This window comes from Leptidea sinapis, chromosome 5 (genome assembly GCF_905404315.1).
Source record: "Leptidea sinapis chromosome 5, ilLepSina1.1, whole genome shotgun sequence".
NCBI classification, from domain to species: Eukaryota; Metazoa; Arthropoda; class Insecta; order Lepidoptera; family Pieridae; genus Leptidea; species Leptidea sinapis.
In genome coordinates this window covers 1,088,912-1,214,007 of record NC_066269.1, presented here as the reverse complement: position 1 = coordinate 1,214,007, position 125,096 = coordinate 1,088,912, and the positions used below count along the sequence as shown (strand labels likewise).

The following is a 125,096-nucleotide window of genomic DNA, read 5'->3' as shown; positions in this document are numbered from 1 at the left end:
TGACATCTGAGATTTTACCGGTTGCAAATTGAGTACCACAAGGTTCTATTCTGGGTCCCATATTATTTATTTTATACACAGCAGACATCAAAAACCACATTAGGCATTGCAAGTACCACTTTTATGCTGATGACACCCAAATTTATATATCTTGTAAGCCAAATGAAATAGATAACGCGGTCCAGTTGCTTAACGATGACCTTAATAGTATTATGTTGTGGGCCCAGAAAACCGGTAAAATCAAAATACATAATTTGTGGCACCAAAAAACAACTTACTTGCTTAAAGTCTTCACCTAACATAATCTTGATGGGTGAACCCATTGAACGTACATACGTGGAGCGTAATCTTGGTCTTCTTCTCGACTGTAAACTGCGATTCCATGATCACATCACTAACCTAGTCAGTAACTCCTTTTACAGGCTGGAAGTATTATACAGGATGAGACCTTATCTGTCGAAGGAAATGCGTATCCGCCTCGTTGAAAGTCTAGTTCTCTCAAAGCTGGATTATACAGATGTCGTCTTTGGCCCGCGTTTAGTTTCCGTAACAAAAAACTGATACAGAGAGTCCAGAATGCATGCGCTCGTTATTGTTTCAATATATCACATAGAGACCACGTAACCCTTTTCTTGAATGAGCATTCAATGTTAAAAATGACACACCGGCGAAAACTACATTTGGCTTGCCTTCTATTTGGTGTGTTAAAATTCGAGAAGCCAAAATACCTTTATGACAAACGATATCAAGAACGGCTAGTCTAGGTCCTGTGGGTCACGGCAATGTTCTGTTCAGAGAGAAACATCGATCGGTGTCATTTAGGAGTAGCTTTCGTTACTCGGCATCCAAATGTTAGAATAACATCCCGCCGCCCATTAGAAATTTAAAAAGTCTGCCTTTATTTAAAATGAAATTACGACAATTTCTTCTACAAGAGCAAAGAGCGCAAGAAAGCTTGGCTCAAGATATGAGTGTATTATAGGTTAGGTTCAGGTTTGGTCTTAATATATTTATTAATTTGTGAATTGATTAGCATCCGTACTAGGTAGTTATTTGTAATCATAGTATTTTTTAGTAGGTATTATCTGTCTAGTGCTGGGTAGTCCTATTTCATTTTACCTTGTTTTAAATTGTAATAATATTCTAATAATTGTAATATGTTGTAGTAATGTTTTAAATTCAAAGTTTTTCCCATTACTTGTGTTTAGTTTAATGTTCGTATTAAATTTGTATATTTATAGCGTATAAGTGTTGGGACAGTTACGAAGTCACAATGGCTCAAGCGGAAGATCGGCGCTGAGCATGCATAATATGTGTGCCAGCATATGCCGAGCTTGAGTTTATTTGCGGCTAACGTTCCTAGTCTTTTAATAAGTATGGAGTGTTTTATTGTTTAATTTCAAATTTAATTTAATTTAAGAATTGTTTTATTTTTTGTGTGTTTTTTAGCTGCAAATAAAATATTTTATTATTATTTATTATTATTAAATTCCTGAAGTTCCATACATATTAGTAGAGGGTGTTCGATACCTCCCGATAGAACAACCGTGCCAGGAGATCACAGCTAAAGTATACCTCTGCTCTGAAAATAAACTCGTTCAATATGCGTAGGAAACCTGTATCGAGCAACTCATGAAGTACCACCATAACCTATCACGCTGTTATCACGCCAGGTAGAGTCTGAAAATCGAAATAATCGCCAAAATAGTTGGATAGTATACTCCAAATATTACAAACTCATATCTCAAACTAGTGACAATGAAGATTCAAAGGAGCGTACACGGAGAACATACATTATAACCATAGGAGAACAATGCGATGTCTCCATAGACTATCCAAATTCAAAACCGGCGTTCTTACTCTCTACAAACGAGTTATATGCCTATACCAATTATTAACTTACCTGATTTACGGGAACAAATCTCAAATGCCGCAGATATGGAACCTGTAGACTTAAAAGGCATCAGATTGGATGATATTCAACATTTGATCTATATACTGAAGAAAAGTGTAACCAGTGTAAAAAGTGAAATAAGTGAATCAAATAGTGTCGCTATTTACTCGTTGTACGCGATCGTCATCTTATTGTCACAAATTTTCATTATGTGTATTCCTCTGTAATAAAAACGAAGCTTTGTAGGAAGCAGGATTGTCATTCGAAAGAAACTGAAAACAATCCAGTACATCAGGAGGAAAATAGAGTTAATAAGAGGCCCTTATTATAAATGGGTTAGCTCCATTATTCTCAATAATTATAGTATATTTGGTATGTAACATTTCGTTAAAAGAACTTTCCGAAGAAAAGCTGCATTTCCGATAACTTCGGTCCAGGTCAGTTATATATCCTATCCCATAGTGCAACAGAGCCTTAAGCTCTCACGCTGCGGTAGAGCCTAACGCAGCACTTCTCTTATCAGTCGGCCCTGCCGTGCGACTTGTTATTATAACAGTAGCTGGTAAGATAGTTTTAAGTTACATTCTGCATTTATATTTTAGTTATTAAGATCAGTCTTGCAACAAACTCTGAAAGCTCGGGTCGTAAATAATAAACTCTTATTTCGATTCTAAAATATTAATTTTAATTTCTATTTTTAAAAACCCAATCGCTCGCTCCCGAAATCTACCTAGATACATATTATTTACCTAACTAACTAAGCTAGATTACTGTTACGTAGGTCAAATATAACTTGCTAGATGTTAATAGATATTAACGATTTAACGATTTAAGAACTTTATTTCTCAGAAGAATATTACAATATTCACTTCTATAAGTGAATATTGTAATAGAGAAAATATATTCTTATTACTATATAATATGTGAGCCGTGAGAATATAACAATATCTATAATATATCGATTATTTTTTCTTGTTTAACTATAAATATTAACAAAGTAAAGTGGAAAAAAAAAACAAAGTAAGTAAAATAAATACACACTAGATGAAACACCTCAAAAGAAATAACTATACAAATTTTATGTAAAGAATATTCATAAATAAGTTACCTAGTTACTACACTAATGAATATCAACTAAAGACACAATACAATATAACAATAACAATAATACAAGAAATTTTGTGAATTACGCGATCGAGCGGCGCAATGCGAATGTGCAGACCGTCACTCGCAATTTGTAAATATAATAAAGCTGTGACTACACTGCAGCTACAATTATTCACTAAATTATTTTTTAAACCGTAACTTTTTTTTATTTATATTTTTAAATATTATATTTTTAAATGTGTTCTTTTAATAATTTTTTAAAAGTGTTTAATCTTTTGATTTCTTTAATATCTTTGGGGAGGGGAGGGGAGGTTTCTATTAATTCATTTCGTTAGGCAGTGTTGTTATTGTTTTTGTTGCTTGTACAAATCTATATTTGGTCATCATGTCTAAAGAGGAGAATTTATTTATAATGTATACGTCACAGCGTGAATATGTTTTTCGTGCAATACAAATTATCTTAGATTTGTCGGTTCAGATTCGAGAAAAACCTAACGCGTCGTTAATTAGCCAATTTAATGCTAGATTTTCTAAAACTGAAAGTATTCGTGAAGAATATTTAACTTTAACAGAAAAAATAAACAGTTTAAAGTTATTATTAAATCCTAAAGACACCACTGATATTCAAGCGATGTCTGCATTCGATGACTTGTACAATGAAGTGCTAGGTTTTGCGTCCGTTCTGCGCCCGGAGCCGTCAAGGACCGGGGCGCACGAGTGTGCGGGGGCGAGCGCCACGGGGGCCTGCCACCACGCATCCACGTCCGACACGGAAAAGGTCACACATGCTAAGTTACCTCGAATTGAACTTCCTAAGTTCGATAGTAAAATTGGCAAACTTTTTATGATACATTTTCTACATTAATTCATAATAATACATCGATTGCTCCGATCACTAAATTTCATTATCTCTTGTCTTGTTTATCAGCGTCTGCACTCGGGACCGCTAAACAGGTCAAGGTCACGTCTGACAATTACGAACTGGTTTTTAATGAACTTGTGAAGCGTTATCAAAATAAATGAATTTTAGCCGTGACGTATTTAGACCAAATAAATAGATATCCATGTTTAAAAATCCTAATTTTAATGAATTGCAGACGTATACTAATATTCTTTGTGAGTCGCTCAATGCCCTCAAGGTCTTTAAGCTAGATGATTTAGCTGACTTTATTTTATTTAACTCAGCGTTTCGCGCGCTTGATAACAATACGCGACACCGCTTCGAGTGCCAAAATAAGTCAGATATACCTACTTTTCAAGATCTAATGCAGTTTCTTCAAGACTATGTCAAAGTCTTAGAAACTACTTATCACACGTCGAATGCGAATGAGCCTTCTAGTGTTAGTTCGCGGCCTTCTCAATCTTATGGCGGAAAACAGATCAAAAATGTTTCACCGCGGGCGCAGAATTATAAGCGTTCTGCGCTCACTTCTCAATCTAATCATTCTAAAAGCTTGATATCATTAGAATGTTATCAGTGTGGTGCAGCGCTCAGTATTTACAAGTGCCCCACATTTTAATCGTTAGGTTCACAAGCTAGGTTGGACTTAGTAAAACAAAACAAGTTATGTGTTAATTGTTTACGGAAACATTCAATAGATAAATGCGTTTCTTAAATGAAATGTTTTATATGCGGAGGTAATCATCACACGTTAGTTCACGTCGACAACCCTTCTTTTTTAGTGACTGCGGCAGCCACCGGTCCAAGCAGCAACCACGCCAATACTAGTGCGTTTTTGGGACAGCCTCGCGACTCGTGCGTGGTAATGCTCGGTACTTGCGTAGTGCACGTGCAAGATGCTTATGGCACGTTGCAGCCGGTTCGGGCGCTCATCGATAGCGGCGCTCAGTATTGTTTCATAACTATGAAGTGCGCAAGGAAGCTTGGTTTTCAGTTGAGTCGATGTAACACTACGGTGGCCTTGGTCTTGGACATCATACTGTGTGTCAATTGAGAGGAGTGACTCAATGCTCCATACGGCCGTGTGATTCGAATGACCCACAGCTCCATATTAAGCCTGCTATCGATAGAATCACTTCTAAAATGCCTACTTGCTCAATTTCCGAAGCGGTTCGTAATTATTACAAACACTTAATGTTAGCGGACCCTGATTTTGACAAACCGTCCGACGTTGAGTTACTCCTCGGCGCTGAAGTGTTTCATCATATCTATGATGGGCAGAGGTTGAACTCCAAACCTGGCTATCCAGCGGCTCTGCACAGTAATTTTGGGTGGATTATTTCTGGTCCAACAAATGTTGCCAGTACACAGATGTCGGGTGCCACTTCTTTACTCGCTTCCACTTGCTCTATTGATGAAATGGTCAAGCGATTCTGGGAAGTGGAGGAACCACATCATACAAAAATTACTGTTCCAGAGGATGATGAAGTCGAACGATTGTATTCAACTCTTACTTATAGGGAATCAGACGGTCGGTATGTTGTACCTATTCTATTAAAACAGCCCGCTACTCATTTAGGGGATTCATATTTTAGTTCCTTGTCACAATTTATTCATTTGGAAAAACGTCTATGTCGACAAGAACTACTAAAAACTGAGTATTGTGAATTCATGCGTGAATACGAACAGTTAAATCATATGCAAGCAGTGGACAATATTCCAAATGGTAAGTATTTAATTCCGCACCACTGTGTTCTCCGTCCCGAGAGTACAACAACAAAACTTCGTGTTGTATTCAATGCTAGTCATCAAACCACGAATGGTTTGTCCTTAAACGACATTGTTCACACTGGACCTAAGTTGCAGGCAGATATAGTTGATGTACTTACTAGATTTAGAGTACATAACGTAGCTTTCACTTGCGAAATTTTAAAAATGTATGGGGGCATATTATACAGGCCTGAAGATCGAGCGTGGCAACACGTCCTTTGGCGTGAGTCACCGTCTTCGCCTGTTCAAGAATTTTAACTTTTAACTGTGACCTACGGTGTTAAGAGCTCGCCTTACTTAGCCATCCGTACCTTGCAACAATTAGGAACAGATCACGGTGAGCTATATCCGCAGGCTGCTGATGCGCTCCGTCATCATACATATACTTATGACGTAGTCACAGGCGCGCCTTCTATTGAAGCCGCCCTTCAAGTTAAGCAAGAACTCATCAATCTTCTCAAATGTGCTCAGCTTGAATTGCGAAAGTGGAGCAGCAACAGTTCTAAGTTTTTAGACGGACTTCCTGTGGAGCATTGTCAAACGCCAAAAGCATTTTGCGACGATGGTTCTGAAACCCTGAAGGTTTTAGGTATCCAGTGGAACCCAATTAGTGACTATTTTACATACTCCGTCACCCCTGTCGACGTCGAGTTTACGAAATGTTCTATCTTGTCGAACGTCGCTCGTATTTATGACCCTATGGGTTGGTTAGCGCCATTTATTCTATTAGCTAAACTGCTTTTCCAAAACTTGTGGCGTAAACAGTTGACTTGGGATGAGCCAATTCCTCAAGAGCTGTCTAAGCAGTGGTCTAACTTTGTTTCTAATTTGTCGCATCTAAAAGATGGTATAATACTGCGAAAAATGGTGGCTCATGTAGAAGCTGAAAATCAGCTTATCGGGTTTTGCAATGGATCTACTCAAGCATATGGATGTTGTATATATCTTCGGTCAAGTAGTTATCGGAGACCAGGTTCAAGTTTCTCTTTTAATTGCAAAATATAAAGTCGCGCCGATTAAACCTATCACGGTTAATCGATTGGAGTTGTGTGGAGCAACCTTGTTGTGCCGCACCTTAAAACACATGCAAACATTACTTAATTCAAATCTGAATCTATCTCAAGTTTTGGCGTTAACTGATAGTTCTACTGTATTAGCTTTGATAAATACTGAGCCTCATAAATTAAAAATGTTTGTCGCGCATCGCATAGTAAAAACTACCGACTCTATTGACCCGGCCATATGGCGTCATATCTCAACTGATGATAATCCGGCCGACTACGCTAGCCGAGGTCTGTCTTGTGCTAAGCTAGTCGGTTGTAAGAAATGGTGGTCAGGACCGGAGTGGCTGATTCGGAGTCCAAGTTTTTGGCCGGCACCTTTTAAAGCTGTATATTAACAAGACGTTTTTCTTACGTAACACCAAGGCTTTTACATCAATTCCTACGCTTAAAATACTATACTATTCCCTTGTAAGATCTCAGGTGGAATACAATTCGGTAGTTTGGTGCCCCTATTTCAAAAAGTACATCACTACGATTGAGTCAGTTCAAAAAAAATTTATATCCAAATTGAGTTATGTCACTAATAATTACACTATTATAAGTTACAAAGACAAATTAAAATTATTCAATATGAAAACCTTAGAATTGCGAAGAAATGCGTCACAAATTCTTTTCTTATATAAATTATTAAATAATCAATTAGACTGTCCATTACTTCTATCTAGGATTGGATTATGTGTACCACCTTATCCTTGTCGTATTAGTACATATCTGCCAGTACATGTACGATTCTTCAGAAACAATTATGGCTCAAATTCACCTATCCAACTTATCTAAAAATTATATAACAGTAAATTCCATAGTAATAGTAGTATAGATATAAATTTTAATACATTTGGCAATTTTAAAAAATACGCTTTTGAACCCTTATAATTTGGATGTATAAAATTATAGTTTTTAGTAATAGTAAACACATATTGTAGTAGTATTACTTAACTTACAATAATAAATGAAGGCAACGCTGTGCATACCTATAAGTTAGGTATACAAATATTAAATATAAGAAATGTTACATTATAAGTAGTCATAATATTAATTGTATGTCTAGTTGGTAAGCCTTTTCTAAATAAATAAATAAATGTGCCAGAAATGTAAACGTTTTCTCATTTAGTTCAGTCAAAGGAACCGACGGACAATATATTGTGTCAATTATTGCTAGAACGGTGTTCCTCGTTAACTCTTCTTAAGCGAACGTTGGCTTGGGTTTTTAGGTTTGTAACCAATACCAAAACTGAGGCTGGAAAACGAATTAGCAGTGCTCTTACTACTAAAGAGTTAGATCACTCTTTGCTGGTTCTTATTAAGTATGTTCAGCAGTCTAGTTTTGGTAATGAAATCGCTAAAAGAAATCTAATCAGTGTCTTCCTAAGCATTTGCAAAAGTTGTCCCCTTTGCTAGATGACTCGGGTCTAATTTAATGTACCTGACCATGCTGAGCATCCTTATTTATTGCCAAAAGAATCAAATTTGTCTCAATTAATTATTACTTTCGATGATTTACATCCTAGAACTTGTTGGCAGTTATTACAAAAGCTTTCACAGCAGTTTTCGTGAGTTTGGCAAACGGAATATTTGCACACACTGCAACCGAAACGGAAGTGGTTTAAAGATGACCAACAACGACCTGAAGTTGGACAGCTTGTCACTGTTTAAGAACCTAACTTACCTCCTAATGAATGGTGTTTAGGGCGTATCGTCGAAGTTCATCCTGGTAACGATAATATTATTCGCGTTGTGAAGGTTAAACTCCAAAGCGTGTACTTAAAAGACCCGTCGTGAAACTTTGCCCTTTACCTCTCAATTAAAACTATTTTTTTATTCATTTATTTTATATTTTAAATTAATATTTAGATATAAGCAACCTTGTCTTATGTCTTAAGGTTATCAATGCACGTATTTTAGTCTAGCTAGAGTGTATACCTACTTATAAATTTATATTCTAGTTACTAGTTTGTTTTTTTTCTATGTCTATTCTAGTCACTGTCTGAGCTATTGGATGCCTAGATGTTGCCGGGCAGTGAATGTCTTGTGAAACCCCTGGATGGTTTCAAATGGGGGGAAATGTTGCGGCTTCAGAACAATCCCTTATACTCGTCCTGAAAGCCATAAATTCAATCCATTTCAAACGTTCCCACCTTACATGCACATCCGTGATGTGCGCCATCTGGCGAACTGTCAAAATATAACTTTTTGTGGCCGCGTGCCCAGCCGCATCGACGCTCACTAAAAGTATAGAAATCTAAGGTCTAAGATCGATCAATCGCCTGGACAACTGTGTACGTTCAAGTTATAGTGCTAAGTCTACGAGGTTCCTATTCCTGAGCGTTGCCTTAAGTAATGGGGTTAATAAAGGTGAGAGATGCTTATAGAGAGGTAACCCATCTTTACAAAATATGAGCTATTTTTGAGGTTATTTCCACACCATTGAAATAGATCACCGTTTGTTGATTGCAGATGTCGGTGCAAATATAAGTGATGTTATTGTAAATAAACAAACAAGTATTATTAAATCACAAAAGAACTGTACACATAAAAGGACATTGACGTATGCAGAAATAAAATAAACTAGGTATTGAATACGCTTGATGTATATTAAGCTAAAAGTTTATTGCTGTTTTTCAACAACTTCTGGAATATCTGCGATTATTTCGTCATCAGCCAGAATTTCATATATTAGATATTATGGTAATAATAATAATAATATATGGTACTCTCTTGAAAGTGGGCATGAAATTGAGAATACTGTGTACATCAGGGAAATTGATGTAGATATAAATAAAATTAAGAACATTTTAAATATGCTTGAAGTATATTTAGCTTAAAAAATTACTCTTGTTTTTCAACAACTTCTGGAATATCTGCGATTATTTCATCATCAGCCTTGGGTGCCATCAGTGGGATAGACTTCTCGACTTCAGCTTCCAGGAGTTTCGCCTCTTCAGCGCTCCATCCTCCAGGGCAGTTGTAATGGCGTCTCAACCTTAACCAATCATAGTGAGTGACGTAAGTCTGTTGTCCCATCACACCATAGTGAGCCTGAATAAAAAAAAGCAATGTCAACCAAACTTCTTGCTACTTATACATAAAGTATAAATGAATGAAAACAACCAACCAACTCTTTTTTCCTCTAGGGAACATTATAATGATTGTTATAATGTTGCCTCACTTGCATTACAATATCGCCTTAACTTAGGTTAATAAGTAATTCTACTTTAACTTAAACTTTTTTTAAATAAAAGATATAGATTCTTGAACGCATTGAGCATCTAAGCTTTTCTTATATAAATTGGTAGAGTATTCTACAGTCTGAAAGCCTCAACAACAAATGAAATAGAATAAACGTAGTATAGTGTGATGAGGAACACATAAAAGTCTGCCAGCTTCAGCCCGCAGCTTGATCTCATGAGCATACTCAAAGAAACAAACCTTTTCTTGAACAGAATACAGTACAGACGAGAAACCGTATGAATGATTTGATGAAATCGAAACAGAAACCACTTGAACTTGATACATCAATAATTACTTAGGTTAACACAAACATGAACTCCAAAATTTGTAAGGCGCTCAAGCTTGTTAAGTTGCTCGTGAGTAAACATAGCTAGTAACCGCATAGTCATAGTCTGTAAGATTAGAAAAAAGTAGAGCTTAGACTAGCAAATGTTTGGTAAGAATGTATTAAATATTTACATTCTCAATTTGTAGCTTCCATAAAAAATTTCGATCAATGTGATGAGTGGGTAATGATAATGAAAATATTATAAATAAATTTAAGCACCATACTTGTTCAGATGCTTCCATCTTTTGTGCTACTTTCTTCAATGGGGTAATTTTTTTTGGGTACCGTGTTGCTAATAGGCACGATGACTCTATTTGCATAGAATGGAAGAAGGTTCGACGATAGATAATATATAATATAGAAGATAGATAATATGATATAAATAATTCCTGTTGTTTTAGTGTATGTGTTAGATTTAAGCGAAGTCCATAAACCTTAAATCATTTAGATTTTGTTTAAATCTGCATTAAGTAAACTAAATGTTGATGATAGATTTTCAAAAGATGAGTTGGTGATAATCTGGAGATTATCAGCAAACAAATGGTAGAGGGATGAAGTCTTAAACATATCGAGTTATAGAAAACAGAAAAAAGGAAGGAGACAACACGCCGCGTTGAGGCACGCCAACTGTAATGTTGCACAAGGTAGAGTATTATTTTGTCGTCAACTTTAAGATACTGTCAACGTGCAGTCAAATAAATACCTTGAGTTGGTTGAGTTAATATGTTTACTGCTACATAAACAAGTGTGATTTAAAAATGAGAAAGGGATGAAGCTTCGAAGAGATATATTGAGATACATGGAATACGACAGGAATGCAAATGCCTGCGATGAAGACAACAAATAACGAATACAAGTCTCGGTACAAATTGAATGTAGCCATAATTCTTGTAAATCACTAAGTACCCCATGGGGCATATAATACTTTACAAATGAATTTAAGCTCAATTCTTCCTAAAATGCTTCCGTCTTTATTGCTTCCTTATTAAAACTTACCCTCAATGGAATAATAGTCGGTCTTCCGTTTATACTGAATGCGGTGGCGAAGTAGTGCATGCAGCTTGTGTATTCGTAAGGCAAGCCAAGATTGCTGACTATATTTGTTGCATACCGCTCAAAGTTGTGCTCCATACCTTTAAAATGAAAAGTCAGTCTATATTTCTCACCATATGTTTCTAAGGACGCCAGCTGTCACTGTCCAAGCCATTTAATGGAATTGAGGCAAAATAAAAAGCGGTGCTCAGGACTACGTTATGGACGCGCTCAAGCAAAGTCAATTCATTGCTTATTCACTGGCACTTCATTGCACAGCTATAAAAAGAATATTTAAATCATAAACAAAGAAATTTCTGTCGATATATACAAGTTCTCGCACTATCACAATGTTTACAGCTCATGCCAACGAAATTAGGGGTTCTCTTAGAACAGGAACTCTCCTTAAACTCGACCGAGTTGAAATGTCTTGAATTATTACTGAAATAATAACTAAATTCAAGTTAAACTTTGGCGCTGAAATTGGTAAGTGTCTTGGTATTATATTATAGAAAAATATTTTATAGAATCTTGTAAGAATCATACCTGCCGTGCACCATATCTTTCACTATCACCATTAGTTTAACAATGTCTATACCAATACTAAATTACAGTGATTAATCATTAAATAAATCATTTTGGCTCAGGCTAACTAATTAAAACCTAACAGGCTATATTATAAACATCTTTTATTGAAAATATGACACTTGCTTTACTGTTTGAATTTTTGTAATAGATATAATAATTATTATACAAATGATTTAAGTTTTCTTTAGTGTTGAGTGTTGTTATTGGCGGAATTAACACTAAAGAAAACTTAAATCATTTGTATAATTATAGATTTCTGCAAAGTAACGCCTACTTCAATAAATTTTCTTATAATAATTATGTCAAAATTTTGATAAACGTAGCCTTCTATTGTAGATAAAAAGATACTAACCTCGTTGGATATTTTCCCAAGCGATTCTGACATAGTCATATCTGTTGTATGTAGACTGCATGTGGAAGAATCCGAGAACATGCAACCACTCATGAATTATTGTAGTCATTACGAAGCAGCCGCGGTCGGGTACGTTTGGTGTAAGGTTCAAGGTGTGGATGCCACGATCATGCCAAAAGCCCACACTAGCGTAACAGCCGTTGTTGTATCCCTAGATAGGTATACATTTCGTTAAATTAAAAGAAGTTAGTATATCATATTATAATGTCTTTGTAAAATGTAATGATCTTTACGATTTTAATTAGCAAAAGTCGTTTAATAAGCAATGTTATTGCTTCCTAATCTGATGTTTAAACAGTCGTTTCGTATCGGCATCAAAACATGTCTATATGTATACGTTTTCTATGAAACTATTTATTTCACTGATGAAAATCCTTCGCCGATTGCGTTAGGGCTGCGGCCTCCGGTGTAGCCCAGGGTTCTTAACTTGATCCCACAGTAATCAAACGCTCATGATTGACACGTTTTATGTTGCCTCGATGTAATATATTGTCTAACTACTTCTATAAGTTATCTGTAATATTGCTCAGGTAGAACTTTCTTGTTTTATACTTACAGTAAGACGAACATAGTTTCTGTCATTGGCATTTCTTAGTCGGAACCTGATGCAACTGAAATGTTCAATCCACTGAATTGATCGAATTATGTGGTCAATCTGAGCTTGATCTGTTGAACAATAATATTTAAGATATTAATTTTAGATAAATCTGAAATACTTTACACAACAAAAACAATAAAAAGTTAAACTACTGACTAAAAAGTAAAATTGAGCACTTTACATTGGTGGGTAAGCTACAATTCTTAAACGTTTCCAACAATTCCTTAAAGTTACGACTTTCTTATTTTTGATGGACATTCAATAAAGATGAAGTAATCAATAGTAATTAGTACGAATTAATTCCAAACAGGTAAAACGAAATAAAATTTTTAATTTTCGACTTACTGAAATGCCCTGCAGCGATTTCGTAGACAACTACGTTTCCGGGCCACTTAGTATTAGGCCAGATGTACGCTGACCTGCCAGCCGCATAGTCGGTTACCAGAGCATCTATCTGCCAGTCATCCAAAATGATGTCACCTTCGAACTTTCCACTGTTCTCCCAGTAACCACCCGGAGCAATTGCACTTGATGATACCAGAAACGTATTGTTACCTGTTAATTAACATAATTCATTAAAGTATATTATTATTATTTTTATATTTGAGACAACACGTCCTGAGAATGCCTCGTGTAGAGGTGAAACACTTGTCGAATTGTTTGAAGACAAATATTGGCGGAATTAACACTAAAGAAAGCTCAAATCATTTGGATAATTATGAATTTCTGCAAAGTAACGCCTACTTCAATAAATTTTATATAATAATAATACGATATCAAAAATGATATCATCTAAAGTAAACAACTCAATTTGTTTCCATAACCCCTCGACGAGACAGCTCCCAGTGTGCGCAAGTCTGACCGCGGAACCCAGAACTCGGGACTCGGACCCTACCCTGAGAGGTCTACCCTTCTGGGCGAACATCACAATCTAGTAGCTATAAGCTCACTAGACATAGTGTTGTCATATCTTACACTTTACATCTTTTCACTTGATTATCTTAAATTATAATTTACAATTTCAAATGCTAGGTGTAGACCGAAGTGTTTCGGTCAGTGGAGTAATTCACGGTCGTTTACAAACTTAAAATTACAGCATTAATTGAGAGGTTGGTACGAAAACCAAATTGCGTGTCGTGATAACTCAAGTCAGAGTCTGTATTCTTAAATACCTATCCTATCACAATACGTAGTGAAATAGATCTACATGTTTTGGCACTCGACATAAATGAAAAAAGATATACAACGGTTTTCATTAGATTTTTGAAAAGAGCCCATCCAGAATTTTTCACAATCTACTTTATATTTGATTCGATTCAAAGGATCACAAGATAGATATTTTATTGGTCTCTAGTCCCCAAGAAAATGTGGCGTAGTAATCGGTTTCAGTATTAATAACAAATTAAAGTATACCTTGTCTGGTCTGCTGCAAAAATTTCCTGTACTCCTCGACCTGCTCTGTAGACTTCAGTGGAGATGGGACGCACCAGATGGCTCCCACCAGGGCCAGTAACAAGATACACAGGCGGTACATTATTTCATACAACAAATCATTGGACATTCATTTTTATAGTTATCATGATCTGTTAAGGCTATCTTTCCAGATAATTAGTTGATACAATGTTCATGATAATTCCAATCAAGTGATTATCCTTTCGTTATGTTCTTAACGTTCTGCGAAAGAACGGAGCAGGTGTGGTCTAGGAATCCCGAACAATAACTAGCTCAGGTAGCCTGAGCAGATAATGCGATAACGCAGGTAGTAAAATATTCGAAGAAGGACAGATTTCGCGGCACGTGTACTCGCGTTGCCTGCCTGGATCGAACTTGAGACAGACATGTAACACCCCAGCAGCTTAGTTCCAAGGGTTATGTATATCCAGATATTCTGATATTTTATAGTACCCTTTTGTATACAACTTTTTCTTCAGAACTGATTTATGTTCGTTTAAAGGTATGTTTTGTATATCAAGAGGGACCATATCAAGATACCATTCCTGAGAAGGCAGTGAAGTCCCTTAACAACACCATGTTCAATAACCAAGAATGGTCCTCCCAGCAAGACTTTTTTTTTATGGAATAGGAGGACAAATGAGCGTACGGGTCACGGTCACCTAGTGTTAAGTGATCACCGCCGCGACATTCTCTTGCAACACCAGAGGAATCACAAGAGCGTTGCCGGCCTTTAAGGAAGGTGTACGCGCTTTTTTTGAAGGTACCCATGTCGTATCGTCCCGGAAACACCACACAAGGAAGCTCATTCCACAGCGTTGTAGTACGCGTAAGAAAGCTCCTTGAAAACCGCACTGTGGAGAACCGCCACACATCTAGATGGTGGGGATGATATCTTAACTTGTGGCGAGTCGTGCGAAGGTGGAATTCGGCGGCAGGAATCAGGTTAAACAGCTCTTCGGAACACTCCCCGTGATAAATGCGGTAGAAGACACACAATGAAGCGACGTCTCTACGCAACGCCAAGTGATCCAGCTGTTCGCAGAGTACTGGGTCCCCGAGCGAATTCGAGCTGCTCTGCGTTGCACGTGGTCAAATGGATCGAGCTGATACTGGGGTGCGCCAGACCAGAGATGACAGCAATACTCCATGTGTGGCCGGACCTGCTCTTTGTAGAGCACTAGAATGTGGGCTGGCTTGAAGTATTGCCGTGCTCTATTGATGACGCCCAGCTTCTTCGAAGCCAATTTGGCTTTGCCCTCCAGATGGCCACGAAATTGGCAATCGCTCGAGATTTCGAGACCCAGTATTCCGATACTAGGCGAGGCTTTAAGGGAAGTGTTATCGAAGAGCGGTGATACGACAAATGGGGTTTTTTTAGTGGTAAACGCGCAAACTTGAGTCTTCTGGGGGTTAAATTGGACAAGGTTCAATTTACCCATTCCGCGACCTTCTCGAGAGAGGACTCGATAGAAGACACAAGTTTCTCCCGGCACTGGTCGACGATTTCCCGAGAGAGACCTGCATGGTCCGTGTATACGGCAACACCAGTCGTCTGCATAGCAATGTACGTTGGAGGTGTCCAACATATCATTGATATGCAGAAGAAACAGCGTGGGGATAGCACACAGCCTTGGGGCATTCCAGCATTCACGGGCTTCGGGTTCGAGCACTATCCGTCGACAACGACCTGTATGCTGCGCTCAGTGAGGAAGCTGGAGGTCCACTTGCACAAGCTCTTGAGAAGCCCAAATGATGGAAGTTTTGAGAGGAGCGCCTTGTGCCATACACGATCAAAGACCTTCGCTATATCCGGGCTAACTGCCAGACCTTCCCCCTTGCTTTCAATAGCCACCGCCCATCTTTGTGTTAGGTATACCAGAAGATCTCCTGCCGACCGACCATGGCGAAAGCCGTACTGTCGGTCGTTGATCAACTGGTGACCTTCTAGATATACCAAGAGCTGGCGGCTGATTATGCTCTCCATGATTTTGGAGAGCAGGGAGGTAATAGCAATAGGCCTGTAGTTTGCCGGATCCGAACTGTCTCCTTTTTTTGGATCGGATGCACAAGGCCGCGTTAGCACCGGCGTCAACTCAGGGGCACACGTTCTGAGCACGATTGGAGAAATGCCAGGCATAGAGCTCTGACACCGCGGGATGGTCGGCGGTGTTTTTCCGTTGTCGTCAAGAGTCGAGTTGGAGGCAAAAAGAGCGCAAAGGAGATCAGCTTTCTCTTTTGCCGTATGCGCCAGGGTGTCATTTCTCATGTGGAACGGCGGCAGGGACGGCTGGTTGAAGTTACCAAGAGCAGCTTTCGACGACGACCAGAACTTGCGTGTTCCGGTCGGGTAACTGGAAAGCTGCTCGCCGATTTTGACGACGTGCTTTGATTTCGCACGGGCGATTTGCCGCTTAAAAAAATCTGGAGGCACGGCGTCGGGTCATAAAGCTCGGTCTACGCAGTCTTGGATGGAAACGAACGTTTCGGACTTTATCAGTCCTGAAAACTGGCCGTCGTCTAGCCCCGATCCTAATTCGCTGGATTATGATTTATGGTCAGATTTAGAGAGTATGGCTTGATCTAAACGCCATGATAATTTAGAGTCCGTTGGAAAGAGTGCGTGCTTCTATTGATAACTGGCCTCAAAGTTTAAAGAACTGTATTGCAGCCAATGGAGACCACTTCAAATAAGCTTTTTATATTTTAAATTGTTTTATTTTTATGTATTAAACTAACACACTGTAAAATTAATAAATGTTATTTGCAAGACTAGGTGCAACGCTCCACATAGTCTTCCTAACTCGACTTAGCTGAAAGGTAGTGTTAGAAATTATTTCAAATGAGGTTCTAAAAGAATCAATTTTGAGAAAATAAATGCCTTTTTATGTCTATTCCTGGTGTTGTTATGGTTATGTCAGTCTTATATAAGAGAAGCAACAGTTAAAATGTTACTTCTTTAAATTTTGCTCTCAATAATTCTTTAGGACACAAAGATAGCAATATATCATAGGACATAATCGTATGAAAATAACTAAAGTAAACTATTCGCGCCGTATCTATGACAGTTAATTGCCTAATATTTTTAACCGCGTATGCTGCAGAACTAAATCTATTAGCCAATCGTTCAATATGGAGGCCCCATTGTAATTTGAAATGAGTTATGCCAAGAAATATAGCTGATTCCACTGGTCCCACATGCCAATTACAGTCTAACCTAAGTATATAATCATGTATACGACAGCCAGCAGTTAGCACAATACGACTGTAATGAGATCAGTTTTAGATTGTAATTATTATGACGGTTACTCACGATACATATTTTCATGCAGGAGTTCTGGGTGTCAAGAGTTTCCCGCCGCCTCCGCAGTTCCGCCGCGACAACTATTCATGGAATTGGATCGAAATATCGGCATCAAATTATTTAATTCATATTCAAATGTTTTTATTCAAAATAGGATGTGAAACTTATTGAAAGTCGAAAACTAATACTCATTCCAAGAAGAATGCCTCAGACCTGAGAAGAATGGGCGCAACAAAGTGGGCTTTTTTTTCATCAATATGTATATATGTTAACAAAGTAATATTGTACAATTAAGCTTATTATTTGATAGCCTGACGGCGGTCACTCCATTCCCAACATGTGGCATCATTAAGAAAGTCATTTATGTTATAGTAATATTTACCACACAAACGTCTCTTAACAATTCTTTTGAATAACGTAATACTTGTGTTTTGAATATTTTCTGGGATCTTGTTGTAAGAGCATATACATCGCCGCACAAGACTTACTAACTCGACTTAGCCGAGTAGTAGGCATTATAAGTTCATGTCTGTTCCTGGTTATGACAGTTTCTAGCAAATTCATTTATGTGGTTGTGTATGTAATGTATGTAACATTACATTATCAAGAATATATTGAGAGGCAAAAATCAAGATGTTAATTTCTTTAAATTTTGCTCTCAATGATTCTTATTCTAATTCTTCTTGATAAAATATATATCGTGAGTACTCGTGATAATAATTACAATGTTAAAGTTCCGCGATGGCGATAAAGGCTTTACATTGTAACCTTGTCAGCTAAAGCTAGGATGAAGTGACACGGGAATGATACAAGAGAAACAAATCAATAAATAAATCATTTTTTTTTTATTTCCATCAATATATAAAAATATTTCAATAGCTCTACAAAATAAAGAATATCAATATAATACTTATTTTAATTAAAACAAACGTAAAGTTACAATATTGGACGCTATATCATTCTCTCTCTCCCTCTAATTTTTAATATAAAAATTATTCGGTCTCGCTCACACTTCCTACGTCATCACACAACACCATTCGATGATCTTAGAATTATAATTACAATTACTAACTTAAAATATCAGTTCAATATTACAATGTTTACTTAACAATAACAAAAGGCTTCATATTTTTATTTATACATAAATTGTGTTATTCTGTCATATTGCTTATTATAAACAGCGCCATCTTTTGAGAGTAAGTTTACTGTAGGTATAGAAAGACCTGGCGGTTTCAACGTTTGCCAATTTCAAATTGTGGAAAAAACAAAAATGTTCTAGCAGTCAGACGACATAATTAAGATTTTTCAAAGAATTTCTTTATAAATCTCCAGTTATATATACTATCTTTAATCCGACAGTTAGACTTACGCGGTTATTTCTTAGTACGAGCTATTGCGTACGTTCGACGTAGTGCTGTACTTAAGACAGTTTATGCTTATATCTTTTGTAATACCTATATTATATTCATTCATATAATTGCTACATATATATTATGTAGATAGTATGAAATAATGTGTTACTGAATATTACATCCAGATACTGAGCGAAGCGAAAATATACTGCGGGATTATCATGTCTTGTAGTTCATGATAATGTACTGTGAAACTACATACACAGGGTTGTTTTTTAAGAAGGGCGTATACTGACATTTGCGGCATTTTTTCAGTAGAAATAATTACAACACTTACGTATTGCATGTGTGTCGAAACAAAAACGGCCGCCACTCCATGAGAACAACAGACATCACAAACAAGTCTCAATAAAAAAAAACATGTCACGTAACTATATTAGTTATAGCTTTACACGAGCAGTTATTACAATTCCTTGTAAGAAATACGAAGTACTTATGCCGTTATATACGTACAAAGTTAAAATAAAAAATACTATATTTTATTTGTGATATATAAAATAGAGTTTCAACGAATATGATCACTAAATTCATCAAGTGTTCGTACTAGCTCAACCAATATAATAACAACGTTTTTATTACAACTAATATAGACATACACTAAATATAAATGAAAAATAAAAAAGTATTCAAGAAATAAGAAGACTAGTCTGAAAAACGGTTTATTTTAACTTCATGTATATTAAGTGTTCAAATGAAAGGATAATACCAAAACAGTAATACCCCGCGATCATATTACAATTAAATAATTATATTTAAAGTTGGAATCTGTAAGTTCTTATGCAGTTAGTACGTCAATCCAACTTCTCATTCCAACGATCACGGGAGTTCATATAACAATTGAGTAATTATAGATTATAATCCAATTTGGAACCTGTAGATTCTTACGCAGTTAGTACGTCAATCCAACTATCGCATAAGTTCAAGTTATTATGTGCTATATTATAAAGAAAATAGTTTGAAGCTTTACCGTTCAAACTCATTTTTTTAATATTATTATTTTAATAGGAAAATCTGAATACAAGCAATTAATAGCACTAATTCAGATTGGCAGACAGGTTTTAAATGGAGTCTTTGTATCACACACATTCTTTCTTGTTCTAAGTTCTGTAGAAAAAGAAACTTATGTTAATTCTATGGTATTCCAATCGCGATGTATTTTATTTCGGCTTGCAGGTATGCTCATGAATCCCACCTTGTAGATAATATGTAAGCTGTCTTTAAGTTAAGATTGCATGTTACGAAAGTTTATGATGATTTACGTAAGTAAATAACATTTATTCCGATATCATATATAATTATGATTAGTATACAGTTTATTGATAAGATAAACATATATAGGTAATCATCATAGCAATGACGTTCTATACACATATTATAAGGTCATATCATTCGCAGTCTGATAGCGGAACGGAAAAAGAGTGCTTAAAGACAATGTAAGCACACTTTACTCCTTAGTCGTGTGACAACTCGTGTCACTGTCTCAATCGGGTTCTAAATTCAACCTACGTAACTTGAACTGAATAAATGTTTTACATTGCTGCTTATTGACCAAGAATATTTTAAACAACTGGAGTTAATGTGGCAACGTATAGATAAAGCAGTATTTTGGCAATATTTTATATGTATAGAACATTAAAAAACCTCAAAAGGTAAAATGACAGTTCGCAGGATATTTTCGGCTACGTCTAGTGACTCTTTATTTTGCGTGAGAACGGCCTTGCTTCAAATGACCGGTACGAGTCGGTCAACTTCACATACCTTTGAATACCTTCGCAGATGTCTGTAGGTATTCTTTCGATGTTTTCCTTTACCATAAGAGCATGGAAAAAACGTACATAATATTATGAATTCAGAAGTTTAATGCAATTTAAATGGAAAAGATATTTACCCAAAATCATACAGTGCAAATGAGCTCTCATCATTTATACGTCTTACTAGATCTCGTTCAGTCCAATTTTGGAAGTTTGCATGTAGGTACATAATGCAATATGTAATGTACATACATCTTTTTCTTATTTTAGAAGTAACAGGGGGGGACACATTTTACCACTTTGGAAGTGTCTCTCGCGCAAACTAAACAGTTTAGAAAAAAATGATATTAGAAACCTCAATAACATTTTTGATGATCTATCCATAGATAGGTCCACAGATCCATGATCCAAAAAAAATTTTTGAGACCCAGTTCTAAGTAGGTATGGGATTGTTTTTTTTCTATTTTTGTGTGAAAATGTTAATGCGGTTCACAGTATACATCTACTCACCAAGTTTCATCAGTATACTTCTTATAGTTTTGGAAAAAAGAGGCTGTGACATACACGGACAGACAGACACCCATGACGAATCTATCACACAGTTTTTAGGGTTCCGTTTTTTGCCATTTGGCTACGGAACCCGGATGTGCTTAAGACCATTCGAAAGAATAACTTTATCAAAGCGAGCTTAATAACAAGTGGTTTGAGAAGGAGAGAGATGGGGAAATAATGACAATTACTAGGTGTTAATTGAATATAGTTAACACAGTGACTTATGTCGAAGCGAAGAGCAACTGACTGTATCTTTCTCGCTCGGGTACACTCGGCGGTCTGAGCAGCGTGGCTTATCGTTCACTCCCCGTTCTCACTCCCCGTGTAGGTATCGAAAACGTAAGTACGTGCGGCGGCCTCTACAGAGTAGGCTAGCTAATAGGGACTCACGGCGAGCAGTGACGTGCGGGTTTTGTTGGCCTACTTCACCGGTCCGACCGATCTTGGAAAATGGAGAAACATAAAAAAGCATGTTAAGGGTCATCGCGATCCATATTTAAATTTTTTAGGCTTCCTAAAGACCATGAAACAATCTAATTTATAGTTAATATTATTATAATGAAATTACCGTTCATGATAGCTAGGTAGCTATTTATTTCCTATGCTAAGTAGGTATTACTATGTCGTGCTCTTCTGCAACTACATTAGTTGATGATTATAGTTATAGTTGAATATTATTTCGTTGTCAAACCTACATAGGTTTGACAACGAAATAATATTGCTTTAAAATTACGATTACATACCTATTTATATTTTAGACAAAAACTAAGCAATTTTTTAAAGATGACCTTATACAAGTTAGGTACAGTTTAGGGGTAAAGAAGACAACCCTAATGTCACCAAAAGAGGTTAGAGTCAGGCGATAGAAAGAGAGGCAATTTCTAGGTAAATAAAAATGTAGGCTGTGCGATCTGAATTACACCTTATTGTATGGCCGGAACGGTCCCTTTTTCTTGTGACTTCTGTACTTGTACTATAATATTTTCTTTGTCAGAGAGTCGGATCAGCCTAACTTATTACCTACGAAAAAATGTGCGTGCGGTACGCCAAAAGAAGTTATCACTTCAAAAACAAATTGCATCGCGATTGAAATACCTTATAATACTGCACTGGAATACTCAGTATTGACAATATACTTCCTCTAACAAGTGTAGCGACGCTGTATTATAAAATAAAAACTATTTCTACATAAAACTATTTATAACGAAAAATTTCCAGTTACCGTTCCACCGATATAACGTGTTATTACATAATATGATTATATATTGATATGAATTATTTCAATCATATGACTAAAATGTGTGTTTTAAAAAATATTTACTTAGATTAAGGATTGGTCTCCGCTGCGCTCCAACTAGATACCGCAGGCGTAGTCGCAAAGTGCGGCATCTAATACTACGCCCATATGGGCATATGGCCAGTCTCGAACAATGTGTGACGTTGCCGTGTCACATGTTCTGTTATACTTTGCTAATGATTGAAACTAAAATGCCGGGTTGTGTAATAAAACTTTGTAAAAAGAATACTATAAAAAATAAGAAAGACACTGGGATCACATATCACCAGTAATTATTTTGTATTTTATTAATTTCAATGTAAAATAACACGAAGCGTATGTTACAAAATTTTAAAGATGCCATTGAGTGTCAAGATGCCTCTTTACAAATAGCCAATACACACTACTATATAAAATTGCCGTAGTAAAAAAGCTATTGTTCTTAGGTAGAACGGTATCAAGTTGGAACGCAGCCGAGACCAATCCTTAATCTAAGACTTATTGATAAAAGAGAGCGGTTAACGGTAAGTGATAATCTATCGTTTCAGTATTGTTTCAATACTCGATTCTTCTTACAGCAATTATAGTAAAATTAGGCAGTGATTACTGGTTGACTTGATAAAGTTCCACTGAGTATAATAACAGTGTAGAAAAAATATAATAAAAGATAAAATTGTCTTTACTTATGATAGAAATAATAATAACTCTTTAGACAACACGCGCTGTTCAAGTATTGCACAGATAAAAATATCCGTTATCAATGCTTCATAAGTAAATAAAACGAATTCCTAATATGATTATACTCACAGTTTGGAATCATTATGGAATATATCTTATAACAACATTTAATTTTACAAACTGAAAGTTTTACCTTCAGATAGATACCTTAACTAATATACACATAATAACAATATTAAGTAACTAAAATGGCAAAAATATAGAGCGCGCACAAAATGGCGCTCAACGCAAACAAAATGGCGCTTAACGCAACTACAGTTAGTTAAATCTAGTTAATTGCTAATTTTATTATAATTTTATACGATAAAATAAATGATTTTTTTAATTAACACGTATGCCTTTATACCCTTTATAAAGGGTAATTTATATTATAAGCTAAGAACGGCAAAATTGTAAGGAAAATAACAGAGAGCCTTGGCAAGACGAGATGATATTTTGAAAATTGAAAAACTAGTTTAGTGAGAACATAGAAGTATAGCATAGTGTGGGTATATTAAAAATAATTCTATAAAAGAAAACAGAGGACGCTTTATAACAAAATGTAAAAAAATTGTAAATTTGGGATTCACTATTTTGATTTAACTATTTTTTTTAAAGCCGTAGTTAAAAGTTATTAAAAAGCACTCTTTCAAAATATACAGTGAAGTAAAATATTTGTTATTTTTCGCTGCAAAAAGCAAGTCAGTAACATGTTAAGGGAATCCCTCTTAAAATTTCTAGCTTACAAGAATACCTATGAATTGGTGAAGCTGTTATAATGTATATATGTATAGATATAATACACTACATATTGTAATTTGTTATTGAAACTATACGTACCTATTTCAAGGATGAAATGTTACGTAAAGTTAAATTATGTTCAGTAAATCTGTCTTCTTCTGTATAATATATTGGTCATGGTAGTTCATAATACATATCATTAATATTTTATTGATATTATATACCGTAAGCGGTGAATAAGAAAACCCTAGTATTTACTTCTACATAGTCAATGACACCGCTCAAGTTCCATATTATCTCAATGGTTAAAGAGTCTTTTAAGAGGTCTTTTAAGATCTCAATATGAAATCAAACTTGAACGATTTTATGCTCTATGTATGAAAAATAGTTCCAAAATTATAATTACATAATGTTTAGTAGCAAAGTTCTGTGAGTAGAAGATAGACACCAAGACTATATTTTATTATAGCTTATCAATAATTTATTATCAGATATATTAAGTTGATTTATTAACATCAAATTGATGATATATAATTTTACAAAAATATTGTATTCAATCATAATAGAATTAGACGTAATGGTAATAATTGCTTTTTAAACTATTATTAACGTGCATCAGGGTAAGTCCGGATAATTTAAGTATCTTTTTTTTTATGGAAGAGGAGGACAAATGTTAAGTGATCACCGCCGACCACATTCTCTTGCAATACCAGAGGAATCACAGCGGCTTTGCCAGCCTTTAAGGAAGGTGTACGCGCATTTTTTGAAGGTACCCATGTCGTATCGTCCCGGGAACACCGCACAAGGAAGCTCATTCCACAGCTTTGTAGTACGTGGAAGAAAGATCCTTTAAAAAAATTATTGAAGTAGGCGTTACTTTGCGGAAATCCATAATTATTCAAATAATTCGAGTTTTCTTTAGTGTTAATTCCGCCAATATTTGTCTTTAAACAATTCGACAGCAATACTCCATATGTGGCCGGACCTACGCTTTGTAGAGCGCTAGAATGTGGGCCGGCTTAAAGTATTGCCGTGCTCTATTTATGACGGCCAGCTTCTTCTAAGCCAATTTGACTTTGCCCTCTAAATGACCATACTTCTAGGGTGTGGTGTGACATAATTTTAAACCTAACTTTAAATTATTCGGGCTTACCTTAGGCAAAGGAATTTTAATGTCGTGTAACGTGATTGAGTTGAGTTCGGAAATGAAACCGGTAGGCTATTATCAAGACACTGTGAAAGACTAAGAAAGGAAGAAGGAGGGTAAAACGAAATATGTGGCAATAACTAGCGCTAATGATCTCTAATAATCGTCCGTTGATCACGGCGTTCTAACGTCGAAAGTATCGGAAAAATCATTAAACTTAACGTTAGCTCATATTTCAGTTGAGTTTATTTATGAGGCGACCAAGTTTCATATAAATACGACCATTACAAAAATACTCGTATTCAATAGATTCGTAGACATAACTCTCGTACTATACAATAATTAATATTATAGTCAGTCATTGAGTTAATATGTACCACGTACTAGAGAAGCTGCGGGAAGTAAGCAAAAGTCTTATGCAATTTTCATAAGAAATAAACTAAAGATCGTTACAGCGCTAAAATTTTAGTTAGTATAATTTGCTAGCGACCAAAACGTAACGTAAAGTTTTAAGCGCCATGAAAGTCCTGGCACTTACGACTTTGAAAATCTCATTCAATCAATGTTTATTTAACTTTTGCTGCTGTCGCAGCGATTAATTAAATAAACCTAGTTTTAAACGTAATTTGTTGAACTTATAGAAATGTCCTTGACTATTAGGTGTGTTTTAAGAGTTATTTAAGTAGTGAACAATTTGTTATTTAGTTTTTTTCCTCACTTCCGGGACTAATTATACAAATTATATTAAAAAAAACAAATTGTTTAAATTTGAAAGAGCGACATCTCAAGTCAATTACCTAATATGCAATTATTGGGGTTGAGCAGGTTTAAAATTACTGTAAAGTAGATCCTGTAGATGAAGCCACAACCTGAGAGTAGAACAAGACATACCAAGATTTGAAATTCATGCGTAACTCAAAACGGTTGGCTCAGTTGGTAAAAGCGCTCGAACGGTACCCGAGAAAAGCAGGTTCAAGTCCCGCATTGTTCAACAATTTTGGTTACAAATTTAATTTGTATTATTGAAATAGTGTCTCAATTCACGCGACGGCATATTTTAAACAAAACCCAGCACTCAAGCGCGTGTTATTGCTACAAAGGCTTATCATAGACTAAGTGAGTTCACTACAGGTGGCTATAACTCGTGTTGCAAATAATTAAAGACAGACGTCTTCTCTCGTAGTACATATTACCTCAATTTAGATATAATTATAAGATGTTAGCAAACTTTCAAGGTTTGGTATAAGTCACTGACCTGTATAAATACCACTGGACAGGTTGTTCCATGTGTTTGACAGCAAATTTTTTGTGCCTATTGGAAGCGCCGCTCGCGAGCGTCCAGAGAACTACGAGTAATTTTGACGCATAATACAAATGGCTGCGAAGGCACGTACAATACTCTGATATATTTTTGCATTTTGAATTAATTTCGTTCGTTTTACGTGTTATTTATACTTCAGTAATCAACGTAATAAAGCACACATTTTTTTTGTAAATAGTTTCCCACCATCTATCGATGTATGCTGAGGTTGTCATCACTAGTTTTAGTACCGCAGACTCTCGCTACATGGCCAACAGAGCCAAAATGGCGAATATCAAACAGGCACAAAAGCACTTTGACAGCCGCCAGTCCAGTGGTATATAGAAGAGGTCAGTGATATAAGTATTAATACAAGACTAAAGAGATTGGCACCACACGTTAATATTACGTTACAATCAATTGATCACATAACAGTCTCATAGTCAAAGCCAAAAGCAAACGGCAGTATTATTGAAACATAAAACTTATTCTCATAGACATAAAGACTTACATTACATTTACTATTTGAGCAAAGTCCTTTGATAATTCGCCTGCACAAACTTCTTGGTGTAAAAATATAAAAATATTATTGCAGTTACATTCTTTAAGTTCATTCTGATGTTCTGTGCGTTCACTACAAAGTCACAAGAATGTTCTGGAATATTCTAGAACATTCCAGAATCCATCTACGTAGGTAGTTAGTGGTCACCTCTTAACAACTCCATAAGTAAGTTGAAACTGGGCGCTTCCCCATCTTTATTTTTGTTGGCAGGATTCAGCATTTCTTTCCCCACTTGCATGAAGAACTGTTAACAAAAAAAACAACAGTAATTTATTATTTATTTCTTAGATAATTTATACGTCTAAATAAACTTGACAGCTGCGAAAACGTAGAACGAAATTGGTGCTCACAGTTAACCTATTTTTTTTGAGCAATGCACGCACACTAACATAAAGTGACATACAAATCGCGAGTGTAAGATGTAGCTTGTCACACACACTAAAGTAACAAACCTGGCCGGTTTTCATCGGATGTCTAGCAGCAAGAGACGCTTTATCTCTAGACGAATAAAATATATAAGATTTAATTATTGGGCAACGCATCTCTTGACTCCTGGTTTTTGCGGATGTCCATGGGCGGTCTTAATATATAAAAATAATAACAAAGACTAGAATATAGCCTATTTACTCTATTCTACCAGTAGTATTCGTCCATAATGTTTTAAAATAAGAATTTTTGAAAATTACAGGCATTATTTTCTAGTATAAAACATTAATTTTTAGTAATACAGAAGATGTTAGGTCTATTTTTGAAAATTTTGATGTTACGCTCGCATAATGCCTTTATTTACTTAAGAGTGTGCGGAATAATTATTATTATTATTATTATTTGGAGACAGCGGCTATTTATCTAGTCCTAATGAGACAAGAGAAGTAGTGTTGGAGGAAAATGCTGGGAGTTTCAAGGACCGAGTTTCGCACCAACGTCCACGCCATTCTCCAAGAACTTGGCATAAAACAACACCTTTCGGTGTTAGTACAGAACCGCATTCTTAAGTTCTTCGGACACGTCTCCCGGCGCGAGAGTGAGTCTATTGAGCGCCTTGTCGTGCAGGGCAAAGTGGAGGGCACCAGAGGGCGAGGAAGGTCACCCATGAGATGGAACGACTAAATTAAGTTTGATATGGGCGGTCCATTGTACGAGTGTACCAGACTGTCGACCAGCAGGGAAAAGTGGCGAATGCTTGTGGGGCGACTCATATCTGCCCCAAAATATGTCCCTTCGTGATGACCACGACCGCTCTGCCTAGAGTGTAACGAAGAAGAAGAAGAAGAATGAGACCTAGAAACAACGCGCACAAAATTGAACTATAATGTTCGCCACTCATACTTATAGCTTGTGGTCAAGCCCTGCCGCCTTTACGAACAGCAGTATCTTTTTAACGCGAGTATTTCAAGCATCATCTGAGAGCAAGGTGTAGTCGCCAAGGATAGCGTTACGCTTATGAATTAGTGGGCCGCATTCACTGAGGATATGAAGAGGCGTTTTATCAGCCTCAAGGTAAAATCTGCAAGATTTTTAGCTTTAGATTCAGACCATACTGATGTTCCTGTTTAGGCAACGGTGCCCAGTGGGGCCAGATAAATAGTATGTGGATTGATACTCTGTATTTGTACTCATAAACTGTTATTATTGTTGTAATTTATAATTAATTTACATTTTTATATTTTCTCTACTCCAAGTATGGCAGGGAGTTTCTTGCCAGTGTTTCTCATTGAAGCTTCAATTTTAACGGCAAAATGTATAGCTTTATCATTCAGAAGGGTATATTTTGATATGAATAAAAGAATTTTTGTTTTGAGTAAGTCTACAGCTCCGGACGAACATAATAATTTATATTGCTACTTAAGCCATCTGATGGTAGATAGGCCAAGAGGCCATGTAATATTTATATCCCCGGTTGCACATTTAAAGGCTTAGGATTAATTATATATAAACATACACGTAAAATAGCAACAGAATTATGATTAATTACACGATAAAGAGATTAAATATTTATTTCAATCAATCATAGATCAAACAATCGTATTATGATGATAATGATACGAATATCTTATCGACAACAGCAATGCGAAAATTATCACTCTTTATTTCAGTATTTATTTTTACCCATGCTCGGAAAAAGTTTTAAGAGTTTTTCTTTTATGAAAAGAAGAGACGAGACGAGCAGCACGTTCAGCTGATAGTAATTGATACGCCCTGCCCATCACAATCCAGTGCCGCTCAGGATTTTTAAAAAACGCAAAAGTTCTAAGCGGCACTACTATTGCGCTCGTCATCTGGAGACGTAAGATGTCAAGTCTCATTTGCCCAGTAATTTTACTAGCTACGGCGCCCTTCAGATCGAAACACAATAATGTTTACACATTCCTGCTTGGACAAGGAGCCTCCCACTGGTGCAAAGGAGCCTCCTACTGGTCGTTTCCATTTCCTGGAATATAAATAATGCAAATGTCATCCAGAAAGTTCTCAGTTATTTAGATTAGTTAGTTCTCATTTACCTGGCAAGTTCGCTGCAGCTCAGGGATACGCAGCAGGAGTTCACCGAACTTGGCCGGAGTGTCAGGGGAATGTGACGCAGTATACGCTTGCAAGGCAGCCAGCGCCTTCTCTTGTGATGCTCGCACTTTCTCTGCTTCGCGCAACTCCGGTGCATCTGTCGTTATGAGAAACGTTTTGCTAACTCAATTACTTACGCATCAAAATGAAGATACTCACGGAAAATTGAAACTTGATAGTAATCAAGAGCAAAAATGGACCCTAGATCCTCGACTATTACACGCTAGGCATTCATCTTTAGACATAAGGATAGCTAAGGCCTTTTTCTCATTTATTTAGTTATTTATTGAGACTCACCAGTGGCAATTTCAATATTTAAATAGTAATTATACTATGTTACAAAGTTCTTATTACTAAATGTATTCATTACCTTTTAAAGTGAATTCCTATTCACGTACAATAAACATCTAGACTAACAATCACGCTCAAAAATTGTCTGAAACAAAACTCTGCCTGCGCGTCTACTAGGCAGGGCTTTCGTTCAGTTGTGTTTCGACCGCGCTTTGAATATAGCGCCACGCAAAAACAGTTTTCAGTGAAAACCTGTCCAAATAACAGCATATTCAAACTTAAAAAGGATGGAGTGTCGTAGTTCAGGTAAGTGCCCTTTTAAATTAACAGACATTTTTGAAGCCTTTTTAATAGGCGATTGTGAGTATTGTTGTTTATAGTACGTCAATGTTCTTGATTAAAATTCGACATAAATCTAGTCTTGATGTTTAAACTACGTCAATGTTCTTTATTGAAATCTATTTATCATCATCTCAGCCACTATTCATTTACTACCAAATTCGAACGCACGTCTCGCCTAGTGCGCCTACAGTGTAGTAGTCTGTTACTCTCACGTTAATTCTGAAATTACGATCCTGTGTTATTTTTTTTAATTAATAATGACTAATCCAAGTCCATCAGGTTCTGTTCCAAAAGAAACGAGTTTATATTCATCGCCAAGCACGATAAATGGCGAAAAATGTTTTAGACATGTGTGTTGAAGAAAGGCAGAACAAAAATTTGTAATTTAATTATTAGGTTAAATTGATTAAAAATTTATAAAATAATTTTATCATCATATTCATCTAGTGTAAGATCGTAAACTTAAAGCATTGTTTAAATTTATTGACACACATGATTATGGTCATCACTATCACTATATGTGAAATTACCTGAAGTGAGCAGTACGATAACCTTGAGAGCGACGTATTCGTATCTATCAACTCGTAACCTCCTCAGGTGGTCGGTGAAACTCAGCATACGTTCTATACAAGGCGTCAAACCGTATCTGTGAAAAATAATTCATAATTTTGAATCTAATCAGATATGTGGCACGTGGGTCCTTATTACCCCCAAATGGGGCTTGTAGGTGACCGATTAGCGCTCTAGGGTAATAATATAGCTTGAAAAGCCCTAGGGCGGTGAGTAATTAAAAAAAATCTTCACTCTTTCAAAAAGTTCACGTACATCTAACCATCATACTGGCAATAGACAACATGCATTCAGACCAATTACAAAAGAAGCGCATCGCTATTCAGTCTTGCCTTCGTATGAGTATAATAGTCATCAATTTTAAATATCGAACGGCAAAGCTCAATTTCGTTCTTGAAAAAATAATTAAAAAAACAGATGAAAAAAGGCGGGAATAGAAAACTTTTATTTTAAATATTGTTTGTTTTTGGGATTTTTTTATGATTACGTGCTAATTACGAAAAAAACATGAGTTCTGCAAGTGATGAAGATATATGCTGCACTCCCGATTCAATGAAAATGGAAGCTGAAGCAGCAATTAACAATATTTTATTATTGTAATGCCAGTTTTTTTCTACTTACCTCACAATCGAGATGTAAATATGTATGTAGTTAGCTCGGGTGTAAGCATCAATTGCACCCTCGAACTATTGGCACTCTCGCTGCGCTCGTGCGCTTAAATATTTCGGGCTGCAATTGATGTCTTTCAGCCCTTTGCTACTAATCTACTATTAAAACGCGGAGGACATAAAAACTAAACATAGACTTATATTTTATCTAAGTTTTTACTATCAGGCCATAAACTAATAACACTTACTTTGCACTTTGATGCAGCGTGATGCCCCTCCCCCCTCCGACGCGCACCTCCCCCGGGGTGCTCACTCCGCGGTAACAGCACGACAGCACAAGCAGCTCACACCAGCTGTTTATCAGCAAACAAATCTGGTCGTCGATCTGTTTCAATCAACAGTTTTTCGTTTGAAGCATAATTTAAAGCATAATCCATGGTATATTCATATACTCCTTTCCTGGTATTCTCGTCCCAAAATGGCCAAATACTACGATACGATAAGAGTTACCATTGATTGTCCTTTTCACTAAATTTAGGTACCTCCTCATTGAGTTAATGAAAATAAAATAAATTACTAACTAGATTAACTAATTACTAACTCATGTGATTCATCTATTTATATTTAAATTAATTAATTTATTGAATTGTTAGTTCATAATTGCTTTATTAATAACATGTTTTGCTCGGGTAATTCAATCGCACACAGTGGCAAGACATCACATTCACAATTAGTGTCATACTGACAGCTCGCCATTTGATCGCTATGGTCTTGTCGCTCACACCTATAGCGTTGTTTCACTGGACAGTACCAGGCGGAGTAGGTATATTATTGTATACCGTGGCATAAACTAATTTTCTTATATAAGCATTAATTATTTTGGACAATCTACTTAAAATATTTTGAGTTGATGATTCGTCTGTTTTTTCTTTTATAAGAGGTGACGTGGATAATAGTTTGTAAAATCATGAAACTGTAATTATTGATTTAAAAGAATGTCAATAATTTTCTCGCCACTGCTTCTCATTTAAAAAGCTGCTTAAGAAAAACGTGCTCAACCTTTTCCGAAGATGGTAAATAACTTTTGATATTAATAACTTTTCTACTAATTCAACATATTCTTATTATAATTTTGATACGATTACATTTAAATAAATAGGTGAAAAGATCAAGAAAGTTCTCATAAACGATTTTAAAGCTAATAAAAAATGACGCCGCCATTCAGCCCCCCTTTAACACAGGAGTTGAAATTAATGAATTGACCCCTACGCAGCGTCCGTCTGTAAATGTATGTACATGCGATAGATGGAAGAAAAAATTTGAGGCTATGTAATAAAAGTTTAATTTAGTAAAATCACTCACCGATATATTCTTGAAGAGCGGCAAACTCTTGCACCATTTGACAATCTTGTATAGTCTATGGTCTGCGATATTGCACAGGTCTGCCAGGAAGTCAGCGCTAGAGTTCTGCGCGGTAATTCCACTTGCAGCCAAGAGTGGGTTGGCGGACGGAGTGCCCGTCGACTTGCCAAGTCGGTTCAGCTCTGACTCGTTGTATTGCCATAAATGTTCCACATCCATTATTTCCTATGGAGAAGAATTGCATAATATAAGTATACAGACATCGCGTTTCAGTAGTCGGTTTCATAATGGGCCATCTCTTAAACACGTGGCGTGTTTTAGGCGAATTCGCTCTATTCATCGTATTCCCATATAACAATGTTATTTTGATTTAAGTAGTGACATATCATAAAACAAATACATTTAATGTCAATCAGTTTTCGCGGGTATATGGGCGTGGCGTCCATGACGTGATCTAAATAAACCAATCACATCGCCTCATGATTTGGTAGCATAATACAGAATAGTACTGGAAGACGCAGTGTTGGTAGGCCCCCCACAAGATGGACCGACGATCTGGTCAAGATCGCCGGAATACGTTGGATGTGGGCAGCGCAGGACCGATTGTCGTGGAGATCTTTGTCCAGCTATGCACGTGTTCCGGCTGATGATGATAATGCTTAAAACAAAATGGCTCACCTGCAATAATGGCGGTATGTCAGGCGTGAGTCGGCTGTTACTTGACTCCCCTCTACTGCTGTACGATGCTGGGCCATTTACCTGCAATATTTAAAAAAATTTAATATTATGAATTTTAAGTAGTGCGTATCTATGATATAAACTAGCTTCTCATACATAAATTAGTTAATTTGTTAATTTAAAGTGGCACTTTTCGACACTCCTTCCTTTTAAGGTGTGGATAATTGATGTTATTTGGACAAATTTTCGCTGAACACTGTTATTGCGTGGCGTTGTATTTAAAGTGCGGTCGACGCACAATTGAACCAAAACTATGCCTAATACATGCGTAGGCAGAGTATTGCTTCAGACAATTTTTGAGAATTATTTTCAGTCTAGTTGTTAATTCTACTTTTCAGTCTAGTTGTTAACTCTGCTTTTTTGGTACTAAAAAGTAATATATTTCTTAAAAAATATTTCACACGATAATGCAATGTTCAGAAATATTTCTGTCACATACCACTCGCTAGTAAGCTTGTTTGTTATTCAGATTAACAGGTGTATATATATATATATATATATATACATACAAAGAATCTAGTGTGTGGTGTGACTCAGGCTGACATCTACAAACCGTACTTAGACTTCACTCAGACTTATCTAGAGAGTAAAGTCAAAGTGTGTCTTAAACATCACTATAAGAGCGAGCGAAGCTTAAGTCCACCATAACGAGGACTTAGGAAAAAATCAGATTATAAGCCGAACAAAAAGGAGATCAACAGTTCCTTGCGTCATCACAACAGCTTTTGTTCGACGTTTGTCTGCTGTCACGCATCTAAAAATGCGTTGTGTCAAATAAGTTAACAAGCCCGCATTTCGTATAAATCATTCCACGATATCCACTTTTTTTAATAAAACTAATAATAAGATAAGTTTTGGGTACTGTTATAATGTAGTATACTTTCTGCTGAAAATGTTTGTTTAATAATAATCCACAATGTACTGTGTATAATGAAACGCGCGCTTGACCTTTCTATTGAGCAGTCTTAGCTTAAGCTCAGCATAATCTCAGCTGTCAAATAACTATAAATACCAAATCAATGATTGATTAGATTGCTAATATAAATGTATGTTGTAAAGATCTCAGTGTCATCGTGTTGAACATCACTTACGCATGTGAGGCTGGAGGCGTGGCGCAAGGTGGCGGGCGCATGCGCCGACAGCAGCGAGCCCGTGGACGCGGCGCCCGACAGAGAGTACGAGCACTGGTACGTGGAGCGGCCGCCGCGCGTGCGGTCCTCGCGTATTGCTGCAACGCATTACACACCTTATACTTTAACAGCTAAGGTACAAAATAATGAAGACAATTATGATATTTGTGTTAATACTTACTTAGTCTGGCCATACATACTCTTACAATTAAAAAATATTACATTTGAATTTGGAATCTGTCCTTTTTATATGATTGTTCATTGAGTTTTCTCATTTAGCCGCCAATACATTGTACAATATTTTGCGATATTAAAATGGAGTGGGATGATAAAGAGAACCGAATCGCTGTGATTGCATTACACATAGTAGGTATGCAGCCAAATGCAAATTTTTAAAACTCTCCATGGGCTTGGTATTAGTAAAATGTCCAATGAGACCTCTGTTTGTGACAGGGAAAGATCTGGCCGTCCACGTAGTATTCGTACGAAAAAGGTGCTCAAAGCAGTAAGGGAATGACTTCGAAGAAATCCATTCCGAAAGCAAAAGATTTTATCTCGGAAGATGAAAATAACACCGAAGAATTTTCCGATGGAAAGATTTCGTGCTCGTATTGATAAGTGGCCTCAATGTTTAAAGGACTGTATTGCAGGCAATGGAGACCACTTCGAATGAGTATTTTAAATTGTTTTATATTTATATGTTAAACTAATACACTGTAAAAGTAATCAATGTTATTTGTAATAGTTTTGTTTTTGTTTGTTTCAGTATTTATGGGATTTACTAGGTAATATTTATGTACTAGGTATTTCAGCATGTTAATACAGCTGACAGTTAACCATTGGTTAAATGTTATTGAATTTCAATGTGCAGAGAAACGTTCACTTTTAGATAATTTTAATTCTTCATACAATTTCTTGCACAACGTTAGCACGAATTGTCTATGTCATATTAAAATCGATTCCATGAATTACGTGACACGTGGGGGGAGGGCCAAGAATAGTAACATTGTGTAAAATTTTAATTTGATTGAAAATAAAGTTTTAAATTATTTATAGAACTTTTTTAATATTGTTAATAATTAATTAATGTCACACCACGTTCAACCAACCAACAAAATCGTTCATGTAAACAGCCGCACTGAAACTTTAATTGGTAGATGTAGAATGCAGATCAAAACTTGAACGAACGAAGTCGAACCATAATTGGTTCACACAAACACACGCACTCGCGCCTTGTTCCCGTCGTGGTAGACCGAGACAACAGAACAACACTTGCTTCTATCCTTACAAACATCACGTGCTTCCTGTACATTCACTATTCTTTTCATACATGTCGGTTCCGGTTTTTCTTCACTCATTCGCTCCACGTGTCCAAACCATTTCTGCATAACTTTTTCAATCCTTGTCACGACATCTACCAGTAAGAGGCTCCTTTGCACAAGATGCCGGCTAGATTATGGGTATCACAACGGCGCCTATTTCTGCTTTGAAGCAGTAATGTGTAAGCATTACTGTGTTTTGGTCTAAAAGGCGCCGTACCTAGTGAATTTATTGGGCAAATAAGACTTGACATCTTATATCTCTCTTTTGACATATAAACGGCCTGCACATCTCGTTGATTACTCACCTTCCAGCTTCATGCCGCACCCCAGACACTTGTCGAACCGACAAGCCGGGCATTTCTTCCTGGTCGCAACAGTGACAGGACAGTTACCGCCTCGTAAGCACATGTAGTTCTTTCTGTTCTGCACGGTTCTCTTGAAGAACCCCTTGCACGACTCGCACGAGAATATGCCGTAATGGAAGCCGCTTATTTTGTCACCGCAAATTGGGCAGGGACTGATAAAAAAACAAGGTGTTCATTAATTATAGTAATATATTAATAAGGTGTTATTTTGCGTAAATCCATAATTATCTAAGGCGGGGTTGCATCATATTAGCTGTTATTGTTAAGGGTTACGTCAAATTTATCGTTAACAGTAACATAGACTGCGGAATGTATTCCATCATATTCCTTGGCATTGTTAAAGTTTAACTTTGAACCTTGAAATATTAAGTCAATATCGAATATTTATTTAAAAGTTTTGAATAGCTGTAACCGGCGAAGATTGGACGGTTACTGCTTACGGTTAAAATGTTTGTTATTGCTAAAGTTGGGTGCAACCCAGCCTGAATGTATAAGTAATTATAAGTAATGTATCTTGAGTGATGATTTCCGCCAAGATTTGTCTTTAGCCACTTTGACAAGTGTTTGGAATATACACGAGGCATCCTCCGAAGATGTTGACAGAAATTGCATTCACTTTAAGATCATCTCAATATGCAATACCTGTTGATTAATTGCTGTCTGCTGATACCCTGATGATGGTGGAGTCTGTCATCAATCGGCTCCGTGTCATCATCAGGAGCAGGTGATGCTGGGAATACGGCAGCTTCTCGATATACCACGTGGGGGTGACGACTCTAGAGACATAACACAAAATATTTGTAAGGCTACGCAATTCACTCTTATTATGCATCTATATAAAAAAACGTTAAATAACTCTATCTTAAACAACCTAAGGCGTTGCTAAAGGAACCCTAAAATTTTTGTGGTGTACGTTATTTGGTAATTTTAAAAAATCGCGTTCCTTTTCGACCTTAAAACAAATTTCAACCCACTGCCAAAATGAAAGATTTAGATTGAAGTGAAAACTTCTTATGGTGAATTAAATATTTCACTTGTTGTCAGTAGCACCGTTTTTATTTTTTAAAGTAAACTCAATTTAGGTTCTCATCTGGGTCGAAACGATCATATTTTTATTCGAAATACGATTTAAAATCACTTATCAAACGACAACCACCCATTCGAAAAAGTATGTCGCAGATCTGAGAAGAACGGGCACAAGATTCTCAGCTGGTTTTTTTTATTTTGTTACAATATTTGTAATTTCGTACAATAAACATTAATAATTAAAGAACCTGAGGGTTATCGCTATATTCCCAGTCTGTGGTATCATTAAATCATTGACGTTATAATAAATTTTCCCACACAACGCGTTTGTTAACAATTTGTACATTTTCGTGATTTAACCGAGTAGTAGCTCTAAGTTTCTGTGTGATTGCATGACAACACTCTTGAGAATGATAGTTGCAGTGATTTATTGTTGCCTGCATTACATTGTTCTGGGGTTAAAATAGTGAGTCACTTGGAAAAGACGACCAAATTGGCCGCTAAAAAGATTGTGTGAGACAGTACTTTATTGCAAGCTACCGCCTGCAACTATACGAAGCGCTTGCAGGCAGTACTGTTCTCACCTCTGGGCGGGTTCCTTCAGTACCAGCTTCTTTCATTTAGCCGCATACAACGAATAGCGGCTCGAATCATTGACGATCAAGTCATCTGCGATCGACTTGATTCTTTGGCGTTGCGAAGAGATGTGGGTTGTGTGTGCATCTTCTACCGTACATATATCGTTGCTTGGGTTGATACTAGCAGGCGAACTCCACCACCGGACATTAATGTCAAAATGCGATATTTCACACGTTTAAGGAGAAACCTCTTGGCTCGCACAGCCTGTGTGATTCAATCAATTACCGGCTGCAGTTATCCCGAACTCATGCGACTCTGGGATTTTGAAGCATAGAGCATATACCTTAAAGGCTGGCAATGCATCTCTTGACCCCTGGTTGTAAGGACGTCCATGGGGGGTCGCCTCACGTCGTGAGTCTATTAAACATTTGCCCCCTCTTCATCATCATCAGCCGGAAGACGTCCACTACTGAACAAACGTATTCCGGCGATCGTCGGTCCATTTTGTGGGGCCTACAAACACTGCATCTTCCGGTACGGGGATCGCCTTTCGAGGACTTTTCAGCGCCACCGGCTACCTGTCTGTCCAACTATGTCCCTGCCCACTACCACTTCAGTTTCGCAATCATTGGCTATGTCGATGAATTTGGTTCTCCTACGGATCTCCTCATTTCTGATTCGATCTGGCAGGGAAACTCCGAGAATAGCCCTATCCATTGCCCTCTAAGCGACCGTCAGCTATCAAATCGGGCGCCCTCTTTAAAAAAATTATTACCAAAACCAATAGTTACCTGCACCGGGGAGTGAGTTGGGGAGAACTCGGAGCTGTAGGAATAGCACGAGGAATGTGACGCGTCACTGTTGTTTCTGGACAACGAAGGTGTGTAGTGACGACTGGCTCGGGGACTTGCGGAGGGGCTGCTGTATACACTGCAAGCAAAGCAGTAGTTTGAGAATACCTGATCACACATCTGCCGTGAAACAGTAATGTGTAAGCATCTGAAGGGTGCCGTAGCTAGTGAAATTACTTAGCAAATGAGACTTAACATCTTATGTCTCAATGTGAAGAGCGCAAATGTAGTGCCGCTTGGAATTTTTGGATTTTTCAAGAATCCTGATTGGCAATGCATTGTAATGAACAGGTTTTCAAATACCATTAGCTAATCCTCTTCGTCTCGTCCCTTATTGTCATAAAAAAGAATACCCAAGCATGAAAGTTGAACGGGGGGTGGCTTCACGTTTCAGCGAGGTCCAGAGATAATACGGCCGTGTAGTAGTATGTTAAAAGAATTATTGTAGACATCATCCAAACGAGTGTCATCATCCGTTTTCATAATAAATCTCTTTTGGATGATATTATGGTTACTGGGACTGGCTTTTTTAGTGTTGGCAGTAAGCTTACTGTTTCAGAATCTTTTATAGAGGATTCATATTATGGGTGGAGATAAAGTCTTGTATGCAACTGTTGATAATTATGTATTAAAAACACTCATGTGATACTATTATGACTCACACCCACATTCGTGTTTTAATACCACTTATTACACTGCTATTACCTGCTTAAAAATTACTTACTTTACTTAATAATTTAAAAGTATGGTATTGTGTATAATGCTACCAACTCATGAGAGCTTCTGGGCTTTAAAACAAGACAATTATCATAGAACTTAGTCATATAACATACAGTTCTATTATACCGCTTTTGGCGGGAAGTGATGTGATTGGTTTGTTTTGATCGCGTCATGCCGGCCACGCCTATATGCCCTGCAATAATTGGTTGACGCAGACTTCATAGTAATAGATTGTATGTCGGTCTATTCTCTTTGAACGTCTTTGTTTTACTTCATTCCGAATATACATATAAGTAAGATGTTTTCTAGTACTGAGTTATAAGGTTGATGAGTAGACTGATAATGTTAACAATAAAATCCCCTTACCTGTGTGCATACATGGAATGTACTGCAGAATCTGTACTCGCGCTGGATTGCACACGAGGAAGCCGACCTAGAAGCGGGGATCCGTGCACTCCCAACAGTTTCTCCATCCCCAACGGCTCGCATTTCAGTTCTAAAAACGACATGACAGCAGCTGTTACAAATCAAAAAAAAAATACAAAATCATTTACGTCGCACTATACATTTTTTATGACAATAAGGCACGCAACGAGCAGGACGTTCAGCGACGGTAGCTGATACGCCCTGCCCATTACAATGCAGTGCCGCTCAGGATTCTTGATTAGCCCAAAAATTCTGAGCGGCACTTCAATTGCGCTCGTCACATTGAGACATAAGTAAGTGCCCAGTAATTTCACTAGCTACGGCGCCCCTCAGAAATAAAGTAAAAGTAATAACTACCTTAAGTGTATTTATTTGTAAGGTGATAAATATCTTTTTCAATACAAATGTCAAACATGGCTTATTTTAAGATGCTACAAAAATAGAATAGGCTATATACGCGTACTATCGCGTTACCTAGTCATTTTGCAAAAAAAAGGTCAATTGCAAAACCGCGCCATCGTGTGAAGGTGTATAGTAACGACTGGCTAGGGAACTCGCGGAGCAAGCAAAGCAGTAGTTTGAGAATGCCTGATTACATATTTTGCTGTGAAGCAGTTATGTGTAAACATTACTGTGTTTCTGTCTGAAGGGCACCGTAGCTAGTGAAATTACTGTGCAAATGTGACTTAACATCTTATGTCTCAAGGTGACGAGCGCAACTGAAGTGCCGCTCAGAATTTTTGGCTATTTCAAGAATCCTGAGCGGCACTGCATTGTAATGGGCAAGACGTATCAATTACAATCAGCTCATCGTCCTGCTCGTCTTGTCCCTTATTTTAGTAAAAAAAAACAAAGTGTTTGTGTCTGTGGTCATTCTGTCACTTTGCTAATAAAATGAAACCCTCACCTGACAAGTGCGTTTCCTTCTTAATGGTTAAGTTCTGCACTTCGGTCATTGAGTTGGATGTAACGGTCGGCATTGCAGTGGTGGTCATGTAGTCCGCGTACTGGTCAGAGAGCGCCAGAGACTTGGCGCTACTGGTGGGGGAGGAGGGCCGTCTGGCCAGCGGCACGGGGGACGTGTCCGTCAGCACTGATATCTGGAGACGAGATACAAATACAATTATATTTATTTACCACCATCATCATCATTTCATCCGGAAGACTTCCACTGCTGGACAAAGGCCTCCCCCAAAGATCGCCATGACGATCGGTCCTGCGCTGCCCTCATCCACCGTATTCCGGCGATCTTGACCAGATCGTCGGTCCATCTTGTTGTGGACCTACCAACACTGCGTCCTCCGGTACGTGGTGGCCATTCGAGGAGTTTACTGCCCCAACGGCCATCTGTCCGAAGAGCTATGTGCCCATAGAGAATTATATACCATAAGGAGTGACAATAACATATATTGCAACAACACTTGGTAAACATCATAAAGCTACATCAGTTCGTAAAGGGGCTTTGACATGGGGAGAAGAACTGATAAGAAACTACCAGCCCATCTTAATCATATAACAACTTATACCTATTTAATACTGTATTAAACAATACAGACAAGATCCATGCATCATTATCTTTATATATATAATTCTTGTGTGCGTGTGTATGTCACTGAACTCCTCCTAGACGGCTGGACCGATTTTGATGAGATTTTTGTGTGTTCCAGTGAATTTGAGATTGATGTGTGTCTTCGGGTGGATTCAAGAATGGTTTACATTCACAATTGAACTACCTCCAAAACGGCTAGACCGATTTTGATGATATTTTTGTGTGTTCCAGTGTATTTGAGATTGGTTTAGATTCTCAATTCCGTCCATATAGTGTATTTTAGTGGACTCCTCCTAACGGCTGGACCGATTTTTCATATTTAAGACGTGTGTCCGAAATTTCCGACAGGACAACGTCTGTTGGGTCCACTAGTCTTAATATATATATTTCTTGTGTGCGTGTGTATGTCACTGAACTCCTCCTAGACGGCTGGACCGATTTTGATGAAACTTTCTGTGTGTCTTCAGGTGGATTCGAGGATGGTTTAGATTCATAATTGTACTACCTCCTAAACGGCTGGACCTATTTTGATGATATTTTTGTGTGTTCCAGTGAATTTGAGATTAGTGTGTGTCTTCAGGTGGATTCGAGAATGGTTTAGATTCACAATTAAACTACCTCCTAACGGCTGGACCGATTTTGATGATTTTTTTGTTTGTTTCAGTGAATTTGAGATTGGTTTAGATTCTCAATTCCGTCCATATTATATAATTCTCCTGCTCATGTGTATGTTAGTGAACTCCTCCTAACGGCTGGACCGATTTTTCAAATTTAAGGCGTGTGTACAGGATAACGTCTGTTGGGTCCACTAGTCTTCTATATAATCTACGATACTATTTTATCTTGTTTGTTAAAGAAGCTTTATTGTATACTTCTTGAATTTGTGTTTAGTGAGTCCTAGTATACTGTACTAGAATACCTATGAAGGAGTCCTTATCTCTATCTATCTTTTTAAACGGCACGTACATTTTATTCTTTCTTCTTAAATTGAATGAATTCAAATCACAATTTTTCTTGAATTCCTTTAGAATTCTTTTTGATGTCATTTCTAATAATATACTAGACACAGTAGTAGCGGTAGTAACCGCTTCGGAAACAAATGGTGCTCTGAGAGAGAAGAAGCGGCGCAAGAAACTCTGCAAGCATTTTTTTGTTGCGCTCTTTTTAATCAAATTTGTTTTTTAATCAAAAAAAAATATTGTATTGTATTTTGTCATTATTATTGCTATAAAAGAATCATAATATAGTCCCATACTGTCGGATCTCTTAGATATTCAGCTGTGGAGTAGGAGGATTTACGACAGAGCCATTTTTTAATAAAACAATTAAATGTAATAATAGAAAATGCCAGACCAGTGGCTGGGACTTTATTATAATAGTGTACATACATTTACCCATAAAGCTATTATGTTTATCAACTTGAATGTTTCCCGAAGCGAGAATCGTTATCATAACTTAATGGTTTTAAGAACCTTCATGGTTCAAGGTAGGCGTGGCAATTCAAATTATTTCTTTTAAATTCTCGCTAAGAAAATTATCGAAAATTCGGTAAGTTATTGGTTTTACCCCGTTTTCGAAAATCGATTTTCATCAGATCTCGACGTTTTATTATCCTATGAAGCTTCCCTGACTATTCCCGCGATGGTGTCCGTACGTCTGACTGTATTTATGAATGTGTGTGTCTGTGTGTGTGTGTGTGTGTGTGTGTGTGTGTGTGTGTGGGTGTGTGTATGGATGTATGTAAACCTTTTATAACTTTTGATCGGTTGCGGTTGGCGCCATTCGAATGGGCTTGACCTAGCTTAATTTTAATACAATTCGGACGTGATAAAAACTACGATATTTTTTTATCATATGTGATTTTTTGAGGAATAGCTTTTAAACGGCTTTACCGATCGATTCCAATAACTAATCAGCTCTTAACATCATAAAAACGACGCAAATTAAATTAAAACATCATTTGATTTACATTCTAATAAGCTATTTAGATACACACAAATTCGATAACAGACGTAAACATATCTCTGTAACGGTACGCCCGTTCAAATTAGAACTTTATCACACGAAATCTAAACTTAGCCATTCACAAACACAATTATACAAACGATATTGTCTAGACGTAAACAGGTTTGTGATATTAGCAATGTCTAGGATATTAATGCTGATCTCGCCATTAATTATAAGTCAACTTTCTATGGCCTGAATTTGTAATTAAAATATTATTATGTGCTTTGTCGCTTAGTATTTTTCAAAACAAGACTAATTTGTTATAAATGTCATATGGTTTATAGTTGGTTTTATTTCATACTAGCTGATGCCCGCGACTTCGTCCACGCAGATAAAGGGTTTTTAAAAATAATATACAAGTTTGGAATTGAAGATTATCTCACGTCCTATTCCCTTTCCGATTCCCGTATTCGGTCCCATTCTCAACATATTATATGAATTTTATTTCGAGGAAGATTGCTATGGGAAACTAAACCATAACTATTGGTATAGTTATAGCTCATCGACGTGAATTTCAGTTATTTTCACAAATCCCGCGGGAACCATGGACTTTTCCGGGAAAAAATATATCCTATGACCTTTCCTAAGCTCTAGTCTATCGCTGTAGCAAATTTCATCAAAAGCGGTTCAGTAGGTCCGACGTAAAAGCGTAACAAACAAACTTACAATTAACATTTATAATATTAGTAGGGATGTTCATGAAATGCTCGCATTCACTTATCTACTGTGAATTCGGAGTGACGTATTAACTACACTCGTTAACGTTTGCATTTATTTATTTTTGAAGTGAAACTTCTAATCAACGTATGAGAGACATTTTATAGCAATGTCGTCACGATTTTCGGTTACACGCCATGTTGTTTTTGCCAACTTATTGAATCCATTTTTGAGAGAACACAAGTCGCAATATTTCAGTACTTTTGTTTCATTAATTTGTACATAAAAGTGAAAAAAAACAAACCTTTAAACAAAAGTGTGAGATTTGGCATGAAAGAATACGTTTACATAATATAGAAGCACAGAAAACTAACACGAATACCACATATCAACATATATTACAAGATAATAGTTATTCTTCTTTAGCTTACTAAAACAAACATCCATAAAAAAAATTATTCCTAAATAGTAAAAAGCATTTATTTTCTCAAAATTGATTCCGTTAGAATTCTTTGTGATGTCATTTCTAATATACTAGATACTACTACCGCTTCGGAAACAATAAAAATATACAATATTGTATTGTCATTGCTATTGCTATAAAATAATCATAGTCTAGTCCCAGGCTGTCCGATCACTTAAATATTCAGCTGTGATGTAATAGGATTTACGACAAAGCCATTTTTTTTTATACATCATGTAAATTTATTTAAAGATAATGCCTGAAGAATGGCTGGGTCTTTATTATAAAAGTGTATACATTTACCCTTAAAGCTTATATGTATCTTATGAAGCCTACTAGAATTAGTTACAAGCAATCCCTTTTTTCTAGTGTTATAATAATGAAAATCACTATTAAGAGCAAAAAGGTGACGATTTTTGTGAACGTATATTAATTTTACATAAATGTACTGACAATGAACAGTCATAATATACATATAGATAAAACAATATTATGAATGTAATAAAGAAGGTATTAAATACAACTAATGAAAATATTATTATTTATATATAAATTTAGTTAAAATACTGTGTAATTGAATATAATTAAATTACTTTAACAGAACAAGAAAGATTTTTTTTAATCACGTATGTAAATTTAATATTGAATTTTATTTTAGATATCGTCCAATGGTTGTGGTTCAGTAGACATATGAGTTACAAGAGGCTTGGTAGCTGAAGTTTGATACAAATGGTCTAGTTGACCAGCTAACATCAGGGTGTCGTATTCACGTGACGGTGTGCGCGCGCATCGTACAAATTCACTCTGATAATTTTTCTTTAACACGCCAAAAGAAGTATAACTTGCAAAATTAAAATAATTCAACCATTATTTACTTTTTTTTTAAACAATGATTAAAGAGTTTATTTATCTCTGATCTTGGTGAGTAAAAATCATTATTGTTATATGTTAATTTCTTTATGTTCAGTTTCAAGTCGACCTGTTATAGTTAAAAAATCATTGTATTTTTTGGATGCGATTACCAATAATGACAGGAATAACGATCATCATGTGAACGAACCATCCTTACACAAACAATGAATTCAAGCTCAAAAGCTTTATGCATCCAATATACCATAATTAATATCTATACACTTTATAACTTTTTATGTAATATATTATTTGATATTAAAACGGTTTTAGCAAACACGATTTATAATAATTTGTTTTGTATATTACAGCTATTTTAAAATACTCTATTTAATTGAAAAGAGTGGCCGTTGAGTTTCTTGTATGTTCTTCTCACGAGTTCTATTTTTCCGAACATAATATGGTAGATTCAGTAAATTAAAAGAAATATTTATAATGACGATTCAAAAGCGCTTAGTTTAAGACTAATTGAATAATGTTAATTTGACTTTGAATTTATAAATAATGGTCTGTACCCTATTCATGCTGAGACTACGCTGGTGAGACTGGAGTGGCGCGGGGTACTTGAGGTCCAGGACTCTGCCATCGTCGAGGCTCTGGAAGGGTTCACTCTTCACCGCCTCTGTCTTTATCGTCACGTTGCGGAGCGTATCAATGGAGTCTCGAGACGACTGCAGATCCACTGAGTTACTCGTCTCGTCTGAAAGAGTTACCACAAATTGACTTCAATTGATTGCAATTCTACGAGTATCTCTTCAAATGTAAGTATCTTGTTCTCCAGAGGCATAGGGGGAGCGTCTGGAACACTACGTCTTCCGGTACGTGGTCGCCATTCGAACTATGTGCACTGCCCAATGCCACTTCAGTTCCGCAATCATTTGGGTTGTATCGGTAACTTTAGTTCTCCTACGGATCTCTTCATTTCTGATTCGATCTCGCGCGAAAACTTTAGAGTTTTCGTTATGGTTATGGTTAGCCATAGACCTCTCCTTAGCCCTCTAAGCGACCATGAGCTTTCTCATCAGGCCTATAGTTAGCAACCACGTCTGCGTACCGTAAGTCTGGCTGGCAACACACAATGATTGAAAAACCCAAAAATTCTGAGCGGCACTACATTTGCGCTAGTCACGTTGAGACATATAATGTTAAGTCTCATTTCCCCAGTACTTTCACTAGCTACGGCGCCCTTCAGACCGAAACACAATAATATTTACACATAACTGCTTCACGGCAGAAATATGCGCCGTTTATGGGTACCATACCCATAATCTAGCCGGTATCCTGTGCAAAGGAGCCTCTAACTGGTAAATGTTCTTAGTAGCCACTTGCAACACTCGGACTTCCCTATTATTTTTATGCTCCGGAGAAACACAGTCTGCCATATAGTCGTGATAACAACCTACCATTGTTAACGCTAGTGTCTATAACCATATCCGAGTCAGATAGCTCTCCCTCCCAGGACATGGGTCGTTCCTGCTCCAGCCCACCATCACACTGTCCTAATGGTCTCTTCTTTTTATTTCGCATGTTCACCTGTAACAATAACAGAGTTACAATACGTTAGACTTCATATCTTTGATAGAATTTATTTCATAAAATGTTAGTACCCGCGGTAAATTGCGATTCAATTAGGGTGTATTTAAACCCTCAGCTGAGCCTTGTGCATTCAAAGAGCACCTTTTTTTTATGGAATAGGAGGACAAACGAGCGTACGGGTCACCTGTTGTTAAGTGATCACCGCCGCCCACAATCCCTTGCAACACCAGAGGAATCACAGGAGCGTTGCCGGCCTTTATGGAAGGTGTACGCGCTTTTTTGAAGGTACCCATGTCGTATCGTCCCGGAAACACCGCACAAGGAAGCTCATTCCACAGCTTTGTAGTACGTGGAAGAAAGTTCCTTGAAAACCGCACTGTGGAGGAGCGCCACACATTCAGATGGTGAGGATGATATCCTAACTTGTGGCGTGTCGTGCGAAGGTGGAATGCGGCGGCAGGAATCAGGTGGAGACCCAGTATTCCGATACTAGGCGAGGCTTAGAAGTGTTGTCGAAGAGCGGTGATACGACAAATGGGGTTTTTTGGGGGACCTTCTTAGTAATAATTATTATTTCCTAGATGAACAATGTTATATTCTCATTAGGTTGTATCGAGACCCTCGGCTTCGTATTCTGCATGCAAACAACACCCTCGTAGGAATAACTAACATTTCCTTGATGAACAATGTATTATTCCTATAAGGTGTATCGGTCGCGATGTAAAGGGCATAAGGGAATTTTTACAAACAAATTACAAACCCTTTTTTCCTCTATCCTATTTTTTCCAAAAAAAAAAAAAACAATATTTTCAGTGTCTTTCTTCATGATATTTTTTATTGTGCGTTAAATAGTCGAGTATTTCAAATAATTTATAGAACAGAATAATTGTATTTGTTGGATGCAATTACTAATTATGACAATAATCACGACCATCGTGTTCACGAAGCATCCTGACACAAAAGGTTGATGCATCCAATATACGATAATTTATATTTAAACAATTTATTCTTTATTACTTTGTACAAAATATTTGATACTTAAAACGCTTTCAACTTTGAACACAACTCATATATTGGATGCAGATTCAGATGATGCTTACAAACTAATTTCTTTGTATATTACACCTAATGTAAAATACTACATTCATTGTAAAGAATGGCCGTTGAGTTTCTTGTATGTATGAATCGCAATTCTCAGTGCGCGCAGTTTTTGTTTTTTTTTTTAAATACGAAAACTGCCACCAAAAATAAGACACCAGCCGAATCACTAGTTTGCTCAAACAACACAATACCCAGATTACTTTACCAGTAAATTGGTTAATACATTGTTTAGTAGTATAAGTAACAGTAAGAATTATATAAAAAAACTGTAATCATATTGTCACACTTGTACACAAATTATCTTTCCTAAACCGGGCAAGACTATGGATGCAAGACAACGATATATTCAATACGATATACATAATTACATATACAATCATAATATCATCATATAAATGTTTACATCTACCGGGTTTCGAACCCGGAACCTCTAGCTTAGTAGGGTCACTAACAACTGGGCTTTAGTCTTCTGGCGTTAGTGGTGTGCTGAGAGTGTGCTTTTATAAATACTTAATTCATTTACAAGAGCAATATTTATGTACGTATTAAGTTTTATTAAAAAATATTTGTATATTTATTGTCTAAAGGTAACGCAAGAGACCAATGTCTATTAGTTTTGTACCTACTTTAAGTTAAGACTAATCAAAGACTGATTATGTCAAAATATTTGATCTTGCATGCAAGAGTAATAAACAAAAACGAATAATGGTTTGGTGTTTCATTTACCATTTGTGTAACATTGAATGCATGTAGCTCAGATAACACTTTTTGACGGTTTCAGTCGTAGTTTTCTCAAAATACTATCAAAAATATAAATTTATCTTGCCTTCGCTGCCCTTCTAGGTTATTTAACTAGATGATATTTCTGATATCTTTAGAAAATGAGAAAAAGAAATATTATAGTATTTTTTTTTTAAACAATATTTCTGACCTGACCTTAGGTCGGGTAAAATAGTTATTTCACCCTTATATGGTCTTCAGCATAAAACACTAACCTCATATTCGTACTGATTGCCAAACTCGATCTTGGATATTTCGGCGTCGGTGGAGTCATCGTCGTGAGGATCAGACGATACGCTGATACGAACCCCACTCGAGCTGTAAGAGAACTGACCTGGAAGAAGACAGGATAATAGAAAATTTACAGATTGTTTTTTATGGTGAGGATGACAAATGAGGGTACGAGTCATCCGATGTTAAGTATTCTCTGCCGCCCACATTCTTTCGTAACATCAGAGGAATCACAGGAGCTTTGTCGGCTATTTAGAAAGTACGCGCTTTTTGAAGGTAGCCATTTTTTTTATGAAAATACGGGACGAGACGAGCAGGACGTTCAGGTGGTAATTGATACGTCCTGCCCATTACAATGCAGTGCCGCTCAGAATTCTTGAAAAGCACAAAATATCTGAGCGTACAATTGCGCTCGTCACCTTTAGGCATAAGTTGTTAAGTCTCATTTGCCCAGTAATGTCACTAGCTACGGCGCCCTTCAGACTGAAACACAACAATGCTTACACATTACTGCTTCACGACAGAAATAGGCGCCGTTGTGGTACCCATAATCTAGCCGGCATCTTGTGCAAGGAGCCTCCCACTGTTGCATTGTCCTATCGTCCTGGAAACACATAAGGAAGCTCATTCCACAGCATGGTTGTATGTGGAGGAAAGTTCCTTGAAAACCACACTGTGGAGGAGATCAAACAGCTCTTCGGAACCCCGTGATAAATGTGGTAGAAGACAACGCCAAGTGATCTAGCCGTTCACAGAGCACTGGATCCTCGACTGCGTTGAAAGAGGTCAAATGTCAGAGACGATGGCAATACTGGGATGCGCCAGACCAGAGATGACAGCAATAATCCATGTGTGGCCGGACCTGCGCTTTGTAAAGCGCTTGAATGTGTGGGCCGGCTTGATGCATTGCCATGCTCTATTTATGACGCACAGCTTCTTCTAAATCCAATTTCTCTATGCCTTGCAGAAGACCGCGGAATTTGCAATCACTGGAGATTTCGAGACTGCAGTATTCCGATACTAGGCGAGGCATTAAGAGAAGTGTTCTCGAAGAGCGGTGGTGTTTCAAATGGGTTTTTTGTGGTAAACGCCCTAACGCGTCTTCTAGGAGTTAAATTGGACACCGTTCATTTAGTACAATCCGAGATCTTCTCGAGAGAGGACTCGATAATACGATCGACATAACTTTCTTCCGACGCTGGTCGACGATTTCCCGACAAAGACCTACACGGCCCGAGTTTAAGGCATGTCCCGTACTGTCATCCGCATAGCAATGCCTGTTGGAGGAGTCAACATGTCATTGATATGCAGAAGAAACAGTTTAGGACATAGCACACAACCTTGGGGAACTCCAGCGTGACTTATTATCAAGTTTTAACGAATGAACAATATTTATGAGCTACATAATATAAATAACAAAATAAGAATAGTTTGTATAATAGGATATATTATCACTATCACAACGTATTTATTTATTTCTTATTTAATTAATTTCTAAACAGTTTCAAAAATGAATGTAAACTAGGTTTTAAATCTCCCCGTCGAAATGCATATTGAAAAAAAAACTTACCAGTACCGGGATTCGGCCCCGACATGCTGATAGTAGTGACAGAAATATGTCCGCCCTCCACTTTCACAGCTTCCCCCTCACTAGTTATCGCATTCATTATCGATAGTTCACTTCACTACACTAACGAGCACCAAACGCAGTCTCAAAAACATCAAAAAATTCTGGCTGGACTTTCAAATTAAAAAAGATAATCCAGTCATCATCTTGGGTCAGCTGATTTTAAGGCATCCAGGTTCAGTCTTGTGGCTGGTCGGAGTAGTTCACATGTCACATCGTGTTCACATCGCTTTCTTGGTCTGGGCAGGTTCGATATGTGACGCGACCGGAAAAATGTCGAAACAAACATCTTGTCCAATCTGAAACAATAAAATATTTTTATTGAGTAAATATACTAAATTAAAATGCTTATGTAATAAAAACATTTATATGAAATGAAACTGTTAAATATTTTAAATTACCAGAACACAACCACCATTTTAAAAATTTAATTAAAATATATTTGTAATCATGACCGCGTGGAAAAGTTTACGCAAGCGAACGATTCAAAATTGGAATAAGATGTCGTTCAACAACGGTGTTTGTGTACACACACGACGATACGCGTAGGGCCGTCGCGCCGCGGCCTTGTCGACGTACCCAGTGCTGTGCGATAGCGCAAACATATCGATAAACTGACGCGACCTCTGTGTCATTGGCATTGTGTTTACAACATAGGGGCGATGTTCTGTAGCGATAGTACTTCAATTACTTTTATGCGTGAATGTCTTTTAAACTAAGCAGCTCTTTTATTTTATTAAAAACTTATTATAAATACTTTTTGGACAACTCGATCAGCTGATTTAAACAATTTAAACACTAATTCCCAAATTAATAGTTTATCTTAATCATTTGTGTGATAAGTGCTGTATTTCTATCAGCGGACGACCGTTTATTTCTTTATTAACTTTTAGGCCTTATTAAATAAGTTATTATTCAAAAGTTTTCGGTGGTGTGTTTTTCTAAAGTAAATGATAAGGTTGCTTAACCCTTTGAATTTTCTGATAAGATAGTAAGTAGCTAATATCGATAACAGTCTGCAATCTCTAGATAGTGGGTGGGGGAAGTTCGGCGGCCTTCACGGAGCCGGTTGTAGCGGCCCCGGTCACTCAGGCTCGGTCGCGATCATTTCGCCTTTCGCGTCTACTACTACGACGCCCGCCTCTCTCAATAAAAAACTATCAATGTTTCTTTGTATGGAAGATATCTACCATAACTACGTGCGTATTACTTATAAGTTATATTACTAAAACTGGAAGAAGGACAGCTTATGATCCAAATCTATTGTTCATAATTGACTAAATATCCATTAATTTCAGACGTTTTTTAAAATACATCGTATTGAAAGAAACGAGAGCGTCTGGTAAACCAATTAAACTTCAATGACTAGACTCAGCTCTGTGACATTTTGTCAGCAATCGCTATCGGTCAGACAACCGTTGCCACGGTAACTCCAGTAATTGCCAATTACACAATGCATCGCTCGGCTTTATGTGGCTGAACGATGTTAGGAAATCTTAATAGCGCTTGTAATTGTATATGTTAGGTTTGATTAAGATTATATCTTAATCACAAATAAGATTACACACAGTTTTTTTATTTTTGAACAAAATCAACGTAAGCAACTTAATGTTCGATCTCTGTTAAAGTACTAAATACAGTTTTAGTGATTAAAACAACTGTGGTAGTGAGTTTGATAATTGTAACACTTGTACTATTACATATTCTTTGTAGTAACACAGATTATTCAGGCTAATTAACATAAAAGTTTGTTAGGAAAAAGTTACCGAGATACAAGGTACCTACATATTTCAAAGTAGGTGAAATGTTTGTAATTTTCATATACTAATAGATATAGGTACGTAACTCTAAAATAATTGAAAGCCACTTTGGTTAATTATTGAATGCCCTCAGTTATTGTTTTAGCAAAACTCCAATATAAAAAAACACTTTTTAAAATATAGTTTCGTACTACTCCTACTGTATTCTGGCCTTGAATATATTGTACAAAATATCATTTGAGAAATAATCTTATAAACTAACTTTAAAACAATGAAAAAGTGTAGCTTTAATAAAAACACCAACGCTGTGTTTTAGTACATTCATAAAAATAGTGAGGGCAAATATGGCGTCAGTGATCGCGGCCTAGGCAAGGCCGTGCCATTCGAGATACGCTCGAGTCTTTGTCCGGCGTACGATAAAACATTTCGAATTTATAGCCACAATATTCTAACGATAAAAACTTAAAAGAGATTTCTAGTAAACGATGCCAACAAGATATTTTATATGATTACAGATATTGCAAAATTTTGAATTTTTATCTATTCAACGAAAAGTATGAGATTATCAGGAAACATTAACAATACGTGCAGAGCGATATGACAACCCATACGCATTCTACAACAAGAAAAATTTTTTATAATTACTTTAAATTACAGCATGGATTGAAAATAAAATGGTAAAGAAAATAAAATGGTAAAGAAAATTTTACGTACAAGAAATCATATCCAGTACATGCAAGCAATTTTTAGCAATGAATTAAATAATGTAGGCAGTTTATGCCGAATTGTTAATGGTCGAGGCAAGGCGTCGACCGATTATTATCGTAAGGTCATTCTGCTATCTCCGTGACGTAAATACATCATAGAATAAATTGTTACAGTAATATTCCGAACCGCAGCGGCAGGTTTTTTTTAAATACTGTTTTTTCATGACAATAAGGGACGAGACGAGTAGGACGTTCAGCTGATGATAATTGATGCGCCCTGTCCATTACAATACAGTGCGCGCAGGATTCTTGAAATACCCAAAAATTCTGAGCGGCACTACAACCGCGCTCATAACCTTGAGACATAAGATGTTAAGACTCATTTGCCCAGTAATTTCACTAGCTACGGCTACTGAAACACAGTAATGTTTACACATTACTGATTCACGTCAGATAGACGCCGTTGTGGTTCCCATAATCTAGCCGGCATTATGTGCAAAGGAGCCTCTCACTGCAAGCTGCCAGCTAGCTGCCTTTGCAGAAAAACATTTTATTTTTCATTGATCATTATGACATATAAATTAGTTATACATACAACCGACGCACAGCCCAAGTCTAAGGCTGATACCTATAGAGCTCACTTAGACTTTTTGCTCTGACTTTACTATGTTAAACTTAGCTTAGTGTGATAAAATGCGAACCTAACTTTTGCATTGGGCTGTCTCAGATTAAGCTCAATCTAAGATTATACTGAGCTTACCCTCAGCGTAGTTTTACGTAAGTTAAGTCTGAGCAAAGTCCGTTCTCCGTGTTCTCTTATTATGTATAAAGATACCTTTTGGAATAATAAGGTAAGTCCAAAATTTTTATGCATTAAAATAATTACTAATAGTTAAAATTTAATAATGAAATGTAAGAACTGAGCATAAACAACTAATTAAATTTTTCAGGTTTCGATACAGTTAGGTACAGTAAACTACAAAGGCATCTGGTTTTTAGGCTGCTGTCAGATTAATAATGTGTATTTTTATAAGAAATAATAATATGTAATTGGGAACTGTAGCAGTTACTCAATGACAGATTTGTAATACAAGATTTAGTAAATTTTCGACTGCAATCCAGAAAAAAAATTATAGACGAAATAAAACAATTTTATTTAGCTACATCTACTAGAGAAATATTTCATTCCATATGACACAAGCACAGAAACGATTATTCTAGGATTTCATTTTATTATAATATGGGCTAATTAGTCGTGACTTGTACGAAACTACAATGACTTAAAATGTCAGTTAACTTAAAGGAATTCCAAAGTCCTTGACACCGATGATTAGAGAGAGGTCATCCATCGTAGAGTACGTCGCACTCTATCACCCACGCTCCGAACGCAACTAAAATAGATGAGAGGTTAACACTCCTACATTTACTATTTCTCCGCTAATTATCAGACAAAGAACGTTACTTCATTCAACCTGTCTCTTTATCGCTTTTTTTTATTGCGCCATGATAAGAAACAGCGGAAACCTAATACTTCAATTGCAAGGTGAATAATAATAACAAAGAATCATGAACACGTGTTAAATATGTATGTAGTTAAACGAACGAACAGAAAATATTCAATTTTAGACTTTATTTAGTTCAATATTTTACTGCTGAAACATTATAACGTCAATTTAATAATATCAACTTCTGAAAAACATATAAATATTATTAATTTACATCTAAAGTTTACAAATAGGTTCCAGACAGCAGCTGTTTAAATTTATAGAGAATGAATAAAACACAGTGACCGAAAATGTAGAAAATGTTACAAAAGATACTTTTATTGTTTCACTCCGCTTAAGGTTAACCGAGGCATTCGTATAGGTATCGATACTGACAACGTCACAACACTAGATTGAAGCTAGGAACATCTAGACTAAATAATAGATTATTTTGGTTTATTCATATATCGAGTAGAACGGTCCATATTAGGGCTAACAGTAGTAGATTATCCACCTGTCACCGTACCTTTTTATATTATATACTACTATATTGGAAAAAATCATATAAAACACAGTATAAATATAATTATTTAAACAAAGTGTAAACTATAAGATACATAAAACAAAGTATTTAACCATTCGTTCTTTTTCTCTACAATATTTTTATAATCAATGCGTGATGAGATTACATTAGGTGTACAAGATTTGAATGTGGTACTTTTTATGTTTGACTTAGCATTAGCTTCAAGATATAGAAAATTTACTTTTTAGTTAAGTACGTGGTTTAATAGTAGGCACCTACTATATACGTGTTTGAATTCAGTATATTTTTAATGTATTGCAATATTTTATTATTCAATTTATTCCCCACTTATATGATCAATACTACGCCTTAACCAAATGACAATACGGTTGTATAAATTGGCTAAAGTTGTCAAACAGCTAGATTTCACTGCTCCCAATCTGGCCAAAGCTTTCCAAAAGGAATAACATAGATCAATTTCTAAACTAGCGGCTATATCCATAACTCATAGCATTAAGTACTTATAAATTGATTGGTACTACTTCCTTATTTATATTCGTAGAATGAGTTATATAATTCTATAGATTACTAGGTTAGCATAGCCATACTTACGACGAATATACGAAAATAAAATGAATTGTTTGAAGACGTTTGTGTACTATAAATATATACAAATTCAAAACCTCTCGGGTTCCGTCCGAGTGCTCTTACCAACTAAGCCAATGGTCCTGAACGCGCGGCTTCGAAGCCCACATCATTCATGAATATTGGTAACAGTTGGAGAAAATCACGAAAACAACCGAGAAAGTTTGTAACTTTTATATTTTGAACGGCGAATTGATAAGAAATTTTGTATTGCTTTTTAGGTATATATTTTAATACTAGCTGACCCGACAGACGTTGTTGTATACAACTATAACTGTAATACTATATATATAAAAATGAATTGCTGTTCGTTAGTCTGGCTGGACCGATTTGGCTAATTTTGGTCTTGAATTATTTGTGGAAGTCCAGGGAAGGTTTAAAAGGTGAATAAATATGAAAGTGTTCGGAATTAAATAAAAACAACAATTTTGTGTTTCCTTTGATGTATCCCCCGTCGTCCGATATTTGTTTTGTATGGACACATTTTCTATGAGAGAATTTATTGACGCACGGTTTGACACTTCTGCTGTAAAACAATTTCATTACAACAACAGGGGGCATATTTTATGAAATAATTCTTGATGTTATGAAATATTATTGACAAATTCATAAAAAACAGTATTTTATATATTATATACAGAACAACGTCTGTCGGGTCAACTAGTAATAAATAAAATATTTTTTTTTATGAATTTGTCAATAATATTTCATAACATCAAGAATTATTTCATAAAATATGCCCCCTGTTGTTGTAATGAAATTGTTTTACAGCAGAAGTGTCAAACCGTGCGTCAATAAATTCTCTCATAGAAAATATGTCCATACAAAACAATTATTGGAAGTAAAAATAATTATGGGTCCCAAATCGAAATAAAAACTATCCTATCTCTCAAGTTGGACTAAACTGCACCCCATTAAAATCGGTTTATTAGTTTAGGAGGTCACTGGTAACAAACATAAGGACACTGGATTTATATAATATGTTAAGCTGTTCTGGTAGCATTGGAATACATTGCGCCCGAATCAACACACGCCCACATACACGATTACAAGGCCGCTAAGCAATCTTGGGAAGACAAAACTATATTATATTTTGTATGTACCAACCCTAGCGTTCCGCCGCGACGTTATAAATTTTAAAGAGACCGCTGAGTTACGTTTCTGTTCTATTACTTATACTGTGTTAACATCTCCCTTATTCGACACTAGTGTTTCGTTGTAAATCAACAGATACTGCCAACACACGCGAGCATCTTTTCACAGTTATTCAACAATATTTTTCTGCCACCGAGCGTGACATTCGTCTGATAAAAACCTTGCCGAAGTTGTAAATCGGCTGATTAACATACATAATAGCTTGTTTACAATATTTTATCCAATAATTATTAACCACGACGCGGACGTGATATCATTATAATATGTTTTTGTTATTTAAATTTTCCTAAAAAGTTTGATCTTTGATCGTAATTCTTGCCGCCGATCACCTCTCACTGTGCCACCGCATGTCAGTTACTAAAATACCATCTTCACCGTCTGGATAAGGCACTCCACCACAGTATTTGTGCGGATGTATGCTCGGTACCATAAAGCGCGTACACCCTCCAAAAAGGCCGGCAACGGTCCTGTGATGATATTGGTGTTGCAAGAGTTAAAGAAGAGTTTAGCGAATAATACTAGAAACATGCATGGAAGGTTTAAGATGTTAATATGAAGATGAAAAAACGCCAGAACGCGTATTTAGCGGGCCATTTAAAGCGGAAACTAACGCTTAGCGCAAAGCAGGCAACGCTCCCGTGATTGTAATGTTGCAAGAGTTAAGCAAGAGTTTAGCTTATCGTAGTACACACAACATCCATGGCAGTTTAAATCTATATCTATATAAGAGATTTCCAGCGCTAATTGACTCATCACGAAATCTCAGAAACTACAAAGCCTATAACTTCAAACTTGGAATTTGGAAAGTAGGTTCTTTCTAGGACGTAGACGTGTCAGCTAAGAAACGGATTTGAGAAACTCTAAGAACTAAGGGGGTTAAGGGGGGGGGGGGGGGGGGGGTCGAAGGTTGTATGTAAGTCCTGTGTTTTTGAAGTTATAGACGTGAAAATCGACATTTAGGCTATAAGCTTTAAATAATAAAAATCTGTGTAAGTCATTTTGGGGAATCCCCTTTTAAGGGTGGTAAAATAGGAGGGTAAGGTTTGTATAGAAAAGTTGTAACTATAGTTATTTCAACATTAAATTTGAAATGTAGGTTCATTATCGAGGGCAAGTGCAGGAAAAAAGGATGCTATGAAAATCCCCCACCCCAAACGGGGTAAAATTGGCGTTGGAAGCTTGTATAAATATTAATACCTACACGTCCGAACGCCAGTATAGCGGGCAACGCAACCTAAGCCAGGCTGATTAAAAATAGGTCAAGCCCATTTTTGCTCGAGTAGTTAGTTACCTGGCAACATTGCACATGCCCCGCCAGCTAATGCGACTATAATGTGGCGAAGTAAATGTAGTACACCTTGGCAAACGCAACGAAATGCAACGCCGGTGAGTGCGTCTGTACGTTGTTACACAACCACCAATTATAAAACAGCAGCCTGTACGTAATTGCTTGTTTACTGTGTCTTTTTATAAGCCAAACATCATTGAACCCGCAAGGAAACTGAACTGAATGAGGCACGTATTCAAATCAATATAACTTTATTATAATTACACTTAAAAGTTATACATTCTCCATTCACCAACACTGCGGAAAAGGTTAAAAGCATTAATGAGAAAGAACCCGGTCGTCATTTTTTTATTTGAAGGGCGTTCATTTTGAATTCACCATTTCAGTTTTTATGTTTTAAATACCATTGGAGTACGGGGCCTTAAAGATACGATCTGAGTCGTAACAAATCACAAAACAACCTAAGGTGTAGCGTTATGAGATACAGTCCACATCACTCTGTGCCGATGACAAGAGAGGGAAGTTTCTCTGCACAAGATGAAGATATTATCTGTCGTGAAGCAATCATGTGCAAACATTATTGCTTGTCCATTTGAAGCTAGTGAAATTACTAGGCCAATGATACTCAATGTCTTATCTCTCAAAATTTGAGATTAAATCAAGAATCCTGGTCACTTTTACCATCAAATGAATGAATTGATCACCTCGTCAATTTTTCATTAAAAAAACACAAAAACTTAAGGTGGAATATTTCATGTGCTTGTAATTACACTGGCATCATTTAAAATTGGAACAATTTAAGTTCTGCATTGCGGCAGAAACAGTTATGGTGGCAGTGAATAATACCCTGAGCGAAAAGTGTAAAAATATAAATTTTGATGTACCCGTACGAAATAAACTTCGAGGCCTTCCAGGCTAACTTCTCTCTGGTTGGTTCCTCATGTCTGAGGATCGTGGTCAGCAACCTCCTTATCTGCCTCCAGTTTCTGTCTAGTCCAGTTTAAGAATTTGAATGACGAGTCTTTAATTTGGTTGGTCCATCTTGTTCGGGAACGATCACGCATTCTTTCGCCTTCGGTATTCACAACCAATTAGTTTTTCCAAACTTTCGTTGCCTCTGCACATTGTGGCATGGTATGGCAGGGCAAAAATTAAAACCCAAGTTGCAGCTATCAGATACATAGAATTCCGTAAGTACTCATTACGTCCCAAGAAGAGAAGATAAGCCCAAGATGATATACATGGCGCGATATAAAAAGATGAAGTGGAAGAAATTGGCTAAGAAATGATATGGCATAAAGCGAAAGAAGGTGCTCCAACTTGGATGGAATAATGCAAATACAAAAACAGCGAAATATAGAACCGATTTTTCGATTGGTGATAATGAAAATCATTTTCAATAAGATGATTTTTAAAGTGATCACCGCTGCCCAGTTAAGCTTGCCGGTGCTGTTGCAAGAAGAATGAAGACTATGAGAAAGGAAACTATAATTATTGAAATACGTTTGTTGGTTGAGATGTAAACTGATAACTGTCCGAAGATAGCCAGTATAAAAAAATTAAGAACCAAAATATGAGTAATGAGTAAGTACCAGAATATTTTAATATGACAAAAAAAAACAGAATAAATTGGTATCAAATGCAGCTAAATATAAGGCCAAAGTTCAAGGTATTAACAAAAGTAAAAGTTAAACAAACAAAATAAAATCACATTAATTTTTACAACTCTCCGAAGCATAATTGAGATTTTATCGGATTTGGGTCACCTTTTATTTTTTATAGTTATACTGTAAATCCAGTTCGGCTTTATATGAATATTCAAAACATCATTATATAATTAAAATGGTAAAAGGCCGGGACATTTACCAGCATTCAATTCATTTATTTTTTCCTCATTTTCAATGTTTCAATACGTTCAATGAGGTGGAATGCCATTCTACTGTATCCGTATGGCACAGTTCAGAAAGAAGCAGTTCGTTATTGTGCAAATAATAACGTACAACACCAGAAATTTAATATTTATATAGCATGACATTATCATTATGCTATATATATTAGGTGTCAACGTCACGTCTCACGTCCATTGAATAAATTTTTCCAACACACGAGATTATTAAAATTCATGGTGATATCTAAGTATTAGGTAGGACATCGGCACCTGCATGGATTTAACTTTTACTTATTTAATAATCAATTTTGTTTGTCAGAAAAATAGTTACCTACAGCAATGGCAAATGATATGGTTACAAAGTTAAATGATTTATAGGTAATCAAATCATTCTATGATGGATACTTTGTCTTTAGGTGTGTAACCACAACGGCGCTTCACAAAAAGCGCCGCGGCCGTGGCTAGTAAAATTACTAGTCTTCTAAGTCTTAACGTGCAACTGTGTTGCTGACTAGAATTTTGGGTTCAATTAATAATTAGCACTGTATTGTAGTATACGGGGCGTATCACTCACCATAAGGGTTACTTCTTCGTCTCGTTACTTTTTTCATAAAAAAAACTTGTGGAAAGACAATGTAAAAATATTTAATGATAAATTTACCAGAATAAAATACGCGTGAATTCTCAATTAAAGAAATGGAACAATTCCGATTCTTTTGAAAATATCACTAAGATTAAGGATTGGTACTACTAGTAGTAACTAGATACCGCAGGCGTGGCGGCAACTGTTACTACGCCCAAATTTGCGTACTCGAGCCAGTCTCGAACAATGTGTTGACGTTGACGTGCTACATGTTGTTTATCTTAGCTAATAATTCGATCTAAAGTGCCAGGTTGGGTAGTAAAACTTTGTTAATATAATAAATAGTACAAGAAATAAGAAAGACACTTATAATATAAAATAAATAAGTAATAACACAAAGCGTATGTCACAAAATTTGAAAAATGCCATTGAGTGTCAAGATGCCACACACAAGCATCTAATAGTAGCCGCAATAAAGAAGCTATTGTTCTCAGGTAGTGCAGTATCTAGTTGGAGCGCAGCGGAGACCAATCCTTAATCTAAGGCTAGAGCACTAAATTATAATATTTATGGTATAAATTAGAGTTTGTTTCATTGTCATATTTGTGACTTATTGCTTTATTAGTAAATTAATTTTCAACAAAATCAATTAATACAGTACTTTCGCCAAACTAAGTATTTATTATCTGTGGCGCTGCGATTTTATTCAGATACGGTATTAATTAAATACATTCTATTTGCCCGCGAAGTTGTATTGCAGTTATATTTGTTGTTTTGTTTTGTTGTAACTGGGGAAAGGAAATTCCTTGAAATAAGTGAGAACCTAATCACGACGCGCTTTTTGTGATCTTTTCGGCATTCCAAATTGTAAACTAGTTGCATTGTATTGAATGTAGTAAGTAATTAATTCCTTAACAAATGTACACTCTCACGACTTTAGAGAGTAATGAATGAAGTTCTGAATGAACTCGTCGCATGAATAGTTCGACTGAAAATTCGAATTGCATCTTGTAGCACACCACATTTAGTATTAATAATTGGTTTAGTATCCTATATGGGTTTGAAAACTTATCAGTTATCACTAATAAAACTATATTTATGATGATTCGAAGATTCTTGGATATACCGATATTTCGTAGTTGTATAAAGTGGCAACATTAAGGTTATATTTTCTTTTTAAATTATTTATTATTATATTGGTTTTAACTATTATCTAACTCGCCTAGGGATCACCTGATTATATTTTGATGACGGCGCAATGGTAAGCATTAGAAAAGGGGCTGGTGGCACACACAATTCATATAAAAAGCACTACTTTGAATGGGACAAAATAGATATTGAAGAGAAAGTTTTTTCATGAAAAAGATCAGCTTACTTTTAAATAAACAAAGAAATTATTTTACTCCTTAAAGAACTCCAAGGTCATCTGTGTTGCAGAAGAATCTTATGGGACGTCAGTGATCTCAATTCATATCTTAAGCCAAGTTAACCATTATCAAAGTTACAAAATATGTTTCGTAATACGGAAATCAACAACGTATTTAAATATGTCCGTGTTCAACTCGCGCGTAGTGTGGCGCGGGCCAAGTGATCGTGAAACCTCTGAGGGGGGGGAAGAACAATAAATAGGTCAAAGCAACTGCATTCCGATGCTTATACTTACACTTCATGGCTTTCAACTTAGTTAAGGCGCTCGAACTTAAAGCCATCTTTGAAGCATACTAATATTATGAAGAGGAACTATTGTTTGTGATGATTTTTTTTATTAAACTATCGGATCCCCCTGATGGGCAAAGGCCTCCCCTGCTTTAGGTACTCCATTATTCGCGGTCCTATACCAGCTCCGACCAGAACTTATTATAGTATCGTCACGCCATCGTGTTCGGCGTCCTGAGGCACCCAAGGCGTGACGACCTGTGCCCATCGATCTGTGTGCATCCGACACACATGCCCAGCCCAGTACCACTTTATCCAGGCGGTGCCAGTTCTGAAGCGCAGTTCCGTATTTTTATGTTATGAATAAGTCAAAATTTGTCTGAGCTAATGATGAATGCTACAGAAATCACGGGCAGGATTTTCGTAAGGCCTATCAAAACATTATTTGGGGATGCCTTTGTCGCGCAGTGGACATATTTCGGCTGATGGTGATAATGTTGATGATATCAAAGCTTGTCATTATGGGAGAGGTGGAGGGAAACGGAAGCGCTGGGCGAAGAAGAAAATCCGGGCTACGAAACAAACGGGAGTAAACCGGGATAACCTTTAACCATTTAGCAGGTGATAGGACCCAATCCAAAAAGCTGACGGCCAACCTTCATGACTGGAGGCTTAAAGAAGAAACATTAGTGACTATATTTCCATACAATCATCCTCAACTATCTTGTCTTTCGGAAATACCGAATAAGATCAATATCACCATTATATTATGTGTCTCTCTCTTTTGCTTTTTTGATATATTTGTTTTTGTAAGTGCTAGAGTACTTCAAACAATGCAATGGCTTAATGAACCTGATTTTTTATTTTGATTTTTTATCTCACGAGTTTAGTCGGAGCTGCTGTTGTCGTTATCATACTTATGACTGACTTGCCCGCGTGAACGAGACGGTATGTTGTTTTAGAATGATTAAATTTGTAAAAAGCCACCGCTAATTCCTCTTAAAAGATAAAGAAAAAGTGGCTGATTCCATTTGTACAACAAAATTTATATAGACGCTTTAATTATGTTTACAATTACAAAACATCTTGCACGGTCAGTTACATTACATTAAATGTGTTTGCAAATGAGCCTGTGTTTGAAAAAGGCGCTATAGACGCGCTGTTTCCAAGGCTTAAGTTTTTCTGTTCTGTCCAATGACGTTCTATACATATAGACACATCACGTCGGTATAAAAACAAAGCCGAAATATAGAACAGGACAGAAATTACACCATAATAAGACTCGACTGCTACATCTATATACATTGCCGCGTATGCTCCAGTTGCTTAAAATATTATTGGTTACAGTGACAGTTAATAACATATGACTAAGGAGAAAAGTGTGCTTACATTGTCTTTAAGCACACTTTTACCGTTTCGCTATCAGACTGCGAATGATACGTGCTTATATGTGTACATAACGTCATTAATTCTATGCAGTAATTGTATTTCCTTATTTTTATTCTAAATCAGATATTTTTATTCAAAATAGGATTCACTTATTGAAAGTCGAAAGCCACCACCCATTCGGGAAACTAAACGGGCTTCTTTTTGATACTGATTGATCTTTTACAATGATTTACAAACAATGAATTCAAGCTCTAAAGGTTGATGCATCCAATATACAATAATTTATATTTATAGTAAAATTTATACAGTTAATTCTTTATAACTTTTCATCATTTAAAGAGGACTCATATATTGGATGCAGCACCTTACAAACTTATTTGTTATGTATATTACAGCCAGTGTAAATAACTCTATTTGATTGAAAAATTGGTAGTTGAGTTTCTTTTAATATATAATATATTTATAGCTCAACTTTTTACGAACATATGGTAAACTCAGTTATTTAAAAGAATATTGGTAGTGACGATTCAAAAGAGCTTAGTATAAACCTAATTGTATAAAGTTTTTTTTTTGATGATTTATTTGACTTTGACTTTACGACCTAGGTTACACATAACAGTTCGAATTAAGACATCGTACTTTTCTAAGTTATAGTTTAATACGCAAGCATCCATCCCTACACTGTGGTAATATAGTGACGGTTTTAAGATTTTAATCATTGATACCGTTAGTTGGAAAAGTTTGAAAAAATAAAACTATTACGGAACCACGCAGCATTTCTAGCACACATAGTCGTGACACATTTATTGCCTTTATCTCCTAATATTTCATCATGTACCGGAAATTCTTTCACGTCTGAGCACCAATCTTGTTCTGGCAAAAGATTTAACTCAAAATAGAGCGATGATTGGACGGAATAGGAATGTGGTTGATCAACTTAATTGGAGCATTAAATAGAGACAAAAAATATGCAACCATGTTATTGGAAGTAGAATTTATGTAACAATGATGATAATTAATGTTAATGCATGACATTTTTGTTATATAGTCACCACAAAATAAGATATTTATGAGTTTCCCTATTCCACATAATCTTATGGTTTGACCCTGCAGAAAATACAATTACTGATATTTCGATAGAAATCTATATATTTTTTACGTAAAGCGAAAAATTTGTAAAATTTAAAAAAAAATGCGCGAACGGATGAACATGAAATTCAACACAGTTAATGTTTATATGGAAAAGAAGTTCATAAAGATATTTTTATATAAAATGCCTTAATAGGCAATTTAATTAATTTAAATATATATAACACACACACACAAACACTACTGCTTGAATGACACAACATACACACATACATTATAGAGTTATTGTCTTTGACAAATAAAGATAAAGTTCAAACTTAAAAATAAAATTAATTTCGTCCTCAGGTCGACCATTAGTCCAATAGACATGAGAATCATGTAACTAAATTTGGGCGGTTTGAAACAGCACATTAAAGCGTACATACAGAAAAAAAAATTATTAAAAAAATGATAGTAATGAAGAAATTAAACAGTGAAAACTAATATTTTGATCAAATTCATTAAACAAAATTGTTTACTCATACAACTGAACATTTGTTTGTACTTACAATAGGACAAATGAATCCTTAGAGTGAGTAATGCAAACAAAATTCTCATATTTAATTGGTGACTCAGAACATCTCTATACACAAGATATAATATACCATTAGGATCCCTGCATGCGAACGTTAAATTACTATATGTAAATATATATTATTTCTTCATTGAAGTCTCATCCTAAAAAAAACTATGCACATATTTATAGCGTAAATGGAATTTACAGAAATAATTTCTTATACGCAGTGCGTATATTAAATTTCCGTAAATAAGAAATACTGCAATACCAATGGGAGGCTCCATTGCACCTTTCTTTTATATGAGAGGGGGCAAACGGGCAAGAGGCTCACGGGATGGGGAGAGGTGAAGCAACCGCCCATGGACATCCGCAACAACAGGTGTGTCAAGAAATGCGTTGCCGGCCTTTAAGGGAGTATGCTTTTTTCTTGAAGGTCCCTAAGTCGTATCTGTTCGGGAAGACTGCTGCCGGTAGTTGATTTCACAAAGTGGCTCTGCGAGGCAAGAAATTTCGGACAAAACGCGCGGTTGTGGAATGCCAGACGTCTACGTGATGTGGATGGTACTTTGCACGTAATGTCCGGTGGTGGAATTCGGCCGCTGGAATCAACCCGAACAACTCCTCTGAGCACTCCCCGTGATAAATGCGGTAGAAGATGCAGAGAGAACCCACATCTCTACGCAATGCTAGAGAATCAAGCCGATTGGAGATGACTTGATCGTCGATGATTCGAGCCGCTCTTCGTTGTATGCGGTCAAATGGAAGAAGCTGGTACTGGGGAGCAACCGCCCAGAGGTGAGAACAGTACTCCGTGTGAGGCCGAATTTGCGCCTTATAAAGTTGCAAGCGGTGGCTTTTAGTGAAGTACTGTCTCGCCTTACTGAGTACACCAAGCTTTTTAGAGGCCAGTTTGGCCTTCTCTTCCAAGTGACCACGGAACTGAACGTCGCTCGATATATCGACGCCAAGTATGCATTGGCATACAGGCTGTGGCAGTTAGAGGAGTGTTCTCGAATCGAGGGGATACGACAAAGGGAGACTTTTTAGTGGTGAACGCACAAACTTGTGTCTTCTTGGGGTTGAATTGGACTAAATTTTGTCGGCCCCATTCCGAGACTTTGCAAAGCAGTCTCGATTTCAGATATAAGTTTGTTCCGGTTCTCGTCGACGCTTTCCCGGGACATGTTGGCACGGCCGGTGTAGGAAGCACACCCTGTGCTGTCGTCCGCATAGCAATGAATATTGCTGATTTGCAGCATATCATTGATATGCAGAAGAAACAGCGCAGGGGATAGCACGCAGCCTTGCAGACACCAGCGTTTATGGGTTTTAAGTCGGAGCATGCACCGTTGATAACAACCTTGATGCTCCGATCAGCCAAAAAGCTTGTGACTCATTTGCACAACTTCTCGGGAAGCCCATAGGATGGCAGTTTCGCTATAAGCGCTTTATGCCACACCCCATCGAAGGCCTTCGCTATGTCCAAACTCACCGCCAACGCCTCTCTCTTCGACTCAACCGCTTGCGCCCATTTATGGGTGAGGTATGCAAGAAGATCACCAGCTGAGCGACCCTGACGGAAACCGTACTGGCAGTCGCTGATCAGCTGGTGCCCCTCTAGGTATCCCAAGAGCTGGCGGTTGATGATCGACTCCATTACTTTGGAGAAAATGGAGGTAATGGCAATGGGGGCACCGCATCTCGTTCCACTCTGCTGACCTATAGTGCCACACGCGGCGGCAGCCTAAAGATCGGGGCTGAGTTAGGCGCGTGATCGGCACGGTGCTCCGGATAAGGCAGTGGTCCGACGATCCCATAGGAGGGTCAACGGAAACTAGTTAGCCGTCCGGATGTGAGGTCAACAGAAGGTCCAACAGTGAAGGTGTATGATCTTGCACATCTGGGATTCGCGTTGGCGCAATAACCAGTTGCGTCAGACCATATGCTAAGGCGAAGTCGTGAACAGATCTCCCTGCATGATCGGTGGTACGTGAGCAAGAAACACGATCTCTGCAGTGGGGATCTGCTCCAACACGGAATCTGTAGCCATTTGGATGTGTTCGAGGAGCCGGTCAGTCTCTGCGTTACCGCTATGGGACCTATACAGGCATGCGTAGATTCGCGGATGGTCATCGCAGTCTACACGCAGCCAGATGATGGATAGGTCCTGTCCTTCAAGAAAACTCAGGCGTCGAGAACAGACATCCTCCCTGACGTAAACGCACACGCCAGCCCGTGGTATAAAGGAGTCTTCCAAATTATACCCCGGGTATGAGAGGTAAGATGAATCAGCTAAGGAGGATATCTGTGTCTCGGTTAAAATCGCCCACTGGATGCCGGCTAGAGTATGGATACCACAACGGCGCTTATTTCTGCCGTGAAGCAGTAATGTGTAAGCATGACTGTCTTTCGGTCTGAAGGGCGCCATAGCTAGTGGAATTAATGGGCAAATGAGACTTAACATCTTATGTCTCAAGATAACGAGTGTCGCTCAAAATTTTTGGTTTTTCAAGAATCCTGAGCGGCACTACAGTGTAATTGGCAGGGCGTATCAATTACCATCAGCTGAACGTCCTGCTCGTCTCGTTTGTTACTTTCATTAAAAAAAGTGCGAGATTATTTAATAAAATATATTTCATAAAAATATTTACAGTTACATGCAGAGTTTTCTTTTTTATTTAAATACAAATACTTGATGTATAAATTTTTTTCATTGTTAAGTGTAACACTAAATTAATTTGTATTTACACAATAACCACAAATCAAAACTATAGTACCCATATAATAACTTCTGCAGCATTTATTATTCAAAATTTTTAATAGGAAAATAATGTAGTTAGAACAGTTTCGACACACGTCTTAAATATCTCAACAGTCTTGCAAAGTAATAAATCTGTAGTGTTATTGTAGTGCATGTTTTAAAGCTGGCATCGAATGTTGAACAATGTACAATAACGTACAAGGTCAGCGGTACCGGGGTGGCATTACAAACACAGCCTTACAAACCGAGGCGCCAGTATCAAGACCTGTTTCCTCTGAGTTCTGACTCACACAGTAATGGATTCGTGGAATCGAATTTCGAACGAGCGAAACCGTTGTGAAACTTTAGTCGATGTTGAGACTGAGCTTTCGTTTGTCTCAGGGTGATGTTTTATATTCCGAAATACGCAGCACAAAGACACAAAGGAAAGATGAGCGTCGATTCTTTTCTCATCTAGGCAAAGACTGGTTTCGTTGGATTAAAAAAAGTTTTCTATACGTGTTCTATACTATTCGTATACTAAAACTTATATAAACGAGTCAAAAATCAGGGATTCGTTTCCAAAATATTACGCCTCCAATGATACAGGATTTGGTTTGGAGATGTGAAAAAATATACCACAACAAAGAAGACAAAAGCAAAACTTAATAGTTTTTAGGAGGATTTTCAAGTTTTACAAGATTTAGGAAATACTTGGAGAAGTAAAAGGGAAAAGTTCTAACACATTGGGAAAACAAAGTGTAAAGGAATCATAGGCTTTGTTTGGCCTTACTCAAAACTAGGGCAGTTATAATGAGGCACCGTAACTTTATTTGATTCGCCTTTTAGGAACGTTGTTTTAAGAAATGGTGACGCAAATTATCTATATTATTACTGTGATATAGTTTGTATTGAACTTATAATAAAATGTGCACCTTTTAATTATTTTTTATTTATTTGTTCAGATAGTCACAAAAACAACACATTATTATAAAATTATAATTTTAGTAAGTACGTAGAGATAGTAAGATATGAATTTACAGGTGTAACCAGTATTTACAAGTATAATAAACATAGCATTGTTGAACAATTAAAACGTAATAATTGAAAGAAAAAAACATGTGTGTGTACGCATAACATAGTACACAGGTAAGAAATGAAACATCAACAAAATTTATCAAACCAAAATCCAAATATAAAACCACTTCCACTTGTACTATAAATTCACTTGAATTTGAATAAGTCTTTTAATTATATCACTTTCAATACTATACTAAGCTTTGATAAAAAAAACCACATGGAACGTAACCGAAAATCGTGACGACTTTGCTATTAAATTTCTCTCATACGTCGATATAGAAGTTTCACTTCAATAAAGCATCCAAAAATGATGATAAATATAACTAACTATATAATAATTAAGTTAAATAATTAAGATCTTAATATTTCAATGCAGTTTAGAAGGGAAAGTAGAGATAACTCAAAGTAGATAGTTGTAGATATGAAAAGTCTGATGCAGATAAGATAATAGCGAAACAACATCACAGATAACAACTAAGTGCTGATTTTTTCTGGAATTGTAACGTCATTACTCATCTCGTCACATCTCTAGCTAACAAAAAAAGTCGTATTAATTCATATTTAATAAGTCAACCTTATTGCTATCCGTTAAGGTTTAGTCTCGACTAGTGTTTAGTAATGAATATAGATAGGACTTAGGACTTATTGCACCGCGTAACTGTCACAGCTAACAAAATTTTATTAGTGAGATCGCTTGTCGATGTGTGGCCACTTTGTAGGGATTTTATTCGTTCTTTGATTATTAAACAATTTTTTTATGAAATATTGTACAAATACTGACGTCTACCACTAAAGACATATGTCTATTGTACATCTACGTTCCGAATGACAGAGACAATATAATTTCGTGCTCTAAATTCTAATAGACCTATTATAAATGACCACTATGTTTATGTTTAAATTTTTATACTAATTATAGCTATATAGTGTACACAAGTCGATCTAAGAATAAATTACAAAAGAGCTGCATTCAAGGTAATATGATAATTATGTTTCAACATATTCAAATACTAGCCGTTCCCGCTTCGCTGGGCGAATTTTAAAAGGAAATAAATTAATGAAGGAACGTTGGAATTCGAACAATAATACACTGGCCTGCAAAAGTAAGTATCACACTTTTCAAATTATTTTTTTTTCTTAACTAAAGAAGGTAGAGATTTAAGATTAAAAATGTTTTGTTGCAAATTTTATAGGCTTTAATTCTTAGAAACTAAAATTATACATTAGTAACATTTTTAACTTAAAAAAGATATAACAATGAAAATAGACATTTTTAGTTTAGTGTAAAAAAATTCAAGTAAAATGTATTACATGTTATTTAATTTTTAATAACTGGTATTGCCTCCTCGAGCTCTGATTACAGCTTCGAGCCGGTTTGGCATATTGAACACTAGGTTTCGGAGCCGATGTTGGGGAATATTCTCCCATTCTTCTACCAGGGCCTGCTTTAGTGCCCTGTGGGTATTAGGTGGTGGTCTGCGATTTCTGACTAGCCTCCCAAGCTCATCCCAGGCGTGTTCAATCGGGTTGATATCAGGACTTCTTGATGGCCAAGCCATCACGCTGATACCGACCTCCTGAATATACTCTTGTACGATATGAGCCGTGTGTGGCCGGGCATTATCATGCATCAGCATCGATCCATCATATATTTGCTAAATACGGCCCTACATACTCATTGAGAATCTCTTGAGCATATCTTTGCCCAGTGTGGGCGCCATTTTCTATGGCTACTAGCTCTGTGCGACCTTCTGAAGATATGCCAGCCCATACATGTACACTGCCTCCACCATATTGGACTCTTTCTGAGCCTGCATCTTGAAGGTATCGCTCACCAGGTCACCTGTAAACACTTCGCCTTCCGTCAGAAGTGTAAAGGGAGAATCGAGACTCATCTGCAAACAAAATTCTTGACCATTCTTCTTCATCCCACTGCATGTGTTCACGGGCGTATCGAAGTCTCGCTACTCGATGCTGTCTCTCGAGTTTTGGGCCACTCGCTGGTCTTCGGGGTTTCAAATTTGCTTCAGCAAGTCTTCTTCTCACTGTACTCTCACTAATGTAGGTCCCTCCGGGTCTGAAGTAGCTGTTGCTGGACATCAACTGCACTTTGGTGGCGATTTCTTAACACAGTGGAGATAATATAACGATCTTATCGGGCACTGGTACACCTGGGTCTGCCATTACAAGGTCTCCTCAGATGGTGTCCAGTCTCTTCGTACCTTCGCTTTACCTTCTGGACCGTTCGTACCGTCACACCCACCATTCTTGCAGTGCGACGCATACTGATGCCTAGTTCCAGAAAAGCCATAATCCTAGCACATTCTTCAACTGAAAGAGGCATGAAAAATAAATGTAATGTGCTTTTTAGCATAAATTTTTAAAACAAGACCCATCGATCTTGAAAAAAGTTTAAAACAGAAGGAAAAATGTGAATGGTAAAATTGTAATTCAGAAACGTCCACTTTGAAAAAGGAATGGTTTTGTTTTTGAAAATTTTTTTCAGCCAATTATTAAAAGAAGGTTACCGACTATAAAGTTTTTATGTACAAAATTAAATTCTCTTCGGAGTCCTTTTTATTTCGAAAGTATATCTTGTGAACTTAAAACGTTCTCCCAATTTTAAAAGTGTGATACTTACTTTTGAAGGCCAGTGTATTACTGGAACTTGGTAACTAGATGTATTCTGCGAACCATGTTAAGATTTCCGCCCAAAAATAGAAAAATAAAACAATAAGTTAAAGCCCCCCCCCCCCCCTAACTTCTAAAATAAGAGAATGATAAAAACAATATGTGATGAAAATTACCATGCAAACTTCCACCGAAATTTGGTTTGATTTTGTCGCAATTTACCTTTCATTCAATCAACTCAAACCTTTTTCGTGAACCATTATCTAATACTAACCTTTGATGGGAGAGTCCGACTCGCACTTGGCCGCTTGTTTAAATCTGATACTGATGTGGCCAGCTCCGCCTGACCGCTAATCTGACATTAATAATGGGGTACGTCGTGACACTCGCGCGACATACAATTCGCGTTATCTGAGATATAATATTATATAATGCTCATAGCCGTTACACGAATGGGCAACGAGCCGTCATTCAGTTTACTACGGCGTTTTATATACGGCCAATTACTATGTCAATCGCAATTCTAAGCGGTCCGAGATTGATATTGAAGTGAACTTCTTATGGGAGGTTAAACTGCTTTGTTACGTAACGCTATACTTCCGTCAGAAAAAAATCAAACAAAATAATTTTTAACCGTAAAAAGTTCTTTAACTGAGTAATATTTTTTGAAAATCTCCAAGAAATAAATTTTTTCAAAAAAATTCTGATGTTTGCGACATTCGTTAATTTTTTTTTGTTTCTTCGTCCATTATTAGGACAGGCAATGGGTTCAAGCCCATACAGCCGTTAATATTTTTATTTCTTTAATATTTACTTATTAATTGTCAAAGCCGTCTGAAAGACTTTAGATGACATACCTACGATGTAAAAATTTCGTTGGTTATTATGGCTACCATAAGCCAATTGTTACTTTTATAGGATTCAATAATGAAACAAATAATACACAAAATAGTAATGTAAATATTCAAGAATTGCAACTAAGAATAAATCAATACTTTTATACTATGTTACTTGCTGCTACGGAACCCTTCATGGGCGAGTCCGACCCGCACTTGGCCGCTCTTTTTAGATTTAATAATTCTAAAACAACATATCGTCTCGGTTACTCTGGCGAGACAATCATCGCTGTGGTAAGGACAACTGCTTCGACTTAAAACTCAAAATCAGGGATTCTTTCGACAATTTCCTCCTTAATTAATTAACGAATGGCAACGAAAGTATGTAAACTCAATGGAAATGACATATTGTTTGTCGAACTGTTTCAATCTTTTCCCTTATTATTGTCTGATTGGTATGTTGGGCGATACGATTAAGCCGTTGTAAGCATTTTTTAAAGTACTCTAGCACTTAAAAAAAGAATATGAGACAAACCAAAGCAGGGAGACACAGATAACAATGATATTGATTTTATTGGAAAATAATTTTGATCTGGGATTAAAAACCAAGGAGTATAGAGTGGAGAACGTTTGTATGGAACAATAGTCACTAATGTTTCCTCATGAAGGTTGGCCGTCAGCTTTTTGGATTGGTTCCTATCACCGGCTAGACGGTTGGTGATCAGTTGTTCGACGAACGTTATCCCGTCCCACTCCCGTATGTTTCGTAGCCCGTATTTCCTTCTTCGGCCAGCGTGTCTCTTCCCCCTACCTCATGCTGTTTTGATATGGATTAAGAAAATTCTGTCCGTGACTTCTGTAGCCCATCCTCGTGTTATTATTGATGAGTTTATTCATCACATAGACATACGGAACTGCGCTCCAGGACTGGCATTGCTGATGTGGGAGAAAAAACCGCCAGGCTAAAGTGGAACTGGGCTGGGCATGTATGTCGAATACACACAGACCGATGGGCACAGGTCGTCACGCATTGGTTCCCTCAGGACGGGCAAAGACGTCGAGGCAGTCCCCGAACGCTCTACCACTTACAAAACAAGAATATTAGAAAAAGAAAAACAGAGAGACACAGATAACGATGATATTAATTTTCTTGGAAGTAATTTTGATCTAGGGTTAAAAACCAAGGAGTAAAGAAAACATTTGTATTAAAAATGGCCTCTTATTTTTACTCTAAGGCTGCGTCCTACGTGGGAGACTCAACGCGAACACGATTGCGAATCGATCCAATGCGAATTAATGCGGAGCGGTGCGACGCGGCGATTCTGTTCAACATGCGCGCAAATCGTCCTGCGCCGGTTTAAGCAAAAGCGGAGCCTGTATTAAATTCATTCAAAGAGCCCTTGAGCTATATGAAACCAGTCAGTTATCGGGTGTTTCACGTGGATTGTCTCAGTAGGAAAAGTTGTAACGTGACACGTTTTTGTGACATCAAGTAAGCTCAATATCTTAAATCTTAATAAGTTTCACTAAAATTAACCTCAGGCAAAGATGAGTGGGTTTTAAAATGCAAGGCCCCGGTCGCGTACCCACTGAAAGGATGGCGGTGGTAAACCGTGGAAGTAGCAGCGGCGTTTCGTCCGTTTCGCGCGAAATAAAACCAAATTATCGCGTTCGCTTCGATACGCGCCGCACCCTGCATGCGTCTAGTCACGTAGGCCAATTCAATATGTATCGACAATCGCGTATATTCGCAGTCGCGTCCTGATCCTTCACCTAGGACACTGCTCCTCCTTGGACGGTCTCCTTCAATGGAATCGAACCGACTTTACTGAAACGAGCGTTAAGTAGCCAAGCCTGATAGCTCAGGCTCATTCAACACCAACTAAATAAAGTGCTCAGGGCGCCTTCTAAAATAGTTAAATTAGTTAAAATTCATGTGAACTCCAGAAATAACACATTCTTATTCAAAATAGGATATTATAATATTGTTAAAAGTCAAAAATGACCCATTCGAAAAAGTATGCCTCAGATCTTAGAAGAACGGTCGCAAATAACTCAGAGGGCTTCTTTTTTTCATAAAAATATGGTTACAGTGTAATATCGTACATTAAAATTTATTATTTAAAAGCCTGAGGGCGGTCGCTCCATTCCCAATCTGTGGAATCATTTATGAATATATAAATACGAGAAAGTTATTTATGTTATAGTAACCTTTACCACACAAACGTTTTTTAACAATACTTTTGAATTTCGTAAAGTATTACTAAGTATTAATTAAAGGAAACTGAAAGGAAACATTAGTTTTGTAACTGTGTGTCGATCCTTCTTCCATTTGTAACGGGCGCATACGGTCAGCCATTTTTTACACGGCTGCTACTTAGAAGCTGGCAGTCTGACATCGACTTTCTTTCTAGGAATGCATTCACCGAGAAAAATCCCATAAACTTTTCGCAGACATAGTCGCGGTGCAAATGTGTAGCATTTTATATTATGTACTCATCATAATATATCAATTATCGATTCAACTTGGAGAGTATGCAAAACTAAATAATTTTCTGGCTCTAGCAATAGCAAAAGAATAATCACTTAAGGCGGTATCTGGCCTTATAGGTGTTCATACATCTAGGCTATGAATTGCATATTCTTTTGTTTAAATAGGAGTTTAATATCTGCACTGTCTGTGTCATATATAAATCTGGCAAAATAAGTAGAAATCGAATCTCAAACGCTGGTATGTAACTAAATTGAATTTGATTTGATTTCTGTTAAGTTAAATTTTAAAAATCTGTAGAAAAACTAAACTTCGTCTACTCAATTGTTCTTTTCATAAGAACTTGGACTGCGCAGACTCGAGTAAGTCCATCTTTCCTACTATCGTTGAACCACGCAGGTTTAGCGCGAGACGCATATAGAACAAATCTTCGATCGTTATTTTCAAACTTCGCTTACATAACATCCACAAGACACGCAACACAATACAAGTAATGGAACAACAGCGTTAGAGCACTTTCGCACTACGTCCGATCCGAATCCGATCCGTATCCGTGAAAACACGGTCCGAAGTAGTCGTAGAACTATTTCTATTGTAGTTTACGCACTAGATCCGGCTTCCGTCATCCAATTTCTTTCTATCAACCGTTAGAAATAGTTCTACGACTATACCGGACCGTATTTTCACGGGTACAGGTCGGGTCGATCCGAAAAATCGGACGTAGTGCGAAACGCTCTAACTCAGCGGTCTCCTTGAAATTTATACTTAAGTCTGGGCGGAGCGGTAGGGATGGTACAAACAAAAATATTGACAACGTGGACCTCGCGGTGGAGCTAATTTAACTCGGACAGCGACCAGTCTCGGCGGCGTGCGGCGTGACACTCAATAGCTTTGTCTCCCTAACATTGCTTAGCGGCCGTGTAAATCGTATGTATGTGTGCGTGCGTCAATTCGGGCGCTCTAGTATGAAGTAAAAATACTGATCTATTCCTATATTGTGCACGACTACTGTAACTTTTAATACCTTTTTATTAAAAGTCACTGGTTAAATTTTATCATGAACACCTACACAGCTAAACACAACAGAAAGCAATGAAATTTAAATAAATTCGATTAACCTATTTGAAAACCATATACATTTCATTAATAGGCAGATTGAAACAAAGTCAATAACTCAGAAGTGCTAACCCATTTTGCAGCCCCCCACCGCACCGCTTCTTACCTCTTACTAATAGATTTTTACTTACTTTTCCCCATTCACTTTATTCAGTTAAGTACCGTGTAAAAACATAATAAGGACTGAGTAGAAAGTACTTTTTTTATTTTACCAACAAACACTCCGACTTTATATTATGTGCAGACAAAATGTATTTCATGGTAATTTGGCACAAAGCTTAATTTCCATAACACGTCATGCTTCCTGCCGATGAAGGTCAAATTAAAAAGTTAAGCAACTCACGAACGATCGAAATGGTTTCTGCATTTATATTTAAATAATGAAATACACACTATCAGTAATCCTGCGTCGTGAATGAATCTTTGAAATTCAATTTTTTTTATGAAAATCAGGGACGAGACGAGCAGGACGTTCAGCTGATGGTAATTGATACGCCCTGTCCATTACAATACAGTGCCGCTCAGGATTCTTGAAAAACTCAAAACTGCGCTCGTCACGTTGAGAATTGAACTATCGCCGTACATGAAAATTATATTGGACAACTTCGCTTCACAGTTATAGAACTCAAGATAAATAATAAAAAAATGATAGTTATGTATGTCAAAAGTTATACTTTTTATCATTTACCCTTATAGAAACCTCAAATACGTTCAAACTCGATTTAGTTATTGAACCAAAAAAATGAATGTTAGTTAATTAAAAAAACCACAAGAAATAATGAGTACAGTAGACCCACACACAATGTAAATAAATATTTAATGTATTGCGCGAGCACCGTATTCACGCATGTTTTTGTAATTTTAACAATATCAAGCAGAGTTATCGGTGACTGGACCACAAGAAACGCCCGTTCACGAGCATATCTCGCTGCACCATATTTTAGGGAAGGGAACCACCCGACCCACGACACCACTACAAGCAATGACAATCAAGCCATACATGCCAAGAATGTGAAGATGTGTTAGCTGTAGTGTGTAGGTTTTATTTAAAAAACATGCGAGATTTATTTTAAATGTTTATCCATTTTTTTTCAGATTCGGTTTATATTATTATTATAAAGAAGGATTACAATATTATAGCATTATATAATCTATACTAATATTATAAAGCTGCAGTGTTTGTTTGTTTGTTTGTTTGTTTGAACGCGCTAATCTCTGGTACTACTGGTCCGATTTGAATGATTCTTTCAGTGTTGGGTAGTCCATTTATCGAGGAAGGCTATAGGCTATGTTTTTTTTTTCAAAATTAGGGATCCGTAATAAAATTGCTATTTTGTAACACAAGGTGTAAAATCGAAAACCTATTTTTGCGTGCGCTGCAAAAACTATTGACAATAGAACAAAATGATGTACAGGCTATAATATAGGCAATAATTTATTACTTATAAAACTATCGCGTGAATTATACTTTATATGGCAAAACAACGTTTGCCGGGTCAGCTAGTTTTATATAAGACTAGCTGACTCGGCAAACGTTGTCTTGCCATATATAAATTATTTTTAGAGTTAGACCGTTTCTTGGACAAGCAACATTACTTTATTTTTCTAAAATAAACGTAGCTTAAGTTACTCCTTATTACATCAGCTACCTGCCAATAAATGTCCCGTCAATATCGGTCCAGCCATTTCAGAGATTAGCCGGAACAACTAGACAGACAGACAAAAATTGTAAAAAAAAAATTTTTTTGGTGTATGTACCGTATATATATTCATATACATGTAGTAAATAACGGTTATTTCAATATTACAAACAGACACTCCAATTTTGTTTCAGTCTTTGTATAGAAGATAACAAATAATGCATGGTTTTTAACTTTTTCTTCGAAAGCCACTTATAATAGTATAGCAAGTAATATGATATATGAGTTTCTGTGCCCGTTCTTCTCAGTTTTAAGGCATAGTTTCTCGAATGGGTGAAATTTTTTGACTTTCAATAAGCGATTTCATATACCCTGTTTTGAATAAAAATATTTGAATTTGAGAAGTACCTAGACTAAGCAATTTTGTTATTGTAAGATTGGCTGGGAATATCTTATCAGTTCTTCTCCCCGTGTCAAAGCCCTTTACGAACTGATGTAGATTCGTGATGTTTACCAAGTGTTGATATGTTATATAATTGTCAGCCCCTACTGTAAATAATACTTATAATAGAAGTTATCATTCATGTTATTAAATTATCAAATTATGTATAATTCATAATAATTTGTTATATAAAATATATGTATTTTTTCAGTTAAATTATAACGCTAAATTATAATATTTGAAGTAGGCTAGTAGGCTAGTAGGTAAAAAAAAAACTTGCGCGCCATTTCCCATAAGTTTCTCTTTGTTTTGTTTATACATATTTGTTTTTTCCTCGCAAATGTGTTGAAGGAGTGTTCAAAAATGAGAAAAACACAACACCACAAACTAGAAAAATGTAAATACATACCCCCTTATTCATAATGGTCCACTAACTTTAAACAGCCGCTAAGGAGTGTTATTTCTCATTCTGACTTAGGTCAATAGAAGAAGACAGAGTGTTAATTAGCAATGCTTTAAGTTAGCAGATTATTATGAATAAGGGGGATCAGGGACAAAAATAGTTCAATATACATATTTGTTATAATTGAATCAACTGGTCCCAATTCAATATTGTTTGTCGCAAGCTTTATTGTTCATAAAGTTACATGGCCTTATGAAATTAATATATAATTACTAGCTGACCCAGCAAACGTTGTATTGCCGATATTAATATCGCGATACAAAAGTAACTGTTGATCGTAGATGGGTGAAAATTTGAAGTTGTATGTATTTTTTAAGGCTGACTCATAATCAAAGAAATTTGAAAAAAAATGTCAAAAAAATTAAAAAAAAAATTTCGTGTGGACCACCCTTAACATTTAGGGGGATGAAAAATAGATGTTGGCCGATTCTCAGACCTACTCAATATGCTCACAAAATTTCATGAGAATCGGTCAAGCCGTTTCGGAGGAGTACGGGAACGAACATTGTGACACGAGAATTTTATATATAAGATTATTATTTGTACTCCATGGTATAAAATATTGGGTGTGTCAAAAATCTAGCTTATTTTCGCATTATGTTATTTAAAAATTTTGATAAATTAGATAGGCGAAGAAAATACAAATAATTTATATACAATTGGCTTTGGAGTTGACAGAAATTATAATAATATAAAGCTTCTCGTTATTCGTAATAAATTTATTATTATTTAACCAATTGGATTCTACAAAACATTTTTTATTATAAGTGTATACTAAATACATTCATTTTGATATAAGTAAAATATATAAATGAAACATAATTCGGCACTTTCCGCTCTGTAAACTAAACTAGCCTTACTTAGCTATAATTTATACGTCTAGAATATAGATAGTCTCTAGCAACGCATGGAAACAGGCCAGTTTTATTACTTTAGTGTGCATGACAAGTTGCGTCTTACATTCGCGATATGTATGTCACTTTGTTTTAATGTGCATGAGTTGCTGAAAATAGAGGGTAACAGTTCACCGCTATTTTCGACGTGTTCATAGCTGTCACATGTATTTAGAAGTATAATAATCTTAGATACTAACTATTTCAGTGTTACGCTCCCTATTATACAAAACTATAATGAATTTATAGGAAATTCAGAATTAAAACTAAGTTTTATGAATGTTTTGCATCGCGTAGGTTTGGGACGTACTCGTATATTTCTGATAGCTACTTTCTGTACTAATTAGAACATAAATTAATTTTCCCGCCATAATACGTACATTCACCTCATTACTAATCGTCAATACCGCTCATTGCTCCGTGATACGGCGATAGTACCACTACTCTGTGTAGAGAGCATATTAATATAATAACCATAGACAATACAGATAATAGAGCACCGCTTGAACTATGAAGGTCCCTGCTCTCTGCGGCAGACGCTCGCTGACTCACACGACCGAGCGCTTCCGCCTCATAGCAAGGTCACCGGCCGCAACGCACACGTCCGTAGCGACCGAACGCACACTAGCGTACAAGAAAGTAGCGACTAGCGAGAGTCAAAGTACAATCGCGTACACAACTCCACATTACTATAACAATAGGTCTTACAAGCTCCTTGATTTTACAAATGCTGTATCATCAATTAATATAATTTCGCTTTCTTTACAACGTACCAAGCGTGCTACGTTACACCCATGTGTGCTTGATATTTTATAGTACGCTTGTGTATACATATATTAAGTACCTTGACGACCGAGCCTTGCTCGGATTATTAAGAAGGAACAAAACTTGAACAAAAAAAAGTAACAAACATCTGGATTCGAACCGGGGTCTACTGCTTTCCGGTTCACCCAATGACCCATCTTAGTTATTATAGTCTTGCATATATACAGTGGCGAAATTTACCTTTGTATTCTAATGTTATTGTAGCAGTTTGTCACCAAAACACGGCTAAAACTACATTTTTTAAAATTGAAGCTAGCTAGATCGATTTCTCTGCCCCGAAACTACCTGTTTAGTAAGTTTCATTAAAATCGTTGGAGCTGTTTCCGAGATTGAGATTACATGATATATATATATACAAGCTCACACGACAGACGTTGTTCTATAGATAAAAAAAAATACTGTTTTATAGAAATTTGCCAATAATATTTCAAAACATCAAGAATTATTTCGTAAAAAATGCTCCCAGTTGTTATCTTGAAATTGTTTCATAGTGGAACTGTCAAACCGTGCGTCACTAAATTCTCTCATAGAAAATATGTCCATACAAAACAAATATTGGAAATTAAAATAATTATGGGTGCCAAATCGAAATAAAAACTATCCTATCTCTCAAGTTGGACTAAACTGCACTCCATGAAGAAATCCCCATCCGTTCTTTAGTTTAGGAGTCCATCGCGGACAAACAACATGACACGTAATTTATATATATTAAGATTTATATACAAGAATTGCTCGTTTAATGATATAAGGTATACATCCGCATCAAAATAATTGTTGAACAAAATATCAAGAGACTGTCAAAACAAGTCTATTTCTGTTGAAATAAAACTGGAGTTCGTGAACGTAATCTACGACATAAACTGTCAAGCATAAATTTAAACAATCGTGCATTATACATTTATTTGGTAGACTACTGCCACTACTAGTTAACATTATTTCATGATGGACGTTTAAATTCAAAAAAATGTTTTGTATTGTTTTTATAACCAACCTTTCACCTCTGAATAGTAATCTGATCATTAAAATTACTTCCTCAATAAAAATTAAGCTTTACCGTTAGCATTAAATCTAATTATTACAGTTGTTTAGCGATTAATCAATCTCATCCGGTACAGAACAAACAATGAGCCTGGAACCTATTTCGACATTCATTTTGCAATTTAACCGTTGCTGCCGGAGAATGGTTGCCGATCCATGGCTAGATTATAACAGAATTCATTGCTGTTCGAATCTAGTGAATATTAACGTTGTTATATTACGTGTCTTGTAATACAAATAGATGTCTTCTTTTATGGAAGAGAGGGCAAACGAGCGTACGGGTGTTGATGTTAAGTGATCACCGCCGCCCACATTCTCTTGCAACACCAGAGGAATTATAGGAGCGTTACCCACTTTAAGAAAGGATTACGCGCTATTTTAAAGGTACTTATGTCATTTCGTCCTGGAAACACCACACAAATAAGCTTATTCCATAGCTTGGTTGTACATGGAAGAAAGTTCCTTACAAACCGCACTGTGGAGGAACGCCACATCCAGATGATGGGGATGACTAATTTAGCTTATGAATGAATTGAAAAATACACTTAAATTAATTGGGTGATTAAAGCCCGAATATGGGCATGTGAAATCTTCACGGATGCAAGGTTATTTTGTCATAATTTCTAAAATCAAAGTTTTACTTACTCAAAGGGAATCGTTCAATCTGTATATTGTATATTTTACGTTCTAAATCAAACTAACCTTAGATTTTTTCGAAATATTTAATTTACTAAACAGCATAATAAAAGTTTTGTGAAACAGATTCGAGTTATAGTATCCTAACATAAACTCTATTTAATATTCCACATGCAACACCTACTTTCCTGTTTATCAAAAATAGTACAGAACCGTTAGATTACAGTTATACTTCGTATAATAATAATATAAAATGCAAATTCAAATGAATTTTGCAATATTCAACAACCTACACATAAATCACATCTGTCTATCAAAGCTATTTACATAATACTGTATGAGGGTGTGTCTGCAATCAAAGTAGTTGTACTTGAGTCTATATGAAAGGCAACTTATTATGTACCTACCTATCATGAAACGTCATTTGCGATAGGGATTTTCGTCTCTCCCATTTAATACTTTTACATTTTAGCACATGATTGATCTTAACGAATAATATAAGTAAAGGATAAATATTTTAAGGATTAAAACTCATGTGCATGTAACTGTGACTGAAAAAGTTGAATCATGTACATCGGATCAGAAATCTCAGCGTAGTCGGTATACATACATAAAAAATACAGATTGAATTGAGAACCTCCTCCTTCTTGAAGTCGGTTAAAAACGTGCCCGGAAATGGTCACGAAGCTTCGGGTTAGATAAAATATTATTAAAAATATAACTTTTATGCAAAAAACTTAATGTAAAAACACAATTACGATATACGCGATTTAATCCTTTAAAAAGTATATTATTTAGTTTTCTTCATAGTTTGTGTTTGAGGATATAGAGGAAACTGATATGATAATATTCGAGTTCTTGCACGTATACGTAAGTGATAATAATCATCGGCTGAGATTATTGCACTTTTTTCACAACACAGTGTATGTGTTACTTTTTACATACATAATAAATAAATTCCGACTGGACAACCACTATTCAAACTAGAGTCATGAAGTGCGGAACATTTTGGAATTATTTAATTAATTAAGTAATAGATAAATTATTTTGAATAATCCGAAGATTGCTTGATAATATACATATCGGTCCAGCTGTTTTGGAGTCATCGCATCGAATAATAATTGTACATGACACGGCAAACTTTAAGTATATTTAATTAAACATTTAATAACTTAACCTAAGCTAGGTGTATATATATATAACTAGCTTCTACCCCAGATTTTGTATCGATTCCATGCTTTTGCGTATTATTTTGGGATAAAATGAACCTTATTACTAAAATGTCATAAGGTTTGAATAGAGACTTAGAGAGGAACAAACACTGATATTCTCATTTATAATATTAAATATTCATAGCCTCTGCCCGCCACTTCGTCTGCGTTATGCACGGCACTTCCTCAGGAACTCAGTTTAATTGTACAGAGAGATTAGGACAGTGCTTTCAATAATATTACTCACCACTATTACATATTTCTAGAGATATATAATATACCATAATAGTAGCACTTGGTAATTGTACTGAAAACTTCCGCCACACTCCGAAAACTACTGAACCGAGCGGAATAATACTTATATACCATAGGGTACCAATACGACGAGAGTAGCAAAAGGAGGAGCGACATAAAAATCTTTTACATTATATTTTATTTTTTTATACATTTTTAACAACTAAGACAGTATTCAGGCATAATGCATTGATGGTACTTCCAATTATTAATTCGATTGGATTTAGTATTTCTGTTATGTGCGACGTTTGATTTAAATAGTAATTCCAAGCTCCAAGGACATTTACCTACATTGAACTGACGACAATGTTGGTTCGTATAAATTTATTACTTGCATTGATACTGTGTTATTTATAAGCGAACAAATATCGTGAGCGTCTCTTGTTTCGTTGAATTAATATTCAAAACCAATCAATTCGCTTTGTATAATTAATAGATCAAAATCGGACCTCGTTGTTGATATGCAAGTTTTTGCTGCTATATTGTGACTCGAGAGCGTGTCTGGTTTCATTTGTGGGGCCACAGATACATTTTGTTAGTTTTAAAATCAACTGTCATTCGGTCTATATCTTTATATATATATAATTCTTCTGTACGTGTGTTGATAGTGAACTCCACCTAAACGGCCGGACCGATTTGAATGAATTTTTTTGTGTGTGTTCCACTGAATTTGAGATTGGTTTAGATTCTCAATTCAGTCTATATATTATTCTCCTCCTCGTGTTTATGGTAGTGAACTCCAATTAACAGAACTACGTCTGTCGGGTCCGCTAATATTTTATATAATCTTAGTCAAAACAAATGGTTATATTATATACCTATAAATACTAATGAATATGCTTTTAAAGAACAAAATAATATACCTAATTTATGTTTTATTTTTATTACTGAAGTTGTTAATAACAAAAAGGTTGCCTTTTAAATGATTCAAATTTACCCTCTTTGTTGAATGAAATACAAAATCTCATGATAAAAATAATATCTCCGAATGTGATCTTTTATAAGACACCCACGTACCATCATGCTATTTATTATCGCATCATAGTTACTCCTTTTCTTTCAGTCTCCGCACCACACAATGTCATTCGTTCGTAGCTATTTTTTCGCCAAATTCGTTATGTGTGGACCCGGTCGTTTTCAAGCGCATTATTTATAAATCCGTAAAATATTCGTAAATTTGAACATAAAAAAGAATATGATGCAGTTTAATATGTCATTAATTAATACAGTGAATGACTACTGAATAGCGTTAAATATCAATTTTATCATGGTATCAATTTTCAGTAAATACCTAAATGAATTTTAATAAACTCCTCATTTGTTTAAAATACCTATTGAATTTTATATTTTGTCTACTCCTATGGTGGGGTACAAGAAAACAAGTTACGGGGAGGAAAGCGGTGAGATTTATTATAATATGAAGTATCATGCGAAAACTGTTCATAAAAACAAATACTATGGATTATAAATATACATTTTTGCATCGGTACCTACTTTATCTTGCTCTGAATGACTTGCCTTAATCCAATATGAAACGCATTCCTATATATTATTATTATGTAGGTATAGTTATTAATTATCATCCTATACGGAGGAACTAAATTCTAAATATATGAATAATCCCAATATGAAGAGGTAACTATTGCCTAATGTTGTATTTCAATCACTATCTTATTAGTTATAAAATAATATATTCTTATGACATCAATAATTCATCTCATGAATTATTAAATAATTGAATATATTCTTTATATTATACGATTATAAAACCTACATTTGTGAGACGAAATATAAAATAGCTTTTACAAATAAACTTCAGTACGCGATGATATTGTCTGCCGTCTGGTGAATAGGACCGAGGACGTACGAAGGGTCGCGGGGGTGAGCACCCTCCGTCACGTGACGAGCGACCTTCACGCAGCGCACCGACCTTGAGCGCCGCTCGCCCCGCAGGTCAGAGGTGAATGCACGCAACCCGTCCCTAGCGCGCGCCACTCGCCGCCTTCTCATGGCATCTAAACCAAAACTAAGCCTTGTTTTACTCACCCCACTATTTAATAGGACATTTCACCAACTTCAGGCGCCGAACGCCTCCGCCAGCGTCCCGACCTCATGCACCCTGTCGCCACGAACAGGTATTTAGCGACGCGGCACACCTTTCCCATAAAACATCATCGACAAGTTTATTGACATCAAGTCGTTCAAACAATTGCGCAAATGTACTATTTCTCAATTTAAAATCACAAACACTATGTTATCATTAAATCACTTATTATCTTAAATAGAATTATTGTCCTTTCACTTTTGTTATGATTCAAACAACTAACATAAAAACAACTCGATGCAGCATGAAATTACCCACATGACATTAATACATGTCCACTCTATTCCGCAAAACAAAGCGGAATAAACCACAGACTAATTTCTATTTTCAGATTGAGATTTGAGTCTTAAGTCTGAGTTGACAGCTAACACATTTAAGTTGACACTTGACAGTGACGGATAAATTAATATTAAATTTGCTACAATTAGAACTGACAGTTGTTTCTCCAAAATTAGCTAGGTACGTTTGTGTCAGAAGTAGAGTAGGTAAATAAATATCTTCTTTGGTCAGAAGTCAGAACCAAAGAGAAAATCCAACCCGCAACCGTTCAGACTTCAGTCAGAATTCAGCAGGACAGTTTACATTTTACCATCATACAATGTTTTAATCTTTAGAATTTAAATTAGATGAATTTGTTTTTCTGACACGAATTGTGCAATTAAATATTTCGAAAATTCATAGTAAATGTACGATTTTCTATATTTATTAAAATTATTTTATAGGTGAACTATTGTCATAATGTGTTGGTCTAAAACATTCATGCCATAGTGATTTATTCATTAATTAAACAAACCTCGAAAATCAAGGCTAAAGTAATAAAGGAAGCATTAAGTTTGTCACTATTATGACAGTAACAAGGGCATAATGGTTGGAGATAATGATCAAAGTTACGGTAGAACTGCGACGAAGAATGTTTTATTGAAGATTGTAATCCTTGGAGATGGAGGAGTTGGAAAATCTTGTCTCATGAGCAGGTTTATATCGAATCACTTTGACGACCACAACTTCCACACAATTGGCGTTGAATTCATGAATAAAATGATAGATGTCAATGGAAAACCTTATACACTGCAGGTGGTACTAAAGTTATGCTAGTCTTAATTTTAAAGTAGGGATTGCGAATACTATATTAGATTTTACAAACTAATTTGAGGAGTTTTAATAGCTAGATTAGCCATCCACTACACTATACATAATAAGTGTGCTGTAGTGATTGAGTTTTGGAAAATTGCCTGTTATTACAAAGTATTCATACTATATTTCTTGTTATTTAGAGAAGAAATAAGTAAAATACCTTATTATTTTCTTTAACCAGGAGAGTAGAGTGTCTAATGGTAATGCCTCTCAACTAGAGTGGACCAGCTGATCCATATATCTATTTCATATTCTGAATTGGCACAAATCAAATAGCATCTTAAATGTGACACTAGACTTAGATTACTCTTTGATAAACCGTGGTATATTTTATTCTTTATATAAGTTTTTTGTGTGTGCAGTTTAAAAATTGTTTTGCAATAGGAACATGACATACTTTATATACATACTTATTATGTTTATCATCCTAAAGCAATTCCAAAAAGATTATCTAAGTGCCTGTTACAACGGTTTATTAACTAAAGAAAGTTTGATCCCTTATAATATGTTGTTTTTGTTAAAAACTTAAATAACATTAGTGTTGCATTTATTTTTATTGTGTTTTGCAGTAACTTGGTGTCGCAAGTGGGAGCCACATAAGTTCAAATCAATTTCACTTATAATTTAGGTTCTGACATTCTACATAAAGTGATGCAATAAAGATATTTAAACATCTTGACTTATATCATTAAGTTAAAAAATAAGTTTAAAAACAACCACAAGATATGACAGAGAAAGAGTATAAATAAATGTTAAAAATATTATTTATTTCATCTTACTGCCATAAGTAGCCCTGTGTGTGAGTATGATGCACAGAGGAGCCATAGTCTCTTTTTCTAAATATTTTAGGAAAGAAAAGCATGATGAAGTCTGCAAGAGGATCTCATCTAACTAAATTGTATCTACGTATCAAAGATAGATAGTTTGTATTTGTTATATTTCTCATACCATGACTCATCATGACTCTCATACATGGACATATTTTATGGCAATTGAACCAAAAGTTTTCAGATATTTACATAGTATAATAAGAAGTCGCTGTCTGTTTGAATAGATCTTTTAAACTATTCAACAGATTGTAATGCTGTTTCAACATTAGATAGTGATTCAAGAGGAAGGTTTACATGTATAATACATACATATTATAGTAGAGAACAGCCAAAAATCTCAACATGGATTTGAACTCGGTTTATTCAAAATTAACTAATGCTTTCAGATATGGGACACAGCGGGCCAAGAGAGATTCAAATCTCTCCGTACACCATTCTACAGAGGCACAGATATCTGTATATTGGCATATGCAATAGATGACCGGAGTTCCTTCAACAATATAAAAACTTGGATGAATGAGTTCTTGCATTATGCTGGTGTTAAAAATGGGATTGAGAAGTTTCCATTTGTTGTTGTGGGGAATAAAGTGAGTGTCTTCATAATTTTGTTGCTTTTGAAGTGAATAGTGATCTCACTAATACACATTGTTGCATCACTTTAGATTGAATTCGTTCATAAATATCATAATATATTTTTCCAATATTGTAATGACTGTAGAACTTCGGCCCAACATTTGGTAAAAATCATAAGTTTGGCCGAAGTTCAGTTGATTTTCTCTTTCTTTATGCATCGCGGCTAGCTACGACCCACTCTCACTCCGCGAACACGCGTGAGTCTGAGCCGATTAACGCTCATTAGCTCACGTCATCTTCATGACGTGTACGTTTTTGTTTACATTTAACGTATTACGTGTTTTAAAGAGAACTTAAAAGTTGAGAAATAATAATCTTTTCTTTTTAATTTTTAATGTTAAAGGGCTTGTTCTATTTAACAGATATGAGACTTATGGTTCTATTATTATCAATAAAAAATGCAGATATTTTGTTTAGTTTTTACTTGTAACGAATACCTAAACCTAACCTAAAACAAGATTGTGTTAAACGTTTGACGCTACCTGTACATTATACAGTGGTACCAGGCGATCATAGATGAAGAAGAGATTGTCTTATGTATGACGCGTGTATACCTTAATGCACTGTGACGTCATGCGCACGACCTATTACTACATAAACACCAGGAGAACATTAATATGCTAGCTAGTCTTTCATAATGGTTGAAATCATGTGTCATCCTAGCAACATTACCAGGACTTCATATGCAGTTTAGAGGTTCATGCACAATGCAGGTTCCACTTCTGACATGTGCACTTTGTTCTCACGCAATTTGTTTGTAATATATGTGCAATTTTATTTTTGAAGTGAAAACTTCTTTAGCGGCGTTGAGCACTTTTTCTCGGGATGGGTATAAAATGTTAAACTCGCGTCAGGACACGTGGCCTGATCTAAAATTCATAAGACAGTCGTTGAAATTATGGATGAAAGTTTTTTCTGAGATAAACTTATTAATGTAAAATTATTATAATAGTTCCAAAGTGTTATATTTTTTATGTAATGTAAATTGTGATTTTAAATAAAGCAATTCGTGCGAGGTTATTCCCTAACCATTCCAAAATATTAAAAAATGCAGAGTTCTTTCGTTTTTTTTCCAGTCAGATGTGTCATCAAAAGACCGGGAGGTATCTTATGATCAGTTGAAACAGTGGTGCGAGGAGAATAAAATATCGACATTCATTGAGACTTCCGCTAAAGCTGACAATAATGTTATGGAAGCTTTCTCCTTAGCTGTTCAGAGGTGCTTCCAAATTTTATATCATTTGTAATCTATATATATAACACTTTTTAAAGCATTAAAACGCGTGTAATTGTAACTGTGTTTTTATATTAAATTTACTTTAGTACTCCTGAAGAATGTGCTCTGAAAAGGTTAACTAAAATAATAATAAAAATGTAACTTATACGCAAAAAAATGACATTAAAATACAATTACACACTTTTTAATCGTTTAAAAAGTGTTTTATTTAAATGTATAAAACTCGCGTTAATCTAAGAAAATAATTATTTGTAATCATTAAATCTTCTATTTCATCGAAATTGTGGTGCCATTTATATGAACTTTTTATTAAATATTACTTCAAATAACCACAGATAATAAGTGTTTATTAAAATTGTTTTATGAATAACCCACAATATTGAACATCGTAAACAAGTTTACAATGGTGAAGTACTTCTGTATGGTAAATTGAAAATTAACAATTTGTGCCATCAATTATGGATAATTTTAAATGACTATAGTAAGGGATTATAGTTATTTTGGCTGTGGCCTGTGCTGTTTACGCGCTGCTTCGGGAACTCTTAAAAATTTCGGGATAAAATGTTTCCTACCCATTTTTGTATCACTTTCAATTTTTGTGCAATTTCACGAATGATTAGTTAATGCGTGAAATCGCAGCCAACAAACAATTACAATATTTTTAAAAGTAACACTTTTGTTAGAATAGTTTAATAAGAATTTTAACCAGTTTCCGGAGTCTATAAAACTTTAAAAATTAATCGATTCAAAGTAATATTAAGGGGCTGTGTTGTGCAAAACACATTCTACAGCCTAGGTGGATATTTTAAATATAAGTAAATAAATTGTTAAGGCAAGGTTATATAATTAATTATAGTTTTATAATATGTAAGGCTTTTCTTCTTTAGTTATTAATATTTTTCATGTTGCATGCTGTGGGTACAACAGCCGAACGTGCGGACTATATAATTAATCATTTAACACCTTTGTACCATTTATAAATTACATTTGTAACCAAAATTTATGAACGATCTGGGACTCTAAACCGTGACGTCTGTGTTTCAGTCTGAGTCCTCTTACCAACTGAGCCAACCGTTTGAGTGACGCATAGTTTGTAAATCCTGGTATTACTTCTTAAACTCTCTTGTACCATGTTTGATGACCCTATTTACTTACAGGTGGGCTGACCTCGATCAAAAGGCTGAGAAAGAGCTGAGGATGCTTCATCACCCTGATACGGTGACATTGCACGGTTCCAGTACAGCCAGCGGCCTCCGAGCTACGTGCTGTTCTAGGTTCATTGATGTATGATGTTCACGTGTCTCAAGTTTATCGAGTTCGCTATCACGGAGTCTCTGTTATCCGTCCGTATCGTACTATGTCTTGTAAACCACAATTATTATAACTGTATTACTTAAGTCGCATCTATCGTCCCGAAGTAATCCGTGCCGATGTTTTGCGTGCGACACTAACGGCCTTAAAAATTAAATGGTATAAAGTTATAATTGAGAATAAACCAGGTATATACAAAATGTTTACAAATAGACATTTTTCTTATGATTGGTTTATTCGGACGTATAACGTTTCCCGCGTTTATTTGCAATCTGCTTGACATTCGGAAAACTTCAGTTGTCATTGTATTGACAGTGTTGTCAAAGTCAAAGTAAAATAAACTTTATTGAAATAGGCTTCAACTAAGCGCTTCCGAATCGTCACTACAAGTATTTCTTTTAAATTACTGAATTTAGCATAATGTTCGTAAAAAGTTGAGCTCGCGAGTAGAACATATAAGAAACTCAACGGCCACTCTTTTCAATCAATATAGTAACTACAGTGGCTGTAATATACATAATAAATTTGTTCGTAAGGTGTGCTGCATCCAATTTATGAATGGTGTTTAAATAATATAAATTATTGAATGAAAAGTAATAAAGAATTAAATGTATAAATATAAATTATCGTATGCATCAACCTTTAGAGCTTGAACTCATTGTTTGTGTAAGGATGCTTCGTGAACATGATGGTCGTGATTACTGTCACAATAAGTAATTGTATCCAACAAATACAATGATTCATATGATGTCAGCGATATAGTCAACATTTTGCATGTTCTTGGCTTATTCTCAGGTATATAACTTTATACCAAGTTTATTTGTGAGGCCATAAAAAGTTATCGCGATATAACTTTTGGTCACATTAGCGGCTACTATATTTTGCATGAATTATCGTGCAATAATCCAAGATGGCCGATATCATTTCCAGACTTTTAACTATGGACGACGATTTTGTTTACTTCTACATCTAACAATTTATTTTGTGACAATAAGGGAGAAGACGAGCAGGACGTTCAGCTGATGGTAAATGATACGCTCTGCTCAGTCGGGTCTGGGACTCTGGGGCAGCATGCATAAAAGATATAAATAAATAAATATATATATTGAAAAGATACGCCTTGTGAGTGAAAGAAATATTGTGGGAAAACAACATGTCAGTATTTTAGTGATTACAATTTGGTTGTGCTTCTACAATAATTAATGTTGTGATTTTATATAATAATAGTTTTGTTTAAGAGCGAGACCATTTTCATATTTGCAATCGCATTTTTTTTATATCTTAATAAGAATAATTTTCGTATGATAGCAGCTGTTGGCTTTAATGGGATGTATTTAAAAAAAAATCGATTTTCCATAATATCATTTCGGAACACCCTGTAAGTAATCTAGTAGCCGTGCGCTAGCGAAGGTCGCCTACTTGTCCCACGCCGCGCCAATAATTTCAATTATTTACTTTTATTTATTTATTTTTTTATGATTTTATGATCGGTTACGTTTTAGTAGTTATGCCACGCTGTATTATATATCTAAAGTAATGTCAATACGAAATACATATCAATCCCTCAGTTCCAAAGTGTAACAAGCCTGAAATTCAGTATGTTTGAGATAAGTATAATACTTGTTTTGTGGTTGAAATAAAAGAAAAACGCTGAGTGAGGAGTTCCTTCAATAACTCATAATTTATAATTTCAATCATCCGATTTTTTTAAATGAGACCTATTGAGAGAGATATTGGTGGATTTCAGGTTTATATTTTTTTCATATGGTCTATAGTTAATTATGGTCTGACGGCGGAGATGTAAAGTGACAAAAAATAAAAAAAAAGAATCGAGTGATTTTTCAGGACATTACCATTTTTGAATGGCTGTAGTTACCTTTTAAAATTATGATTAAGTTTGTATTATTAAATTAGGTTATTGCTTACTTAACCGCACTTGCATAATACTTATTTAACGTTGTTATGTTTTGTTTGTTATAATTTTAATATTTATACCACTTATAATAAGTTAGAGATTTGTAGCAGGAAAGAAGTTAGTTTTATTTAAATGTAACTAAATTATATTATGTTGTGAGTCTTAAGTTATGATTTAACTAACGATTTAAAAATAGGCTTTGTGGAACTGAATTTGACAACAGCATCATACACCGGGTCTTACTACCTATAGCATAAAACCATCCTTGTAGGAGACTTAAGGACCAAGATTCTTTCGAATCAATTTTAATCAAGTTTCGAGTAAATCAATGGACAAGATGACAGTACGAAAGAATCAAAGATTAGGTAGTTTAAAAAAGATAACATAATTTTAAAAGTAACTGATTTACATTAGATACCTACTGATTTGCGAGTCCAGGTATTAAGTCGTTTCTCAATTAACCCACATTTTATCATTTACTTTCTTAAACCTGCATGTTCTGTTTAAGGGAAAATGATATTTCTAAGTGAAATGAAATGGATAGCTATAACTGAGACTAATTACTTAAATACCTATTCGTATTTTCATAATTTGTTAAAGTAGTCCTTAACATAGCATAAAAAAAGAAACATTCCAATGAAGGCTACTTTATCTATGTACATTAATTCTAGATAATTGTCGTAATAGGTATACAATATTAACAAAAATATATTTAATTGCCAGCATACTTGCATTGAGGACCATATTTTAAATTAAAATTGTATCAAGCAATTTTGAACCAATTGTTGTACATATCAGTACAGAATACTACACGTAAGTAACCTATTGTGAGTAGGTATACTATGGGGGTAGTCACATATTTTATGTACTAAGTAAGGGTAATGGATCGCTTTATAGCGTCGAGAAATATCATTTCTGAAACAAAAAAAAATAGACTTATCCTCGTTTTATGAACCCATTCCTATAAAATTTCATAAGAACATGGTTTAGAAGTATTTAAGATACTTCCTTCATTAACTAGATTCTTCTTTAGTGTACGTGACAAGCTTTACACTCGCGATTTGTATGTCACTTTGTGTTAGTATGCGTGCATTGCTCAAAAAAGAAGTTAACTGTTAACACAGTATATTTAGACATAAAAATGATCTAACCCTAGATGCTTTATGTAGCGGATTTTAGTTTCACATTCCATATCTGACCTGTTTCTGTCAAGTAAGCTTGTTCACAAGTGCCTGGCTTTGTCGCTATTTTAACTATTGGTACCTCGTACGGTTGTTGTATTAAGCTCTAGTATTTTTGTATTACTTATGTGATGTAGACCGTAAAGATAATTATACTTCACAAAAACAACAACGGTGTTTCATTTAACTCAAAAAGTGTGTGTTTACTTATGTATGCTCGCAAGAACTTATACTTCTTTGGCGTAACAAACCAAAAATCCTTAAAATTATTTATTCTTCGTGCTATTCTCCGTTTGTAGAATGAAAACTATTTTAAAAAACTTACAACTTTGGCTTTGATAGTAAGTACAGTGTGAGAAAATTTTAGGAACCAGAAGAAGAGTAAGTTTAAGAAGAATAACTTCATATAAAGAACAAAATTTGTTTAAGTTTCCGAAGAGATATTCGTACTTTAATGCTGATGCATGATTAAATCTACAGACAAATAAATACATTAATACCAGTTAGCATTTGGATGTTTAGTTTCTTAAACAAATTTCTTTCCACAGGGTCTCATGTTATTTTTGGTCTGTGGTGGTGTATTTTTTATCAGGTGAGTGTTTATATTTATTACGTAAGTAACGTCCCTATGGTTTACCACTACTAAAGTATTTATAAAATAAAATTAAAAATAATGTCCGTAGATAACCCACGACAACAGCAAATCATTAATGGGCAGCAGGTATGTAGTATTTTTTATGTTGAAAGACGTATTATGTTCATAATTTTAGGCAGTATTTGTTTTTTTAACTCAAATGCAATTCTTGGTCCAGTAGTAGAAACAGATTGCTTAAATAATAAATACAAACTCATAACTATTCAACAGTCCGGCCTTTTTCAATAATAATAAACGTCTGTGAAATTCACATTGATCATTTTAACAGCTTTGAAGTTTCATATTTTTAATGGATAGGTACCGCCCACTTACGGCCCAAATTAATAATATATCTGTAATCCAAGATATAAATTGATCGCAGATATTTGCCTATCTGTGGATCAATATTTGCCTTTCCATCCGCGTCCCAATAACAAAGAGTCAAACCATCGTTAGGATATTATCCGTAGATATCCTCTCCCTTCTTAAGTCATGTGTCACGCATAATGAAGAATAACACATTATCAACTCTGTTTTGAAAAAAATATATAAAAGGCATCGGCTCTTTATTGGCAATAATATTATCATTAAAAATTCTTTAATACGTGTCAGTCCGATATTGTCAGCTATTACTTGGGAAATTAAAAAGGAATCTATCGACTCAAAGATGGCGTTACTAGTCAGTAGATCTTTTGTAACTTTTTAATATTAATCATCCATTTTGTAATCATTAGCTAATGAGTTCTGATGCCACACTGAAAGTACATTGTATAATCTTAAGCTCGGTTACAAAACGTCGAAAAGAACAAAAAAACTGAAAAACGTGTAAGGTTATTGTGAAGGGCTTTATTTGTCGTATTAATAATTTATTTTTCATTCAAAAGATATCAAATTCTTCAAAATTCCAAATCCATTCAGCAGAAACTTGCAAGTATCGATTGTAAGTTATATAAGAAAAATAATCGAATAGATTCATTACCGATTACATATTATCCCATCCCTACAGTGTACTGTCAAAATTATCAATCTAAATTGACTGTTTTCCAATTACAGCACTAGAGCGCAGCTATATATTATTATACTCTTTGGCGCAGCTCAACGTTGAGTGTTCCAACTACAGCAACGCTTCGCACAATCGAGCACTCTCAAAAGTACCTACCTTTCGCGAGATGTGTAGAGAATAGATAGGTACCAACTCAGTGGCAGAAAATTAACGTGTATTTTTTTTATAAGATGGCAATGATCAAAATTTTATAAATATCGGTAGTAATATTGTTTATTGTTGAAAAAAAATTAAAGCTTTCGTGGCGTCATAGTTTTTTAGAAATAATTAAACTTAATTCAGACTATGTTAAAAAACTGTAACTTTTTTTAACCACATTTACCGAAAAATGATTTAAATATTCTTCGTTTATTGTATTTTGGTTTGAGCTGATGGTCTTGTTACCAATGCTCTAAATAAATAAAACAAATGAAGGTGCAAACATTGACTATTTAATTTTATATACCATATATTTTAAAATGTGAATACAATTTCATAATAGAATTCTAGAGTAGGTACCTATACACAAATTTATTGAACAGAAATATACTTTTGTCAACATTGCAATGGCTTGATCGAAACATTTAATGAAGCACATATCATTTAAATGTTTTCGTGGAGATGAACATATTTATAAAAATGAAGGAGACAACATCTTATTTTGTTATTTGATTACTAACTCTACGAATATTTTTTTCAACACTGAACTTAGTACACACGCACTCTGCTGGTGCATTTTAAAACTAATTCATGTTCCAATTAAGCATCAGCACAATTCGGCATTGTGCGGCATTGAATCGCATTATGCTCTGTAATTGGAAAACTACTATTATCACCACTATAGAGTGGTGTTATGCTTATACATGGGGCATACTAAGGGTGGGCGCAAACGTTCGGAAACCGGATTAGGTTTCCTGATCAGGAATTCAGATTCGGAATTCCGTGAGACTAGCACAAACGTCCGGTTTTTTTGTTCGGATTTTTTACAACCTGTACGAATAGAGATGCTTGTTTAACAATTGGTGGGAATCATTTGTCAATTGTTTTTTATCACACATCAAAGTTCTACGTACGCAACGAAAATGGAATTAAGCCGAAAATATTTTAGAGCGATGATTTTTATGATTTAAAAGTTCTCTCTCTCCGCAAGACTGTGCCGCTCGTCTGCTTTTGGGAGAGAAGCACCTTGCTTGAGCACCGCGAGGCGATGGTTTGCTGAATTTGAGAGGTCGGGTTTCTTTACATGACGAATTTCATGAAAGGCGGCCTTCAACGAAAGAATGGAATACTGTTAAACGGCCAATTAAATAAAACCCGCGGATTACCTATGGGCAATTTTAATTGAGACAATTCGAGGACTATTAGGGATTGGTATGAGCCAAATTCAGAAAATTTTACACGAAGAATTGAAAGTTCGCAAACTTTGTTGTCGTTGGATCCCTCATGAACTGACAGCGGAGCCGAAGCGGGCTCGCGTGGAATGGTGCTCACAGATGATAATCGAGTACGACCACTAACATTCTAATACTATTTATGACATTGTCACAGGAGACGAAACGTGAAAGACGACCAAAAAGCCGCGTTCTCCGACATCACGACAACGCTTCTTCACACACGGCCAACAAAACTAAGTCATTTTTAGCTTCCGAAAAAGTACAACTCGCCACCCATCCTGCACATAGCCCCGACCTAGCACCTTGTGATTTCTGTATTTTCCGCAAAATCAAAGATTTGATGAGAGGTTTCACTTTTACCAATTTCGAAATTTCGTAGAAAACATGCCTTAAGATGTGTGGTCCTCCTGTTTAAAAAATGGTTGGATGGCATGAAAAAGTGTTTAAAATGTAAAGGAGAGTATTTTGAAAAGCAATTAACATAATATTTTGGTTATAACATGTTGTTTACGTCTACGTATAAGTGGCGATAACTGTGATTAATCAAAGGATAAAATAATAAAAAAAATATTCCTTTCATAACTTTAATGAATAACAGAAATAAATGTTCGCTATACCCTTCAATATAATTTATAAAGTCTAACATTATTATTATGGTTTTTGATTAATATATCAACACTAAAGTTAACTTACAATATAAATAACGCGTCACACACGGCTACATGATACAAATAAATAGAATTAAAATTTGACATTTTAAAAACAAATCAAATTATTAAGTAATAAAAAAAACCTTATTTTCAATAATTACTCAAACAAAAACACTGAATCATTTCGATGACGCAGGCTCACGAGATTACACCCATCCAAATATTTAATTATATTTTTTTAATTATTAATTATCGCATCGCCAATTATGAGCATGTCGGTGACGCGATCCCTTAAGATTTTCCGCTACCAAAGTACCCACCGTTTCCACATTAAATGTAAATTTGTATTTTTATTCACAGAAAAAGCATATCATCGTGTTAACAAATGCTTCTTAAATGATTTTCAACTTATTTGTTGTCGTTATCATATTATAACCAATGTCGGGTCTGTATTTAATATATGCTAATTACTTTAAGAGAAATTTGCAATCTATACATCTTTCATACAATACAAAAACTCAACAGTTATTGTCGCCACGTGTGTCGCGTTAAACTTAACATAGTTTGTTCTTAGGCCGTGTCTACACGCAAAGAACAACGGCGTTCTGTCGCCGTCGTACGTTATATTTAGTTACGCGATCAACTAATTTTAGACAACATGCCAGAAGAGGTTTTCTAAATAAAGTCTAAGGTAAAGAAATGAGTTAAAATTTAATTAAATAAGTGACATACTTAAACATAACTCCAATTAGTTACCCGTCCCTAGTTACATTAGTTGAGTAATAGTTTTCTTCAAGCGGGGTTTTCACTATCCGAATTCACTTAAACCAAGTGGACTCGGGCGCTACTCGTACAGTGTAAATATAATATATACTTATACAAATTCAATGGGTTCAAGTGAAATCGGACAGTGAGAACTCCTCTTTACACCAAATAACTAACATGAAGTATGTGTAGAAATGAACTAATTGTCTTATTATGCTTTTCGAGTAAAGTACTTAATAGTCATAATTAACATATTATAAACATAATTAAAAACCACCTATCAGATGAAATATAAAAAAAAATGTTGTCTTAAATCATGGCACTATTTTGTAACTTATTAAGTTTTAAAAAATGCCCGTGTCATAGAGTATATTACAATAATTTGTATTTATTGCTTGACAAAGAATACACAGACTATATAATTATATTATATTTATGTCATCCTACATTACATACAAACATATCTGAAAAACTAAGAAATGTATTTGTTCAAAGGCTAAAATTTAAAAGTGCGTTATTTTCGTAAAAACGCCAAGCATTTATTAAAAAAGACGCAAAAATGCTCAAAGCACTGGCATCAATTTGTTATCTTAAAGTGAAAACCCTCACTTCTGGAATTAATTATACAAATAAATATTTGTAACCAAAATTTATGAACGATGCGGGACTCGAACCCGCGACTTCTGGGGTTCCGTCGGAGCGCTCTTACCAATTGAGCCAACCTTTCGAGTGACGCATGGTTCATAAATCTTGGTATGTCTTGTTCAACACTCAGGAGAACATTGACGTTCGAGATTCAAGTAAAACTACAATCCTTTTCCATTGTGAGCGAAAATATATTTGATTGAAGAACACCTAAAATGATTTACATTAGTAATAACTACAGTAGTATGTAAGTTAGGGCGGATTCGACCAAACAAGATGTTTCACGAGGATAAATATACGGAGATAAATTTAGTACTTGGATATTTTCGTTTTCGTTTTTCCAACGTACTTGTGGAGTACTCTTTCTCGGTACAGTTATCCTATAGCTTAAAAGTGAATGATGATCGAAGAACGAATGAATGTATAAACCTACAAAAATTCTTTGTTTTGTTGTTTCTGAGGTTAGTGGTTGGTATAACACAAAATTAACTTTAATCTTAGAGTAGCAGTAGTTACTCACGAGTAAATACTTTCTCCAGTTTGGTCGAATCCGCCCTTAAGAGGTTCAGATATTTTTGATTACATTTGCCGTTTAAAGTGGTCTCCGAGCCTTAATCATTTGTTCGCTGATGTCCCACAGTTTCTGCTCCTCATCAGTGTTGAAGGGATACTTGGAAGAGTACTCAGCACAGTCGCGGTAGAACTTCCCGGTCGTACCCTCGATGTTGTAGTCAGTTGCGCAGTACACTACTGTCTCTGACCCCTGGTGGGATAAATTTATATTTATTTATCATTACAGTAAAGTAAAAAATGAAGTTAACTAAAATATAAAAATTATAATATTGGATATATCCTAGAAAAGTTTCATTCAGAACGCAAAAGAATACAATTATGCAGGCATGACAACAGAACGTTAAGATAAGTAAACAATAGAATATTTAGGAGGATACACAATACTATATAAATCAAGACACCGACAGACATACATATTGGATTAATAATGAATAAAGATACAAGGTTTAAGGTAAGGACCCTAATTGTTGCTTTAACTTATTCTTAAATGGCGCAGTAGAGGAGTGCGAAAACAGGTCAACATTAATGTGAGAATCCAATGAAGAACATATTCTGTAAAGAGGCGCGCGAAGCCCAATATTGGTTCTAGGAGTCGGTAGGTTGAAAATTCTGTGCGTGCATAAAGACCTAGCAGGAACAGTGAATGGCAAAAGCTCGAGAAGTTTTTAGCAGTAAATACGGTACAAATACTAATAATTAATAAAAAAAACACTCTTAATATAAATAGCTCATAATTGATACCTTTTCTAGACGGTTTATATAAAGCTTTTATTTTTACAAAAAATAATTTTATGTCTACAGGATATGCGAAGAAATTTCATTATTTCTTTACATTCATATATATTTTATAGAAAGTGCGAATAGAACCAAAATAGCCCTAACCGTTACAATTGGAGCCATGCCAATCATTCAACGAACTGCCCAAAGAGCTGCAAGAAATGTACATAAATACCACGAAAATCAAAACTCGCTTTAAAAGATACTTCCTGAAAAAAGAATAGGATTCGGAAAAAATAATTGAATGGCTCTAGGTACCCAGATAAACCCGTGAGGTTTTTGTGGTACTTATTTCATAAAAATGTATGTATTTGTTCTGTATTGGCCAATAAACTAAAAAATAAAAAAGATAAAAATTGTACGAAAATTTATTAATTGTACACCAAAAGTATTTAACATGACATAGTTTTGTAAAGAAAATTTTATTATATTCGTAATAAATTTTAAATGTTTCTAATTCTGAATTAAACACATGGCGATCTCCTGCGAGAGAGGTAACCTAGCTCCGCTCCTTGAAGTACGCGGGGTGGGCTGCTTCAACCGGCCGACTCGCTCGGTTGTCGGTTACTTAATTTAACTACAGTAATTTAATAAATAACTAAATTAATCACTTAATTAAGTTGTGGCAGACAGTTGAAGCTATATTGAACGAATCGCATAATCATTTGCACATGCAAAGGTGTGCGCGCGCTAGATGCTCAGTGCTCTGTGAACGGCTCGATCACCTTGCGTTGCGTAGAAACATAGCATCATTGGTTGTCTCTGAAGAGAGCTCGGATGATTTGTAGATAAATCTCCATGCGAAGAAAACCGTCAAGTGGCAGCTACGTTGTCGCGTTTCGATTGGTCAGTGAGAGTTCTGGACGCCCACTCTCCTTACCTCCGCCACAGTCCCGTAGGTCTGCTCCCTTTTCTTCCCCAGAGCCCCGTAGGTCCACTCTACTCCCGTTCCACATCTTTTCCTGCGTTACTGGCCTAGTAACGCATCTGAAGCCCTCCCGGGGTGCAATTTCCATAGGCACAGTGATCACTTTCCATCAAGTATACCTCATGCCCGGTCGCCCTATTTTTCCACAAAAAAAAAACATTATTTCTGTTCAAACAGTACGTATTTCTTAAAATAGACTTCTATTTTAAGAAATACGTAATTAAACCCTCGATCAAAGGCCCAAAGGCAAGAATATAATAACTTTTTATATTTTTTTTAAATTATGACAACATTTCTTTTTTTTTCATTTCTTTACATTTTCCAACATTACGCTTAGACGTGCGTAGCCACCTTCCCAATCTCAGGTGGTACCCTTGATAATGTTAAACATTTAATAAAGGAAGAAATGGACATTCTGCTATCCAAAATGGAGAAAAACATGAGCAAAATATTAGAAAATAAAACTAGAGAAATTTTCCAAGAAATGAACCAAATAAAAGACTCCGTGAATTTTATAAGCAATCAATATGGGGACCTGAAAAACGAGTTACAAGGAAAATTAACGGAGGTCAAAGAACTCAAGCAAGAGAATAACAACCTGAAGTCCAAAGTTAAGGACCTTACTAGTCGTATAAGCATCATGGAGCAGCACTCGAGAATGAGTAATCTAGAAATCCAGTGTCTGCCTGAACATAAATCTGAAAATTTATCCAATATCATCTTTCAAATCGGAAAAGTTACTGGCAGTACGATTGCAGACGCAGATATTCATAAGTGCACCAGGATTGCAAAACTAAATCCAGGAAATGCGCGCCCACGCTCTGTTATTGTGAAATTCTCATGTCTACGCATTCGCGATACTTTTTTAGCCGGAGTTATTAAATTTAATAAAATAAATGAGGACGATAAACTCAACACAAGTCATGTCGGAATAAGAGGCGACAAGAAGCCAATCTACGTTGTAGATCACTTGACCCCGGAACTAAAGAAAATACACACTTTTGCCAGGATAACAGCTAAGAGGTTAAAATATAAGTATGTATGGGTTAATGGACGTGTGTTTCTGAGGAACTCGGACATGGCTGAACTTATTGTTGCGAGGAATATTGAACAGTTAGAACAATTAACATCCTAATAATATTTGTTTCGCCTAGTCTCTTATTTTAATTCGCTTAAAGTTCGCCAATCTAAATATATACTATCAGAACTTAAGAGGGATAAAGAGTAAAATACGGGATGTAAAACTTAATATCTTACCTAATGATTTCAATGTCCTCATATTCACTGAGACATGGCTCAATGACGGTGTATTTGATGCAGAGTTCATTGATAGTCGCTACATAGTATATCGTAGAGATAGGAAACAAACAAATATAAACAAAACAAAAAATGGAGAAGGAGTCCTAATTGCGGTTAAAAATCAATTTAAATCTTGTCGAATACCGCAATGGGAGAGCAACTGCGAAGATCTGTGGGTGACAGTAGATGTGCTGATATAAAATAAACCAAGCCATTTGGCTATCTGCGCTGTTTATCTACCGCCACTAATCAAAAGAGATACACTTAATGATTTCTTGACAAACACTTCCAAAGCAATCTACAAAAACGAACAGGTTCTTGTTGTAGGAGACTTTAATTTGTGTAGTTTAACATGGTCAAAACTACCCGAGTTAAACTACCTATATCCATCGTGTTGTTGCAGTCTGGATTCTATTATTATAGACTTCATTAAAGAACACGAGCTCAAGCAATTTATTTCCATACTCAACACCAACGAAAGAGTACTCGATCTGGTCCTGTCAAATACTACCCAAATCAATGTTAACAATGTTGCCAACCCCATCAGTTTAGTTGACGATCATCATCCACCGTTATCAATAAGCCTCAAATCAGATGTGGTAGGCAACATTAAAGATAGGCATGTTGAAAAATATAACTTTTATAAGGCTAACTATGACGCTATTTTTAAAGATCTAGAAAATACACCATGGGTAGATCTCTTTGCTTGCTGTGACAATGAAAATGATATGCTTGATATTTTTTTATGATAGACTTAACTCAATAATTGAAAAACACGTTCCTAAGGATAAAGCTAGAGATAAAAAATATCCTATATGGTACAGCAATAAACTTATTTCGATATTAAAACTCAAGAATAAGATAAGGATAAAAGCAAAAATTTTCAACAATCCATTACACAAACTTAAATTCGAAACCTTAAGAACTATCAGTAATAGCCTAATTAAAGAATGCTATAATAATTATATTGAATCAATCGAAAATAATTTGGCAAATAATCCAAAATATTTTTGGACTCATCTAAAAAATTTAAGACAATCACCAAACACATATCCATCTAAAATGGTCTATAATGACAGGGTAGCTACTGATGGTCCAAGTGAATGCAATTTGTTTGCAACTTTTTTTGCATCAGTTTACGATACTATAGATAAAACGTCAATATTTATGTTCAACCTAAATCTCATAACTTTCTGTGCCGTGTTTATGTCACGCTCGAGGAAGTCATCCTGAAATTAAAAAGACTTGATACGAAGAAGGGAGCTGGGCCTGATGCAATACCTCCGTTACTGATCAATAAATGCGCAGTCCCCCTTTCAGTACCAATCTGCATGATCTACAACAAATCATTGCATTCTGTTATTTTCCCAGACTTATGGAAACAATCTAGAATTGTCCCAATCTATAAAAAGGGTGGTCGTGAGAATATTACTAATTACAGGCCGATCTCGATTCTGTCAACTTTGTCAAAAGTATTCGAGTCCCTGTTGCACCCAATATTGTCACGCCATGTTCTTCACGAGCTCTCGGAAGCCCAGCATGGATTCGTCGCTGCCAGATCAACCATAACAAACCTGTCGAATTTTATTAGTTCTGTTGTAGCTTCTGTTGAATCTCGTAGACAAGTCGATGCTATTTATACAGATTTCTCGAAGGCTTTCGACAAAGTTAATCATAGACTGCTAGTTGCAAAGCTTTCCTCCTTTGGCTTTGGTGGATCAATTTTACCATGGCTCTCATCATATCTTGTGGAAAGAGGTTCATGTGTTGCTTTAAAGGGCTATTGTTCTCAACCATTCAAAGTTACATCGGGTGTTCCCTAGGGATCAATTTTGGGACCACTCTTATTCAATATTTTTATAAACGACATCACCAAATGTGTAATAAATTCAAAATGCCTGATCTTTGCAGACGATCTAAAGCTTGCAAAAGAAATCCTTACTCATGATGACGCTCTATCCTCGCAGGAAGATATCGATAGAATTGCTGACTGGTGTAATTTAATGGCATGGATCTAAATCCTGCAAAATGTTCCATTATTAGCTTCACTCGTACACGCTCTCCAATCGATCACAAATATACAATTAGCAACTGCCCACTGAAGAAACTTGAAACTATACGTGATCTAGGAATTACACTAGACGCAAAACTACGATTTAATGTTCATGTCGAAAACACTGGCAGATCAGCGCGCAAGATGCTAGGATTCTTGTTGAGAAACGCAAAGCCTTTCAAAAAGCTTAAAACGAAAAAAAAATTGTTTTCTTCACTAGTTAGAAACAAACTTGAATATGCAACGGTAATTTGGAACCAGGGCTACCAAGTTCACAAGGATCGGATCGAAAGCATTCAAAGGAAATTCACAAAATTTTATTCCATTGGAAAAGACAAGCAACTACCATATATCATGCGGCTAAAAACTTTCAAATTAAACTCACTGATAGATAGACGAAAAATACATGATATGATATTTTTATTTAAGCTCCTCAACGGCATCACAAATAACACTGATCTTTTGAGTCAAATATGCATCAAGGTTCCCCCCCGTACTCCACGGCATCCTATTTCACTTTTTACGTACCCAACCCACAGGACCAATCTCGGTCATCATTCCCTAATACCCCGATTAAGTAGACAATATAATGAATTTATTAGTAGAGACAAGTCCATTGATCTGTTCAGCGATAATATAACAAAATTTAAAGATAAATTAATTAAGACCCTCGATTCGTAGATATTAAAATTGTGATTTTTTCATTATTATTGTATTTTTATTTTTTATATACCTATCATTGTATAAACTTAACATTTACATAACTTTATTTAGCCTTTACTTATTATATAAATTTTAACTTTTTGTACGACTTGTATTTGCGTACATGCTGTAACTATACTACATACATAACTACATGCTGTGCCTATAAATATAATTATGTGTATCCCTAGCACCTAAGACTTGTTTAATGTTAATGTATCACATGTAATTCTGTTGGTAGTTCATAACTTAATAAATAAATAAATGACTTGTTAATATTTAAAGAAAACTCACTTGATTTTAATCATAAATATATTCAGCAATATAATAGTGTTTTACTTTTCTTTAACATAATCATATTTAAGATGATATAGGGAAAACATTTCTGTTTTTATCAGTTAATGAGTTCTTGCAGTAAACCGACGATATATAAATATTTACATCCATGACTCGAAAACACACATTTACTATTCATGATACATATGTTTGAACCTACACAGGAGCTTTGGCTAGTTTTAAGTTTAATTTTTGCAAATCTTTAATGTTTTTAGTGCAGAATAAAAGGGATTTATTTTAATTATACGGAATATATAATATAAAGAATAAATACATGTTGCATTATTTTTAACAATTTTAATTAAAAAGATACAAGTTTAAGGAGAACTTTTATATTTATGTATAATAATATATAACTAAACCATCATTTAGAAGTACAAACAGGACAAATCTAGAGAAATTAACAGGAATTTGCGACGTTAATACAAAATTACGAATGAGGAAATACTACCGTAGAATTTTGCATTCATAAGCATATCAATATAATATAGTAGATACCTACTCGCAAATAAATCGCTGTGGTTACCAAATACATTTGTTATGATCGCTCAGGATTCTTCAAAACTCCAAAAATTCTGAGCGACACTACAATTGTGTTCGCTACCTTGAGACATAAGATGTTAAGTCTCATATTTTGACCAGTAATTTCGCTAGCTACGGCGCCCTTCAGACCGAAACACAGTGATGCTTACACATAACTGCTTCACGACAGAAAAAGGCGCCGTTGTCGTCTAGCCGGCATCCTGTGCCTTATCACACCTCAGGCCTCCCACCGTCTACTCCCTTGGGCCTGGGACTTCGCTATTCTTTTTATGCCTTGGAGGAAGCACAGGGCACAATACCAAATACATACTTCGATTACATACATCATTCTGTTTCCCAGAGGACCCTGATACCCCGATACTACAAACTCCAATTTATGCCGCTGTTACCGTTACCAAAAACACTTCATTAAAAAGTATTTCCTGCACAGTAAAATATTTCCATTCAATAAATAAATGTATTTATAATTGTTTAAGTTACATATAAATGACATAGACAAGAACGTCGAGCAGATGAAACGAGTACGAAGATGATTCGGTATTCGTCTTAGCTCGGGTGTAATCGGAGTGCGGTGCGAGTGCGGGCGCCCGGCAAGCGCCGAGCAATCAGTCAGGGAAGAACTATCGCGCGAGGCGGTTGTGTCGCACGTGCAGGCCGAGAACACCACGTTCTTATTATATAATTACAAGGCTTGTGTTCCTTCATTACTATTGTAACGTTTGTTGCTAATAATGATACCCTGTGTTTGTAAGACTGTATTTTACTTGATGTCGTAATCAAAGCCCACGTCACCACGATGACTCTGACTATGTGACCGGCCTTGCCCCGTCGTAAATATATTTTGTACCAGATGTCTCTTCAACAATACAGTTATAGATAATCAGCTATGCCGCATCAAAACGTAGACCACAGTCCAATAAGTAGGTACCTGGCGATGAAGTAATTTCACAGACCAAAGCTGATGTGGGTCGAGCTGGCATTACAAGGTGATTGATGAATTAGAAGCAATTAACACTCACCTGTTTGGCCGACCTCATGAACAGCAGGGCCATCGGCGCCAGCAGTATGTAGTGGTACCATTTCACGAAGCTCCTGGAATGTTCCACAATAGTTTTTTATATATCTATACTAATATTATAAAGGAGAAATTTTTGAAGTGAAATTTCTTTAGCCGCATTGGGCACTTTTTGGTAGGGGAAAATCTTATTGGTTCGCGTCACCGAAATGGTTATAGCAGTATATCTGTAGCTATACAGCTGACTTATGTGCAACATTAGTGCTGTGTATATCTTATAAGTGAATATTTGAATAATAAATAACCATTTAAACATGTATATTATAATTGTTGCTCTGAGTGTTAATAGATGTAAAAACCGGATTGATGTTGATAATTTTAATTCAAACACGAAATTAAATATTTTATACTCAAAGTTCAAAATTTTGAAAGAACTACTTACGCCTTTAAGCGCAAAGACACGTTTATATGCCTCTTTGATAGTCTCATTAGATCGCATTTAGAATATGTGTCACCAATTTGGAATCCGATAAATGCATTCTACATTCAAAAAATAGAAAAGGTTAAAAAAAAATCTAAGAACCCTTAATTTCCGTTTTACCCCGCTGCTCTTACAATGAACTGTTAATAAAACATAATACCCTATCCTTGAGTAATCGGAGACGGTTATATGACGCAGTAACGCTCTATAAAGTTTGTAAAGGCGATATTAATTCATCCCAATAATTATTATCTGAGATTAATTTCCGTGTACCATCTATCCACGTCTCTAAAACTAGGAGCAATATTGGTAAACGTACGCCACTCCACAGAATATCTACACCATGTTGAATAACATTGATATGTTTCGTGTTCCCTTTTAACCTATAAAACTAATCTTATAAAAATATTCAGTTCTAATCTTTAATAATCTAAACTTAAATCTTATTATTTTTGCTTTGTATATTCTTTTAATTTTTGGTTTTTCAATGAAATATCTTTCTTTGCAGTAAATGTAAATAACCAAGTGTTATTTACCTTAACTGCAATTAACTTTTATTGTAAACTGTTGACGTTGTCACTTTTATCTTCAACATCTATGTTCTCAGTGAGACGTTCCAAGGGAACAATTGTAATTATCTTATTTCGTTATAATTTGAATGTGTATTTTATCTTTTGTTTCTGTTTTTGTCTCCAACAAAGTAAATTAATAAATAAATAAATATTTATTTTTGTATGAATATTTATATGAGATTAATTTTGGACACACGTTTTGACAGTTCTGCTGTGACATTGTTTCGGTACGAAACTCGGAACAAAGAAATAATTGTTGATATAATAATAATTGAACTTCTATACAAGGATATTTATTTCAAATTAAAAGTTATATAACATTAAAATCTGTCTAACAATAACAATATTATTTTATCCTTCAATATGAATCTGGCAAGGCACGCTCGACACAGCCTCATCTTGAAAAGGATTTAGTTCTTTGATATATAATCAAAATCACAAATCAGAAATATCTCTAATGCCATTATCAACCGAAAGACAAACGAATTCACACCATTCATTATCCAAATTAATAGATAATAATATATGGATCATGCAAAAATACGTTTGTTTTATTTCTTACTGCTTTCATTGCTTTAGATTTTGACAGTAAATTTTGACAAACTAATAAAAACAGTTATTTTATTATCAACAGAAAAACTTCTGTTGGGTAAGCTAGTAGAGATCTACAACACGGCCAGTGGTCACACTCTCTGGACCTCGCTGGAAGTGAAGTCCCCCCCTAGTCCTTTTGCGTCAGAACAGCAGTTTACAGTTTCATTATGTGTCGTGACATTTTCATGCTATCACTACTTTGTTTTTAAAGTTTTCATTTTTACGTTTTGACTTTGTTGTTAACACTCTGCAGTTTCTGGTGTTCTGGGTCGCTATAATAGTACCTACTGCCAGAAAAATAAATACTAACCCCTATTCTTTCATTGATTTTTCATCATTATAGTAATAATAATCAGCATCACAACATAACACATTTATATCAATTTATGATACGGAAAAAACTGGTTGTTTTTTATTTATTAATAATAATATCTTAGTGATGCTTGTTTTGCGCACCGTAACAAGTTGTGACGTAATCGACTATAATTACTTATCGCGCACTTATCATCTCTCATCTAGGATGTTATAACTACATTCGCATAATATACTTACATATATACATGCATATGGACAAAGCGTGCGAGAGAGAGGAACGTCTCTAACGAAGATACAGCAAGATAGAAAACGAAATACATGAGGCACACTAAAAGTTTTGCACTTCTAGCTAATCGGAAGTATTTAAATTTCGAATGTTATATTTTTTGAAACGTTGCAACCTTCGTACTAATAAAAAAAAACAATTGGCGGGAACTCATTTGTCAATTGTTTTTTATTACACATCAAAGTTCTACGTACGCAACGAAAATGGAATTAAGTCGAAAATATTTTAGAGCGATGATTTTTTATGATTTGAAAAAGTTCTCTCTCTTTGCAAGACTGTGCCGCTCGTCTTCAAAATGCGTTTGGGAGAGAAGCGCCTTGCTTGGGCACCGTGAGGCGATGGTTTGCTGAATTTGAGAGAGGTTGGGTTTCTTTACATGACGAATTTCGTGGAGGACGGCCTTCAACTGCCGTCAACGAAATTAATGTGGCTACAGTGTTGAGCGGCTAATCTAAGAAAACCCGCGGATTACCTATGAGAAAATTCGAGGACTATTGGGGATTGGTATGAGCCAAATCCAGAGCCAGAAAATTTTACACCAAGAATTGGAAGTTCGGAAAATTTGTTGTCTTTGGATCCCTCATGAACTGACAGCGGAGCAGAAGCGATCTCGAATGAAATGGTGCTCACCGATGATAATGAAGTACAACCACGGACATTCTAACGCTGTTTATGACATTGTCACAGGAGACGAAACGTGGATTTATTGTTTTGAACCCGAAAAAAAACAGCAATCTTGTGAATGGGTGTTTGAAAAAGAGAACAGGCCAACAAAAATGAGGCAGGCGAGAAACGTTGGTAAAAAAATTATTGCATTTTTTTTCTCAGCTTCGGGTCCCATCTGCACAATTCCACTTGAAGATCAAAAGAGTGTTAATGCCGAGTGGTATTCTACCATTTGTTTACCCAAGGTGTTAAAAAAAGTTCGCGAAAGACAAAGCCGCGTTTTCCTCTATTATGACAACGCTTCTTCACACACGGCCAACAAAACTAAGCAATTTTTAGCTTCTGGAAAAGTACAACTCGTCACCCATCCTCCAAATAGCCCCGACCTTTTACCCTGTGATTTCTATATTTTCCCCAAAATCAAAGATTTGATGAGAGGTTTCACTTTTACCAATTCCGAAGAGGCAGTGATAGCACGTAGAACACATGCCAAAAAAAATGATTCGATTGCAAAAAAAAATTAAAATGTAGAGGACAGTGTTTTGAAGAGCAATAAACATAATATTTTGGTTATACATAGGCTGCACTAAAAGTATCGGGAATGGAATATTTCCACTGTTCATGTCATATTAAAATCTTCTTTAATTGAAAACTCCTTGGTTTTAAAAATCGAACACCATTTATTTATTTAAAAAATGATTCTCGGTCTTGTCAAACTTGTTTAGTCGTTGAGAAAATGGAATTGACTCGAGAAAATTCTAGAGCGATGATTTATTATGACTTTCGAAGTGGTTTAATACAAAAACAGTGTGTTGACTGAATGATTTCTGCATTTGGTGATGAAGTACCATCCAAAACCACAGTTTCTCGCTGGTTTTTTGAATTTCAACGTGGACGTGCCAAGCTCAGTGATGATCCCCGTCAAGGTCGTCCAAACACTGCAGTCACCAAAGAAAACGTTGATGCTGTGCGTAAGCTGATTGAGGAAGATCGACATGTGACATACCGCGAAATTCAGGCAACTTTAGACATTCGTATGAGTCAAATACAAATAAACTTGCATGAACAATTAGGTGTAAAAAAGTTGTTTTCCCGATGGATACCGCATTTGCTCTGTGAAGAGCAAAAAGCGGCTCGCGTTACTTGGTGCGTCAGAACTCTCGAAAGATTCCACGCAGGATTCTCAAATGCTGTATACAACATTGTATCAGGACGAATCCTGGATATACGCAACGACGAATACGAAAAAAAAACCAGTCACGAGTTTAGGTGTTCGAAAATGAGTTAAAGCCAACAAAAATTGTTCGTTCACGGAGTGTTGCAAAAAAAAATGGTGGCCACGTTTGTCTCCAAAACCGGCCATGTCGCGACTATTCCTCTTGAGGGACAAAGAACGGTTAATGCAGAATGGTATGCTAGCATTTGTTTGCCACAGGTCGTTTCTGAACTCCGTAAAGAGAACTGCAACCGCCGCATCATCCTCCATCACGACAATGCGAGTTCTCACACCGCGCACAGAACAAAAGAGTTTTTAGAGCAGTTTTTTCTATACTTTCCCTAAAATAAAGAATAAATTGCGTGGTCAGAGATTTTCATCACATGAAGAAGATGTGGACTCCTACATCCGCCAACTTCCGAATGGAATGGTTGCTTCAATGATTGGTTCCATCGTATGGAAAAATGTTTCAAATTTCGCGGAAAATACTTCGAAAAGCAATAAATACATTTTTAAATAGTAATGTTGTGTCACTTCCTTGATTCCCGAAATTTTCAGTGCCACCCTCGTAACATGTTGCTTTTTTTAAGCTACGCAAAACTTTTAGTGTGACCTCCGTATACGCTTTGATTTATATTTTGTGTAGCCTTGCATTTAGTTAGAAGTCCAGTATTTTTTTGTTTTTTAGTTGATCTCGTGTAGATTTCGTTTCTCGCAAAAATTTAAGACTTATTTGATATATGTTGTTTTATTATTCTATTCCATCTAATTAATAATAAAACCAGGACAAGTTAGATATCCGGACTAGAGTCTAAAAAACTGGATTAATCCAGTCAGGTGGTGGACCTTAGTTCTAACAACGATTTTAAAACTTCATCTTAGTAACGTATGTTTACTTATTATACACCAAAAGACTAAAGAAATTGACTCCACAATCACAATACAAGCACAACTACAACTTGAAACAAACAAACAAAGCGTGCGAGAGGGATGAACATTTCTAACGAAAAAGGCCGGCCGAAATCCTGTGATTCCTCTGGTGTTGCAAATGAATGTGGGCGGCGGTGATCACTTACCACCAGGTGACCCAAACGCTCGTTTCTCTTCCTGTTTCCATAAAAAAACGAAGACACAGCACGATAGAAAAGACAAGCGAATATAATATTGTTACTGTAACTGATTTTGACTGGCAAGACTTCGAGAAAACAGCAGAGCCACGCTTGGCTAGCTCCTTAGTATTTGAATAATAAACTAGATGACGCACACAAGAATATGTTGCGACGGATTCGCTCTTACGATCAAGGTACCTTCCTATTTATATAGGGTTTATTGTACCAGATTGTAAGAGGTACATCGTCTGAAGTGGAAATGAGAGTGGCTTTTTATATCTTGGGTTTCAAACGCTTGAAATAAAATATTTAAAATGAAACAAAAGAATATTTGTAGAATTGATCGTTATTAAATTCGCTTAGTTTCACAAAATCCCTTCGAATGTCGAACAAGGCACGGCGGGTGAATATCTCTATAATTTAGAAGCAGTTTATTAAAAGACCAACAGTTGTCTTAAGTTTCCCGTGTCCGCCATTAATTAGATTCTTATTAGCGTTACTATAAGTTTCTAGAACTTTCCAGAGTATTATTAAATGATCAGAAAGTTGAGACACATTTTGGAGTTTTCTACAATACAGAATACAACCTAGATCAATCTACAAATTTGTAGAACATTCTTGATCGTTCAGAACCGTGGCACCTTATTAAGAGTTTTCTAAATCATTCTGGAATATTCTAGATCATTATAGAATTTTCTAGAACAATCAAAATCATTTTAGATTAATTATAATCACACATTTTAGAAATCACATGTTTCAACTCCCCCAACTTCTACACCCTTATAGGTATATTGCAACCACAATAGTGCACGATGGGATTCTTGTACATATTGTGACATTCAAACAATGTGATATATAGATGGCCTATTGCATCTTGCTGTGGGGTCATGTCGTCATAAGCTAAGTACCTATACATAATTATCTTACGTAATTTATACGTGCCTCTTGCTGCTAGACAACCGATGAAATCAGGCCAGGTTTATTGCTTTAGTGTGCATGACAAGCTACTCCTTACCCCCGCGATATGTATGTCACTTTGTGTTAGTGTGCGTGCATTGCTCAAAACAGAGGACGTATAAATGATCTAAGATAATTATAATCTGAAATATTATAATGGACGCCGATACTGGAAGAAAACAATGATCAAATCAAACATGGTTTGATGACTAGGTGTCATTAAATCATTTCCTATTTTCTTTTGTGTTGCATTATTTAAATTATGTCGCGTGATGTGTTAATACGTATTACAATGGAATCATTGTTTCAATGTTCTAGTGTCTCTAAATATAAACATAGACAGATTTAAAGAGAAAATGAAATACAATAACTGCGTTATAACAAAAAAGTTAAACATGTGTTGAACACTTGTTTTAAAATAGTCCCATTCCAAATCTGTGGCTTTATGTTGTTACACAATCTTTAAAGGCCGGCAACTCTCCTGTGATTCCTCTGGTGTTGCAAGAGATTGTGTGCGGCGGTGATCACTTATCAAGGTGAGCCTCTATGATGTTTGTCCTCTATTCCATAAAAAAAAAGACATTGCTTATATTTAAACACGAGCCGAAGCTTGTCTAAGGTGTGTCTCACGGATAGATTATATTCATATGAAGGATTTAGATTATATGATGACAGATAGATGACAGCTGACAAAAATTGCGTTCCGTTCCTTTTATTGTTTCTGAACACTTCAGTTTATGTTGTGATTAACAACGTTTAAGTTAAACACAAGCTAAACACTGTTTTGTAACAGAAAAAGATAAACTCTATCAAAGCCCTTAAATACTTAGACACTGTTTAACAAAACACGAATCTAAACCAAGTTTAAATTATTTTTTATAATGACACCGTAAATGTTTAGAGTGATGCGAAAGTGGCCAACGCTCAGCTTATGCTGAAGCAAATGCCACAGTGATGGCTTTGAGCGGAGCCCACCACGAGACAGGTCGCGAAGTCGTTTCGAAATGTTATTTGAAGGTACATAAGAAAAATAAACGGGATAGGAAAATAACACACAAGTAGCAAATACTTTTAACAAAAGAAATACCTACAATAGAATATGATACAAACAATATATTACATAAAATATCAACAAACACACAAATAAAATTTTAAGGTTAATTAATAAGCAATGTTTAATTTTTTGGTAGTTTCATTTTTTATAGCAGTTTTGAATGATGATCTTCATACGATTAGAAGTTGAGCGTATTTTGAAAAAAAAAATAAGTATTTATAACCTTGGAGTTATCATAATGACTTATCAGTAAATAGTTGATGACGTGCGCAAGTGTCTAAGGCTGGGAGGTAAGTATTGAAAAAGGTGTGATTTACTCCGTGGAACACGTTAAAAAATTAAAAGTTCTAGAGGTTATTTTTTGTTGTTGAGATAAGTGAAGGTTTTAATTGTTAATTGTACTTAGGTACTATTGCGCTAATTAAAATTTTAGCCATCAAATTTGTTCGTTGGTATTTATAAGTATCACTTGTTCTGAAACTGGTTTTATATTATATATACAGGGCGTGCATTGGTTTTCCTAGTAAGGTAGGCACTGTGGATCTAACTAGTCGTAATTGAGCTTTGGAATAAGCAAACATTGCTTACCGTAGGTATTTAGTATCTAGCGTAAAGAAAAAATTTATGAGTGGATGTTCAATAGAAGTTTGGTAATAAAATAACGGAACCAAATTAAACTAAATTAACTTTAACACTAGTGCTATATTCATTTAGGTTCATAACGAGTAGGCACTGCCTAATTGCCTATGTGATATGCACGCCCCTGAATATATACCTAACTAGGCAAATAAGCTCGGCTGTTACATAATAAAAGGTGACCTAAAATACTGAAAGAGAAGATAGAGAGAGAACCTAGTAAAATGAGTTTTTGCGACTAGATAAGTTATCTCCCCCAAAAATCCCCTTAACTTTAGTAGGAACTTTAACCAAAATCGTAACAGCTCGTCCAGAGATACATGAAATATATACTTATTATTAATAGTAAAAACTGCAGGGTTCGGGAAACACACTTCGGCCCGAAAACATTGACGTACACTAAACAACTAGACTCACAATCGCGCTCAAAAATCGTCTGAAGCAAAGCTCTGCTTATTAGGCTGATTATTCGTTCAAATGTGTTTCGACCGCGCTTTGAATTCAACGCCACGCAATGACAAAGCGCTCAGTGAAAACTCCAAATAACAGCATATCCAAACTTAAAAAGGATGGAGTATCGAATTTCAGGTAAGTGATCCTCTAAATTAACAAAATTGTGTAATTAACTTAACGTTATTAATCATTTTGCTTAATAATTCATGCACAAAAATTGTCTGAAGCAAAACTATGCTTATTAGACGCATAAGGCAGAGAATTAGGCAGAATGTTCGTTCAGTTGTGTTTCGACCGCGCTTTGAATTCAACGCCACGCAATGACAAAGCGCTCAGTGAAAACTCCAAATAACAGCATATCCAAACTTAAAAAGGATGGAGTATCGAAATTCAGGTAAGTGATCCTCTAAATTAACAAAATTGTGTAATTAACTTAACGTTATTAATCATTTTGCTTAATAATTCATGCACAAAAATTGTTTGAAGCAAAACTATGCTTATTAGACGCATAAGGCAGAGAATTAGGCAGATTGTTCGTTCAGTTGTGTTTCGACCGCGCTTTGAATTCAATGCCACGGAATGACTAAGCGCACAGTGATAACTGTCCAAATAAAAGCATATCCAAACTTAAAAAGGATGGAGTATTGTATTTCAGGTAAGTGATCTTTAAAATAAACAAAATTATCTAATTTACTTGATGTTTTTAATCATTTTCCTATCTACTATACTACTACTATGTACTATATAATCTACTTCTAATGAGCGTATACAATAGACTTTGCACATTACTGCCACGAATTATGGTGTTAATTTGAATGAATATTTTAATGTTGTCTGTATAAGTTAATGTATATGTATATTTCCAGTCGGACATTTTTTGACGACCCATAGTAGCGATTAAGTTTAATTAATGTATTTCGAATCTATATTTATTGTAAATAATGTTTGTTTCCAAAAAAAAACCAACCTGAACAAATTAGTGTAACAGAATCCCGGGCAGCAGGTGTTAACATCCACACCATAATCTTTCAATTTGACCGACAATGTTCTTGCGAAGTATGCATTCATGAGTTTTGAATTACAGTAGCCTGGATTGTGTCGCTGCTTCTTGCCTTTTTTTGCCTCTTCAATTTCCTTCCTTAAGTTCAAGTCATTGAAGTCTAATTTGCCTCTCTCGTGAAGGGTTGATGTTACAACTACCACTCTAAAAGTATCAAAAAGTCTTTTAATTTCTACATATTAAATTCTCAAAAAGTATAAATGCATATGTTAAGGGAGCATAATATTCATTAGACATTACAGAAATTTGCACTCACACTCACACATGTCACAATACACATAATTATGATCATATCAGATTGAGATGCGGTAGGGTGTGGACTTTAATTCTTATATTCTGTCATGTAGCAGTTTTAATGAAAAAGATGTATAAATGTTTTACTACTACCGTTAGACATGTAACTTGTTTACAATTAGTTCGATTTTAAAACTAAAAAATGTACATTTTTTATATTATTACATTTATTATATAATTTATTCATCATTATCATCATATCAGACAAAAGACATCCACTGCTGGACAAAGGCCTCCCCCTTAGATCTCCGAGATAATTGGTCCTGCGCTGCCCTCATCTAACCTAGTTGGGTGATCTAGACTACATCATCCGTCCATCTTGTGGGGGTCTACCAACCTCCACACACATGAATAAATTATTATAAAGCATTGTTACTATTGTTCCAAGACAGTTACAATAATATATACAGATGTGTTCAGAGACAAGCTTTGCATGCTGACCCAGACAGACTTCAGTATTAAAAAGCATCTCAAAACACATTAAGCAACAATTATGTTAAGTATCATCTATGCACGCATTTTGTGTAAAGCAGAATTTCGGTATTAAACTTACCTACTAGGAGAAGCTTTCTTAAGCAGATCTAGAAGTAGTTGTGTAAGATAAAAGTGGCCCAAATGATTAACACCCATATGTATTTCAAAACCATCTTTAGTCTTCTCATCTTTATCTAGGGGTATGACAACACCAGCGTTGTTAATGAGTACATCAATCCTGTTGAAGCCAGCCTTAACAACATCAACAAATTTTTCTATTGATTCTAGAGATGCAAGATCAAGTTGCATTGGGATCTAGAAAACAAACAAAAGATACATCTCCTACATTTCAGTGATTTCATGCATCTCATCACCATCGGCGCACCCGCGCCCCCCGCCCTATCAAGCCGCACACTACGAGCACAAGTGGTGCGAAACTACTTCGTACCCACACTGATAAACAATGAGTAAAGCTGTGTTAGTAAATAAAGTGACACATCATCAATAAAATTACTAAATACTTAATAATATATTATTTTTAAAGTAATATTCCTCACTTCTGGGACTAATTAAATAAAATTTGTAACAAAAATTTATTAACAATGCGGGACTTGAATCCACACCTTTCTGGGTTCCGTTAGAGCACTCTTACCAACCGTTTGAGTATTAAATACTAGTAAATTTTAAATAAGAATGCTATATTTATAATTAATGGTATAAACAGCAATTTCATTCCAGTGCAAGAGTGGCACTAATTCAGTAGAGTTTGGATAATCCTGTTGTCGTAAGACAGCAGAGTAGCTTTCACACATCTTAATGTAAATATAACCACAAACCTATACTTCAACAAAGATATTGAAATGCTAGAGAAAATTTCATGTAGGGGTATAAATATGGGCAATGAAGGCAAATGGTATTTACAAATATGGTATTCTCACAAAAAATATGAATAATGTATGCATACTATAAATATTGGAGACAATTTTAATTTGATGAATCCAAATATTCAGAAAGCTTTTAAGATCTTTTGTTATCTGCCTGTTCGTATTTATATCTGACTGTAGAGTAGAATACCTCTAGACTTGATAGTCACTGTAAAATGACAAGGTATGGACCATGGCCTCAAAGATGGCATGTGCCATGTGCCTGTTATTATAGTAGCACCCACATTGTGATGAGAGGTGGTTGTTAAATCAATAAACTGTTTCTATAAACAGTTTTATATTTGTTATCAAATTAACTGTTTTTCTAACAAAAAAACCTGTTGAAAATAATAAGCTAATACATTCAATGAATGTCTTCACCATTTTTCTTCAACGAAAAAATAATTCCGACCCTTTTGCACCTATCCCTTTCTCAGTTGCACTTCTGCAACAACAATGCAAATTAATTTTGAATACCTCGCAAAAACAGCTTTTATTGCTTGCAGATTTGCAAGAGAGGATAATTTCATTAGAAAATGTTCACATGAATATGCTGTCAAACTTACAATATTTTTGTGTACTTAATTCAAAACGGCTGATGAAGTTGTGAGCGAAAACGTTGACTTGATATTATATTGAAGAAATAGCTACTAGGTATAAATTAAATTTAGCAATGGTAACAATATAATGTGAACCTATTAAATTATTAATTAATGCACTAAGCGATTTTTGAAAACCCTTTGACAATTTAACAGATTTTTCAACCTGTTGACTATTGACAAAAAACAGTTTAATTTAAATTAATTTAAAAACCATCTCTAATTGTGATAAACATTTAAAAATAAAAAATTTACAAGAAATACAAACAACATCATATTATGATTATTGTAATGTGTGGGATTTTTCATTATGAATTAGGTATATTTGTTATAGTGCATTTTATTCATAAGCATATTGTTTAAGGTTTATACTGCACAAACAAGTTACTTATAGGTCAAATAAATGGTTAGTTGCTGCTAAATTTTATTGTTATTTAAATTCGGCATAATAAAAATAATCTAACAATAGGTGAAATTAAATTAATTATTAAATTAAAGAAAAATAAAAAAAAGGATTAGTTTGAGCTATGTAATAATTATTGTAATTAACCAATTATTTTAACCTTTAAACTTAATATGAACTTAAACTGCAACAAAAACAAGCAATCAGTGATAATAAACATTGAGTTCAAGGTGCATATCTCTTGACAGATAATAATATAATAATAATTAGACATTATTATTTCAGTAATTGACATCAATACCTATTGGATTCCAATGTAACAAAAGTTTTAAATTTACATTTACCATGGATCAAGTGATGATCAAACAACTTTATCTAGGTAATATCTATATCTTATAGCATTGAGTTTGAAACTTACGAGTTCGCCGCAATTTTCTTCTTTTCTTATGGTAGCGACGACTTGTTTAGCTTTAGCAAGATCTCGACAAGCAAATATTACTCGAGCTTTTCGTCTTACTAGAGCTCTGGCTGTTTCCAATCCAATCCCACTGTTTGCACCGGTTATGAGAAATGTTTTGCCTCTTAGACATGTATTGCTAATACACTTTGCCCAGTTTCTTGAACGCCACTTTCGTAATAGACCTAAAGCTACCACCAGAGAAACTGGTACAGCTGCATACAACACCGGTCCAGATACCATTTTGTATTTATATAATAGTAAGATTTATTATATATTATTATTGTTTAAATTTTCGGCGGATTTATATAACGAAGGGAATTCAGATAAACACTTACGACTGTCGACTTGAACTCTGGTACGAACTTAGGAATCACCTGACAAAGAGAATTTAAACACTACATTCAACGCCTGAATAATGATTGAATTCCGTATAAATTATGAAGAACCGAGACTCGAGAGGCGAGAACGTTCAATGTTCTCATCATGTCATGTCGCTTGTGACTTGTGGAATGTGGACACTAATATAGTATAGTGATAATATTCTCTTTGACTAGTTTATAAACAAAGGTACTCGGTGTTGTGGACTATGGTCAAAGAATATAACGTTTATCTGATAGCCTCGACCTTAGACCCGTACGCGACTTCAAGAATTGGTGGAAGATTTTGTCGTTCATAAGTGATCTAAAATCCTACTTTGAATAACAATATTAGAAATTGAAAACAATGCCAACACTTACATTAATATGTATATATATACTACTTTGGAAGGCTAGAACTTAGAAGGTAGGGTTAAAATTTTCACAGGATTGTAAGATTAAGTTTAGTTTGTATCTATGTATGTCACTATTTATTATGTCTGATCTATTGGACCTGTACTTCTCACTCTTTGTCTCGGTCTGTGCCTCAGGTGGAAATGATGTCCGTCACACACAACAGATTTAATATGAATAACGCTATGCTGGACTATGCTTTTGTAATGTTTTACTTTCCTGCGGAAGCTTTTATGGTATTTATAAATTTTATAATACACATTGTTTGACCGCCAATATAAGGTATCTACGAGCCAAATTTTATATAATTATGTGCATGAGTTGTTGTGTAGGTACTAAGCTATTTAAGTAACAATGGGTTTTTAAAAATCACACGGGAACTCTTTAATTTTCCGGGATATAAAGTGTCTAAAATATTGACCGTCAATATAAGGTATGAATCAACATGCCATATTTTATCAAATCAACTGTATAAGTTATTGGCACTAATCTATATAATTTACTATAGTTTTTAACTATCACACAGGAACCCTTTAATTTACCAGGATGAAAAGTATCTAAAATGTTGACCGGCAATATAAGGTATCAACACACCAAATTTTACTTAATTAGGTGCATAAGTTGTTGTGTATTAAGCTATAAAAGCTAGTATAGGTTTTTAACTGTCCCACGGGAACTATTTAATTTGCCGGGATGAAAAGTTTTTGGAGTAACGTTTTTGGTGCGCATCATTTCAAGCTCACTTTCACTTTCTTGTATTTTGAAGCTTTATTAAACTATTGAAATTGATTTATTATTATACTTTCATAAAGTTAAGTGAAAATTCTATAAATTATGGAAGAAAGTGGTGTAAATAATAGTGCCGGAAAATCTTATGGGTACTAAGTAAGTTACAATTCATACATTAATCTGACATGTATTGCATATATAAACATGTGTGCTTTGTATTTATTAAATATTGAATTATCAATATAGTTCATACAAATTAATATTTGCTATGCACATAATTAAATGTTTAATTTAATATGGAGAGTAAATATAGCGCAAATCACGCCAAATAAACCATTTGTTAACCTAACCTATTTATTTTTTTTAAATATCTATAATTTTTTTAAGTTATTATGATTTATTTTTTATTTTATTTTATATAACGTAATATTTAGGTCTGATAAGAACCATTTCATAATGCTATACATCAACTTATAGAATCATACAGATCACCAGTAGTCATCTCATCGAAGTACAAGCATTGTCACGTTCTCGCGACGACCGCAGATATACTCACGTGATCAGTCATATCCTCCGCGTTACACAACCTCACAGCAAGGCCGAGCGTACTCGACTGATGCGTCGGGGCGTCGATCACTATTCATGCAATTTTAATCAATGAGCGACAGAGTAGGTGCTAAATGCTCATTGACATCGGATGATCGAGGTTCGACGCGAGTTTACACAAGCGCGCCGGTTTACTGCGATAACATTAGTTTTAGAGCGAGATAGAACACATAATATTATTCTCAATTCTTATTGAATGAAACGTTTTACTATTGGTCAAAATGTAAGCTTTAGTATTGGTGTGTATTTTCTAAACTGGTAAATATTTTTTAAGTAACAATTGTAATTGGTTAACTGGTTTTAAGGATTTTGTATATATATCATGCAACTGAATTAAATGTCACCTTCCACATATTCCTCACAGTCAAGCAGTTGTTTTATTTAATCTCCAAGCGCTCAGTCTCTAAAGTGGTGACCCCGAACAAGAACACCGACGGAAGGAAGCCAGGAAGCCCGAACAAGAACACCGACGGAAGGAAGCACGCATAAGAACACCGACGGAGGGATTCCTGAACAGAAGATCACCGAACCTCTGCCCGGCTACACATCGAATCACAGCTTCATCAGCTCTCCGAATCGACGAATTCCTGTTCGACGAATCTCTGCTCGAGGAATATCTACCCGACGAAGAAATGGAAGACACAAACTAGTCTCAGCCACTCCCAGAGCCCACCGCGACAGAAATCTCCAGCATTTCACTGTCGATGCGCATACCACCATTTTGGCAGGAAAATCCGCGATTGTGGTATCACAGCTTTGAAGCCGCCACCGATGACCTCAAGAGGAGTCAAGCCCAGCTGAAACAGATGGTGTTCGTCAAATTAGAAAAGGCTGACATCGAACAAGTCTCCGACATCCTATTCAACATACCGAGAGACAAACAATATTCAGCAATCAAGGAACGTCTCATATCGGTGTGTATGAAGAATCCGACAGCTGCAAGTTCCAGAAGCTACTCGCCGAGATGGAGCTTGGAGACCAGAAGCCTTCACAGCTACTGCGACGCATGCGTAACCTTGAAAGGGAAAAGGTTACCGACTCCACCCTCCGCATGATGTGGAGTAAGCTGCTGCCAGCCCACGTCCGCTCCGTGCTCGCCGTCAGCGAGTCATTCAGCGCGAAGTCCACGCTGGAGCGTTGCTTGCTGACACGATGATGGAGCAAATCCAGGAGGTAGCAGACGTCGCCAGCCAGCCACCAGCCGTCTCCAGCCAGCCTCCAGCCGTCTCCAGCCAGCCACCAGCATCAGTTCCAGAATCATCGACGTCAAATCAGGTAGATCACACACAATTCCTTATTAACGAGATACGAAAACTATCACTAGAAGTCGCCGAACTCAAGTCAAGGCCATCTCAACACTATCATTGCCACCGATTTCGCTCGTCATCTGGCAATAGAAGCTCGTAATAACACCGTTCCCGCACATTCAATAGCTCACCAACACTTTACTGCTATTACCATCGCCGATTTGGTAGTGAAGCACGACGTTGTACTACGCCCTGCAACATCAGGAAGGAGCCATCGGGAAACTAGAACGGACGTTAGCTGCGGCGGAACCCAGCGTCCTTCACACATCATACCGCCTTTTTGTCACAGACAAGAAAACAAAGATGTCATTCTTAGTAGATACCGGTGCTAATATATCCGTCCTACCAAGAAAACTAGGCCTGAAAGCAATGCCTCTACCATTTAAATTGTACGCTGCAAACAACACAATAATTTCTACTTATGGCGAAAAAACATTACAAACTCGATCTCAACCTCCGTCGACCATACAAGTGGAAGTTTATTGTAGCTGACGTCACGAAACCAATATTAGGTGCCGGTTTTCTCAACCACCATCATCTCACCGTAGATTAAAAAAATCGAAGATTGATTGATGCCGTCACAAATCTTAAAATCAACGCGCCGATAATGTCAACGATCTTACCCACAGTACGAAGTATCGATATACAGGCCCCGTACCATGCGATACTCGCCGAATTCCCCGGTACCACGAGATTAACTTCGATGCAATTATCGCCAAAAATTTACGTGGAACATTATATTGAAACACAAGGACCTCCATTACATTGCCGTGCTCGTCCCATTCCACCTCATCGTTATGAAATAGTGAAGAAAGAATTCGAAAACATGATGCAACAAGGACTCTGCAGACCGAGTAAAAGTCCATGGTCTTCACCACTCCATATGGTACCTAAGAAGAATGGCGATGTACGGGTATGCGGTGATTATAGACGATTGAACAGCATAACCAAACCCGATCGTTATCCAGTGCCGAGAGTCAAGGACTTCACCCATCATATGTCTGGCAAAACAATATTCTCCACAATCGACCTCAACCGCGCTTACCAACAATTGAAGACCAGGGAAAAGGACTTGGAGAAAACAGCTATCATCACACCAATGATTTTATTCAAATTTCCTCGCATGTGTCCTGGTCTGAAGAATGCGGGACAAACATTTCAGCGATTTATTCACGAAGTGCTCCGTGGATAAGACTACGTTTTCCCATTTATCGACGATTTTCTTATAGCCACAGCAAACGAGACTGAGCATCGCGATCACCTAAGAACAGTTCTTACAAGATTGGAAGAAAAAATCAAACCCCCGGGGTTGATAGTGATACCGTGTAACTTAGGCCAAACGGAAGTCAAATTTCTTGGATACATCGTATCAAAAAACGGTATACAGCCACCAGAAGAGAAGATTAAAGCCATTACCGAATATTCAAAACCGAAAACTATAGAAGGTTTAAGACGATTTCTACGCATGTTAAATTTCTATCGTGACC

The 125,096-nt window shown here is 35.8% G+C and overlaps 4 protein-coding genes across 5 annotated transcripts; 1 reads left to right on the top strand and 3 right to left on the bottom strand.

The window, feature by feature from the left end:
- Positions 1-9,526: 9,526 nt before the first annotated feature.
- LOC126964669 (seminal metalloprotease 1-like) lies at positions 9,527-14,498 on the bottom strand. The gene is made up of 6 exons (XM_050807928.1): positions 14,336-14,498; positions 13,268-13,477; positions 12,881-12,990; positions 12,265-12,475; positions 11,289-11,425; positions 9,527-9,772 (listed from the first exon to the last, which is right to left on the bottom strand). Exons 1-6 carry the CDS (start codon positions 14,481-14,483, stop codon positions 9,563-9,565), a joined length of 1,026 nt encoding a protein of 341 aa, XP_050663885.1. The 5' UTR covers positions 14,484-14,498; the 3' UTR covers positions 9,527-9,562.
- Positions 14,499-18,504: 4,006 nt separating this feature from the next.
- LOC126964642 (nuclear hormone receptor FTZ-F1 beta) lies at positions 18,505-86,467 on the bottom strand. 2 transcript variants are annotated; one of them, XM_050807877.1, is made up of 17 exons: positions 85,991-86,467; positions 50,829-51,184; positions 49,243-49,361; positions 47,014-47,143; positions 46,126-46,310; positions 40,933-41,125; positions 39,966-40,095; positions 38,820-38,958; positions 37,066-37,199; positions 36,364-36,575; positions 34,698-34,834; positions 33,547-33,627; positions 32,869-33,093; positions 31,755-31,891; positions 30,859-30,974; positions 29,638-29,792; positions 18,505-27,380 (listed from the first exon to the last, which is right to left on the bottom strand). In XM_050807877.1, the coding sequence occupies exons 2-17, from the start codon at positions 50,923-50,925 to the stop codon at positions 27,273-27,275; spliced, it is 2,298 nt and encodes a 765-aa protein (XP_050663834.1). In that variant the 5' UTR covers positions 50,926-51,184; positions 85,991-86,467; the 3' UTR covers positions 18,505-27,272. The 2 variants fall into 2 exon arrangements, with proteins under 2 accessions (XP_050663834.1, XP_050663835.1); XM_050807878.1 differs by lacking the exon at positions 85,991-86,467 and adding an exon at positions 51,287-51,411.
- Positions 86,468-86,607: 140 nt separating this feature from the next.
- Positions 86,608-94,461, top strand: LOC126964689 (ras-related protein Rab-9B). Its single transcript, XM_050807967.1, has 4 exons — positions 86,608-87,122; positions 88,399-88,599; positions 89,722-89,864; positions 91,040-94,461. Exons 1-4 carry the CDS (start codon positions 86,913-86,915, stop codon positions 91,170-91,172), a joined length of 687 nt encoding a protein of 228 aa, XP_050663924.1. The 5' UTR covers positions 86,608-86,912; the 3' UTR covers positions 91,173-94,461.
- Positions 94,462-97,929: 3,468 nt separating this feature from the next.
- Positions 97,930-120,646, bottom strand: LOC126964671 (retinol dehydrogenase 14-like). The gene is made up of 5 exons (XM_050807930.1): positions 120,156-120,646; positions 117,892-118,127; positions 116,952-117,188; positions 107,650-107,722; positions 97,930-100,182 (listed from the first exon to the last, which is right to left on the bottom strand). Exons 1-5 carry the CDS (start codon positions 120,435-120,437, stop codon positions 100,012-100,014), a joined length of 999 nt encoding a protein of 332 aa, XP_050663887.1. The 5' UTR covers positions 120,438-120,646; the 3' UTR covers positions 97,930-100,011.
- Between the last annotated feature and the right edge of the window lie 4,450 nt (positions 120,647-125,096).

What these genes read in the sequence shown, in the direction of transcription:
- LOC126964669 (XM_050807928.1), bottom strand. Translation starts at nt 14,483, where the DNA reads ATGTCCAATGATTTGTTGTATGAAATAATGTACCGCCTGTGTATCTTG. An exon ending in GAAACTATGTTCGTCTTACT is followed by an intron (nt 12,476 to 12,880) that starts GTAAGTATAAAA and finishes ATACCTATCTAG; the next exon opens with GGATACAACAACGGCTGTTA. An exon ending in TTGGGAAAATATCCAACGAG is followed by an intron (nt 11,426 to 12,264) that starts GTTAGTATCTTT and finishes TTCATTTTAAAG; the next exon opens with GTATGGAGCACAACTTTGAG.
- LOC126964642 (XM_050807877.1), bottom strand. Translation starts at nt 50,925, where the DNA reads ATGAATGCGATAACTAGTGAGGGGGAAGCTGTGAAAGTGGAGGGCGGA. An exon ending in GTGCGGCATGAAGCTGGAAG is followed by an intron (nt 34,835 to 36,363) that starts GTGAGTAATCAA and finishes AATGCGTTGCAG; the next exon opens with CAATACGCGAGGACCGCACG. An exon ending in TATCGTACTGCTCACTTCAG is followed by an intron (nt 29,793 to 30,858) that starts GTAATTTCACAT and finishes TCATAACGACAG; the next exon opens with ATGCACCGGAGTTGCGCGAA.
- LOC126964689 (XM_050807967.1), top strand. Translation starts at nt 86,913, where the DNA reads ATGGTTGGAGATAATGATCAAAGTTACGGTAGAACTGCGACGAAGAAT. An exon ending in GAAAACCTTATACACTGCAG is followed by an intron (nt 87,123 to 88,398) that starts GTGGTACTAAAG and finishes TAATGCTTTCAG; the next exon opens with ATATGGGACACAGCGGGCCA. An exon ending in TTGTTGTTGTGGGGAATAAA is followed by an intron (nt 88,600 to 89,721) that starts GTGAGTGTCTTC and finishes TTTTTTTTCCAG; the next exon opens with TCAGATGTGTCATCAAAAGA.
- LOC126964671 (XM_050807930.1), bottom strand. Translation starts at nt 120,437, where the DNA reads ATGGTATCTGGACCGGTGTTGTATGCAGCTGTACCAGTTTCTCTGGTG. An exon ending in AAGAAAATTGCGGCGAACTC is followed by an intron (nt 118,128 to 120,155) that starts GTAAGTTTCAAA and finishes TTTGTTTTCTAG; the next exon opens with ATCCCAATGCAACTTGATCT. An exon ending in AAGAAAGCTTCTCCTAGTAG is followed by an intron (nt 117,189 to 117,891) that starts GTAAGTTTAATA and finishes TGATACTTTTAG; the next exon opens with AGTGGTAGTTGTAACATCAA.